The sequence below is a fragment of the Impatiens glandulifera genome, chromosome 7 (genome assembly GCF_907164915.1).
Source record: "Impatiens glandulifera chromosome 7, dImpGla2.1, whole genome shotgun sequence".
NCBI classification, from domain to species: domain Eukaryota; kingdom Viridiplantae; phylum Streptophyta; class Magnoliopsida; order Ericales; family Balsaminaceae; genus Impatiens; species Impatiens glandulifera.
This window is the reverse complement of record NC_061868.1, coordinates 10014479-10158657: the sequence shown is the minus strand read 5'-3', so window position 1 is coordinate 10158657 and position 144179 is coordinate 10014479. Positions and strand designations below refer to the sequence as shown.

General features: G+C 31.3%; 6 protein-coding genes across 7 annotated transcripts; 2 read left to right on the top strand and 4 right to left on the bottom strand.

Moving 5' to 3' along the window:
• Positions 1–42361: 42361 nt before the first annotated feature.
• LOC124910429 (anaphase-promoting complex subunit 6) lies at positions 42362–49934 on the top strand. Of its 2 annotated transcripts, XM_047451069.1 has the most exons (16): positions 42362–42718; positions 43085–43219; positions 43388–43461; positions 43619–43658; positions 44159–44204; positions 44459–44538; positions 44615–44796; positions 44884–45009; positions 45955–46029; positions 46712–46837; positions 47416–47485; positions 48243–48325; positions 48509–48622; positions 48901–49000; positions 49520–49555; positions 49677–49934. In XM_047451069.1, exons 1-16 carry the CDS (start codon positions 42473–42475, stop codon positions 49782–49784), a joined length of 1641 nt encoding a protein of 546 aa, XP_047307025.1. In that variant the 5' UTR covers positions 42362–42472; the 3' UTR covers positions 49785–49934. The 2 variants fall into 2 exon arrangements, with proteins under 2 accessions (XP_047307025.1, XP_047307026.1); XM_047451070.1 differs by lacking the exon at positions 42362–42718 and having other exon boundaries at positions 44455–44538.
• Positions 49935–57795: 7861 nt separating this feature from the next.
• Positions 57796–59904, bottom strand: LOC124945927 (pathogen-related protein). The gene is made up of 4 exons (XM_047486455.1): positions 59732–59904; positions 59494–59626; positions 58074–58372; positions 57796–57970 (listed from the first exon to the last, which is right to left on the bottom strand). The coding sequence occupies exons 1-4, from the start codon at positions 59873–59875 to the stop codon at positions 57824–57826; spliced, it is 723 nt and encodes a 240-aa protein (XP_047342411.1). The 5' UTR covers positions 59876–59904; the 3' UTR covers positions 57796–57823.
• Positions 59905–83812: 23908 nt separating this feature from the next.
• Positions 83813–97607, bottom strand: LOC124946299 (MATH and LRR domain-containing protein PFE0570w-like). The gene is made up of 14 exons (XM_047486863.1): positions 97476–97607; positions 97134–97331; positions 96884–97058; positions 95890–96356; positions 95737–95787; positions 95555–95644; positions 95397–95456; positions 95257–95331; positions 95124–95180; positions 94894–95052; positions 94716–94799; positions 94541–94621; positions 92335–92409; positions 83813–84013 (listed from the first exon to the last, which is right to left on the bottom strand). The coding sequence occupies exons 1-14, from the start codon at positions 97605–97607 to the stop codon at positions 83813–83815; spliced, it is 1905 nt and encodes a 634-aa protein (XP_047342819.1).
• Positions 97608–99051: 1444 nt separating this feature from the next.
• LOC124946110 (tubby-like F-box protein 7) lies at positions 99052–101840 on the top strand. Its single transcript, XM_047486677.1, has 4 exons — positions 99052–99507; positions 99918–100005; positions 100375–100504; positions 101077–101840. The coding sequence occupies exons 1-4, from the start codon at positions 99145–99147 to the stop codon at positions 101633–101635; spliced, it is 1140 nt and encodes a 379-aa protein (XP_047342633.1). The 5' UTR covers positions 99052–99144; the 3' UTR covers positions 101636–101840.
• A 1061-nt stretch (positions 101841–102901) lies between these two features.
• LOC124910728 (multiprotein-bridging factor 1b-like) lies at positions 102902–103809 on the bottom strand. The gene is made up of 4 exons (XM_047451408.1): positions 103674–103809; positions 103506–103589; positions 103093–103175; positions 102902–103021 (listed from the first exon to the last, which is right to left on the bottom strand). The coding sequence occupies exons 1-4, from the start codon at positions 103807–103809 to the stop codon at positions 102902–102904; spliced, it is 423 nt and encodes a 140-aa protein (XP_047307364.1).
• A 25556-nt stretch (positions 103810–129365) lies between these two features.
• LOC124910240 (protein LIGHT-DEPENDENT SHORT HYPOCOTYLS 10-like) lies at positions 129366–130104 on the bottom strand. Its single transcript, XM_047450856.1, has one exon. It carries the CDS (start codon positions 129978–129980, stop codon positions 129417–129419), a length of 564 nt encoding a protein of 187 aa, XP_047306812.1. The 5' UTR covers positions 129981–130104; the 3' UTR covers positions 129366–129416.
• Positions 130105–144179: the final 14075 nt, after the last annotated feature.

The window sequence follows — 144179 nt, the reverse complement described above, 5'->3', positions numbered from 1 at the left end:
ATCTGAAATGTATAATATAACAAACATGTAAATTAAATGAGTTGTCAATTGTCACCTACTCATTTCAAACTAGTTGATTGTTGCTTGTTTGATGTTGGGTTATTGAGAATTATTATGAAAAAAATTTGTATGACTAAAATATAATTTATTTAGAATTTTTATTTATTGAATATTATAATATTTTTTATTTAAAATTTATAAAATAATATAAACATATTTTAATTGAGTGGATTAAAATAAAAAGACCTGAAAAATGAGATTTATGAAAATAAATTCAGAAAACTCCAAAATCAAACAGCTCGGGTGTTTGGTGGGGAATAGATATGGGTAATGTGATTAATATATTTATTTATTTCTATAATATATATATATATATATATATATATATATATATATATATATATATATATATTAGTTATAATTGTTCCATTATTTTTTAATATTTATGTGATCCTAAAATCACAAATTTTACAAATTAGTTAAATATAAATCAAACTAAATTTAATATATATATATATATATTATTTTAGTTAATGAATTATTGTTATTTTGATTATTTTGATAAATATAAAATAATATTTGATTAAGTTGAAATTATTTAAAATAATAATTTAAAATATAACTTTCTTATTTAAATTCTCCATGCATACACTTTTCATTTCTTTTCATATTTGAATTTTAATACAACAAAGATTGAAAAATTAAATTTAGCAAATACACAATCATAATTAACTTTATTTATTATAGAAAAAAAAAATATTCAAAATGAAGCCAGTCATTTTGTTAAGGAGTGAAATTTATGTAATCTCTTAGCTAAATCTTTATGAGTTTAAATTTATAATTTTAAGATTTGATGAGTTTATAAAAATAAAATAATAAGATTTAAAAATTAAAAAACTAGGTATGACTTATTCAAACTAGTTTGGCTCATTATTGTTAAGATTAATTAATTTTATAATTATTTATAAATTGTTGGTTCATTTATTTTTTAAATTAATTATATATAAAAATAATAATAATATGTTTTTTAAATATTTTTTTATTATATATTTAAAGTGAAAAATGATTTTAAATAATATTAGATTTTAGGAACTTTTTTTCCCAAGATTCTAGGGACTTGATTAAGACTGTACAATTTTGGCCCAATATTCTACTGGGCTCGGCCCAGATACTATAAAACTTCTTCACCTTTGCATTTCTTAATTCTATAGTTTATTTAACCAAAAATAAAAAGAATTCTATGCATTTCAAAAGGCCCACTTAAAAGTGGGTTAATTAAGTTAAACCTTTTTCTATTCTAGAAAAAAATAAAACTATACATCAATCAAACGAACAAGTCCTCAATTATTTCAGAAAAAAAAAACTAGACATTAAAATATCTTTGTAAAGAAGTCAATAAGTTTGTCTTTTAAATAAAATTTTACAATAGTTATTACAATAATAATTTAAAATAAAAATTCAATAACTTTGTTTGCTTTAATTTTTTTAAAAATATAATTGAATTTTTAGTAAAAATTGAGTGCATTTGTTTTTCTTCTTCAAAAAAATATATATTTTATTTTGTTAGTATAACAAAGTTGATTCGTGAATAATGTAGATTCATTTGGAGGGATTCGTTTTTGATTAATTTTTTGGACGACATTTATTGTAGTGTTAAAAGTCTAGTTACGATGTATCTTTGTTTTTATTATTATATATAGAAATACCACAATTAAGGACATGTTTAATTATTGGTCTAGTGGTTTCACTAGCTAAAATAAATAAAAAAAAAACATTAGAGAGAATTTGTTCAATAATAGAGTTTTACTTTTGATAGTACGCAAGCAAGTGTCTCCGTCTAAACAAGACGTGTATTGACAAGACATGACTAGTTTTCATATGGGGAATTTCTACAAATTATTCACTAAGATTATTTCATAAAAAAAAAAATTGGAGAAATTTTGGGAGTAAAAAATTTCATCCAATATCTCGTCTTTGGATGGAGCGTTATTTATGGTAGAATTTTTACTTATGATATATAAATGAAAAAATGTTGTATTATAGTTAATCTTTGCCCTATGTGTCATGATGAGGTTAAATCGACAACCCACTTACTTGTGCATTGTCGAGAGGTTACTAGTATCTAGAGTATTTTGTGAGTATTACTAAGATTCATTCGGTGATGTCACAATATTTGGATAGTTAATGAGAAGTTTGGATTGATGTGGCTGATATGACTAGTCTATATATTTGGGTTACCATCCCAATTATTTTTTGGTGAACTATCTAGTTGTAGAGAAATTGTCGAATCAATGATCGTAATTGTTCGATACGTATCAATCATAATATTATTATTATGACGCTTTCTGAGATTTGTTTTGAAAAGTTAGTAGAGTCCACTGGAGAGGTAATCATTCTTTCGAGGACTTGCGAGCTCAATAACTTTTGAGTAACATGTTTTTTTCATGTCATGTTTTGTCGTTATACTTAAATAATTTTTTTTTATCATTTTTAATACATATTGACATTTAAAAAAAACTTGATAATCATAAAAAAAAAAATTATATATATATATATATATTTAATTCTCTATATTATAATAAATCAATTTATATATAACTCATTGTATTAGTTCAAATGATATATTATATAATAACATTTAACTATATATCACTAGTTCTCACACTATAACACACGATTTTTTTTTAAAATAATAAAGTCATTTAAAAAACTCAAAAAGGAAAAAAAACATGAAATTTTAAAAATAAGGCAATTTTTTTTAGAAATGACTTGCGCCATTAATTAAAAAGACCCGAAAAAGATAAAAGTAGTACAAAAGCTGAAATTTAGCTTATAACAATTTTCAAAATTAACACACGATGGCCATGAAAAATCCACAGTTGGCCTAAGAAACGCACACAGACATGAAATCAAATTATAAAAGTGAATAAAGAATGAAACTAACAATCAATCAAATAAAACAAGACGATAGGAGTTGATTTCCTCGGACTCATCTCTTTTGTCTTTTCCCTTGTTCTTTATTTCTTTCTTTCTTGTCACCCTTAGGTTTTTTTTGGATATATTTCCGGATAGAGTTCCGGCTTCTTCGTCTTCGCTAGCTTCTCTTGTCACTTTTTTCCTTTTGGACTTGAGTTTGGAGTTGAGCGTATGAGTTATTTCCCTTAAGGTAGCTTCTTTGACAATGTTGCAACTTTATTTGGTTTCGGAGTTCATGATTTTCGAGATGCTTTGGATTTTGATATCATCTATGTCGACGTCGGGCTTTTCAAACCTAATCACTGGGAAAAGGGCCTCGGTTTTAGGCTCCGTGGGATCAGGATCGGTTTAGTTCTCGTTCACGTGTTCATTGTGGCTTTCATTTTCTTTGAGGAATTCGATATAGGATTTCTTGACCACCTTGACATTCTCTTGTTTGGGGTGGCCACGGGCTTCTTTTGTTTTTCCCCATTCTCTTTTTCTGATTGCTCGTACATGACCTCAATGGTGACCATGTTTCCATTCAGACATCTTAGCTCGAATGTTTCCAGTTTTGTACTCATTGAGTCAATCTCAATACAAATGTGGGAAAACACGACTCGTTCAAAGGAGTCAAAGTCGGGAGATGGGCGTAACTTGTTGATAGACCAACCATGTGACTGGTTGATGCAACAGTTGGATTGAAAGTAGCGTCATCTACATCAACAACGTTGTGATCGGTCGAACAACTAAAAGAAGTGGCATCTCTTTCAGCCAATTTCTCTAGACTCCCTTTATTTTTCCTTGTGTCTTTAGGTCGGTTGAGGAAGCTGGTCGAGCGAAGGCTCATCGTAGATCAGCCTGCGCAGTAGACAGCCAAATGCCTTAGCAACTAACAACAATTCAGACCTATAACAGAAATTAACAACAATAATCTGCAGTAGCAGATGACAGTAGAGAAGCCAACAAAAGCCACCCAACCCAGACCAGCCTAATTGAGGAGAAAACTACACAACATACGACAACCAACAGATCCCCAAAAAACAACCAAAAACCCAAAAACAATAGGCAAAGTCAACTGTACAACAGAATGGCGCCAGACAATATCGTGCCGTCTGTGCAGATCGGGCCGTGCCGCCTATGCCTATTATGCTGCCCGTACCGATTGTGTCGTGCCATTTGTGACGAACGCGCTTCCTTTGATCAATGCTAATTTCGGCACCGATTTTATGACTTCCGACTCAAGACAATATTGTGTCGTCTATGCCGATCGTGTCGTGAATGTGCCTATTATGCCTCTGTGCCGATCTTTCCATGTTGTGCCTCAAGAGCTTTTCTCTCTTTCTAGGATTTGAGACTTGAATTAGAGGGATTAAGGCAAACAAACGTTTTCCCTAATAAAAGTGGAAACATATAACCACATGAAGAAAAAACACCAAATTTGAATCAAACGGACATCAAACAATTCAAACAAACGAAAAAGAGTTTATCGCGCTTTGAATGAGAAAGCTTGTGTGACTTTCCAATATGCAATGCCCCACCTTTAACATAACGACAAATTCTACTCATTCATGGAAATTTCCCTTCATGTGCACGTTAGTGCGTTACCATCGAAGATGATCTTTCTCAAAACATGCTCCACATCACTTCAGACTCTTGTAAAAGCTCGTGAACTTCACTTCATCCAAATGTGATACATAATTGTAGCAAAGAAACACTTGAAAACACTTGAATAAAAAGGATTACCATATGCTTTAATAAGCGTCAATTCCTTGATATCCTTCCATTCTACCGTAAAATTAAGAAACCTCATGGATTCGTTCCAAAATCATGGATGTAAAGAGATATTTTCTAAAAAGACGATCCATAGTTTTTTTACATCAACACACAAAATGCATATCGAAATCGGAATATCCATGTAACCCTTGATTATATTTATTGTTGTTAGTATTTCACGGAAGACTAACCACATGATGAATTGATGTCTTAGGATGACCTTAGGGGACCAAACCAAATGAATCCACATTGTTGTTCCCCTCTTATTCGAGCAATATCCCAAGCAAGCTTTAGGACAAACTCGCCATCTCTTACGATCTTTCATTCCCAAGAATTCTTTTGATCCTGAAATTGCATATTTTGAATAAAATCAAGATCCTTCTTCCTTATGGTATTCGCCTCAGATGATAATTTCATTCTCCATCTCTAATATCACGTAACGTAGCCATATAACTGCTTTTCCTTTTTCGAGTTAGCTCAAAATCCTTTCTATGGACAATTGGTTGATTTTCGAACTAAGGACCATGTCAAAACATAGTTCCTCTTCCATCACTAATCTGTATTTCAATGAGCATTGAAGCATTTTCCTTGAGTTTCAGAATCCGTTATGTGAGTATATAACAGTGGGTTGATCCGTCCTCGCAATTTAGAACGGTACATTAAAAAAAAAGATTAATAATGATATATATATATAAATAAGAGTTTGACTTGTAACTTATATTTTATATGTACATTAACTATATCTAACTAAGTTAGAGAACTTTTATATTTTTAATTTAATCATATATTTTTATAAATATAGGCAGATTAATTGCAACATTTTTTTTATTAATTCTTATAAGTTTTTATTTAATATTAGAGAATACACTTTTTTTAATTTGAGTTGAGTGATTTTATTTTCAATAGTTAGTCATATAAATAATATATTCATACACAAAATTATGAATATAAATTAACACTATGTGACGATTATAAGTGATGTATGAAAAATTGATGAGAAGGGGATGAGAAGATAAAACAAGTTGCAAGAAGAAGAAATGAAGAAGATAAAGGTGAGAAAATGAAAGTGTAACTTCTTCATAAAATTAATCAATGTCTAAAATGATGGATCAATGTCATTTATATAGTAATGTAATCCCTTATTAATTAACAATAGGACAAGTTTTATTTTAATTAAAAGAATAATAACTATTTGTAATTTTATAATATCTTTAGAGAATTCTTTATATTTTTATAAATTATTAGCATTTTAGGTTTATGTCATTATCTCTTCTATGACAACTTCTTTTAATTTTCTCCCTTCCGTTTCTTCTATTGCAGCTATATCGGAGCTTTGAGCAAATATATTCGTTACAATATTCCCTCCATTTGAAGGCAGACGACCACAACGCCTTCTTCGTCTCCCTTTGGTTTTTTAGTTGAGATCTGGATAATCTGTCATAATCTAGTCAGCATCTTCCCAACAATTTTTATCAGATTCGTTGTCGTTTCTTTGAACTAATATTTGGTGAACTTCCTCTCCGTTTCTCAAAGTGAGTCTTTTTGTCTAATATGGTTGTAAGTATATGTGTAGGATCATTTATGTCTAATAGATCTGAAGTCGTGAAATTATTCCTGATTTACGTATTTAATTGTGAGATATGAAAGATGTTGTAAATTTTGGCATTGGGTGGAAATTCGATTCGGCACGCTACATGACCAACCTTGTCAATGATCTTGATTGACCCATAGAATTTAGGTCGAAGTTTTTGATGATGTTCATGAGTCATTGTAAGTTGTCGATATGGGTGAGCTCTTAGGTATACTTTTCTCCTACTTCCAATGTTGAATATTTGTGTGTTTTTTTATCATAGTTTGGTTTCATCTTATTTTGTGCTCTCAAAAGGTGGAACTTAGCCAAATTAATTAATTTTTCTTTTGTTTGAAGACTTCTGTCTACATTTTCGTTAATGGAGTCCCATACTACTAATTATGGTACATGAACGGGAGGAGGGTGACCATATACGAGTTTAAATAGAGATACACTAATTACTGAGTGGAAATTTGTGTTATACCACCATTCCGACAAAGATGGCCACTTGACCCACGAACTTGATTGTTGTCCCACTATTCATCTAAGATATGTCTATAGGCATTTGTTAGTGATATCTGTTTGTCCGTTTGTTTGTGGATGATAGGCTATAGATAAAGCTTGAGTAATTACTTATAGTTTTAAGAATACTTTCCAAAATGAACTTAGAAACACTTTATCTCTATCGCTTACAATGACTTAGGGAATTCCGTGTAACCTGAAAATTGAATCAAGAAAAATAGTAGCAATTGTTTGGGAAAAATAAGGATGTCTAATTGACATAAAATGTGCCATTTTTGAAAGTCTATCAACTACTACAAATATGACAGTTTTGCCTTGAGATTTAGGTAACCCTTCTATAAAATCCATAGATATTTATGTCCAAATAAGATTAGGAATAAAAAGATGCTATGAAAGACCATTAGGGAGTGCATTCTGGTTTTATTTATTTGACAAATATTGCAATTCCAAATAAATACCCTTTTGTCTTTTAACATTTTTTTCCAAAAATAGGCCAATTACATTCTTTTGGAAGTTACAAGAACTCCAGAATGTCCTCTCAGCGAGGAAGAATGCATAGACTCAATTAATTCATGTCTTAATTTTTTTATTGTAACCCACCACTAATTTTCCATTTCTTCTAAGTTGTTTGTTTAGGTAGGTAAAATCTAGATGAGAATTTGGGTCGTTTTTTAAGTCTAAAATTAGGCATTGCATGTTGACGTCGGTTGTCCATATTTCTTTAATTTTGTCAATAATAGAAGATTGATATATAAAGAAAGCTCACAATTGCCATTCTCTCCTTGAGAGGGCATCTATCACTATGTTTTCCTTTCTTGTAAATTACTGTAAAGTCAAAACCTAATAATTTGTATAGCCACTTTTCTTGACGAATTCTTTATTCTAAAAGGTATTTAAGGGGCTCATGGTTCGTTTTTTTATAATAAAAGGCTTGAATTGTAGATAAAATTTCCATTTTTTAACTGCAAATATTAAAGCTAGTAGCTCTTTTTTGTATGTAGTTAATAGTTTGTTAGAAGGAGTTAAAGTTTGTTTGTATGAGAACTACACCCATGCTTATATTACTTGTGTTAGTTTCTACTATGAATGTCTCTTTAAAATTTGGAAGTCCTAGAACTGGAGGTGAACACATGACATTTTTAAGATTTGTAAAAGCTATTTCTGATTCGTTGGTCCATTTTAAACTATCTTTCTTTAATAATTTTACTAATGGTTTAGCTATAATACCATAATTACAATTAAATCTTCTATAGTAACATGGCAAGCCTAAAAAGCCTCTTAAAAGTTTGAGCGTTGATGATATAGGCCAACATTGCATAACATTTATCTTATCACGATTAGCCTCAACTCCTTGAGAAAAATAATATGTCCCAAATAGTCTATGATTTTACATGAAAATGTACATTTTGATTTTTTTTAAAATTAAATTATGATGTTTTAAGGTGTCAAAAACTATTCTTAAGTGTCTTAAATGATCATGCCATGTTATACTGTAAATTATTATATCATCAAAGAAAACTAATATAAATTTTCGAAGATAAGGCTTAAATATAGTGTTCATTAAACTCTTAAATATAGAGGGAGTGTTAGTAAGACCAAATGACATAACAAGAAATTCATATAGTCCTTTATGTGTCTTAAAAGCCATTTTGTGAGTGTCATTAGAATTCATTCTAATTTGGTGAAATTCTGTTGTAAGATCAAGCTTAGAATATATTCGACTATCATGTAATTCATCTAAAATCTCCTCTATAATTGGAATAGGAAATTTATTCTTAATTTTCATATATTTAATTTACAATAGTCAACGCACACTAGTAAAAAAAGGACCTTTACCGACGATTTTTCTCGAAGGTTTTATAAAACTCTCCTAAATACTCCCGAGAGGAACAAATCCTTCGGTATTAAAAATAGATTCCGAGGGGGGTGTATAACCTTCGGGTTTAATAATTATTACCGAAAGTTCTTTGTAGAACTTTCGGTTTTAACCTTCCCAAAAAAACAAAAAAAAATCTAAGTGTTAGATGTGGGTTAATTGCGAAGGTTTTTACAAAAACCTTCGGTTTTGAAATCCCGGGGATTTTTAATTGCGAAGGTTTTTCATAGAACCTTCGGTTTTACCTTTTTTGAAATTCTCTTTTCCGAAAGTTTTACAAAGAACCTTCGGTTTTGCTCAATTAAAAAAAATTCTAAAGATGGTAATGGTTATTTCCGAAGGTTTTTTAATAAACCTTCGGTTTTGACTAATATCAAAACCGAAAGTTATATTAAAACCTTCGGCATCTACCTCTATAAATACAAACCCTAACCCTTCTCTTTTTCATTCCGTCATCTCTCTTTTCTCTCTCTCCCGCGCCGCAGCCGCCTAGCCTCCTCCACGACGGTTCCTCTCTTCTCTCGTTCAGATTTGTTTCATTTGGTTTTTTTTTATTATGAGATTTAGATTTCTTAAGTTTATATATATATATTATCTAGATTTATGCCAGTTTACGTTATTTTGTTTGATTAATATATATATATATATATACATATATCTGAAATGCATTTAGGATATGGGTGATTCATCATGGAAGAGACTTCGGCGTACACCGGAGAAACTGCATCCGTGTTACCAGAATCTGATAGCACAATCAGAAATTGCGGCACGTGAGGAGGAGGTAAGACAGATGACGCTGGAAATGGAACAAATCCGATTAAGGGATGCGGAAAGAGGCCGTTTGCTTAGTGAAATTAAAGCGGACAGGGCCGAAATGGCCTAGAGATTAGAGAATCTCGAACAGGAACTTGTAGTGTTGAGGAGTCGACTTAATCAACCACCCCCTCCTCCCACCCCATCTAATAATTTCTAGATTTATTATGTGTTTATTAGTTTTTGCGTACGAACTATGACAATATATTTATGTGTTTTGTTTAATATTCATGAATTATTATTATGTTTGGTTTGGTTTTAATAGGTTGTTAATGAATTATTTTACTATTGTTTACTTTTCATCGTATTTTTTAAAAAAAACAGCATGGCCAAAACCGAAGGTTCATTTGAAAACCTTCGGTTTTGACTCTCGTTTAAAAAAATCTAAAAATTTCTAAGGGTAAAAACCGAAGGTTTTCAAATGAACTTTCGGTTTTGGCCCTACTTTAATAAAATCTGAAAATTTTCTAAATATGCGGAAGTGTAAAAACCGAAGGTTTATTTGAAAACCTTCAGTTTTGACCCCTGTTTAAAAAAATCTAAAAACTTTTAAGTATGGGGAAGGGTAAAAACCGAAGGTTTATTTGAAAACCTTCAGTTTTGACCCCTGTTTAAAAAAATCTAAAAGATTTCTCAGTATGGTGTAGGGTAAAAACCGAAGGTTTTCAAATAAACCTTCAGTTTTTACCCTTCCACATACTTAGAAAATTTTCAGATTTTTTTAAACAGGGGTCAAAACCGAAGGTTTTCAAATAAACCTTCGGTTTTTACCCCTGTTTAAAAAAATCTAAAAAATTTCTAAGTATGGGGAAGGGTAAAACCGAAGGTTTATTTGAAAACCTTCGGTTTTGACCCCTGTTTAAAAAAATCTTAAAATTTTCAAAGTATGGTGAAGGGTAAAAACCGAAGGTTTTCAAAATAACCTTCGGTTTTGACCCCTATTTAAAAAAATCTAAAAAATTTCTAAGTATGAGAAAGGGTAAAAACCAAAGGTTTTCAAATAAATCTTCAGTTTTAACCCCTGCTAAAAAAAATCTAAAAAATTTCTAAGTACGGGGAAGGGTAAAACCGAAGGTTTTCAAATAAACTTTCGATTTTTACCCTTCCTAAAAACATCCTATTTAAGGTCAGGACCGAGAGGTTTATTCAAAACCTTCGCAAATACCAATAAAAACCGAAAGTTATAGTATTAACTTTCGGTTTTACCACTTCCTAATTTGTTAATTTATTTTGTTTTAAACCTACTAATCTAGACTCCTAACTAATATAATCAAGTGTGTGTTATATTTTAAAAATGAAGATTGTGTTTGATGTTAAAATCTTTATGATTGTGTTTGATTATATAAAGATGTGTATATGTATGTTTGTGTTTGATGATCATACGAATGTGTACAAAGTTTAATCATATGGATTGTGTAATGTTTTAAGGTTATCAAATGCGTTAAAATAATGATGTTCAAAGTCATTAGAAGGTTAAAAACCAATTAATTTAACAATTTGTGAAATTGTAATTCCGAAAGTTAATTGTATAACTTTCGGAAATAACCATCAAAACAGAAAGTTATACAATTAACTTTCGTTTTTATCTAATTAAATTAAATTGTACACATTTCAAAACCGAGAGATTTAGACATATCTCTCAGAATTTAATTGATCAAAACTGAGAGGTTTATTCAAAACCTTCGCAAATACCAATAAAAACCGAAAGTTATACTATTAACTTTCGGTTTTACCACTTCCTAATTTGTTAATTTATTTTGTTTTAAATCTACTAATCTAGACTCCTAACTAATATAATCAAGTGTGTGTTATATTTTAAAAATGAAGATTGTGTTTGATGTTAAAATCTTTATGATTGTGTTTGATTATATAAAGAAGTGTATATGTATGTTTGTGTTTGATGATCATATGAATGTGTACAAAGTTTGATCATATGGATTGTGTAATGTTTTAAGGTTATCAAATGCGTTAAAATAATGATGTTCAAAGTCATTAGAAGGTTAAAAACCAATTAATTTAACAATTTGTGAAATTGTAATTCCGAAAGTTAATTGTATAACTTTCGGAAATAACCATCAAAACCGAAAGTTATACAATTAACTTTCGTTTTTATCTAATTAAATTAAATTGTACACATTTCAAAACCGAGAGATTTAGACACATCTCTCGGAATTTAATTGATCAAAACCGAGAGGTTTATGATTAACTCTCGGAAATTAATCAAATGATCAAAACCGAGAGGTAATCATATAACTCTCGGAAATTAATCAAATGGTCAAAACCGAGAGTTATATGATTAACTCTCGGAAATGGCCTTTAAAAAAAACAAAACCTGCTTTTTTTCTTTCTTCTTTCTCCGTTTTATTTCTCCCCGATTTCTCTCTCCGATTCGATCTTCTTCCGCTTCTTCTTCCGCGCCGCCTCCTGCCCAGCCGCGTCCTCCAACTATCAATCGAAGACGAAGCTGCGCTGCCCTCCTCCGATTGACGCCGCCGCTGATTGAAGAAGACTTTCCGCCGCCAAGTCGCTGCCTCCGCTTGGATCGACGACGCCGCTCGTTGCCTACGCTTGGATCGACGACGCCGGTGATTGAAGACTGCCGCCGTCGATTGAAGACAGTCGCCGCCTCCTACTGCCGCCATCCGATTCAACCTACAGCCGCAAAGGTTAGTTTGATTTTAGGTTAGATTTTTGGATTTCAGGTTATATAGGTTTGATTTGGGATTTTAGGTTAGTTAGATTTTGGATTTTAGGTTAGTTTGATTTATTGTTAAATTAGTTTGATTTTAGGTTTTATACTGGTTTGTTAAATTGTTAAATTAGTTTGAATTTAGGTTTGATATTGATTTGATTGATTGTTAAATTAGTTTGATTTTAGGTTTGATATTGGTTTGATGAATTGTTAAATTAGTTTGATTTTAGGTTATATGAGTTAGATTGTTCAATTAGTTTGATTTTAGGTTACATTTTTGATTTCAGGGTTTGATTATATTGGTTTCATTATATTAGTTTGATTGTTAGTTATTCAGTTTGATTTTAGTTTATATGAGTTAGATTGTTCAATTAGTTTGATTTTAGGTTGTCTTTTTGATTTTAGGGTTTGATTATATTGGTTTCATTATATTAGTTTGATTGTTGGTTATTCAGTTAGATTTAGGTTATATGTTCAAAATTTTGGTTAGATTTGGTTTTTATATTGATTTGTTAGATTAGGTTTGTTAGATTATATTTTGTTTGGTATATGATATATATAGTTTGAACTTTGTTGGATTTATGTTAAATTTAAGTTAGATAATATGGTTTGATTTTGTCTAATTTTGGATTAGGACCGTCCGTCTCTTGAAGATCGCCGAGGTTATTCCACCTTCAGCTTCCTCCTCCACCGTCGTCGACACAACTTTTAAAAAAGGTCAGTTTTTAAGGATTTTTATGTTGTTAGGATTATATTGGATTTTAGGTATGAATTGAATTGTTTGAATTAGAGTTGATTATGTTAGATTTGGTTTATGTATGAATAAATTAGATTTTAGGTTAGAATTGCATTGTTTGTATTATATTGGATTTTAGGTATGAATTAAATTATTTGAATCATGTATGATTGAAATAGTGTTTGACTAGGTTTGATTAGTTTAAAAAATTGGTTAGATTAATGATGATTGGTTATTTGAATTAGGCCAGATTGAAGACTGTCGTGCTATATTGGTTAGATATTGTTGAAATGTATATGAATGAAATAATGTTAGATTATGTTTGAAATGTATATGAATGAAATAATGTTTGTTTAGGTGGAATTTTGGTTGGATAATGTTAGATTAAATTGAACTTTGGTTGGATAATGATAGAATAGGTAGAAATTATGTTAGCATTATGTAAGCCTAATTAATTTAGACAAATTTAAGTTAATAATAATGCGGGTTGTTTTCCATTTTATTAGAAATATGGAAGTACCCGATAAAAGATGGATGACCTTACGTCGAGATCATCCAGATTACGAGGAAGGTGTTGATAAATTCCTCGAGTATGCTGTTAGGAGTACATCCCAACAAACCGTGAAATGTCCCTGCGTGAAATGCTTGAACACGCCGTTTATGGAAATAGACGAAGTGAAGACTCACCTCATCGTTTATGGAATAAATGTGCATTATGAGTATTGGTATTTTCATGGAGAAAAAAGACGTACTACTCAAGTGGTGAATGACGATGTCGATGAAGATGCCGATGACTTCGATGATGATGATGATGACGATGATCAGTCGGAGGATGCCGTGCCGGAATTCAACGATGCGAGACTGGATATGAATAATACAGTTAATGAAGAGGTCAACGAAGAACGTTATATGCATGAATTTATAAACGATATGTTCCCCAACGTTAATGACGTCCCGAGCAACGATGAACCAGTCGAAGATGCGCATAGATTTTATAAATTGCTTGATGATTGCAAACGGCCATTGTATGAAGGTGCTCGAATAACGAAATCATCGGCACTACTGAAACTACTTCACATAAAAAATGTATGTCAATGGACAAATTCTTCGTTCGATATGTTGCTGCGTCTGCTTAAAGACTACATATTACCGATTGACGCTCAATTGCCAAACTCATACTACGAAAGTAAAAAATTCATTACTGATATCGGGCTAAAATATGACAAGATAGACGCATGTAAGAACAACTGTATGCTATTTTGGAAGGACGACATAAATGAAGATTCTTGCAGAGTTTGCGGTCTTTCAAGATGGAAAGTCGACCAAACAAGTGGGACAGTTCGGGAGAAGCAAAACGGGAAATTCATTCCAAAAAAGGTGTTGAGATATTTCCCTTTAATACCAAGACTGCAAAGACTATACATGTCCTCAAAAACGGCTCCAATGATGAGATGGCATAAAGAAGGAAGAGTTGATAGTGATACGTTGAGACATCCCGCTGATTCTTAACTTGGAAGACGTTTGATGAAAATTATACAGATTTTGCTTCAGAATCTCGAAACGTAAGACTGGGTTTATCAAGCGATGGGTTTTAGCCATTTGCAAATGGGAAAAAATCATACAATGTTTGGCCGGTTATTCTCGTTTCTTATAATGTGTCACCCACGACTTGCATGGATTCTAGCAATTTCATTTTATCTATGTTAATTCCGGGTCCAAAGAGTCCGGGAGATGCAATTGACATATTTCTCCAGTCATTGATCGAAGAGTTGCATAAACTGTGGCAAACAGGTGTGAAAACGTTTGATGCACACACCTCGCAATACTTTAACATGCGAGCGGCGTTGTTGTGGACCATTAACGACTTTCCCGCATACGCGAATTTATCAGGCTGGAGTACGAAATGTAAATTCGCTTGTCCTTGTTGTGACAACGACACGGTATCCCTTCGATTGGTTCATGGTTCCAAACAATGTTACTTGGGTCATAGACGTTTCCTTCCACCGAAGCACAAATACAGAAGGGATAAAGAGTCGTTTGATGGTCGAACTGATTATAGAGATCCCCCTAGATTGTTAACGGGGCAAGAAAGTTACGAGCAAGCACAAGACCTAGAAGACATAATTCTTAGTGCGGATCTGAGCAAGAGAACCAAGATATATCATGAAACGCGGGGAGACAATTGGAACAAACTTAGCATTTTCTTCCGTCTGCCTTATTGGAAATCATTATTATTGAGATGTGATGCATATTGAGAAAAATATCTGTGATAGCGTGTTGGGAACAATAATGAATGTGAAAGAGAAGACTAAGGATGGTCCTAAAGCCCGTAAAGACTTAGAACTCTTAGGCATAAAATCATGGTTACATCCTATAAATGATGAAGGAGTTGTTCATTATCCAGAAGCGCCTTTCACTTTGACATCCGAAAATAAAAACGGCTTTGTAACTTCTTGAAAGATCTCAAGTTGCCCGATGGCTTTTGCTCAAATATCGGCGGTTGTGTAAATTTGGAAGAGAAAAAGATTTCGGGATTAAAGAGTCATGATTGTCACATTTTATTGGAATATCTTATTCCTTTAGCAACTCGTGGATTACTTCCAAATAATGTGTATGATGCGTTAGTAAATTTGTCTCGTTTCTTTCGGTTGTTGTGCTTCAAAGAGTTGATTCAAGAGGACCTCGAACAATTGTACATGGATATTACATTGACACTTTGCAAATTTGAAATGATTTTTCCGCCGTCAATCTTCGACATCATGATGCATCTCCCGGTTCACTTGTCATTTGAGGCTTTGCTTGGAGGACCTGTTCAGTATCGATGGATGTATCCGTTTGAACATTACATAGGTACAATGAAAAGATATTTGAGGAATAATAACCACCCCAAAGCCTCTATAAGCGAGAGCTATCTTGTTAATGAGAGTATTAGTTAATGTGCCAGGTATATGGAGGAACAAGAGCAAGAAAATAGACAACCTGAAATCTCGGACATTTCAATATTTGCATCGTTGGAAGACCTATCTAACGGAAAAGTATACAATTTGGATTATATCGATCGAGTGACATCTCATTCTTACATTTTGAAAAATTGTCCCGAAGTAGAACCTTTTTATATGTAAGATTCGATGTTGTTGTTACTAATTAGCATTAAAGAGTATGCTATTTAATATTCGATCTATTTGCAGAGATTATAACAACGAGTCCAGTGGAGAAACGTTTGCCGCATATTTCAAGCATCGAGTGAGTAAATTATAAACCATATATCCTAACTCTTTTTATTCATTTTAACAACTTCATTTCGGATACATATATAGGTCGCCCATTTAGCAGAAATGAACGACATATCAAGAGACCTCAAGATCTTAGGAGAAGGTCCAAGTATGTACTCGTCTATGTATGTTTGGTGTAAAGTAAACGGATTCAAATTCTGTACAGAAAAACACGACGAAGGTTTGACCACTCAAAATAGTGGGGTGGTTGTTGAGGGGTACAACGGATCTAAAACTATGTCATACTACGGAGTTTTGACGGATATAATCAAAGTACAATACTATTCTCACAAACGAGTTGTTTTATTCAAGTGTAAGTGGTTTGATACACACTCGGGGGAACTAGGAGTGAAAGTGGATAAATATGACTTCGTAAGTGTAAATGTAAACCGAATTTTGAAAACCCAAAGTCAAGACCCGTATATATTGGCAAGTCAAGAAAAACAAGTATTCTACGCCCCTGATATGTCAGCCCGACCCGGTTGGAAGATTGTGATAAAAATAAAACCGCGGTTTACAAACATATAGTTCAGATTACTTAATTAGGTAGATTTATGTTTTTAACTTTATATTCATTCTTATTACTACTTTATTTCAATTATTCACTCAATTTTATTAATTGTGTGAATTAAGAATGTCTGAAGGTCCTAAAACAACTTGGAAGAGTATGAGGAAGACACCCAAGAAATTGGATAAAAGCTACCAAAACCTACTTGCCCAATCCGAGTCCTTAAAGCTCCGAGGATCGTCTTTTAGAGACCAACCACCTATTACTGTGGTCCCGATAGCTACTGCGCCTCCCCGAACAGACGAGGCTGAAGACAATGATGAGCTCCAAGAGTTTATAGAGAGCACATTTGCTGATATGGTGGATAGCGATGAGGCAGTAGACGAGGGTCTCGAGGAGCATATCGAGGAGCAGGATGGCGATGAGGAGCACGGGATCACTCCCGACCCATCATCGACAGGTAACTCGTTTACAAATTAGTTAGTGTTTAAATTGATTGACATATCTAATTATGATTTTGATAATTTTGAAGAATCTTCTGCCCGCAAGAGACGGGGGAAGAACAAGAATATTGCGCTGTCTAAGAGGTTAGCGGGGACAAGGATTCCTCTTACGTTTAGGGAGAAGGATGGGAGGCCAGGAGGTACAGACGTGGGAAGAACACGGTGGTCTAGACATGTGGGGTCGATTATCCAGGATCCCGCAGCCGTCTCACACCGTCTTCTAAAGTGGAAGGCTTTAAGTGCAGACCAATTGGATTCACTGTGGACTGCTATCAAGGTAATACTTATTACTTGATTATACGTTACGTCATTAAATAATTATTTTTAACATTCGGATGTTATTTTTTTCAGGATCCGTTCGAAGACACTAATGGTGATATTGAGTCTTTTCGAAAGACCGGATTGGGACACGCCAATCACATATGGGATAGATGGCGGTCGGATTTGAACAAGACATATATCCGCGTCCACAAAGGAGACGAGGCGGCGGTACTGGCTAATCCTCCACCGGACTACGATCGAGATGATTGGGAGTTTGTGTGTCGCAACCATTTCTTCATAGAAACATTTAAGGTATGGTTTCATAATTCAAATAAAAGTTGATATTAATTAATATAACTTCATTTTTTATTTCAAATACAGAGAAACAGTTCTACAAATATGAAGAACAGGAAGAAGTTGAAATTCCCGCATCGAACGGGAAGTAGACCGTTTGCACAAATTGAAGACGAGTTGGTAAGTACATTATTTGTAATAACTTAATCTAAAGATTGTTATTAATTATATAAATCATTTATTTCAACAGGTGATTGAAATGGGACGGGCACCGTCTGTAATTGAAGTAATCAAGAGGACCCGTACCCCAAAACCGACAAAAGAAAACCCAACACCCGTCCCGGACGAACACGTGCAAGAGAAAATTGTAAGTGAATTGAATATGCCTAGTTTTTTATTATAGAAATGATATTTTATTTGAATTGTGCAGGTTGAGATGGAGGAGGTTGTTAGTAACGAACCGGGAATATCAGATTTTGAATTGACAGAGAGGGTGTTCGGACAACAAAAACACGGGGTAGTGTTCGGAATGGGAACAGGCGTCCGGCCCATACACTTTCGTGAGGATCGTCGAAGTGGAAACAGTTCACAGCGAAACAATGAGCGATTGTTAGAAGAGAATCAAATAATGAAGCTCAAGCTGGAGGAACTGGAGAAGAGGGATGAAGAAAGAAGGCGCAAAATGGAAGAAATGGAAGCGGAAAAGGAAGAAATGGTGACAAGAATGGAGAGGGAGAAGTTAGAGATGAACGCGAGAATGGAGAGGGAGAAGTTAGAGATGAACGCAAGAATGGAGAGAATCGAATTGTATATGAGGCAACAACCACCTCCTCCCCCCACAAGCTAAGGTTGTTTCGATTATGAACATGTTTTCATTAGTAGTTGAATTTATAACAGATTGTTCGGAATATTAGTTTGGTTTCGAATTTTGTAATGTTAATGATCAATTAATGTGATCGTTTAATGTATGTTGCATTTCTTTTATCATTGATATATTGATTTGGCTGAACAGGTTTTGGTTGCGAGCAAAATAATCCGCACGTTTTTAAAAATTTACGGGAAAAAACCGAAAGTAATATTGAAATCTCTCGGTTTTTCTTCAAATGGAAAAACCGAGAGATATTAGAAAACTCTCGGTTTTTACCCAAAGAGAAAACCGAGAGTTATCTGTAAAACTCTCGGTTTTTCCACAAAGAGAAAAACCGAAAGTTATTTGTAAAACCCTCGGTTTTTCCACAAAGAGAAAAACCGAAAGTTATTTGTAAAACCCTCGGTTTTTCCACAAAGAGAAAAACCGAAAGTTATTTGTAAAACCCTCGGTTTTTCCACAAAGAGAAAAACCGAAAGTTATTTGTAAAACCCTCGGTTTTTCCACAAAGAGAAAAACCGAAAGTTATTGTAAAACCCTCGGTTTTTCCACAAAGAGAAAAACCGAAAATTATTTGTAAAACCCTCGGTTTTTCCACAAAGAGAAAAACCGAAAATTATTTGTAAAACCCTCGGTTTTTCCACAAAGAGAAAAACCGAAAGTTATTGTAAAACCCTCGGTTTTTCCACAAAGAGAAAAACCGAAAGTTTTCATATAACTCTCGGTTTTACTCTAGGGTATCTAAACCGAAAACTATACGATATCTCTCGGTAAATGCCCAATTGTTTTTAACGAGAGAGTCAATACCGAGGGATGGCGAGAGTTACTAAAACCTTCGGTAAAGTGTCTATACCGAAAGTTATAGGGTCAAAACCGAGAGTTTTTACTCTCGGTTTTGACCCCTTTTTTACCAGTGGCATAAACGCCAAATGTGATCTTTTTTCTTAATAAAAATAATTGGTGTTGCAAAAGCACTATGACTATGTTTAATAATTCATTGTTCATACATTTCATATACTAGTTTTTCTATTTTGTTATTTTGTATTGCAGGATATATGTATGGACTAAGACTAATTAGTATTGATCCCTCTTTTAGGTGAATACAATGATCATGTGATCCCCTCTTCTAGCCTAGCGGTAATAAGAGGTGGATACTAACCCTAAGTTCCTGGGTTTGAGCCCGTCAAGAGACAAGTTTTGCGTCTGGTTAAATGGTTAAGTGTGTTTGTAAGCTACATACTTAATCCGTTGTCACATTTTTATTCCCCAAAAAATGATCACGTGGTCTCTATGTGGAGTTAATCCTTTTAGTTCTTAAATAATATTTAGATTTCGTCTAGCATGGAATCAAGTTTTTACTTAGGTAAGTCATATTCATTGTTTGTGTCTAATGAATAAAAATGAGGTTTGAAATGATCATTAATAAGTATAGTAGTGGGTCTCTTATATTTGTCAAAAATATGAGCTCTTAAAATACTACAGATTTCAGCATTAAAATTTCCTATAAGAGTGACTCTACTATTTTTATGTAAGAATGAGAGTTTTTGGTGTAAAAAATTACAATGTATGTCTGAAAGTGAAACCAACCATTCAATGCTTAATATAACATCATATTTAGGCATAGTTAGTATTCTAAGATCTGTCATGAATTCATAATCCTGTATGGTGCAGGATATTTGTTGATACATAAGACAACTAGGTAATTGATTTGTATAAACAAGAGATACTAAAAAAGTAGATGTCTTAATCAATTTGTATTTAATATAAGGAAACCATTTAGAATTTATGAAATTATGTGTACTTCCTGAATCAATTAGTATTTCAACATTTAGGTATTCCTATTTTTCCAAGAAGACAAAGAGTTCTATACGATGATGGACCATTGATAGAATTCAAAGATATTCTCGATAATTCATCAGCTAATGGATCATCTAATTCAGGTTGTGATTCATCTATAAGTATAGAGCTTTCCAACATATAAAATCCCCCTTACATTTATGGGTAAAATTAATTTTTTCAATACAATAATAACACTCGTTTTTTTTCTCTTTTTTCTTCCATAAACTTCGGATCCAATCTTTTGTAATCCTTTCTACGATTATTATTATTCCATTGAAATTTTGTTGTCCTAGGAGTAGGTAATAAAGGAGGTTCATTATTATGTAGATAGGATTTTAAAGAATCATATGTTTCTTCTTGAACTCTATCTATTTTCATAACATCGTTCAATGAATTTGGATGTAAAAGTCTAACAGAATTAGCAATTTCCTTTCTTATTCCACCTAAGTAACAGTTTAGCATGTAATCATTCGACATTCAGGGAAGCTTATATGAAATCTCAATAAATGTATCGTTATGCTCATTAATTAAACTAAATTTTTTTACATTCATTAGTTCACCCATAGGATCATCAAAAATTGATTTTCCAAATTTTTTTCTTGATTTCCGTCTTTAAGGAAATCCCATGTAATAAAAAATTTGCATCTAAATGATTTCGAAAATTTGTTTATCATAATCTTGCCTTATCTTTGAAATGTAGACAAGAAATTCTTGGCTGAATATCAAGAGGAGTATTGTCGACTTCAAAAAACTCTTCAGCTGCATAAATCCAACCATCAACATCATTGTCGTTGAATTTAGGAAAGCCGATTATGGTAAAACTTTCGTGTATATGGTAAGGTCTATTATTTATGTCCCTTGGGTTACCCTCATAATTGTTGACATCATAGAATTCTGGTTGTCTTTAAGGATTGTGATGACGTCTTGCATCTCGATTTGGATTGCCTTTAGAAAGTTTATCGAGTCTTGATAATATTTATTTCATCGTTTCATCGGTTCTTGTTTGTTGTTCTGTCCATTTTCTAGTTCTGAAGATCAGGTTGACGATGATAAATTATTCTACAAATTGTTGGATGATTCAAAGAAGCCTTTGTATGAAGGTTCTCGAATTTCAAAATCTTCCACATTATTGAAGTTGCTTCATAAGAATGTTGGTCAATGGAAAAATACATCATTCAACCTATTGCTAAATTTTGCTCAAAGATGAGATTTTACTAGTAAATTCTCATTTACCTAATTCTTATTATGAGTGTAAAAAATTTATTACAGATATCGGTCTTACATATGAAAATATCAATGTCTATAATAATAGTTGTATGACTTACCGTAAGTAGGATAATGATCTACAACATTACAAGGTGTGTGGCACCTCGAGATGGAAGATTGATAAATCAAGTGGTGCAGTTCGGAAAAAACATAATGGAAAACACATTACAGCTAAGGTGTTACGTTATTTTCCATTGACACCAAAGTTGCAAAGGTTATACATGTCTTCAAAAACGGTTCCACTAATGATATGACACAAAGATAGTTGAGTAAACGACGAATTTTTGAGGCATCCCGTAGATTTTATGACTTGGAAGTCGTTTGATGATCACTACACTATTTCTCTTCAGAGCCATGAAACGTATGACTTTGTTTGGCTAGTGATGAGTTTCATCCATTTATTAATGGAAAACAATCATACAATATTTGACCGGTTGTTATAATACCTTATAATGTACCACCGACGATATGCATGAACTCAGGTAACTTCATGTTATCCATGTTGATTCCCGGTCCTAAGAGTCCCGGTGATGCGATTGATATTTTTCTACAACTGTTAATTGAGGAATTACATGCCTTATGGCATACATGTGCTTGAACTTTTGATGCATCCATTTTATAGTATTTTAACATGCATGCTGCATTGTTATGGACTATTAACGACTTCCCTGCATATGCAAATCTATCTAGTAGGATTACTAAGGGAAATTTTGCTTGTCCGTGTTGTAATAATGGTACCGCTTCAATGAGATTGATAAATTGACAGAAAGAGTGTTATATGTGTCATAGGTGTTTCCTCCCCCTAACCACAGATTCCAGAAAGAACGTGAAACCTTTGACGGTAATACAAAATATTGAATGGTCCCTCCACTATTCTCAGGTTACGGAAGTCTATATGCAAGCTTGAAATTTAAAAGACGTTTTAAGTACAAAAAAAATGAAAATCCGTCATGATATGTGAGGAGATAATAAGAGAAAAGTATCTCTATTCTTACTCTGTCATACTAGAAAACTCTATTGTTGAGACATAATCTAGATGTCATGTATATTGAAAAATATTTGCGATAGTATTGTCGGAACAATGATGGATGTGAAAGAGAATATGCAAGATGAACTAAAGGCTGAGAATGATTTACAATTGATGGTAATAAAACACTCATTACATCCCATTGAGGTCGATGGAGTTCTCCAATGTCCCGCTGCCCCATACGCACTTTCTTCTAGACAAAAGAAAAATTATGTGAATTTTTGAAAAATTAAAGATTCTAGAAGGATTCTATTCTAACATTGCGGGTTGTGTTGACTTGGATGAAAAGAAGATTCGGGATTTAAAAAGTCGCGATTGTCATATCATATTAGAATGTCTTCTTCTTCTTCTAGCGACACGTGGCTTAATTCCGGAAGATGTCTACGATGCAGTTGTGAATCTATTGATATTTTTCTGGTTATTATGTTACAAGTCATTGAATAAACATGACTTGGACCTACTTCAACTTGATATTGTTATAACGATATGCAAGCTCGAAACAATATTCCCGCCATCTTTTTTCGACATAATGCTTCATTTGCCCGTGCATCTGACGTTCGAGACTTTTCTTGGAGGACACATACACTATCGATGGATGTATTCTATTGAATAGTACATGGGTACATTGAAGAATTATCTTAGAAATAGAAATTTTCTCAAGCGTTCAATTAGTGAGAGTTATCTGTTGAATGAAAGTATTAGCTTATGTGTGAGTTATTTGGAAGATCAAGATCCTCCGCGTACTTGAGTGTGAGATTCAACCCTATCTGTATTTATATGTTTGGAAGAGTTATCAAAGGGAATTAGTTACACGTACAAACCGGGTGATCGAGAGAGGGCTCATTCATACATATTAAAGAACTATTCGGAGAAAAAATCTATTTACAAGTAAATTCTCAATTATTACTTGTACATTTATTTTTCAATTTGAATCCATGAAATCAAACTTTTCATTCAAATTGATATGCAGTGAGTTCAAACGAGAATATGATAATTATTTCATACCAATCGATGAACGTGATAGACGTTACGTAGCCTATTTCAAGACAAGAGTGAGTTACAATTGTTATATAATTTTATTGTATTATATTATAATTATGCTAATATTACTCATGATATCTTATTAGGTTTCTCAACTTGGGGAAAATATTTCTAAGAATCTAGGAATATTAGGAAGTGGTCCTACTTGTGTCGAATTAATGGATACAAATTCAATATTGAGAGACACGATGAATGTTTAACAACTCAAAACAATGGTGTTGCTATCTTGGTAACAATGATACCGAAACATTGTCCTACTACGGAGTCTTGACGGACATTACAGAAGTCAAATACTTTAGTGGAAGACGAGTGATTATTTTTAAATGCAAATGGTTCAATGTCCATTCGGGAGATCGGTGAATAAAAATAGACAAACATGATTTATAAGTGTTAATATGAATCGCACTTTAAAAAATCAGAATCATGAACCGTTTATCTTAGCAAGTCAAACAAAACAAGTGTTTTACATTCCAGATATGGCATCAAAGCCTGGTTGGAAAATTGTGACGACAATAAACTCACGTTATTCGAACATCTAATTAATGTTTCATTGTATTTTATATTAATTTAATTAGTTAAAATTATGTAACATATTTTTTTTGAATATGGAAGATGGAATCTAAGCAAAAGAAATCAACTTATAAAGGAGGCATGTCTGGGAAGCTCGAGTACCTCTAGAGGAGAACTGATCTCCTCGAGGTGGGTGGTTCTAATGAGTCAAATGACACACCCGATTATGTATGATCCGACGTTACCGGAGGTTAATATGATGATGACATCATCCTCTCAGCCTGTAGGTATAAGTTATAATTCTTTGAATACATAAAAATTCAATTACTAATGTTGTATAATACTTTTTAGCCGCTTGCAACTCCTTCTAAAACAACTAGTCTAGTTATTGGGATCGATCCCTTCAACCCTACTTGGCATGGAAGGTCGTAGGATATACATCAAAAAGAAAGGGTTAGAGCAAAAATAAGAACACTGCCCTCTCGAAGTTGACCCCGAGTGAGAAAATAACAATAGAATTCTTGCCAAATGAGAGAGTGTGTTGCGACAACAACACGACATGGTCCAAACATATTGGGATCGTGGTTCGGGACCTGACTATGATATCACATCATCTGCTGCATTGGTCAGACTTGAGCTCCATCAACATAGAGCATCTTTGGAAGTTGGTAATGGTAAGTGTTAATATCTTATTTTATTAACTTTCATTCTCTAATACATAATAGTAATAATTAATCTCGTGTCTTTCCAAAATTGTTTTGAGGTAGTGCCAGAACCTATTGAGTATTATCGGAAACAGATAATGTAACATATTAATGTGGCTTAGGATAGGTACCAATGTGATATCAACCGGAATAATGTTAAAGCTCATGATGAAGATATATCAACTATCAGAGCACACAAACTAAATAAATATACGGAAGATGATTGAAATTACATTTTGGATCGTTACTTTCTCCGAGACGATTTTCGGATGAATCTTTAAATTCTAAACTTTATACATTCTTATTTATAATGTAACTAAGTATTAATTGATGTTTTCAAAAATAGGTAATAAGTGAGCATAATTTACAAAATATGAAGAATCTTCGTATGACACATCATGTAGGGAGTGTGTCATTCTCTCAGGTGGCAACAAAAATGATAAGTGTATTTACTGAAGAGTAAATTATAATATGTTAACTATATTTTGATAATTAATAATATTAACATTTAATCTTCATAGGAGAGGACTACGGGTATAACGTCATAACACATTGCCATTTTCTACGAGACACACAGTAAAAAAGGAACAGGTGATGACTCTACTTGTGTGGTGGATCCCCATATTCAGGAGAAAATTGTAAGTGTACTTCATATTTCACTTAGATGTTATAATTAACTAATTAACTTTTGTTTCTTTTTGTAGGATACGATGCGTCAAACGCTCGAAAGAAATCCCAATATGTCCGATTATAAGCTGACCGAGAATGTTTTTGGACGACAAGGGAACATGAGGGCATTGGAATGGGATCCGACGTGAGGCCCACCTAGTTTAGAGGAGATTTGTGTGGTGGAAGTCAATCTTAGCGGAGGGAAGAGTATGAGTAGTTGCGTATTGAATTACAAGAGTAGACTTTGCAAAGATAACAATTGGAGGCTCTAGTTCTTGAGTCACAAAGAAAAATACTTGAGATTAAAAGACAAGCTCTTGAGGTACAAAGGCAAATCGAATTACAAATGGAAAGACAAAGAAAAGAATTTCAGAACCAGTTGGCTGCGTTTATGGCGAGATATCCTCCACCTCCACTTTCTGATCAATTTGGTATATGATATATAAATTAGATATATTTTAATACTTTAACCGGTATATTGAATAATTGAGATTTTGGTTTATTAGATGTTTGTATTTTTGAATGAATTGAGATTTAAGTTTATTGAATAATTGTATTTTTGGATTATTAGGATTTTGGTATATGAAATTCGGTATTTTTTAATTTGTGCATGATTTATGTCAGAAATTGTTTGATTTAAATAGGTAATATTCGGTTTACAATCGTTTTATTTAAGAAAAAACTTAGTATAGCCGAGAGCAATAAGCTTATACTCTCGGTAAATATATAAACTTAGCTCCGAGAGCCTTTATAAAGCTCTCATTAATAAATTAAAATGTACTCTGAGAGCAGCGCTAACGCTCTCGGTAACAATTTAATGTCTTTGTCGATGGTCGTTCATTGCTCTCGGTTATAATTTATCTCCGAGAACTTACTATGCCCTCGCAAATGTTTTTTATTTTTTCACCGACAGCTGTATCACTGAGACGCTGCGAGAGCATTAATCGCTCTCGGTGAACATTTTCACTGAAGTCAGTTTACCTTTTTCCGAATGTTTTTGTCCTCCTAAAAATAACTTTTTACTAGTGGGTTAAATACAAAATTAATCCTATTTTATTTATTTTGTTATATTCATATATTTCATTTTGTTATTATAACAAACTTCACAGTCATACCATAAAACAAAATTATATTTATATTTTTGTAATTTTCTATATTATAACAAATCAAATTATATATAACTAACTCATATTACTTTAAGTGATAAACGTATATTAATATGGATTGAGAACCACTATAATAAAGATGAGACTTAAAATAAAAGATAAAATGTAATTTTATATAAAAATAATAAAAATTTATGAAAACTTTTAATAACATTTGAATAAAACTTATATTAAAAAACGAGATAATATAAAAAAATTCAAAATCCAAAAACTTAATTTTTAAAATATTAAATTTTAGGCCCCCAAATTCCGCAACTAATCCCACGTTCATCATTTTCTGGACCATAGCAAATTAAAAGCTTGTTTATATGCTCCCACTCTTTTTTTTTCCTTTTTTAAAAACAAAGTCATTTCATTAAAAAAAAACTCAAAAAGAAAAAAAAGGAAACCCAAATTCTTGAAATTAAGGCAAAACAACCCTAACTTATTCTCATTTAATTCACTCTTTATCTAACAATTCTAATTACCCAATTTTAAAAAAAAAATAACCTCACAACAAATAAAACACATTTCTTCTTTTAGAGATCACTTTTTTTTTAACTACTATAATGGATTAGTTAAGGAACTTGTATTAATGAAGGGACTTGTATTGCAACAATAAATCTCTTATAATCTATACATTGACCCATTGACAAAATAAGTCTTTTATTAAAAGAGATAAACACACAAAAGAAGAATACAATCCTAATAAGTAAATAGTAAATTTTATAAGTGCAAAATTGCAAACAAAACTATAAATAAATAAATAAAAGAAAATGTGTATGATAAATACATCAATGGCCCATCCCCGGACTAGGAACCGATTCCAAACTCCGATCAAATCGATTCGATTTTGCATCGAAAAACTTCATATTGTTGCTATTTGCTAGCCGGTACTCTCCAAATGAAAGACGAGTTTTTTCGCTTCTAACCAGATTAGCCGAGTTTTCGTCTCTTGTCAAGAGCGTTCTTGCTTCCAAACATGGCGAAAAACAGACAAGAACAAGAACCATGATCATAATATAATAGTGAGCCATCTTCTTCCAAGAATGGGAGAGAAATTTTGCTTGTTGCCCGTTTCTACTCATCCAACATGTATATATATACATATAGAGAGATAGGTTTGTCTAAGTCAAGATGTTTGAATGTTTGAAAATGGAAAAAATGGAAAATTTTGCAGCAAGGAATGAAGGGAGTCATGATTTGATCATTTTTTTTTTTGTAGAATAATGTTAATTATAAAGCTCAAATAGTAGTCAACTCAAACTTTGTTTCTTGCAATTGTTTAAATAGACTATTAAACTTTAAATTAGGTTACTAAACTTATATAATCAAAGTACATATATATATAGTATTCCACCAAAAATAATGTAAAACAAAAGGATACCCTAATTTGAGGGCAATCGAGATCAATCGATGAGGACAAAAAAGTAAACTATGATAGTTAGACCAAATAATCGGAATACCCTAATTTGAGGGGCATCGAGATCTTAGTAGACCTTGGTTCACTCGTATGTTGGACCAATGTTCATTTAAAGTATGGTGTATTTTTTTTTATTAATAATTTATCTCTTTTCATTGTATTTGGTTTTGTTATTTTTATCAAATTTTAATGAAATAGACTTGAATAGGATATTAGGTGCTTTAGTTATTTTTATCAAATTTTAATGAAATAGACTTGAATAGGATATTAGGTTAACATATTTGATGGGCTATATAGGTTAGCTTTGTAATATTAATAGTAAGTTACTTTCATTAATTAAAAGTTTTATGAACTTTTATGTTTATCATATTGAGCTTATTTTTGTAAATTTGATAGGTTATTTGAGTCAATTAAAAGATTAGTGAACCATTTGATTATTTTATGTAAGTTTAATGGCTTATTTGATATTTTTCCTTTTATTGAAATAAGCCGCCGGCCCATACCGACCTTCATAGTAGCTTCTTGTAGTCTTACAAGTCAAAACTAATATCCTTGTTGTTCATCTTTTTTTTTAAATATTGATTTAATTTCAATTTTTTACCATTTTATATAAATTTAATGTTGGTTTTTAAATAGTTAAACCTCAAATTCTTAAACTTCTAAATATTACAAAAGTATAAATATTTTGAATTTTATAGAAAATGCTGAATTTATGTTTATAAATTTAAAATAACTTATCATTTAAAAAAGAACTAATATATAATACAATTTGTAACAAAAAAAATTATTTAATTGATTTTGTATCCATCTAATCTATTTATATATATTATTTGGATTTATTTAAAAATAGTTTGGAATTTTAATTATTGTAAAATTCAATTAATACTGTATCATTTTTAAATTAATTATTTATTTTAATACTGTGTAATAAATTCATAGAATAATTTTAAAAAAAAAAAAATCAAATGAGAATTATTTTAAAATTATATATTATTGTTGTAAGTTTTTACGAAAAAGTTTATGTATAAATACTTATACTATTTAACAATAATTTTGGTTGAATGAATAAAATCGATTATGCAGATATTTTAATCAATCAAAACGACAAATAAACTAAAACAACAATTTAAAATTATCGAAATGACGTTAACAATCTAATTTTACAACCGAACTAAACCGCTATTTGGACATATATATTGATGTTCCTAATTAATATTTGTAAAGTTTAAGTAAACACATGTGCTAATTTTTAAAGCTTTCTTTATTTGTTATTTTTGTTTTCATTTTCTAAACTTTTCAAAGTTTCTTTTTCTAAATTAGAATATAAACTTTTAAAAATTATTAGACAATAGTGGACATCTTTAATTTAAAATGTTTTTAGTCAAATTTTATTTGTTTTTATATTAAAGTTCTCGTGTTCAAATTCTAGTATAGCTTTCATTCTTAATTATTGTTATGATTTTTTTTATAACGTTAATGTCAACTGCTAATTATAAATTTATTGAAAAAAAGAAAGATGCAAATACATCTATTTATGAGAGTGACAAACTAATGTGCCTAAAAAAGACTGGACAAATAATTAAAATATATACAAAGATTTTTTAATTTAGTCAACTTTACACATTAAAACAAGCCTTTGGATCTTAGTGATTGACATCTTCTGGTGGCTAATTAAATAATTAATAGCTTTGGATTAGGTTGTTGATTTGAATTTACTTAGATAATCTTAAATTTGCTTCTTCTTTTTTATTTTTCTTATATTTTAAATGGTACACTATATTAAAAATCATAATAATTATTTAATTACAACATCAAAACATACATTTGACACAAGAAAAAAAAAGTCACAAAATATGTAAATAAAAAAAAGAAAACATACATTATCTAAAAAGTTATCGAGATAATAAATTTGTACGAAGAACGAATTTTCAGAATGAATATCAGAAAACGTTATAATAATAATATTATGATACAAATTTGATGACTACGATAATTTAAAGTTCGGCGATTTCTCTCCAACTAAATAGTCCAATAGAAAATAATCGCTATAGTAACTTAAATATTTATTCCTGACATATTAGCCTTCTTAATCCAAATTTTACAACAACTACCCAAAAACTCATTCACCACCTAATGAATTTCATTCATACTTTATAAAAGACTTCAGATAGTAGCCACATATACGTGATAATTCAAAAGTAAGTGAGTCGTCGACTCCATCTGCTTATGACAAATACGACAACTTACCTTTTTTTTTAGTGATTCTCTCTTAAGATCTTTGATTATTATTTTTAGTTTAGGAAGTTAATATGATCCACACAATTATATCATTTCAATTTAAGGCGTTTATAATAAAAATTGAGCACGTCTTTGATCTCTTATATACAATTTTTGTCACTTAAATTATTTTAATAAGTTAATATTCTAAATAAAATGATAATATGCTAAACAACTAAGAAATCATTAATTTATTTTAGTATAAAATATGTGATTAATATTATAATATCAATTTAGTGAAGACTTATATTTGTTATTTAGAATAAATTGTGATTAATTTTGTGTGATAAGTTTGTATGATTTATAATTTTTATATATATATAATTAAATATTTTCAATCAATATTAGAATTTAAAATCAAACCTATTATTATTCTTGAAACAAGAAATCTATTGTATATAATATATAGGTGTATGATCTATGTATGTACCAACTACCAACAGCGTAATTGTCCGGCCTTTTAGCCGGCCCGTGCTTTGATGTTTGTTTTTTATTGCTTTTCTTATTATTCCACCAAACAAATCTCACTGAACATTTTAAAACACATATTTTTATTAGCTTTAGTTAGATTTTGACAAATTATTGTAGTTTTTATATTGTACTTGTTTTCAGTTATTAAATGATAGAGATAAGGCTCTATAATAAAAATATTTTATATGTATATCCTTTATTAGAACAGACCTCGAGAATTGAGTTATTCTAAATCAAATTAAAGAGTCCTCTTGGCGACTCTTATTGTAGGGTATTATCTGTAGAGAAGATGTATGATTGAAAAGGAATAATTGTATATATGAATGAGAAATGTACAGGTTATTTATATTACAATTTGTTATATGTAAAGTCTAAATATGAGTAAGAATTAACTGTGCAATCACTAAGATTATGGAGGAATATATTGTGACTTGATTGCATCTTTGACTTGCAGATTTTGTGGAGTCTAAATATGGGTAACAATTAGTTGTGCAATCACTAAGATTATGGAGGAATATATTGTGACTTGATTGCATCTTTGACTTGCAGATTTTGTGGAGTAAGATTGTCTGGTTCCTTAACATTCCCCCTCAAGATGGACCTTCCATTGAAGAGGTCAATCTTGGATAATAGAAACTCAAAACGCGGGCGAGGGAGAGGTTTTGTGAGGCCGTCGACGAGCTGATCATGTCCACTGATGTGTTGTACCCGAAGTGTTCCAGCTTGGACTTGTTCACGAACAAAATGAAAAGCGAGAGCAACATGCTTCATTCGAGAGTGAAAAATCGGATTGACGGAGTAATTTGTAGCACTTAAGTTATCACAATATATAACAGGTGTAGAAGGTAAGTGGATGTCGAGTTCTTGTAGAAGGGATTTTATCCAATTGAGTTCAGAAGTGGTGTCAGCAATGGCACGAAATTCAGCTTCGGTTGAGGATCGGGCTATCGTTTTTTGTTTGCGAGATGTCCAAGAGATAGCATTTTTGCCGAGATATATGATATAACCTGTAGTGGAGATGAAGTTATCAACATCGCTTGCCCAATCCGCGTCACTAAAGGCATGTAGTGATGACAGAGTATTGCGATGTAATTGCAAACCAAGGTGAGAAGTCCCGTGAAGGTAGCGGAGGAGCTTCTTGAGAGCTGTCCAGTGAGCTTCTTGCGGGTGTTGCATGAACTGGGCTAACTTGTTGACAGAGTAAGAAATGTCAGGACGTGTGAGGTATAAGTATTGGAGGCTTCCAACAGCAGAACGATAAGTAGTAGGATCACATGGAGGTGTGGAGGTATTTTGTAGCAGTTGAGGGTGAGCAAGCATAGGGGTAGTTGATGGTTTGCAGTCAAGCATGTCATGACGTTGAAGGAGGTCGTGTATGTACTTTCTTTTGGAGAGAAGGAGACCAGAAGTGTTGTGATGTACTTCCACCCCTAAGAAGAAGGAAAGTTGCCCCAAGTCCTTGAGAGAAAAGCGTTTGGCAAAGTTGGAAATAAAAACCGAGACAAAATCAGGTGAAGAACCAGTTACGATAATGTCATCGATATAAACAAGTGCATATAGGAGATCACCATTTTTTTTGTAAATGAAGAGAGAGGGGTCGGCGAGAGATTCTGTAAAACCGAATTGTAGTAGATAGGAGGTGAGGGCTGTAAACCATGCGCGTGGAGCCTGTTTTAACCCGTATATGGCTTTGTTTAAACGACACACATAAGAAGGGTTGTTAGCGTCGATGAAGCCGGATGGTTGCTGCATGAAGACTATTTCTTGGAGATCACCTTGGAGAAAGGCGTTGTTGATGTCGAGTTGGCGTAATATCCAGTTGTGTTGGAGAGCAATTGAGAGGGTGAGTCGAATCGTGACTAGTTTGATAACCGGACTGAAGGTGGCAGAGTAGTCAAGACCAGCTTGTTGATGAAAACCTTTTGCGACAAGCCGAGCTTTGTATTTGTGAATCGTGTTATCAGGATTATATTTGATTCTGAAGACCCATTTACAACCAATGACATTTCGAGCTTCACTAGGTTGTGCGAGAGTCCATGTATTGTGTTTCCGTAGAGCATTGTATTCAGCAAGCATAGCATCACGCCAATGAGGGATGGAGAGTGCTTGTTTGGGGGTGGTTGGTAGTGACGTGGGTAAGGAGATAGTGGTAAGTTAGGCATACTTTGGGTTAGGTTTGGTTATGTTGTTTGTGAGACGAGTTACAGGACGAGGGAGAATGGGCGGAGGGGGGGTGGTGGATGTGGTGGCGTAGGAGGTGTGTTTTGTGGGGGTGTGGCAGTGGTGGACGGTGTTGTAGGGTTATGTGATGAAATAAGTATGAGAGGAGTGAGAAACCATTCGTGAGGTGAGGGAAACGAAGTTGAATTTTGTTGGTTTGATAGACGGTGGAATGGAAAATCATGCTCAATGAAAGTGACATGACGAGAAGTGTAGATTTTGTTTGTGGTAAGATTTAGGCACAGAAAAGCGCTTTGAGTTAGGGAACGACCAAGATAAATGCATGGTTGAGATCGAGGATCTAGTTTATTGGAAGCATAAGGTCGTAGTAATGGATAGCATAGACAGCCAAAGGAGTGTAATTGGGAATAGATAGGTTTGACATTTAGGAGTCGATAGTAGGGAGAGTCATTTTGTAAGGTTGGTGTAGGTAATCGATTTATGAGATACACAGCGATGGAGAATGCATGTGTCCAGTAAGTGACAGGTAGATTGGCATGAGATAGGAGAGAGAGACCAGTTTCGACAATGTGACGATGACGGCGTTCTGCATAGCCGTTGTGTTCAGGGTATGGGGAGGTGTAGTAAGATGTGAGATGCCATTAGCGCGTAAGGTGGGAGCCAATTTGATGAACTCGCCTCCATTGTCAGAGAATAGGGTTATGATCGTTCTTTTGAAATAATTTTCAACTAATTTTTTGAAGTCAAGAAAGACTGAGAGAGTTGGATTTATTTTTGAGAGGGTAAAACCATACATATTTAGTGTAATGGTCCACAAAGATTAGATAATATTTGTAGTTGTCATGTGAGAGGTGGGGTGAGGTCCAAACATCTGAAAATAATAATTCAAGGGGAGCTATAGACGTAAGAGTGGATTGAGAGAAAGGAAGTTTGTGTGCTTTATTAATCTTGCAAGAATTGCAGTAATCAAGGGATGAAATTGAACCTAAATTACATAAATTTGAAATATAAGAAAAAATTTTAAATGACGGATGGCCAAGACGGTGATGCCATAGGAGAGCAGACATGGTGGATAGCTTTGAAGTAGATGATGTGAGAGATGTTTGAAGGGCACATTTGTAGGAAGAAGACCAGGTGTACATGCCATGATTAAAAGTTCCTTGGAGTAGGATGGTGTTCGTGGAGATAGCCTTGAAACGAAAGGAAGAAGAGGTAAACTCAATTTGTGCATTATTATCAAGGCAAAACTTGGAGACAAATAATATTTTGTGCAATTTTTGGAACATAAAGAACATTTTGAAAGAGTAAAGATTTGTTTTGAGAGGTGATAGTGAATGAACCTGTGTGAGAGATTGGAAGAGATGAGCCATCACCGATGATAACATCATCGTTGCCTGTATAAGGAGTGTGAAGGGATAGATTATCGAGATCATGTGTGACATGGTGAGTAGCACCGCTATCTATAATCCAGTCACATGGAGGGGCGTGAGATGAATAGGCAGTGTTGGCTTGAGGACGAGTGTAGCGAGATTGACGTACAAAGGGTTTGAGTGTAAAGTTAGGATGGGCGCGAGAGAAGTGGCGACAGACGGAGATGGTGTGACCAGTATAGCCGCAATATTGGCAGACATCAGGTGATTTGGTGTTGGATGAGGAGGAGGGGTTGGGGTAGTGTGGTGAGGACTGTCGGCTGTTGTCTTTAGAGTATTGGGGTCGGGAGTAATTGTTATTTTGGCGAGTATTGGATGATGGTTTGTAGGTTGCGACAAAAGAGGTGGTAGGTGTTGATGAGGTGGAGTTGGTGTTGTCATGGAGTTTGGTGAGCTCATGATGTATGAGTTTTTCATGGAGAGCATCGAACGGGATGATAATATCTCGAGCTTCAACGGTTTCGATGATGGAACAGTGTTGGGTTTGATCGAGCCCATTTAGAACCTTTGCAATGATGTCTTCGGGATCTAGAGTTTTGCCTAGATTGGCAAGTTCAGTGGTGCATTGTTTTATTTGATGCATATAGTCAGTGATGGTTTGATCGGGTGTCTTTTTGATTGAGTCAAGTCGTTTCTTTACTTGGAGGATATGGCTGCGAGTAGGATTTGCATAGAGAGATTTGAGAGTAGTCCATGCTTCATGAGATGTAGCAGCAGAGGCTACAAGAGGTGCGATCTTGGCGTCAAGAGTGCCGATGAGGGAGCCTAACAATAGTTGGTCTTGTCGAGACCATGAGGCGTAACTGGGATTAGAGGTGACAGTGTTGTCGTCTTTGGTGATTGTTGGTGGTGGGCATTTCTTTTCTCCAGTGAGGTAGTCAAATAGGCCGAAACCAAATAAGAATGACTTGATTTGGGAAGACCATTGTGTAAAGTTGGTGGTGTTGTTTGTAGTTTGTAAGGGTTTGCATTGCGATAGGTTGATAAAGAAGATGGGATAGCCGGGGTCGGTAGGGTTTGGGACGGAGAAGGCGTTTGATGACATTGTAGGATCTACACTTCTGATACAATGTAGAGAAGATGTATGATTGAAATGGAATAATTTTATATATGAATGAGAAATGTATAGGTTATTTATATTACAATTTGTTATATGTAAAGTCTAAATATGGGTAAGAATTAGCTTTGCAATCACTAAGATTATGGAGGAATATATTGTGACTTGATTGCATCTTTGACTTGCAGATTTTGTGGAGTCTAAATATGGGTAACAATTAGCTGTGCAATCACTAAGATTATGGAGGAATATATTATGACTTGATTGCATCTTTGACTTGCAGATTTTGTGGAGTAAGATTGTCTGGTTCCTTAACATTATTCACACTAGCTAATGTTGTATGGTATTATTCATTTGTTTTGTTGTTAATATTAGGAGAGGCAAGTTTGTAACAATATTATAAATTAATATATATGTAATATATTATAAGTTTAATGTAATGTCGGTTGAGTTTTGTACAAGTAAAGCTACGAATCTTCTTAGAAATAAACCTTACTATCAAATTAAGGAAGTGATTACTTTAGGAATGATTGAGATACTCCATAATCAAATACTCTCTCAACCTGTCTCTCTGGATCAGCCAAAGAACAAGAATGAACCAGAAAAAATTCTAGATATGTTTACTCTCTCAACTTTATTGTGTCTTAAGAAAAAATAAAAAAAAATGTATTTATACCCTTAACCCGTTTTCATAATAGAAAACTCTGACCTGTTTACTTACCGAAAGTTAAAACCCGCCCGCAATGGAAAGGAACACCTCAACAATTCTCCCCCTTCCAAGCCATGTGAGCACGTTGCTATAAATATTCATCATCGTGATGCCTCTACCAGAACCATTTCGGCTTTGGCACAACATATCTCATGTTTTCCCCTTGATAAACCATTTGTCATCATATCGGACCCGTTCTCATCCGTATGCACTTTCTCCAAATATAACCCTTTCTTTTCGAGCACTTCACGGATCCAATAATACCTTCTTTTGATGTGTTTTGAATGTGAATGGAAACTTGAATCCTTGCTCACATGTATAGCACTTTGTGAGTCACTAAACACCACAAACCTGTCTTGTGCTATACTTTTTTCCTTCAATAGTTCCTTCATCCATTTCATTTTCTTACAATATTTAGTAATGACAATATATTCAGTTTATGTAGTAGACAAAGAAACACATTTCTATAGACGAGGCTGTCATGATACAACTCCTCCTCCAAAGATAAACATATACCCTGAAGTTGATCTCATTGTGTCAATATCACCATTCATATTTGAATCAGAAAACCCTTTAACATGTGTCTTTCCATTACCATAACACAAAACGTATTTGGAGATCCCTCGAAGATACATTATTAGCCACTTACCCGCTTTCTAGTGTGTTTTGCCGGGATTTGAAAGGAAACGACTAACTACTCCAATTGCATGAGCTATATCTGGTCTTGTGCAGACCATTGTATACATCAAACTGCCTATTGCTAAAGTATATGAAACCTTTCACATTTCTTGTATTTCCTCTTCATCATTGGGAGACATTGTCTTGTTTATTTTCAAGTGTGTAGCTAGTGGACAAGCAACTGACTTTGCCTTGTCCATACAAAATCTTTTTAGAATCTTCTCAATATATCTTTCTTGAGACAACCATAACATTTTCTTCACCCGATCGCGAATGACATGCATTCCAAGAATTTTTCTTGCTTGACCCAAATCGTTCATCTCAAAAGACTTGGCTAAACCCTTTTTCAACTTGGCAATCTTGAGCTTATCTCTTCCTACAATCAAAATGTCATCAACATATAGAAGAAGTATAATAAAATCATTAGAAGCAAATTTTTATACAAAGACACAATAATTTATAGACGTCTTCATTTACCCATGGATGATCATGAACGACTCAAACTTAAGATACCACTGCATTGATGCTTGATTCAAACCGTACAGACTTTTGACAAATTTGCACACCTTTCTTTCCTTACCTTTCTTATTGTAACTTTCAGTGTGCTCCATATAAACATCTTCATCCAAATCATCGTGGAGAAATGCAGTATTGACATAAAGTTGTTCAACCTCAAGATCCATACAAGAAGTTATACCTAACACCACCCGGATGGAAGTCATCTTCACTACTGGTGAAAAAAATCTCATCATAATCGATTTCATTCCTCTATCCAAAACCTTTGGCAACCAACCTAGCCTTGTATCTTGACTTGCTATCATCACCCTCTTGCTTGATCTTGTACACCCATTTATTTTTTAATACTTTTATGTTATTTGGTCTCTCCACGAGTTCATATATCTTTCTTGAGACAACCATAGCCTTTTTCTTCACCCGATCAAGAATGAAATGCATTCCAAGAATTTGTCTTGCTTGACCCAAATCTTTCATCTCAAAAGACTTGGCAAAATCCTTTTTCAATTTGGCAATCTTGAGATTATTTCTTCCTACAATCAACATGTCATCAACACATAGAAGAAGTATAATAAAATCATTAGAATCAAATTTTTGCACAAAGTCATAATAATCTATAGACGTCTTCATGTACCCATGGATAGTCATGAACGACTCAAACTTAAGATACCACTGCATTGGTGTTTGCTTCAAACTGTACAGACTTTTGACAAATTTGTACACCTTTTTTTTCTTACCTTTCTTATTGTAACCTTCAGGGTGCTCCATATAAACATCTTCATCCAAATCATCTTGGAGAAATGTAGCATTGACATCAAGCTGTTCAACCTCAAGATTCATACAAGCAGCTAGACTTAACACCACCCGGATGTAAGTCATCTTCACTATCAGTGATAAAATCTCATCATAATTGATTCCATGCCTTTATCTAAAACCTTTGACAACCAACCTAGCATTGTATCTTGCCTTGTATCATCACCCTCTTGCTTGATCTTGTACACCTATTTATTTTATAATACTTTTATGTTGTTTGGTCTCTCCACCAGTTCATATGTGCTATTTTCAGCAATGACTTCATCTCTTCATCCATGTCAGCTATCCATTCTTTCTTGTGAGCATCTTCGAGAGCCTCCTTATAACATACAGGCTCCCCAAAATTAGTTAGAAGGACATACTCTATAGTGAGTACTTAGAACTCGATCTTTTCTCTCTAGTATACCTCTTAAGTACCTCTGTTTGTTGATTATGTTGATTTCCATATTCTTGTTGAACTTCAAAACAACCTCAATATTATCACCAAGATCAGCTTCTATATCATTTCCATGGTTTATAACTTGACGCTTAGGAACATCATCATCACTATTTGAGTCTGAAGATACATGTGGAATTGTCTCCTCAACATCATGAGACAACTCAAGACCAGGAAGATTACATATGCGCGCATCAAACTTATCACCATCTTCAAAAGTAATATCTTCAAGGAATACCACATCTTGGCTTTTCAAAACCTTCTTATCAATTGGGTCATAACACTTGTATCACCATAACCTAAAAATATGCATTGTATGGTTTTTACATCTAGCTTATATCTCTCATTTTTTGGAACATGCACAAAATCTCTACAACCAAAAACACATAAATAGTCATAACTAACATCTTTACCTGACTAGACGTTTTTTACACACTTATTATTCAATGGATTGGAGGGAGAATGGTTGATCACATACACTGCAGTGCTCATGGCTTTAGCCTAGAAATGCTTAGCCAACCTGGCATGAGAGAGAATACTCCTATCCATTCCAACATTATTTGTTCATCCTCTCTACCACTCCATTTTGTTGGGAGTCTTGGGCATAGTCTGTTCATCTCGAATACCATGCTCTTTGCAATAATAATTAAATGAGCCTATGTACTCTTCCCCATTATCTAACTGCACCCTCAATAATTTCTTGTTTATCTCTCTTTCAATCAACTTATGAAAGACCTCGAACCTTGTTGTAACCTCATCCTTGGACTTTATAACATATGCCTAAACCTTCTTAGATGCATCATATACGTAATTTGCAAAATAAGAAGTACCACCTATGGATTTAATCTTCATAAGACCAAATATTTGTATGGACTAGCTCAAGGACATTCTTTTTCAATTCCACATTCGAATTACTAAAGGAGAATCTATTCTTCTTACCCTTCAAGTAATGCTCAAAACTTTCAAGATGAGCATCCTTGAGATTCAGCAACTCATTCCTCTTGATCAAAACATTAAGCCATTTTTCACTAATGTGACCTAGTCTATTGTTCCACAACTCACATGATGACTCCATCAAGATAGAATACGCTGCATCATAGACAATTTTCAAATTTGTCTTGTATAAGGAACAACATTTCTTACCTCTTCATTCCACTAGAAAATTAAGAAACCTCATGGATTTGAAAAATCGCTCAAACTCACAGATGTAAAGATATATTTTCCAAAAAGATGATCCATGGTTTCTTCTTCATCAACACACAAAAGGCATCGAGTCCGGAATATCCTTGTAACCCTTGATTCTTTCCACTGTTGTTAGTCTTTCACAGATAAAAGTCATAGTTTTTCGTTGTCTCCATCAATGATTACTCTAGCCATTGATAAAAGGCTCTTATAAAATTATTATTATATTTTTTTAATTATATATATATTTTAAATATTTATATTGATGTTCTTCGCCTACCATATCCTTTGAGAATTTTTTACTAATTGTTATTTTACCCTAATAGTCAATGTTCATATTTTTATTGGTCTTAATTTAATTATATGTGATTCTTTGCCGGTTATTTAGTCAGCACAATGTCATTCTATTCTTGAATTGATTTTAATGTTCACGAGTAACACCTGAGTTCTTTTAGTTGTTGTTTCACCCCGACATTCAACGCTCATTAGATTCTACCTTTGGTTTATTAGTAAAGCCGTTATTGATACCTGTGAAGTTTCTGTAACGTATGTTTTTGTAACGATTGGTAACGATTTTATTTGCCGTTACAGATATATTTCAGTAAAGACATTTGATGCTTTCAGTAACGGTTTTCGCCCTTACTGATACCTCTTTTTCTACTAGTGTCTGTTGTTGGATGTATTTCAACACTCACGAGTAATCTCAGAGTTCTTCAGTCGTTATGTCACCCAAGTAGTCCATGCCCATGTGATTATACCTTATTAGTTGGTTTATCAGTGAACAAACTGTCATCTTGTAATTTGATGAATTTTAACACTCACGAGTTTATCAAATTTGAAAAACATAAAATCAACATTTCACAATCTTATCTTCAACTTCAAGTTGTCCATTTTGAGTTTGAGGAGAGATATTATAATATATTATTAGATAATATAATATCATTATTATATTATATTAATATACCAATTGAACTATGTTACTTTTATTGAAATAATACACACAATCCTCCTAACCAAACCAATGACTAGTAATTGATGGAGGCAACAAAAAAAACTAAACTTGATATGCTAAGACAATTTTTTTTATACCATGCTAGAGTATATATATATATATATATATTTGAGAGAGGATACATTTTTTTTATTAAAGATAATTTTTATAAACGCGAAAATATTCAATTAGGTCAAAAAAAATTATCGATATTATTAGTATATCGAAACTACCATTTCGTAAAATATCAAAATGTAAGATATAGTACTAAAATTATTGATACGACAAATGTATGAGATTTTCAAATTTTTGATATATTGGTATATACCGAAATATCAAAATAATAGCTATAAATAAAATATATATAATTCTTATAAATAAATAAATAATGACTAATTAAATACAAATAATTATGCTTTAATTTTATTTCAGAAATTAGATTCTTGCAAACATTATGATTGAAGACGGTTCTAGATTTCCCTCCTCCGACTTTACTTTATTCTCACTTAAAGACTATATTTATGTTTATTCACGTTAACTATAATTTTTTTTTTTTAACTAAATTTAATTTTTAACATTGGTAATTTCTAAAAATGTTGGATTCTTACAAAATTTTTTTTATGATAGGTGTCTTTAATTTTTAGTTTTGTCTAACATTTTTGTAATAACCACACTGAATTGTTTTTTTTGTGTAACTAAATATATATTTTTTCGTTATGAAACAGTATATATCGATACTGTACTAAAATTAAGGTACGATAAACATATTGATTTTTTTATATCAAAACTTTCAGTACAGTATAAAGTACAGATAAAAAAATTACGGCATACTATACCACCGAGTACCGACCACCTTATGTTCAATTAACATAAAATTACGTAATCAAATAGAAGAAAAGTAAAAAAAATCATAAAAGTAGAATTATATTAAATTTTAATAATAAAAAAAATTACATATATATTTTTTTTATAATGGTAATGTTAGGAAAATGTTACCCTTAGACAAATGGTTTCACAAACTCTCCATTGCTGTCTCGAGTGTTACCGGAGGCTACGGGGAAGTCGAAATAGGAGAGAATTCCACTTAAAATGTCTTGATTTTTATTTTGTTTTTTAAAAAAGACTTTTTTATTTTTATTTTTATTTTTTAATTGAGCATACCTTTAAAATCCCTTTTTTTTTAAATCTAAAATAGTAAAAATGGGGAATAAAAAAAATAGGTTAAATAGGGCTCAAGTCAAGGTTCAAACATAGAAGTTAATTAGGTCCAATATGTGGCCCAATTAAAATCCCTTATGTTTGGACTTTGAATTCAGGCCTTACATAGGTATAGAAAAGAGTCAGCGAAGAGAAAATCAACTCCTCAGTCCTCACTTCTTCTTCTTCTCGCATTTCTCCCGCTCTTTTCAATCCCATTTCTCCCCCAAAGCAAAATTGCTTGCAGGAAGAGGAAGAGAGGTCAACATGAGGGAAGAACAAATAGAGAAGTTGAGAGGCGTAGTTAGGGATTGCGTCAGCAAGCATCTCTACTCTTCGGCAATCTTCTTCGCAGACAAGGTCGCTGCCTTCACTTCCGATCCCGCAGATATCTACATGCAGGCACAAGCTCTCTTCCTCGGCCGCCATTACCGTCGTGCTTTCCACCTTCTCAACGCATCTCAGATCGTCCTTCGCGACCTCCGCTTCCGTTATCTTGCCGCTAAATGCCTTGTTAGTTTCTTCTCTCATTGAACTCCTCATATAAGTTAATCCAGTCTTATTTGCCGCAATGTTCTTTCAACTCATGATTCTCAGTCGTAATTCAAAGTTAATAATCGAGTGTCTTGAGATTATGAAATCCATAGTAAATAAAATTAATCGGTGGTTGAATTGTGACTATCTATTCTTAATTAGCTAGATTGATATTAAGAGAACACTGTGATATACTTACTTCGGCAATCATGGAGATTCTTTTCTGAAAGTAATACAAGTTATTATTAACAACTTACTGGTTGTCTAATTAATGGATTCTTATAATTGTTTACAGTTTTATATTATGCAACTCCCCCGTTTCTAAACCAATATATATTTGTCCAGGAAGAATTGAAGGAATGGGACCAGTGTTTGCTAATGCTTGGAGAGGCTAAAGTTGATGACAATGGGAATGTTAGTGACACCAAAGACTTTAACATATTGTATCTTGATAAAGAAGGCGAAGACCGTGAAATTAATGTAAAGTCTAATTGTATTTGTGTTATTCTCATTTGTGCAAAGTTATTTCATTACACTGCTTAGCTTAACTCTTCTGATATATAGTTTAAGTGTTTATGTTTGATAATCATTATGCACATTCTTGACTAAAAAAAATCAATACTCAAATGCTTATATTTATTGTCACAGATTTCTTCAGCTATATGTTTCCTGAGAGGCAAGGCATGTGAAGCACTGGAAAATCGTGCTCATGCCAGGCAATGGTAAGTTACATAAATTTGTTGCCGCCTTCATATACTTGAACCGTTATGTATATGTTTATCCATATTTTCCATTGAGTTGATAAGTTCTTTTCCAATTTTGAATTGTATATATTATTTGAAAAAAACTCATTTACTTCAATCATCATCTCATTTCAAGGTACAAAGCTGCTATCAAAGCTGATCCTTTATGTTATGAGGTACGAATTGGGTTTGTCATTTTGTTTCCATAGTGTTTTGTATTCGCTAATTTTGTTTAGATGTTTAATGTTTTATATATTTATCATAGCTCCAGAAATATAGATGTATAAATATAGTGAATAATTTGAGATAGAGGAGAGATTGCTGAATAAATTTTCTCATATATTTGATAGGATAAATTCCGATACAAATACATGTAAAAGTAAAGAACTACACTAGCAAGAGTGAAACAAGTTAACTTGTAGACTGTAGTACATTGCTATTAGTTATGCCGTGGGACATTTCTATTTGATAAACGCACATATAGTAATGTATCAAGCCGATAAAAAAAATTGATGATTTTTTTTTTTGTTTTGAGGATTTTTTTTCCGTCCTTGATTATTTTTTACCATTTAGGCTAAGGATTTTTCTTATTTTTTCATTTGCTTCTTTCAGCTTTCTGTATTGGAGTGATTTAGTGTTTCCCCTTATGCAGCATTTTTGTTTGCTTATCTTTCAGGCACTGGATCGTCTTATTGAGAATCACATGCTTACATGTGAGGAAGGTGATGACTTTGGATGATTGCATGTTTATTTGTTGTGACCAAGATATCAATGTTGGGTCATAACATTGTTCTTACTATGTGAAGAGTGAGGGATGAATTGTGAAAACAATCATTACGGAAAAATAAAAAAAGTTATTTACAATGGACCTTTATCTGCAAGTTACTTTGGCAATCCTTTTACTATATCTACACAACTAGACTAAACAACTGTATATTTACCTGATAGACAATTTTTCTCTTGTATGGAAAGACAGAAGAAGACTTGCTTTCATCACTTTCTTTTTCTCCTGAAGATGGGTGGATTGCCTCATTCTATTCTTGTTTGTTAAAGAAAGTAAGCATACATAATTTAGTTTCCATTTGTAATAATTCTGTTACTGGCTAGTAATTTTGTTTTGTTTATGCTGTAGTATGATAAAGAAACTTCTGTAGAAGCCAAGTTCAGAGACCTAGAAGAAGAAGATTCTAATGTTAAACCATCAAAACAATCTTTCTTATGTACATTGAAGAACAATACTGATCTCTTGGCATGCAAAGCGGATTATTACCATCAGTGTGGCGAGTACCATAAATGCTTTGAACTGACGTCATTGTGAGTTGGCAAAATTTCGGAACTAGATTATTCAAGATACTTTTTACAGTGCTTCGTATACCAACAGTTGTAAGTTGTATATTCCAGGTTGCTTGAAAAGGACCCCTTCCATCTGAAAGCTACTCTTGTGCATCTGGCAGCTGCTATGGAGCTTGGACATTCAAATGAACTCTATCTTATGTCATGCAATTTGGTGAAGGATTACCCTCAAAAGTAAGCTTGTTTTATGGCCTTTTACTTTTATCTACTCACTAACTTTTGATTCAAAGTAGTTAGCATTTAGCAATTGACTTCATGAGGAGAGATACAAAATTTCTTTCCTCAAAAATCAAAATCCATATATGGAAATCTGATGTGCGTCTTATAGAACTACTAAATGTAAGGCAAAGACAGAGTTATGGAAAGCTGATGAAGATCTATAGTAGATTAATTATGGAAATGATACATACATAGTGATTCTGAGTTGTTAGGGTGGATTTAGCTGTAGATCCTCACAAGACCTTAATACTGATTGACAACATACATCATGAAAAACCTCAATTGACCCCTGAAATCTTCATAATTCTTTCCTGTTTTGAGTTTATTATTTTCATTTGATGAGGTAGTTTGTGATGACAAATACATGAAAGTACTGTTATCCGGAACTCCATAAATATTTATCTTCTTATTCTTCGCTTCCTATTTCTTAAGAAGTATATTTGTTAGACTTGGTAAAGTTCATAAATTAGAGGGTGTGGAGCTGGATTAGTACAAGATATTTGGATTAATAAGATCAACATGCCTAGGATGTGCTCCTGCTGTCTTCCTGGAAAAAACAAAAAGAAGAAAAACATCTTATGTTAAGTAAAAGGTTTCACGATTAAAGAATATTCTATGTCAGGTCTCTTGATCTATTGAATTAACCAGACAAAGGACATGTAATAACTTTATTGCTCAATTGCAGCACGAACTGTGCTATTAGTTTCTTTTTTCCTTCTCTGTTATTCATCTTTTAGGAATTCATCTGCTACGATTTCTCTAGGCTCTGTTCTGGTGATGAGATCAGTAGAACATACTCAATAAGTTGCAGCAGCCTAGCTGTATTATTTATCTGGTAATATATTGTAGATTAGAATGACATCAATTTAATTTGTTTTAGCTGCCTTTTGGAAATTTCAGGGCCTTATCATGGTTTGCAGTTGGCTGCTATTATTATTGTATCAAGAAGTATGATCAATCACGCCGCCATTTCAGGTAATAATAATTGATTCAAGTAATTCAGTTAATACAATAATGATACCTTTTATAAGAATGATTTGGTTACAGGAGACACTAAACCTCTTAGTAATTGTATTCATTTTTCATGGTTTCTCTATTCACAAGAGGCCAGATGTTATTGTTATCTGAATCGCACAAGTAAGCATATTGAAAGTAATGCCTGTATTGGGCTACAATTGGACTATTATTTCTGTTTTTGTAGTGAAGAGAACTTCAGAGCAGTTGTATCATCATAAAATATATCTGGACCATACTCTTACTTGAGATGCTCCTCCATCAGTTTTTTTGACATATGTTTTCTCCAAGATTATACCATGTAGAATTCCATTTTCTCTACTTCAAGCACCAAGTTGGATGGAATTATGGGAGTTTCTGGTTGTATTTCAGCTCCATGTTCTATTTTGTGGTTTTCAATCTTCTTCTTAAGTATTTTTCTGTGTTCTTGTTTGCTTCTTTATATGAATGGAATATGATGTCTTTGTTCATGTAGGCCCTATAAACTGTCATACAAGGCTGCAGTTCAGCTTCATTTCTGTCTCTAGTGATAATGATTGTTGCACTTCTTCTTGATGTCGCTTGTAGCATTCATCGCTTCTTGTATATTTCTCTATTATTTCCCCCTTAATTTACTGGAATAAGTGAACTGTTAAATTGACAGCAAGGCTACAACTTTTGATGTAACATTTCCACCAGCCTGGATAGGCTGTGGGAATGCATATGCTGCTCAAGAAGAAGGTGATCAAGCCATGTCAGCCTATCGAACTGCTGCTCGTTTATTTCCGGGGTAATTCCTTATGTTATGCAAATGTTCACCCTCTCTCGATATTGACACTAACCATTTTTTGGGATTCTACTATAGAAATTTTCTTTTACCTAAGTTGTTTCATATTACTAATTCAGTTCGGGAGGTTGGAATCTTTGCTACTTCTTTAGATCTCTGTCAGGATTTCTAGGGAAGGAAAAATAACTATGTTCTTGGATCATTTGGAACTTTCTGTTTCCGAATCTCGTCCAGATAAGAAACCGTTAAAACTATCTTTGGAACCACTTTTTTGTGTGAGATATCTCATTTGGATTTGGATGATTATCCAAATGAGATCATGTTTAGAAACAAAACTTAGTGACACACAAATCGAGAAATTTATTAACGGTTTGTTATCTGGATCCGGCTTCATATCCTGATCCAAATGTTTCCAAATAGGCATGACCAAGTTGGAGTCCATCAAATAGGCTAGTTTACATCAAGAAGCTAGTTAGGAACCTTTGTTGCTATATGAATATCTTTGGTTTATTCATAATCTAGGTCTTTGATTTAATTCAGCGTCAAGGTCTTTGTATTTGAACATTCTTTAAATCTACTAGGTGCCATTTGCCAACTTTATACATCGGGATGGAATATATGAGGACACATAGCTTCAAACTTGCAGAGCAGGTAATTTCTTCATCCGTTGACTTTTTCAATCTGTTTCTTTTGTTTGACTGATGTGTAAATTAAGAACATGTTAAAGTGGTAGTCATACACTTATCTACAAAACAGCATCTACAAGTGAAATTGTGAGCATTATACTTTTGTTGCTTCTTTCAGCTTACATGTGACTTGTGTGTTGTTCTTTAGTATATTAAGGAGTATGTAGAATATAATATATGCTATAAAGTCACTAACGTCGATCTGGTGAGAAACTGTATAAATTTCTGAATTTGTGTTTGGTTGAGATAGTATTGCAGATGTAAGTTATCTGATTGAAATTTGAACACCTTGATTAGGTAATTCTTCTTGGGTTATTTTGTGGCTTGTTCTAATATTTCTTAGAGAAGCTACATTGTACTATGGAAATGACTCAATATTGGTACACGAAAAAGAAGAGTAGATTCAAAGAAAGAGATAAGAAAGGACAAGCCCTTACATGAGATAACCAAAAGTCTTCTGATTTCATCCAACCTCGATTTATAGTGTATATACTAACCACCGAACAACTTCTAACCACTAATCTTTCTAGAAGGTGAATCTTGACCGTCCATGCTAATTTATATTGTGTTACATATTGGTTCTTGCGTATAACTTTTCTTTACCACATTTATCTGGTTTTTTATTTTTTATTTTTTATTTGATCTGTGATTGAATGTTTTTGCTGAGAATAGTTTATTCTGATAAGTTTTTATATCATGGTTTTAACAAGACAGTGTATCAGTTTTTCATGCAGGCAAAGAGGATATGCAATTCAGATCCCCTTGTATATAATGAACTTGGTGTTGTCTCCTATCATATGAAAGAGTAAGGATACTTCATGTTGATATAACAATGTCAATATGTACTCTCTTCCTCTTGTTAGTTAGTTAGTTACAAGGTTCGAATGTTGTGATTGATGGGAAGGTGCCAACAACAGATTATTATTATGTCGAGCCTCTGCTTGTTACTTTTTTATTTATTTATAATGTCTAGTGTTCTATATTACAGGTATAGAAAGTCTGTGAGGTGGTTTGAAAGAACACTGGAGCATGCTCCATCCCCATTAACTGAAATGTGGGAACCAACGCTGGTTAATTTGGCCCATGCATTAAGAAAATTGAAGTATGTCTTGTTTTCGTTTTATTCCTTTATTTATTTTCTAGATATATAGAATAGGTTTAAGTGAGGTTATGGGATTATGATTTATCATAATTAAGGAAAATTATGAGAATGACAAGCCTACCAAATAATGTTTCTCAAAAAAATTGGTGATTTTTCAACCACATAGAGAAATTTACTAAAAACATTGTTTTCCATATGGCTAGATTTTGTAATATCTATTCAGAATTTGTACATCTTACTCTAAAGATGTCATCATGAGCTGCTATCTTTGTTACCAGGAGGTATGAAGAAGCAATTACATACTATGACAAAGCACTTGCTCTTTCAACCAAAAGTTTGAGTTCATATGCAGGTCTAGCATATACATACCATTTGCAGGTACCACTTTCTATTTTATCCTTTTTGGGGCTCGTTTGATGATGTGTTTTTTGGGTTCCTAACGCATCTAATCACTCAAATTTTGGGCCTGCCACTGAATAGAACTGTTAAGAAATGGGAAGAATACTCAATTTATCCATGTTCTAAAAATCTGTTGATATACATAATGTTAGTAAAAGTTCTCAAATTTGATAAATTGACGTTAATAAGAAAACGGTGATAAAATTTTGGTATTGTGTCAAACACATATGGTATACTGGTATACGTGGTTGACACATTACAGTTTTAACAATGTATTTTTATTAAGAATTTGTAAACTTTTACCAACGTTTATTATATATAAACAACAAATTATTAGGTAATGGATAAATTTAAGAAATAACCACAAGATCAATGATAAATTTAGTATTGTTCCTGTTAAGAAATCCTATTTATTTCTTAAGTTCTAATTTTGGGCTAATATTGTATTTAAAAGTTATTAATACATTGTTGCTCATGATTTTGACCCTTTTTATGTAGGATAATTATTCTGCAGCAATTACTTGTTATCATAAAGTAAGTACATTCAACTTTGTTAGGTGTTTCTTGGAAATAGTGACAATTCAATTTGATTTATTTAACTTTCTTAGGTGTTTCTTCTATTAATTAATAAAATTATCTTGTTTAATAATGTCAGGCATTGTGGCTAAAACCTGATGATCAATTCTGTAGTGAGATGCTAAACTTGGCTCTTATAGATGAGGGCAGAAGTGGCATAGACCCGCCCCAAGATAGAATGTCGTAGACATGAGGTATTAATTTTAATCAAGAATGTAAAATCTCAGTTGAATATTTTGTATCCTTATTTGCTTGTTGTAATGTTTATAATCCTAGGATTATGTTATAATGAACAAACTATATATAGTTCATTAATAATCTATTCAACTTTTCAAATGATTTTGAGGCCATACAAACAATAATTCATCTTATTTATTTTTTACATAAATCTAGTCATAGATACGGTTTCGTTTGTTATTGGAAAAAGTATAAGTTATAGATTATTGTTGTTTAGTTTAATGTACAAGGATACATTTATAATTCGTCCTGTGATCCGAACTGTTTGGGGCGGATTTTTCTTATTTGACCAGTAGTCTATCAGAGACGAGTCAGGGATGCCTCGTGTTGATTCTTTGAAACTAAACAGGTATAAAAAATTCCTTAAAACTGGGTGTGATTGTAGTGAAAAGTTCTCTTAAAACGGTGTTGGGTGGTGTGGTATGGTATGGTAGTAAAAAGATCTCTTAAAATGGGAAGTGAGAGTCCTTAAGAGAGGGTTTTGGTCATTTTTTTTAATCGTTAGGATTTGGTCATGGGACCCTGTAATCTGGGTGATATTAGCTAGAATACTTAACTTTATTTTATGCTTTAATTAATAAAAATAAAATGTGTTCAATTTTTTTATATTATTATTTTTTAAATGTATTTAGTATTATAAATTGTTGTATCATTAAAATTTAATATTTTAATTATTATATTTAACAACTATTGTAATTTTAATTAATATATAAAATTAATTATAATATAACCTTTTATTTGTTATATTTATTTAGTTTAAATATTATTAATTAGTTGTAATAAAACAAATAAAAATATTATTTATGATTTAATTTAGTTATAGAATTTTTTTAATTATAATAAATTATAATATTAAAAGAAATACAAATATATCATATATAATATATTTAATTATATGATATATTATATTAATTTTAATATTAAAAATAAATATTTAATATAAAAGTCATGCTAAAATTATTACTTTTTTATTGTTATATAATGTGGAGTACAACCCATGGAATAATAATGTTTTAATGTGATTTTGATATATTTTTATTATTGGTATTATTTAAGTTTATTTACGTAGCATACCATTATTTTAATGAAAAAATATTAATTTTATTTACAATGTTGGAGGGATATGTCAATTTTAAAAAAAAAATTCAATATATGTTATATTTTTTTACAAAATATATATATATATATATATATATATATATATATATATATATATATATATATATATATATATATATATATATATATATATATATAATATATATTTATATATATAATGGACCATATTTTTTCATAAAAATAAAATAAAATAAAAACATTCTCTATTTAAAAGTCCTATCTCTACTTAACCCTAAATCTTTTCCTATCTTCACCCACGTTGTCCGACCTCAATTTTCATCGCAATTAGTTAAACTTTTACCGCGATCTTCACCCTTTATCGCAATTTTGAAGAGTTCGCTATTGCAAATCGTTCAATCTTCGCAGTTATAGTTCTTATCTTCGCCGCTACCGTTCCATCTTCACCGTGATCCTAATATGGACAGACATGAACAAAGATTAGTTTATTTACAATTGTTCTAACCGTTTTTATAGTTTATTTACAATTTTTTTAACTGTTTAGGTTATCGTTTTAATGATACATGTTGATTTTAACTACTTAAAAAATTAGTTTTTAGAGTTTTAACTAATACTAATTTTTATAATTTATCCTTAAAGTTTATCTGATACATATTTTAACTACACGGTCTACTTGAAGGGATTATGTAGGAGTGATTTACTAATTAATTTTTTTTACAAATAAAAAAAACATAAGAATATTATTTACCTACTCCTAGTTCTTCCAGTAGGAGCAAAGTCAGAAAAATAGTCACACACCTGCCCTGCTTAAAAAACATATATATATGCATTTTATTCGGCATCTTTGCGTTTTTCTTGCGTTTGATCATGTATTATTAGTCGTAGTAGTAGTTTGACGACTACCTGATTCTTCGATTGTTGTTTTTAGGGTGTTAACTTATACTAGTTTTTATAATTTATCATTGAAGTTTAACTCATACATTTTAACTACACTGTCTACTTGAAATGATTATGTACAAGTGATTTACTCATTATTTTTTTAAAACTACAAAAAAAAAATATGAAAATATATTTACCTACTACTTCAAGTTTCAGTATTAGCAAAACTTAGAAAACTAGTTACATACACCTACCCTAGAAAACTAATTACAGACATGTGGCTGGTTTAGTAAAAAAATATGAGAATATTATTCAATATGTTTATGTCTTTTGAAAATTGTTATTTGTAGTTAATTGAATTTGTTTGTCATTTTTATATGTATACTAACTATTGTCTTGTTTTCTTTTTAGTTTGCGAGAATATATTTTGTGTATAAATCACATAGGAACATTTTACACGTGTCCTGATGAAGAGACACAATATGTCAATGGATCGGAACATTCGGTAATTATAGGTGATTTAGACATATTTTTTCATACTGAGATAATATTGAGATGGTTAGGAATTAGGGGTATACAAATGCCGATAATAATAAATTGTATTATAGTATTACCTGATCTTGGTTTAATTATTTGTTTTATCTCTATTAGTGGAGACAAAGAAATTTTGGAAATATCTTTCTATCTAGTCAAGCATAAAATTGTTTTAGTTTACTTGGTGAATGAAATCGAGCAGCTATTACTTATCGATAAAGATCTGATCTTATATTTAGAAGGAGAACAAGTTGAAACTGAAGAGAAAGAAGAACGAGTTGAAAAAGAAGAACCAATTGAAGTTGAAGAAGAAGATAGTGATAGTGAAGAAGATTCGACATATATTCAACTAGTTAATGAAGAAGAAAAGGATGATTTTAGTGAAAAAAACATATTATGATTCAGATGTGAGGAGCTTCATAAATAAAAATGGAATAAATGTGAACCTCAATAGTTTTAATATCGAGAACTTGAAGAATGAACTAGTGAGAAAACCAAGTAGAAGATATACATTTAATCCAATGGTCATGATACTATAAAGTTTGTAACATGTATGACATTCTGTACAAAAGAAGACGTTAAATTAGCAATAACTGAATATAGTTGTGATAATAAGTTTTCTTTGAGGTTAAGTGTTGCTAATAAAACGAACATCAAATAAAACCTAACCCCTTAACCTATGTTTTATTTGGTGTTTGTTTTATTAGCAATACTTAACCTTAAAGAAAACTTATTAGCACAAAAATATTCAACTATAGCTAATTTAACGTCTTTTTTTTATTGAATGTCATACATGTTACAAACTCTATAGTACCATAACAATTTTGATTAAATGCATAACTTCTACTTGGTTTTCTCCATGGTTCATTCTCCAAATTCTCGATATTAAAACTATCGAGGTTCACATCTATTTCATCTCCATTTGTGAAGCTCCGCACATCTGAATCATCATATGTTTTTTTCACTAAAATCATTACTTTCTTTTTCATCGATTCTTCATTAACTGGTTGAATATATGTCAAATTTGCTTCACTATCATTTTCTTCTTCAATTTTAATCGGTTCTTTTTTTTCAATTCGTTTTTTTCCTCTTTAGTTTCACTCATTCATTTTCTCCAGCTTCAACTTGTTCTCCTTCTAAATATAAGATCGAATCCTTATCAACAGACAATGACTGCTAGAGTTCATTCACCAAATAAACTGTAACAAGTTTATGCTTGACTAGAAATGAAGATATCCAAGATTTTCTTGTCTCCACTAATGGAGATAAGACCCATAGTTAAACCAATACCATGTATACAATAATATAATTTATTATTATCGGCATTTGTATAACTAAAAATCCTAATCATCAAAATAATATCCTAGTATGAAAATATGTCCAAATCACCTATAATTACCGAGTGTTCTGATCCATTGACATATTGTGTCGCTTCATCCTGACACATGTAAAATGTTCCTACATGATTTATACAGACTGTATATTCTTGTGAACTGAAAAAGAAAAACAAGACAAGAGTTAGTATACATATAAAAATGACAAACAAATTCAATTGATACAAATAATAATTTTCAAAAAACATAAATATATTGAATAATATTCTCATACTTTTTTTTCTAAGCATGGCAGGTGTCTATAACTAGTTTTCTAAACTTTGCTCGTACTGGAATTAGGAGCAGGTAAATAATATTTTCATGTTTTTTTTGTTGATGTAAAAATAATTATGAGTAAACCACTCATACATAATCTCTTCGAGTAAACTGTGTAGTTAAAAATGTATGAGTTAAACTTTAATGATAACAAATAAATACTTTAACAAGTTTGAACATAAGGGCATTTGTAACAGCTTCCCTATTTTGTATCCTTAAAAATAATATAAAATAATAATATCTCTATTTTAGAGAATCAAAATATAAATTATTTTACATCAGCTTCTTTATCCTTATCCATATATCATTTAAATATTCATTAAAACAACCAACTTTTCAACCACCCCAACCACTTAATTATTTACTCATATATATTTAAATATTCATGAAAGAGAAAATATATTATTTTATTATTTAGGGATGCTACAGTAATCCCTAAATATAAAGATTTACTGTTCATTATCCCTTAAAAATTATAAGGATAGAGAATTTGATAAAGCATTTTTTTACAACTTTTATATTATTTATCTTCATAATAGAGATAAAACACATTTTAAGGATTCTGCTACAAATGCCCTAAGACCTCTTAGACTATTATATTATTTAACAAATTAGCTAAACTACTTATAAAAAATTTCAATGATAAATTATAAAAACTAGTATTAGTTAAAAACCCTTAAACTTCAATTGAAGAATCATGTAGTCGTCAACTACTAATGCTACGACTATAATAGATGATCAAACGCAAGAAAAACGTGAAAATGTCAATTAAAAGATATATATATATATATATCAAATTATAGAAGAAAACCCTAAACCTGAGAAATCAACATGATCCGCACAATCGGCACACATCATAATCGACACGGTTTCCACGGTCGGTGTGCAAAATTTGGTCGGTTGATTTGGTAGTCAGTTTACCAGAAATGTGGTCGGAATCACGATCGTCAGCACGTTCGGCACATCGGAGAAAATCGTCTAAGGTTATAAGTTGCGAAATCAATAAACATCGGTTAGGGTTTGAACAAGGTTGAGAAAAGAGTCATGAATTCTGGTCAAAAATTCTTTGTCTACGATCGATTGAGGCTGGTCGCGGTTCGGTTCCTGGTCTGCTACACAGGGTATTCAGATATTCTATATTACTCTATTTTATATCTACTCTGTTTGGTGCATAATTTTGTTTTTCTACAATAATGGGAAGAAAAAAAAACAACAAGACTAATGACGTACAAGAATTTATTTTTAAGGTATAAAGGAGGCTAGTGAAAATGAAATCAACAAGATAGTCAAAGAAATTGTACAGGAAAAGTACAGAAAACAACAAAGGTAAATAACTAGTTGTTGTTCAAAAAATTGGTGAAACTAAAATAGAAAAATAGGGGAAAAATGAAAGAATATGGAAGATTGGGTATAATAAAAGAGCAAATCTCTTTGGCCTTAAAAATCAAATCATAAAACTATTGATGCATGCAAAGAAATGAAAGATTGTGCTTAACAAAGAAAAATTACAGTAAACAATCGTCCAGTTGAATATACAATATTTTCAAGATTGGAACCTACTAAAGAAGGAAAATACGAAAAGATAGTAAACTAATTAGTGGAAATAATGAGGGTGCTGATAAAGTCTCCAAAATTAAAGACCTATACTATCAAGAGAAATTCCAGATTGAAGGTAAATGAAGTCTGAAAAAAGATTACAGAAAAGAAAGTAGATGATCATGCATACAAATGTCAAATCTAATTGGGTGAGTTTAAAACAAAAGTTGAAATTCCCAACTCTCCTTTTGAATTTAAATTGTCCACTAAAGTGGAGGAGAAATGCGTCAAAGAATGGAAAAATGTAGTTGTTGGGAACTAAATAGGAAAGAACTATGTATCTTTCTCAATCATCAATAAAGCACTAATGAAACAATAAGAGTAGAAGGGACTAAAGAAAGTTTCTGCAAACATCTATGATCTCTATTTTCTGGAATTAAAGAAGGGAACAAACTTAAATGATAGTATGAAAATTAGACATACTTATATTGGATTCAACTGTCTAAAACTAGAGAGATGGTCTAAAGAATTGAGATTTCTAAACAAGGCAAAGGAAACAACCCAAATATGGTCAAGCATAGAAACATCTCAACACACATGTATAATGTAGAAGCTCTAAGTCACTTTGATAGTCTAATGAAAAAACTATTATATATGGACTCAATTGTAGAGAGAGGAGAACAACTTACTTTTGTTAAAATAAACATTGAAGTGCATCCTCAAAGTACACTACCAAAAAACATGATAGTTGTTGATAGGAAGAGAAATCCCACAGTCATGGAAATCTCATATGAATGGAGGTAAAACATGTATATTTTCTGCAATACTTTCTAACATTCTAGTAATAAATGTGCAAAAGAAATTGAGGAATATTAGAATATCCTGAAGACCAGTAAGTGAAAAAGCAGGAAAATAAAATGGAAAAATCAAGAATGGAAGAACATATTGTGGAAGTCAAAGATAGTGATAAATAAGATAAAAATGAGGAAAATACAGAGTAAGAAAGTAAAGAAATAACAGTGGAGAAGAGTGATGAGGAAAAACTAGGATTGTTAATCCTCAAACACGCAAAATTGAAGCACATAAAAACATTGATAAAACCCTGAAAAAAAATTCTTTTATCAGATCAGTAAATATTCATACAGAGGTAGGCTAAACAATTAGAGCAGACAAACATCATGTACTACAATTCAATATTTTTTCGTGAAGTACGAGCGAGAAATAGGACGTGGAAGAAAGCATCATAGCCTACAAGACAAATATGGAAATAACAACAAAGATTGTGAACGTTAATGGTAATATTTGTTTATACTCTTATTTTGTTACTACCATTCAAAAACTCTAGAGTCATTTGTTTGTCATTTTATAATCAAAACTAGCATTCGTCTAGTTTTGATTCTCCACCTTCCCACTTTTTGAGTTTTTAATGAAATAGTGCTAAAATGTTTTCTAAAAAAAAGTATATATATGCATATGATTTGCCTATAAAACGTAGTGCGTCTATAACTAGTTTTCTAAGTAGGGCAGGTAAATAATATTCTCATGTTTTTTTTTTTTGCTAAGTAGGGCAGGTGCTGTAACTAGTTTCTAAGTTTTACATTTACTGGAGTAAATAATATTCTCATGCTTTTTTTTGTTGTTGTAAAAATAATTAAACTCATAGATAATTCCTTCAAGTATACTGTGTATTTAAAACATGTATTAGTTAAACTTCAATGATAAATGATAAAAACTAGTATAATTAAAACTCTAAAAACTTAGATGCATCAGTTTAAACTTCAATGTATCACTTAAAACCAACATGTATAATTAAGAAGTTAACCTAAACAATTTTTTTTTTTTTGGTGAAAATGGAACGGTAGCCGCGAAGATGGTACAATTTGCAACAGCGAAAATAAGAACTGTAACTGCGAAGATTGGACGATTTTCGACAGCGAACCCCAATTAAAGATTGCGGTGAAGGGTGAAGATAGCGGTAAAGATTTAACTGTTCATGGTAAAGATTGAGGTCAGGCGGCGTTGTTGAAGATCAGTAAAATTTACTTCAAAAATTTTTACAAATTTTGTGATAAAATTTTACGACTTTATAAATAAAATTAACATATATTTTCCAAATTTGTAAATAAAATTGTCATTATTCACTTATTTTAATCATACATTTTGAACAATGAAGTAAATCATAATACTTATCCATTTACTACAGCTCACACTTGCCAGCTCACACTTGCGTTATGGTGCAAGAACCAATTACTATTAAACATTATTTCTTATATATATATATATATATATATATATATATATATATAAATTATTTTTACTTGTGAAATGGGCAGCTGCTGGTAATAGATGGACAATTAACCTCATCTTGATCAGAAATCAGAGAGCCCTTAAGTAGGCCAGCAAGCAGTTCTGCTGGATCATAATAAATTTCAACATCTTCAACCTTTAGATATTCATCAACCTAGTAATAGATTTCTTGAAATTAGATTCCCTTATTGACAGTTTCTCATTAAAATTGTGCCATTAATATAGAATAGGTCAAAAGAGACAGTTTTATTACTTACCTTAAGTGTGCCCATGCCATAGAACTGGACCATATCCCCACTAGGAGCATGTCCCTTAAAAGGACCTTCAAAGTAACCCCAGTGCCTAAACTTGTAAGAAATTATAGGAGGTCCCGAATATACATCGATAACTTCCCATGCAAATCCTCGTGGAAAAGCCGACCTAAAGAGATCGTGTGATGATTCGAAGGTCTCTTCTTCGGCTTTATATAATTTGTACTTATCGGGTAGAGTATTCTTCAACAATGCATTGTAACTTCCCAAGGCTAGTGTTTCTTCTCCTGATAATCCCTCTTTACCTATATCATCAAACAAACAAACAATTGTGACATTTTCAAATTATCAAAATTTAAGGGTATTTTTGTCATTTTACCCCTATAATATATTTTCTCTTATGTTTGTATGTATATATGGTATATAAATTGGTTAAAAGTTGATTTATTTTCTCATAAACTAATTTGTATCACTTCTTTATAATTTTTTTTTTTTTGAGAACACTGAGTTTCGCTTCTACTAAGGAGTGTGACTAATCTCCACGGGTAAACACATAACCCATAAACACACTTAATCATTTAATCAAGCGCATAATTTGTCGTCCGACTGACCTGAACTCAAGACCTCAGAGAGGCTGAGGTCTGCCTGGGGAATCTTGTTGCCTCTAGGCTAGATCAGGGCATCACTTTTTAGAATTTTCTATACAACTAAATTGATTTTCTGAATTAACCGAATAATCAATCAAAACCGCACTTGAAACTAACTCTTAATCTGTTTAAACTAAAGCTTAAATCAAAACTAAATTGGTTATTTGAATTAATTGAACAATTTGTGACAAATTGCATCCGAAACTAACTATTAATTGTCAAACTGATCCTTGGAGGTCATCCGACCAACTCTAAACAATATTGATTATGTTTAAAAAATAATGTTCACTCTTTAATGAAATAATAAAGTATGTGGGCCTTACATCAACCAACTTCGGTTAAATACATTAACTAATCAATTTTATTTTATTTTTACATCTTTTTTACCTGATCGATTTGAGCATACATAAATAGTTCAATTCTCTTATACTTAGTTAAAATTTATAACTAATTTTTGTTTAAAAGTACATAAATATCTGAATTAAGAAAGAACTAATCCATTCGAACTAACGTAGGACCGATTATAAATATTAATCGAATTATATATTTTTATGTTAGAAAAAATCGAATCAAACCAACCCGAAAAACGCCTAGTAGGTAATTGTAATAAAATTAATCTTATTTTTAGTGATATTAAGATTGGACTTTTCTTCTTATATTCAATTCTAATCATATTCAAGTAATTTCCTAAAAAGTTTATGTTCCATTTTATTTCAAAGATTAATCGAGACATGAACAAAAACTAATCAACTTAAATTTAGTGTTGAAATATAGTTTACCGTTAACTATGAACTTGAACTTATCGGGGTTGATGGTCTTGAAATCTTGCAAGTTAGTCTTGTGCGAAAGTTCCATTTCCCAAGTCTTGATTGCATTTTGAACCGTCTCTCCTAACGATCCTTCTTCCCATTCCTAACCCACCAATAATAATATTATGAATTATACGTACATATGTTATATAATTCAGTTATACTAAATTCAATATTCATAATCGAATAAAGAAGAAAAACGAGACACCTTGGTTCTTCCTTCTTCAAAGAGCTTATTGACGACATCATAAATCGGAGGGCCGCCATGTCTCCACTGTGTATTATGTGTTTCTTCATTCAAGAGAGATCTGTATTTCTCAGCTGCAACCCTAAATGGAACTTCACCAGCCATTTTATGTTAATACAATAACAAAAGGAGGAAACTCCCTTTTATAAAATGTTTTTTTCCCTTCCTTATCCAAATATCATTCAATAATAATAAATTTTATAAAGATGAAGACATGTGTCACGTCTGTTTGGGATTGATTAATTACAAAATAATAAAAAAAAATATTGGTGTTGACAATTTTATCACATGCTTAAAAAACAATGCCTTAATTACAATATGGGCATTTAAATTATTTAATTTGAAACTCAAACTTTAATATTTTTAGTCATTTATTTTTTTTCCGCTAAACTCATAAAAGATTAAAATAATATCACAGTTGAAAGTTTGAGTTCTTTACAACAAAAAATACCCAAATTGTCAAAAAACAAGGAAAGTAATTTAAAGTTGTATATTGTGGAGGGTAAGTTGCAATAATTTTGAGTGAATAGTCAATAATGTGATTTATTATAATAAAACTAAATTATATGACTTTAGAATTAATAGAGATATAGTTGAAAAATTAATTTACAATTGAGAAGATAGAGATCTATTTAATTAACAAATGAGATGATAGCAAATGTCACATTGTTAGATGGCAAGTCCCAACTCCCAATAAGTCTTAGTCTTTGATTTAATTTATGAGTTTTATATAACCAATATTATTGAAAAAACTTATCATTTTACCTAATCTTATGATTACAAGTCATTTAATTTAATTAATTTATACATTTATTTTCTATTATATATTTACTTTTAAAATTTTCTATTTATATAATAACAATATTATTTGAGAATAACACAAAATTGAACATAAAGTTAGAGATATTTTCATTTTTGATTTCATTAAACAAGGATTTTGGCATTAAGTTAACGTTTTAAGATTAATCTATTATGTTCCCGTCTCTTTAAGTTATTAAGGCGGTGAAGAGTCTTTCAATGATCGAATCGAAAGGAACGTATTCAGAATTTATAGTTATTGTAAGTTTTAAAATATTTGATTTGAGGTTAATTTTTTTTTGTAGACTTAAAAAGTAAAGGAGAAAAACGAACAATATTTAATTGAACATTGAATTATATTTAATAAACGAAGAAGTTATAGAGTAATTTAACATTGTTATTTTTATTATGAAGCCTAATACTAACATGATAGTCTCTTCTCTCAATTAAGAACATTTGTACAAGTATTTTTTCTTTTACATGAATAAATAAGTCTTGAATTGTCTTTATTAACTAAGTTCTTCCAGTTTAGCGACAATAAGAGGTGAATACTAACCCTAAATTCCTGGGTTCGAACCCGTTAAACGGCAAGTTCTGCGCCTAATTAAGTGTGTTTTGCGGGTTACATATTTAATCCGTTATTCTATTTTTTTAATTCCATACAAAATAAAATAAGGGAAGGAGATACTATTATTTTGAATTTGTTAATTTAATATTCATTTGATTTTGTTTTTAATTTTATAAAATTACATTATTCTTATTAATCTCAATTTAATAAGACATTTTATGTTAATAATTTTTTTTATTAATTTCTATCTGAACTTAAGAAGTCTTAAGTTTTAAGTGAAAATTGAACTATTTTTTTTTATTTTAATAAAAAAAACTAATGTTAATTAAGAATAATTAAGAATGATTGGACTTATAATAAATAGTTGATTGCTTTTTTGTTTGTTTGATGTTCTTACTCAGGTGTTGTTAATCTTGATAGTTAAATAATAATGATAAATAAAATGTATTATAAAATAAATCAATATAATCATAAGAATGGATTAAAAAGAGAGATTTAACTCTATAATATAATAATGAAATTCCTACTATATTTATTTTATCTCAATAAAATTTGTTTTTCCATTAATTAATATAGCTATTAACCTATAATAATTATAGTATAAATTGTATTATATATGTGTGTTTTAATATCTAATTTTACAAAAATTTCTGGGAGTGAAGATCATGCTAACTTTTATCATTAAAAAAAATATTGAAACGATTTATTTGTCTCCTATGAACACTTTTATTTTTATCATTTAATTTTTGCTAGATCAATATTTAAATATTGAGTGTTTAGAAACTAAACATAATTAACATAATTTTTTTTATTGATTTTCTTTATGATTTTATCTTTGATATAGTTAGTAAAATAAAATTATGTACTAGTGTGTCTTTAATTGGTCAATATTATCTTTAATATAAATAAAATAGTAGAAAAACAAATGAATAAAGTTATCCCAAATCATAAATGTTGTAATCAACCATCTTCACCCAAAACATATATATAAATGTTTATCAAATTGCACTGGTAAAAAAATGACCTATCGACAAATATTACCGAAGATTTTTTAAAACTCTCCTAATTGATCTCGAGAGAAACAAATTTTTCGTTATTAAAAATAGATTCCAAGAGGGGTGAAAAACTTTCGGGTTTACTAATTAGTACCGAAAGTTCTATAATGAACTTTCGGTTTTGACATTCCTAAAAAATCAAAAAAAATTCTAAGTGTTGGGAGTTGGTTAATTGCGAAAGTTATTCCAAAAACTTTCGGTTTTACCTTTCCTGAAATTTTTAAATACGAAGGTTTTCCAATAAACCGTCGGTTTTGTCTCATCCCAAGAAAATGAAAAAATATTTTAAGTTGGAGAATGATTAATTGCGAAGGTTATTTAAAGAACTTTCGGTTTTACCTTTTCCTGAAATTGTTAATTGCGAAGGTTTATCCTATAAACCTTCGGTTTTGACTCATCCCAAAAAAGACAAAAAAAATTAAATCCCGTGATTCTTATTTCCAAAGGTTTATTACAAAACTTTCGGTTTTAAGGAGGGTCAAAACCGAAAGTAATATGATAACCTTCGGTAAATACCTTTATAAATACAAATCCTAACCCTTCTCTTTTTCATTCGTCTTTCTCCTTTCTCTCTCTTCCGCGCCGCAGCCGCCTCCGCCGCTTCTCTTCTACGTCTTCTCGCTTTCCAGGTTAGATTTATTATTAGTTTTTTTTTTTAATTATTAGATTTAGATCATGCAGTTTATATTATCTAGATTTAGGCTAGTTTAGATTATTTGTTTGATAGTTTGATTTAGATTTGTTATTGTTTAGATTAGATTTAGTACCGTTATTTTGTTTGATTAATATATATATATATATATATGAAATGCATTTAGGATGGGTGAGTCATGGCAAAATATTCGACGTACACCAGAGAAACTGTCCCGGCAATACCAGAATTTGCTAGCAGCATAAAAAATTGCGGCACATGAGGAAGAGGTGAGAAAAATTACACTGGAATTGGAGCAAATCTGATTAAGAGATGCGGAAAAAGGCCAATTGCTTACTGAAATTAAAGCGGACAAGGCTGAAATGGCGCAAAAATTGGAGAATCTCGAATAGCAAATTGAATTGTTGAAGAGGCAGAATCAACCACCCCTTCCTCCCCCACATCTACTAATTTTTAGATTATATTGTTTGATTAATTATGTGTTATCTTTTCCGTATAAATGATGACATTTTGGTGTGTTTTGCTTTCATAATTATGAATTATTATTATCATTTGGTTTTGGTTTATTAATGTTGTTTATGAATTCTTTTCCTTTATGTATTAGATAGCCTATATTTGAGAAAATTATAGAACATGGTATATTTTTACATTTGTAAAAAAAATAGGGTAATTGGAAAGGTTTATTGAAAAACCTTCGCTTTTGACCTCTCCCTGAAAAAATTGGAAAATATTCTAAGTGTTGGGAAGTGGTATTTGCGAAAGTTTATTTGAAAACCTTCGCTTTTGACCCCTCCCTGTAAAAATTGAAAAATATTCTAAGTGTTGGGAAAGGTTAAAACCGAAAGTTTTCAAATAAACTTTTGGTTTTGACCCTTGTTTAAAAAAAGCTGGAAAAATCCTAAGTGTTGGGAAGGGTCAAAACTGAAAGTTTTTAAATAAACTTTCGGTTTTGACCCTTGTTTAAAAAAAGCTGAAAAAATTCTAAGTGTTGGGAAGGGTCAAAACCGAAAGTTTTCAAATAAACTTTCGGTTTTGACCCTTGTTTAAAAAAAGCTGGAAATATTCTAAGTGTTGGGAAGGGTCAAAATTAAAAGTTTTCAAATAAACTTTCGGTTTTGACCCTTGTTTAAAAAAAACTGAAAAAATTCTAAGTGTTAGGAATGGTCAAAACCGAAAGTTTTTAAATAAACTTTCGGTTTTGACCCTTGTTTAAAAAAACTGAAAAAATTCTAAGTGTTGGGAAGGGTCAAAACCGAAAGTTTTCAAATAAACCTTCGATTTTGACCATTGTTTAAAAAAAGCTGAAAAAATTCTAAGTGTTGGGAAGGGTCAAAACCGAAAGTTTTCAAATAAACCTTCGATTTGACCCTTGTTTAAAAAAAGCTGAAAAAATTCTAAGTGTTGGGAAGGGTCAAAACCGAAAGTTTTCAAATAAACCTTCGATTTGACCCTTGTTTAAAAAAAACTAAAAAAATTCTAAGTATCGGGAAGGGTCAAAACTGAAAGTTTTCAAATAAACCTTCGGGTTTGACCATTGTTCAAAAAAAGCTGAAAAATTCTAAGTGTTGGGAAGTGTCAAAAACCGAAAGTTTTCAAATAAACCTTCGGTTTTGACCCTTGTTTAAAAAAAGCTAAAAAAATTCTAAGTGTTGGGAAGGATCAAAACCAAAAGTTTTCAAATAAACCTTCGGTCTTGACCCTTGTTTAAAAAAAGCTGAAAAAATTATAAGTGTTGGGAAGGGTCAAAACCGAAAGTTTATTTGAAAACTTTCGGTTTTGACCCTTGTTTAAAAAAAACTGAAAAAATCTAAGTGTTGGAAAGTGTCAAAACTGAAAGTTTTCAAATAAACCTTCGGTTTTGACCCTTGTTTAAAAAAAACTGAAAAAATTCTAAGTGTTGGGAAGGGTCAAAACCGAAAGTTTTCAAATAAACCTTCGGTTTTGACCCTTGTTTAAAAAAAGCTGAAAAAATTATAAGTGTTGGAAGGGTCAAAATCGAAAGTTTTCAAATAAACGTTCGGTTTTGACCCCTCTTTAAAAAAAAGTTGAAAAAATCCTAATTGTTGGGAATGAGTATTTGCGAAAGTTTTCAATAAAACATTCTGTTTAAGGTCAGGACCGAGAGTTTTATTGAAAACTTTTGCAAATACCCATTAAAACCGAAAGTTATACCATTAACTTTTGGTATTACCCCTTCATAAAATGTTAAATTAATTGGCTTTTCACTTTCTAATTTAGACACCTAACTAAGTTAATCAAGTGTGAGTTATTTTTTAATAATTCAAATTGTGTTTAATGTTAAAATGTATATGATTGTGTTTGATTATATAAAGAAGTGTATATGTATGTTTGTGTTTGATGATCATATGAATGTGTATAAAGTTTGATCATATGGATTGTGTAATATTTTATGGTTATCAAATGTGTTAAATTAATGTTGTTCAAAGTCATTAGAAGATTAAAAATCAATTAATTTAACAATTTGTGAAATGGTAATTCTGAAAGTTAATGGTATAACTTTCGTAAATAACCATTAAAACCGAAAGTTAATGGTATAACTTTCGGTTTTACCAATTCATAATTTGTTAAAATAATTGGTTTTTCACCTTCCAGATAATGTGTATGATGCGTTAGTAAATTTGTCTCGGTTCTTTCGGTTGTTGTGTTTCAAAGAGTTGATTCAAGTGGACCTCGAACAATTGTTCATGAATATTATATTGACACTTTGCAAATTTGAAATGATTTTTCCGCCGTCAATCTTCGACATCATGATGCATCTCCCGGTTCACTTGTCATTTGAGGCTTTGCTTGGGGGACCTATTCAGTATCGATGAATGTATCCGTTTGAACATTACATGGGTACAATGAAAAGATATTTACGGAATAATAACCACCCCGAAGCCTCTATAAGCGAGAGCTATCTTGTAAATGAGAGTATTAGTTTATGTGCTAGGTATATGGAGGAAGAAGAGCAAGAAAATGCACAAACTGAAATTTCGGGCATTTCAATATTTTTATCGTTGGAAGACCTATCTAACGGAAAAATATACAACTTGGATTATATCGATCGAGTGACAGCTCATTCATACATTTTGAAAAATTTCCCCGAAGCAGAACCTTTTTATATGTAAGATTCTATGTTGCTGTTATTAATTAGCATTAAAGAGTATGCTATTTAATATTCGATATATTTGCAGTATTGCAAGAACAACGAGTCCCGTGGAGAAATGTTTGCAGCCTATTTCAAACATAGAGTGAGTAAATTATAAACTATATCTCCTAACTCTTTATATTTATTTTAACGACTACATTTCGGGTATATATATAGGTCGCTCAATTAGCAGAATTTAACGACATATCAAGAGACCTCAAGATCTTAGGAGAAGGTCCAAGTATGTACTCGTCTATGTATGTTTGGTGTAAAGTAAACGGATACAAATTATGTACAGAAAAACACGACGAAGGTTTCACCATTCAAAATAGTGGTGTGGTTGTTGAAGGGTACAACGGGTCTGAAACTATGTCATACTACGGAGTTTTAACAGATATAATCGAAGTACAATACTTTTCTCACAAACGAGTTGTTTTATTCAAGTGTAAGTGGTTTGATACACACTCGGGGGAACTAGGAGTGAAAGTGGATAAATATGGCTTCGTAAGTATAAATGTAAACCGAATTTTGAAAACCCAAAGTCAAGACCCGTATATATTGGCGAGTCAAGCAAAACAAGTATTCTACGCCCCTGATATGTCAGTCCAACCCGGTTGGAAGATTGTGACAAAAATAAAACCGCGGTTTACAAACATATAGTTCAGATTAATTAATTATGTAGATTTATGTTTTTTACTTTATATTCATTCTTATTACTAGTTTATTTCAATTATTCCCTCATTTATTAATGGTATGCATTAAGAATGTCTGAAGGTCGTAAAGAAACTTGGAAGAGTATGAGGAAAACACCCAGCAAACTGTCTAAGCCATACCAGAACCTACTCGTACAATCAGAAAACTTAAGGCTCCGAGATTCGTCTTCTAGAGATCAACCACTTATTGCTGTGATCTCGATAACTACTGCTCCCCCAGCAGACGAGGATATTGATGCTGCTGAGGCTGAAGAGTTTGTTGAGAGTACGTTTGCTGATATGGGAGATGACGATGAGGCTGATGACGAGGGTCACGAGGAGCCTCAAGAGGAGGATGACGATAGGTAACTTGTTTACAATTAGTTCTTGTTTGAATTGATTCACATATCTAATTATGAATTTGATAATTTTGAAGAATCTTCTGCCCGCAAGAGGCCAACGGGGACAAGGATTCCTCTAACTTTTAGAGCGGTAGATGGGAGGCCCGGCGGTGCTGACGTGGGAAGTACAAGGTGGTCTAGACATGTAGGGTCGGTTGTGCGGGACCCCTCAGCCGTCTCACACCGTCTTCTGAAGTGGAAGGCATTAAGTGCTGACCAATTGGATTACATTTGGACTACTATGACATTAATAATTATTACTTAATTATACATTAATCATTCAATAAAATTTTAATAAAATTTGAATGTTTTTATTTCTAGGACCCGTTCAAATCTACTAATGGTCCTATTGATTCTTATCGAAAGACCGGATTGGGACACGCCAAGCAGATATGGGATAGATGGCGCTCAGATTTGAACAAGGAATATATTTGCGTCCATCAAGGAGATGAGGCGGCGGTACTAGCCAATCCTCCACCAGACTACGATCGAGATGATTGAGAGTTTGTGTGTCGCAACCATTTCTTCACGGAAAAATTTAAGGTACAGTTTCATAATTTAAATAAAATATGATATTAATTATTCTAACTTCATTTTTTATTTGAAATTCTGAAAAACAGTAGTACAAATATTGTTAACAGAAAGAAGCTAAAATTCCCACATCATACGGGAAGTAGACCGTTTGCTCAAGTTGAAGAAGAGTTGGTAAGTACATTATTTGTAATAACTTAATATAAAGATTGTTATTAATTATATAAATCATTTATTTCAACATGCGCTTGAAATGGGACGGGCACCATCTGTCGTTGAAGTATTCAAGAGGACCCGTACCCCAAAACCGACAAAAGAAAACCCAACCCCCGTCCCGGACGAACGCGTGGAAGAGAAAATTGTAAGTGAATTGAATTTAAATAAATTACTTATAGCCAGTTTATTTATTATTATATAAATGACAAATTATTTCAAATGTGCAGGTTGAGATGAAAGAAGTAAGAAGTAACGAACCAGAAGTATCCGATTTTGAGTTGACGGAGAGAGTGTTCGGACGCCAAAAGCATGGGGGAGTATTCGGTATGGGATCAGGCGTCCGACCCACACACTTTCGTGAGGATCTTCGAAGTGCCAACAATTCTTAATGAGCCACTAGTCGATTGTTTGAGGAGAATCAAAGAATGGCGATGGGACTGGAGGAATTGAAGAAAAGGGATGAAGAAAAAATTCAAACGATTAATCAAATACAAGCGGAAAATGTAGAACTGACTTCAAGAATGGATAGGGAAAGTGCAAAACAGGAGAAGGAAATGTTAGAATTGAATGCAAGATTAGAGAGTTTTGAAATGTTTATGTGACAGTATCAACCACCTCCTCCCCACCAGCTAATTCTAAGACGTTTCGACTGTATGAATTGATTGAATAGGTTTAATGTTAATGTAAAACATGATGTTTGGATGATTGGTTTGAGAATTTTGGAATGATCATTTGTTTTATGAATGTCATTTGTTTTATGAATTGATTGGTTTGGCTGAACATGTTTCGGTTGAGCACAAAAGATTCGGGCTATTTTGTATATTTTGTAGGGAAAAAACGAAAATTAAATGAAATCTTTTGGTTTTTCTTCGAAGGTCAAAACCGAGAGTTCTTCATATATATCTCGGTTATATGTGAAAAGGAAAAATCGAAAGTTAATTGGACAACTTTCGGTTTTCCCTTTGAAGAAAAACCGAAAGTATTGCTATTAACTTTCGGTTTTTCCCATTGAAGAAAAACCGAAAGTTTTGTTATTAACTCTCGGTTTTTCTTCAAAGGGAAAAACCGAAAGTTAATTGGAAAACTTTCAGATTTTCTCTCGGGTATCTAAACCGAAGACTCTACGATATCTCTCGGTAAATGCCCAATTATTTTTAACGAAAGAGTTAATACCGAGGAATTGCGAGAGTTACCTTAACTCTCGGAATTGGGTCTATACCGAAAGTTATAGGGTCAAAACCGAGAGTTTTTATTCTCGATTTTGACCCCTTTTTCACCAGTGTTATAGGTAACTATCTAATTGTTATTTTTTTTTTAATATTATACTTTTTTACGTGCAAAACACTGAGCTTATTCGGACTTGGGCTATTGTTATAAACTTGATAAAAAAAAAAAAATAATAATTGATATAATTTTGAGGAGGTGGATATTTTTTTTTTTAAAAATAAATTAAAATATATTAATAAATTATGATAAAATAAAAATTAATAATTTAAAAATAAAAATAATTTAATTATTTTAATTAATGAATTAAATAATTTAATTGATGGAATGATAATGACTTTCTACCCAATTTTACACTTAAATTAGCATGGCCGGTAAAGATCTTTATTGATACATAAAATTATGCTTGATATATAAAATTTTGCCGGTAATAGATAATTATGTGTAGATAAATCTATTAAAGACATTCTTTTTTAATTTCAAATTTTATTTATATTATTTTAATATATTATAAATATATACTTTAATATACTTGTTCTAAAAAGTCAATAAATACATATTTATTAATAAAAAAAATTATATCCAAGTACAATGATGATATTGAGATAAGTTCTAAAGAAGAGTTGAATATATTTATTAATTAGTCTTGTTGGTGTACCTTACCTCTTTGGAGACACTCAACATAATTATTTAGAGATATTAAGAAGATTTGATTTGTCACCACAATACATAAATAATTGCATATTCTATTAATTTAAAGATATTAATTAGTATATCAGGAATTCATGAATCAAACAAAGAACCTATTCACAATGTAACTTGATTTAGTTGTAAATTATAAATCTTTCTTAAAGTAAACACAATTATCACAAGAGAGTGATTTGTAATTTCCAATGATTCATATGTACTTAGGTTGTACTCAAGGATGAACCCATAAAAATATAATTGGGATGAGCTTAAAAAAAAATTAGATAAACTTAAAAAAATAACGATAAAATTCTGAATAAAACTAGTAAATAAAGATAAATTTTATCATTTTTTTTAATAATTAGATAAACTATAATTAAATTATATTGAATTTTTAAAAATATTAGCGGGTATAGTCAATTTTGAACCGTAATATATATATTTTCGGGGTGGATTTCAGCCCACCAAACCCCTACATAGATCTGTCAGTGCTTGTACTTATAACCTTACGAAAGAGAGTTGATAAGATATTTTATTATTTTATTTTAAAAAATATTATATTTTTAAATTTCAATTATATACTTTTTCACGAGAAAGAGATTTCTCGGGACGACAAGATATTGATATAACTTTTTTTTCTTTAGATAGATATAATACAATGTTTAAGGGATAATTGTTTTTTTTTTTTTAATTTTGAAAGTTAAAATGTCAAATTAATATATTTTTTAAATAATTTAGTAAATTAACCTTTTGAACTAATATTTTTTTTTAAAAAATTTTAAAAGTTAACAAGTAAAATTGATATTTTTTTTAATTTAGTAAATTAACATGTTGAACTTATTTTTTTTTTTATGAGAATCGGCCTTTAAATAAAAACTCTTGATATTTGAGTTATCCTAATAGATTGTGTGAAACAAATATATATAATATTCCTCAAATAGTTTTTTTTTTTCAAATATAAAAATTATAATTAAATTACAATTTTATAATTTTTTTAAGCATAAAAATTGAATTGTAAGTTAATGTCATTTATTGTGAAACTAGAATTAGAATTGGAATTGAAATTAAAATTTTAATATCAATTCAAATTCAATTTTAATTCCAATTCCATTTATCCAAATAGAGTCTAATAAGATTCATCAACACTTGATAACAAATTTTTTGAACTCATATGATGTTCCTTTATGGAGACACAGATGGCCAATTTGTATATATTTGCTTGTATCTGATTTTAAATACATATAGACGAGAAATCCTAACTTATAATTTTTTTATTTTAAAAAATAAAAATAAAATAGAATAAGAAACTTACATTTATATAATTGCAAACGAGTTAATGTGAATATTTAAAGCAATTAAATTTAAGAAAAATAAAAGACAGTTAAAGGTCAAAAACAAAATATAAAAAGTCATTTTTTCAAGATATAATTCAATCACTCCTAAAGAAATATTTTTACTTCATTCTAAATATTAAAAAAATAATTTCTAAAAGTGATTAAATTATCATAAAAAAAATCAACTCAAACAAACTATAGTTATTTTAGAATAACCCCTAATTAACCCATTAACGAACAAGGCCCAACTTAAAGACATGTTTATTTAATTATTTTTATTGATTGCATTAAACAATCATAAGAATTATAAACCCATTAAGAATATTTTTTTTTTTATTAAACAAGTATATATATATATATATAAAAGAAATAACTTCAATGATGAAACATAAACATTTGCATTAGGTACCGAACATATATATATATATATAAAAGAAATAACTTCAATGATGAAACATAAACATTTGCATTAGGTACCGAACATGTTTGACTTTGTGGTACTCGACTATAACCATGGTGAATCAACTAAATGAGAAAAGGTTAAAGTTTGAAGAGAAGAAATGAGAAGTAGCTCCCCTTGCCTTTTTAATAAATAAAATGTAATAATTACCGATCAATCATTAAAGAATTATTTTGCTTACATTTAAGTATATATTTAAGTATATGAACAACCTAACAACAATCTAATCCTTTCTAAAAATTCAATATTTGGACTAGAATTGACGACAAACCAATACCACTATTATTCTTTATTAGTGTTAAATCAAAAATTAAATGGGGCGTGGCCAAGTGGTATATAACCTAACTTAATAAATAGAGCAAGCTTAACATATTGTTCTATATTTCCTTCTCAAGATGGACATCTTGAAGACTAAATTTGTTCCTTAATTCTAAAAATGAATGGTAGTTTAATACTTTTGTAAAAATAAGTTGAGACTTGGAAGGAATATGCTGCAACAAAATAATTTCAGCTTTAAATTTGTCTCGTACAACATGATAATCGATTTCGATGTCCTTTCTTTCATGAAAACTGAATTTTTGGAGATGTGGATCGTCGCTTGATTGTCACACCAAAGTCTGATTGGAAATATTGTTTTTACTCTCAAGTCATTTAAAAGATAACATATCCATTGGATCTCACATACCGCAGTCGCAAGACTACGATATTCAGTCTCTGCAGATGATCGTGAGATTGTTGTTTGTTTCTTGGTTTTCCAAGAAACTATTGCTTTACCCAATCTAATATAATATTATGTGACTGGTCGTCTTGAATCTGGACAAAAAGCCCAGTCTGAATCTGAAAAACTCTCAAGAATCAAATCATTATCAGTAGAGTAATATGTCCCAAGCAAAGTCGGCTCCGAGCTTTGGGCTATCCCAGCCCGGTAAAAAAAAGGGTTGATATATTTTTGTTGCGCTAGGTAATGTTTAAAAAAATTGATAAAAATTAGTTTTTTTTGTCAGATTTGAACCCATAACCATATAAAATTATTAAGTTTTTGTCTTGAACCACTAACTAAACTACATTATTTTATGTTTAAAATTACAATAAATTTAACTAAGTAACTTACTATTTTTAACAAATTATCTGCACTAGGGAGTGGGTTGCCCTAGTCCGAGGGTTTGCCGAGTTTACTCTAAGACCGACCCTAGTCCCAAGAGAAGGACAACCCTTTGATTACCTTACAATTTACAAGGCTGCCTTCCAATGTGTCATGTAAGACCTTTTGCATAAATTTACTTAGCTGTTGAACCGCAAAAGTAATATCAGGACGAGTCAAAGTTAGATAGATTAATCTATCAATAAGTCATCTGTACTTTTCCGGTTCAACCAATGAGTGATCACCATCATGCATTTCAAGTTTAATGCATTTGGACATTTTTTTTTTTTCAGATTTTCTCCCATTAGTCCGACATCATCAATAATGTCCAAAACATATTTTCGTTAATTGACATACAATCCATTTTTGTTCTTGTAAATCTAAAGTCCCAAAATAAATTTAGCATCACCTAAATATTTAACTGAGAACTTAGAATTAAGTTGTATTTTAACATTTGAAATTTCATTAAGATTGCTACATGCAATAAAAATTGTTGAGTTATGGAGCCTACACTTATAATAAACTCTACATTGTTAATTAGAGTTTATTGGGTTTATCTTTTTTGGTTTTGGGCTTGGGTCTGACCAAAGTTATTTAGGTTTATTACCTGAATGTTTACCCTATAAATATGTGATTATTAAGGGTTTACACTTGAGAGACAGAATTCTAGAGAGATAAAGTGTGAGGCAAAAACTCTGTATTCTTTCTTCTTCTTCATAGTAAATCTGGTGGTGGCTGAAGTGGATGTAGCTCAATTTGAGTGAACCACTATAAATCTGTGTGTTCTTGTGTTTTTACAGATTGTTTTCAAGCTGGTAGGATTTGGGAGATACAAATCCTAACAACTGGTATCAGAGCAGCTAGGCTAGATCTGAGCATTGGAAATAATGGAAAGTGAGAATAGTATAGGACATGGGATTGGAAGATTTGATGGGACAGATTATGCCTTCTGGAGAATGCAGATTGAAGATTATCTCTATGGAAAGAAGCTTCATGTTCCTTTAAGTGAGAAACCAGAGAAGATGGATGAAGCTAAATGGAAACTCCTTGATAGACAGGTTTTGAGAGTTGTCCGATTGACGCTAGCCAAGACAGTTGCTCACAATGTAGCAAAGGAGAAGACCACCATGGGTCTGATGAAAGGTCTTTCTGATATGTATGAGAAACCATCTGCTAACAACAAGGTACACTTAATGAAAAGACTCTTTTACTTAAGAATGGTTGATGGTACTTCTGTCACTACTCATTTGAATGAATTCAATACAATTGTGAATCAATTGCTATCTGTTGATATTAATTTTGGGATGAAGTTAGTGCCCTGATTTTGTTAGCATCTCTACCAAATAGCTGGGAACCTATGAGGGCAGCAATTAGTAATTCAGTTGGAAATGCTAAACTGAAATTTGTTGAAGTTAGAGATCGTATTCTTGCTGAAGAGGTTCGTAAAATTGATTCTGGTGAAACATTCAAAGGTTCTGCTCTGAGTGTGGAAAACAAAGGAAGAGGTAATGATAGAAATTTCAACCGAGGTAAGAGCAGATCTATGTCAAGGAGCAGGAGGAGTCAGTCCAAGTCTGGGCGGACATTTGAGTGTTGGAATTGCGGTAAACAGGGTCATTTAAAGAGGAACTGCAAAGCACCGAAGAAAAATGGTGATGATAAAAATGATGCAGTCAACGTTGTTACAGAATCTGTCACTGATGCGTTACTTCTGTCTGTTGATAGCCCGATAGATTCATGGGTTTTGGACTCAGGAGCGTCTTTCCACACCACTGCTCACAAAGAATTAATGGAGAATTATGTGGCTGGAAACTGTGGGAAAGTTTATCTCGCAGATGGTGAGCCACTGGATATTGTTGGCATTGGTGACATCAAATTGAAGATGGCAAATGGTTCTGTTTGGAAGATTAATAAGGTGAGACACATTCCAGGTTTAATGCGCAATTTGATCTCTGTTACACAACTTGATGAAGAATGTCACAATTTCAGTTGTGGAAATGGTGCATGGAAGGTGACTAAAGGAGCAATTGTTGTTGCTCGAGGTCACAAAACTAGAACGTTATACACGACTTCAACTTGCAGAGAAACAGTTGCTGCTGTAATTGATGACTCGAAGAACAGTGAGCTATGGCATTGCAGGTTGGGCCATATGAGCGAAAAAGGGATGAAAATTCTTTTGAAGAATGGACAGATTCCAGAACTGAAGTCTGTTAAACATTAGTTATGTGAAAACTGCATTCTTGGAAAACAAAAACGGGTGAGTTTCTTAAAAACTGGGAAGGAGCTCAAGAAAGAAAGACTAGAGTTGGTACACACTGATGTGTGGGGACCTGCACCTGTTTCTTCTATTGGCGGATCATACTACTATGTGACTTTTATAGATGATTCAACAAGAAAAGTATGGGTTTACTTTATGAAGCACAAGTCTGAAGTATTTGATATTTTCAAGAAGTGGAAGGCTTTGGTTGAAAATGAAATAAATCAGAAAGTTAAGTGCTTGAGATCCGACAACGGAGGTGAATATATCAATTCAGATTTCAAAGAGTATCGTGCTGAGAATGGGATCAGTATGGTGAAGACTGTTCCCCGAACGCCTCAAGAGAATGGAGTAGCTGAAAGAATGAATCGAACATTGAACGAGCGTGCTAGAAGCATGAGATTGCATGCAGGGCTACTTAAAACCTTCTGGGCAGAAGCTATTAATACTGCTGCCTATTTGATAAACAGGGGACCCTCTGTTCCTCTTGAATTCAGAGTTCCTGAAGAAGCTTGGAGCAATAAAAAGGTAAACCTTTCTTATTTGAAAGTGTTTGGATGTTTATCATATGTTCATATTAATGAATGTGATAGGAGCAAGCTTGATCCAAAGTCTAATAAATATTTTTTCATTAGTTATGGTGATATCGAGTTTGGTTATCGTTTCTGGGATAATCAAAATCGGAAGATCATTCGTAGCAGAAATGTTATCTTCAATGAACAGGTTCTCTACAAAGATTGTGTTGGGAAGACATCAGGTGGTGATTCCAAGTTGGAAGAGACTGGTACAGTCGATTTGAGAGATTTTTCAGCTGAATATATACCAGTTGTCGAAGAAGAACAATGTATTGTTGAAGATGAAATCGTTGAGAACGTGGCCCTAGAGGTAAATCAGCAAACACCGGTTATACAGTTGAGAAGATCATCAAGAAATCGAAAACCAGTTGAGAGGTGGTCTCCATCTCTAAACTATATCTTGTTGACAGATAGAGGTGAACCTGAATGCTATGAGGAAGCAATACAATCTGATGAATCGATTAAGTGGGAGTCTGCTATGAAAGATGAGATAGACTCTTTGATGTTGAATCAGACTTGGGAGCTCACTAAGCTACCAAATGGAAAGAAAGCACTTCACAACAAATGGATCTTTAGGATTAAAGAAGAACATGATAAAACCATGAGGTACAAGGCAAGATTGGTTGTGAAAGGATTTCAACAGAAAGAAAGTATTGACTACAATGAGATCTTCTCTCCAGTAGTTAAATTGATGACAATCAGAACTATTTTGAGTTTGGTTGTGAAAGAAGACCTTCATCTTCAACAAATGGATGTCAAAACTTCTTTTCTTCATGGTGATTTAGATGAAGAGATTTACATGCGACAACCAGAAGGATTTGAAATCAAAGGAAAAGATGAGCTTGTGTGCAAGCTTCAGAAGAGTCTGTATGTTTTGAAACAGGCTCCAAGGCAATGGTACAAGAAGTTTGATAGCTTCATGAAAAGTAACAATTTTTTGAGGTGTGAAGCTGATCATTGCTGCTATATCAAAAGGTTTGATAAATCGTACATTATTATTCTTCTCTACGTTGATGACATGTTGATTGCTGGAGCAAGCTTGTATGAGATTAACAAGTTTAAGAAAGAGTTGTCTGAAAAGTTTGCAATGAAGGATTTGGGTACTGCTAAACAAATCCTTGGGATGAGAATTTTCAGGGATGAAGAAGTTCTCAAGCTTTCACAAGAAGAATATGTGAAGAAAGTTCTTAGCAGGTTCAACTTATATGATGCAAAACCAGTTACTACCCCCTTAGCTAGTCACTTCAGACTATCTAAAGATCAGTCGCCTTCAACAGAGGAGGAGAAAAATTACATGACCACTGTTCCGTATGCCTCTGCCATTGGTTGTATTATGTATGCGATGGTTTGCACAAGACCAGACATAGCACATGCAGTGAGAGTTGTTAGCAGATTCATGAGCAATCCGGGTAGACAACATTGGGAAGTAGTAAAGTGGATACTACGATACTTAAAAGGAAGTACGGGTCTCGCTTTGTGTTTTCGAAAGTCTAATATAGGTTTAGAAGGATATGTTGATGCTGACAATGGTGGTGATGTTGATAGTAGGAAGAGCACAACATGGTACATTTATACTCTAGGAGGTACTGCAATCAGTTGGGTATCAAAATTGCAGAAAATTGTTGCTCTTTCTAGTTGTGAAGCAGAGTATGCTGCTGTGACAGAAGCTGCTAAGGAGATGATGTGGTTACAACCCTTTTTGCGAGAATTGGGTCAAGACTACGAGGAAAGTGTGTTGCGATGCGACAGTCAGAGTGCCATTCATTTGGCAAAGAATCCTGTTTATCATGGCAGGACGAAGCATATACAAGTTCGTTATCATTTCATCCGGTCAGCTTTAGAAGATGGAGTATTAGCTCTTGAGAAGATTCCTGGGAGTGAGAATCCAGCTGATATGTTGACGAAAGCTGTGACAAATGAGAAACTGAAGTTGTGTGCAACTTCAGTTGGTCTTTTTCGTTAAGAAACCGAATGGAAAGCCACTACCGGTCGAGAGATGATGAAGTTAGTCTCCAAGTGGGAGATTGTTGAGTTATGGAGCCTACACTTATAATAAACTCTACATTGTTAATTAGAGTTTATTGGGTTTATCTTTTTTGGTTTTGGGCTTGGGCCTGACCAAAGTTATTTAGGTTTATTACCTGAATGTTTACCCTATAAATATGTGATTATTAAGGGTTTACACTTGAGAGACAGAATTCTAGAGAGATAAAGTGTGAGGAAAAAACTCTGTATTCTTTCTTCTTCTTCATAGTAAATCTGGTGGTGGCTGAAGTGGATGTAGCTCATTTTGAGTGAACCACTATAAATCTGTGTGTTCTTGTGTTTTTACAGATTGTTTTCAAGCTGGTAGGATTTGGGAGATACAAATCCTAACAAAAATATCATCAACATATAAAAGTGCAACAATAACATCACATTCCGCCCTCCGCCCTTTTAATATAGAGGCAATGATCATGCGATGATTTCAAGAAACCCATCTCTAAAAATATTTGATTAATTTCAATATTTCATTGCCTCAAAGCCTATTTAAGACCATAAAGATTTTTGTTCAACTTGAAAACTTGATTTGATATAAGTGTCACTGTTTGACAACAGTTTTAGCAAATAAAACTCTGATAATTACACATTTTGCAACCGGTGCAAAGCTTACATGGTAATAAACACCATTTATTTAACTATAGTCTTTTGCAACTAATTGAACTTTATATTTGTCAATGGTACCATCAAGCTTATATTTAACCTTGTATATTCACCTACAACCAACTGCATTTTTTTTTGAGAAATTAGTAATATCTCATAAGTGATTAAGTTTTAAAGCATTAAGTTCATAATTCATAGCTTTTATCCAATTAGAATTCTGGTTAACTTCTTCAAAACTACATGACTTTGAAGAGTTAGAAATATTGGATATAATACATTTATATTCGTAATCATGATAAGTAGATGTAAAATGAATGTAGGTGAAGTAAAATTTGTTTGTTGTTTTTCTTTTCCGTTTGTTGATTCGTCAACAATATAGTCATGAAACCAATTATGTATTTGTCTTGTTCTAACACCCCTTCGATTATCTGATACATGAATACTATTTTGATTTGATGTATCAGATTCTGTATTATTAGAAGGAATTATAATTTCATTTGATGAATCATCATTATTTTCAAAAAAAAATATTGTGAAAGAGATTCTGAAACATTTTTTGTGTGGAGATTCATTAGTTGATTGTGTTTGTTGGAAATGAAAAATATCTTAAAAAAATCTAACATCCCTTGATGTTGATATTTTTTTGCTTCAATTTCATAAACAATGTAAGCACTCTTATCAGATGAGTAACCTAAAACTCACACTTTTTGCCTTTTAATCAAATTTAGTTTTGGATGGTAAGACATTTGCAATGTAACATAAACAACCAAAATTCTCATGTATTCATATTCAAGTTTCTCATTAGTGAGCATAAAATATGGTGTTTTCCAATCAAGAACACTAGTATAAATTTATTGGTAAGATGTGCTGCCATTAGCAAAGAAAAAAACCAAAATTTAATTGGTAAGTGAGATTCAAACATTAAGGCTCTTGCAATTTAGGTAAGTTGCTTATGTTTGCGTTCCACCACTCCGTTTTGTTGGGATGTATAAGCGCAAGAAGTTTGGTTTATTGTCCAAACATATCAACTGTGAGTCAATATTCCAAGTATATAGGAATTGTGATTGAATTTACAAATAGGTTTGTGTTTGATTATATGAATATGTTTAAAGGTTTGTGTTTGATTATATAATTAGAATGAGTGATTATGTTTTATATTTGTATGTATAGAGGTTTTGTTTAATTATAAATATATGATTGTGTTTAGTTTTAAGGATAAAATATAATCATGTTTAAATCTGGTTAAATTAATAAATTTGAAAAGGTTGAATATCGAGAGATTTACACTAAATCTTTCGGTTTTGGTCACTTCCAGCACTTTAAAATTTTTGGGTTATTTAAGGCCAAAGCCGAAAGATTTAGGTAAAACTATCGCCCAATTAATTATGAGTAATACCGACAGTTTTACCTAAAACTGTCGGTATTGAAACCTTATATCGCGAATTGGGCTGAAACCCTCCCCTACGCTGTCTCTCTCCGCCGAAACCCTCTGTCTCCACTCTCCTCTCTTGCTCCATTGTGACAATATTTTGGAGACTCTTTGTCAAGATATTGATGTTGACCTAGTTAAGGCTTATTTAAAAGTGTAGTTGTACATTTTAGAAAGCTAAAGTTTTTGTCTTTAGAACATCATTTACAGTCCCAATTCTGTATCTGTTCGGATTTCGGGGAACCAAGTGTTATATAAACTTTTTTCATAACCCTAGTCTATCAGGACGTAACTAGATTTTATCTTGGTGAACCACATTAAAATTCGTGCCATTTTGATTAATTAAGTCATCTCTCGTATTTTCATTCTAAAAATTATGTATCTTCAATCTTTACTTGTTAATTTTCCTTTAAAATTCATTTTATTTTTTTCTTCGACTCTAATAACAACTCTTATTCAATATCTAGAATACATGAGTAATGTTTTCATTTGTTTTTTTTTTACATTTCAATATTACTAATTTAAAGTTATTTATTATTTAATAAAATCATTTTTTTTCTTCTTCGAATCTCTAAAATATTATAGGTATTTAATCAAACAATGGGGTACACGTCGGGTATCGGAAATGGGGATAAAAATAGATAACACGTCGAGCTCGAAATCGAGTAGTAAAATGAAAATCGAGTTCGGGGAAATGCACTATATTGCCCGATGGATATCTATCTATGCCCATTATACGGTCACATAAAACAAATGATTTTTTCTTAAAAGTTTGATTTTTTCTTAAAAGTTTGATTTTTTTACCAACTAAGTTATGCTATTTTTTCTATTAATATTAACGTAAAAATATTATTAAATTTGGCCTTAAGATAAGGTTAACAAACCCATGGGCTAGGTAGACCCAACATAGAGCATCCCATTAAAAAATAATTAGTTAATCTAAGCCAACCTAGCCCAAAACATTTTTTTTCTTAATTTATTCTATAAGAATTCAATCAAACAAAAAAAGCAATTTATATTTACTAAGTAAAAATAATTTATTAATGTGGGATATTATTCCAATAGTTAGGGCCGGATGTTATATATCTCTGTATTGTTTTAAAAATTTGCTAGAATTTTTTTTTTATATAAGACTCCAATTATATCCAATCCTTGTGGTCGGACCTAGACAGGGTTGGCCCTGGGGTAAGCCCGGCAAACCCTCGGGTTAGGGCAGCCCATTTAATAAAATATATAAGATTTTTAAATAACCTTATGATTTTTTTAAATGCACCCTAATGAAGCTTAGTGGTTCATGTTAGAAACTTAGAATTTTCATTTGATTAGGAGATCAAACTTCACCCAAAACAGATTTTTTTTATTGATTTTTAATACAAACATAGGGCAATAAAAAAGCAAACTTTTATTTCTATTGGGAACTAGGGCAGCCCAAAACTCGGGGCCGGCTCTGAACTTAGATAACATGATTCATATATATTTAGTGATTCTTATGAGAACAAAAACTTACAAGTCCGGTTCTTCATGCCTCTTGAATGAAAGTGGAACAAAAGACTTTGATAATCATACTATAGCTTGAGCTTCCTACTTTCCAAAAAAAAATACATTTACCTATTTTCTTCTTATAAGTTTGTAGTGTTATCTTTCTAACTTAAATAACGTTTTGTCTATCAGATCCCACAAATTCTGGATTCGGGTAACTTGTATATTCTCAATTAAAAATATTTTTAGTTTGACTTACTCATCTTACCTTTTATATTGCAGTTTTTGTTCTATTTACAAAATTATATGGTTATGATAAAGTGCTTACAAACTAAACTTAGCTATTAATAAGTTCAAAACTTTATTAATGTATTTATATTTATCTTGATATAGATAGAAATAAAATTATGTATTGTTTCTAGAATGAATCAATATTATCTTTAATATTTGTATATATAGTAGAATGGGGTTATCCCAAATTTGGTAAAAAGACATAAATGCTTGTCATATTGTAGGTAACCGTTCTATCAAAGTAATAAACGAGTTAATGTTATATGTGTAAATATATTGTTTCTTTATTATTATATTTTTGTGGGTGTAATTAAAAGACCAATTCAAATTTGATTTTGTTTTCATGACCTTTTCTGGAAAAAAAAATGAAATAACAGAGTAAGTATATAACTCGCAAACACATGGTTACTTAACCAGACGCAAAATTTGTCGTTTAACGGAAGAGGGTGAGAATATACTCATCTTGTTACTTGTTACTGTTAGGTTAGAAAAGAGAATTGTTTTAATAAACCTTTGACACTAATATACAGGTAATTTCTTGATTTATTTACTAAATAATTTTGAAAGATTTTAGCGAATTTATGATTGATTTCCATAGATTTTTCAACCTCTTTAATAATTCGCGACCACAAAAATTCCGCAACAAAAGTCATTGAAATAGTTGTCGCTACGGATTTTCCTTTGATTACATTTTTACTGTCTTTTTGACTACCTTAAAAGTATGCAACTCGTAAAAAAAATGCAATTCTAAGAATTTCTATGAATTTTGTCGTACTCTTTAATTAATTATTTATAATTTTGTCGCTATATATGCTCGACTGTTTACAAATTCTTTAAATTGATCAATATTTTGTTTTAAATGGTTCAAACGTGAAAATTCAGACATAAGTTGTTACAAATTTGACAATATTTATATCCATAAAATAAGTTTTTTTTTCTGTAATGTAGTCCTATATGCAAAAATAAAATGAAAAATGAGTGGTGGGTTTTCTAAATTTGTTGAATGCATAAATGCTTGTCAATTTGTAGATAACAGTTGGGTCAAAGTAATAAATGACAACGTTTTGAAACGTTTTGAATAAAATAAAATAAAATAAAATAAAATAATATAATGAACATCAATGTTCTAATTTCTAAAGTCAAATTAAATATTTATTAATTTGATGTCATCTATATATAATCATAAATATTGACATCGAAGTGTAATTTACTTACGAAAGATATTAAATGAATGAAATATAATGAAATAGTCAATTCTATTTTAATGCAACCAAATAAAATAAGAAATAAAAAATCTAGAAAAAAAAGAGAATAAAAACTTATCAGGTAGCTCTTTGGTTACTTTTTAGTTATACTTAAGAAAAAGGGTATCCGCACAAATGTCTGAAAAAAAGAAAAAGAAAGTCCAAGCCATAATAAATGAGAAGTTATACGACTCAACCCCAACATTATTACTTTAATATAACTGGCTTTTTTGCGTATTTGAATATTTCCCAATTGTTTTGGTCATCCGCACCCAATACACCAACAACTCCCATCATGGTACTACGATGATTGAAAGAACAATACCCAATCCTGAGAACTACAATCTTTTCGGTTGCTTGTCAGAGAACTACGATCTTTGACTCTGGATAATAAATCAATATGATTGGTTGATATGATAATATTAGTATTCGTTAATAATTTTTTGCCCTCTCATTCCGGCTAGGATTGAAAATCTTATATTTTAAATACCCATACGATCGAGTCATTGGTTTTCCAAAATAGTGTAAAAAATAGTCCTTCGAATCATTTTTATTTGACTCAGACCTGTTCTAAAAAAATCGAGATAATAACTTTTTTTCTCATTCAGTCAAGAAATTATATGAATAGTTGCTAGTTGAGTTATTTCCAGTTTTACTTTATTGTTTTTTACTATCATTTATGCTCTATTCAATTTTAAGAAATTTTCACGAAATAACATTTTTTTTAGAAAATAGCTTAACGCTATTTCATCGAGAACCCAAAAATGGGGGAAATTGTCAATTATCAAAGCTAGACAAACTCTAGCTTTGATTAAAAGACAAACCTTAGCTTTGATTAAAAAAATTAACGACTTTAGAGTATCTAATTAAAAATAAACAAAAAATAAAAATTACAGACAACTAAAACATACCAATCCTACAACTTAACATTCTTGTTCAATTTAGCCAATATCATTTCGTTACTTTTGGATCCCAATCTACTGCTCTCGCATCCCACCTACTTTGCCTAATCACTTGTTTGGCTATAGGCTTCATTATTTGTGATTGAACTGTTGCATTTGATAATGATTGTTTGTGAGTAATGAACTCCCTCCCTTAAATTAGTTTCGCTTTAAAGGATCCAACACTAATCTGGTAAAAAGAATTTTGTTTTAGTATTTTAGAAATTTCACATTAAATGCCCATTCTTTTGCTTCATTTTTGTCTGATTTACTTTAGTCTACTTTCAAAGCTTCCTTTTCATTTTCTTCCACTACAATCTTATCACTTCCTTCCTCTGATTCTTCTTCTTTTTTATTTGATTCTTCATATTTCATTTCCTTCGATTCTTCATCATTCACATCTTCTGTATCTCCATCTTTATCTTCCTCATTATGATTTTCTAATTCTTCAGTTTCAACTTTCTCATTTTCCTCCTAAACTTTTAGCTTTTTTTTATTATTCTTCAATTGCTTTTGCACATTTAGTACTGTGATGTTCAAAAATATTGCAGAACGCACATCTGTTTGGCCTACATTCATACGTAATATCCATTTCTATGAGTTTGCTTCTTCTGTCAACTATTGTCATATTTCTTGGTAAAGTGCTTCTAGGATGCACTTCAATGTTTATCTTAACATATGTGATGTGTTCGCTTTCCTCCGTTATTTGGTCCATATACAATGGTTTCCCCAAGAGACTAGCGAAATGGCTAAGTGCTTATGCATTATACATATTAGCTGGAATGTTCCTTAGTTTGAACCATATTTAGGCTATTTCCTTCGGTTATCGTAAGTTAATCATTTTTAATACATTTTTGTTTGAAATTAATCATTTTTTCTTATAAAACATTTTATTTCAGGATAAATTTGATTTAGATGATATTAAGAGTTATCGAGACGACATTTTGAAACACATTAAGGCGAGGTGGGAGGATTGGAGGTACAACATAAATCTCACTAGGATAAGGAAACACAATGGAGATGTGGAAGAAATTAGGGCGGATAAGCCTAATGAAATGACCCAACAAGATTGAGAGTGGCTTATTGAAAACCATTACTTTACCGACAAATTCTAGGTTCTTCTTTTATATTTTGTACTGAATATAACATTATATATTAATTGCAGAAACGAAGTGCTACCAGCATAGAAAACAAAAAAAATCGAAATATGCACATCGTTTTAGTAGTAAATCTTTTACACAGGTGCAACGAGAAGGATCAGTTCCAACCTATGAAGATTTTTTTGGCGACTAGGACCAAAAATGATAAAAATGTTGATCTGCACTACTAGAGAAAGTGGTAAGTATATATAAATATGTTTTACTTTACATTTTATTTATTATTGATATTAACATATTTTGTTGTAGGATGAATTAAGACAGTTGCGAGCTGAACGTCGCGACATTTCTGATGTCAATTTGGCTGAAGGAGTTTTTGGTCCTCAAGACAAAGGAAAGATTATAGGAATGTGATCAGTTTTAGCTTCCAGAGTTAGAGGGCCTGCAATATCCAAAAAAGAACTACGTCGAGATAATGTGACAATGCAAAGAAAAATTGATGATATTGAAAACAGAATGGAAAGCAAAATTGAAGAGAAAATCGAAGAGAGGATGAGGACGGAGAATGCTTAAATGAAAGCTGATATGGAAGAGAGGTTAATGATAGAGATAGTCGAGATGATGCGTTTTATGTCACAAATTATACCAGGTGGTGCATCGATAGATCCTACATTATTTGTCCAGTTTGATTTATGTTAGGGCTTTTGTTCTTCATGATCAAATGAACCTACAACAACTTACGGATTGTGATTTGGACATCCCAATCAAAAGTTATGGCCTTCTGAAGTTTCGGACCAAAACAAGAGCACCCGGTCCTGGAATCGTGCCTTATGACCAAGAAAAACAAGCCACGACCGAGCCTCCCGACCGAGGAAATCGCCCAGGACCGTGCCTCCCGACCGAGAGAGTTGGCTTAGGGCCGACAAAACTAGCCTAGACCAAATTAACCTAGGAAAAACCTTGCCACTTGACCTAGGATTGACCTTGACACCTAACATAAGACTAACAATTAAGCCTAGCCTCATCTTAGCCTAGTCCAAACCCTAGCCCTAGCCTAGGATCAAATCCCCACTTAGTCTAAGACCGTTATAGCCCTAAGACCTAAATCCGAACCCTCACTCAAAATTAAACCTCTCCAACCCTACTAAGCTCAAATTGACAAGATCGGACTCGAACCTAGGATTTAATCCTTAGGCTCGTTTGGTTCCAATTTTCAAAAATCCAAAACTATTTTGGAACCAAACCCCCATTTTCTAAAAAATGGTATTCTCAAGATCAGAAAGTAACTCTCAAGATTCTCTGGGATATTTCTCAAAGCAAATGTTTTGCTAAGGTCTTGTTTGAGTATACTCTCTAATATCTTTTTCTGATATTTTCAGGTTTTGTCAAATTTGAACATCAACACAACAGGTACACACCTTCTTTAACTAATTTTGTACAATTATTTAAAGTCTATCCTCATTTAGGACCTCTAGACTACTAATTAAAGATAAGAAATGTTATAATTAGATTTAAAAAAGCCAGACTTTGTATATTTTAGAAGGATTTTGAAAACCGTTCTTAAGCGGGCGCAGAGGACATAGCGCGAAAGCCCTTTCCCGAGCGTAAACAGACAACACACCACTTTTTTCAGAAACTCTGGTATAAATACGTTTGTACACGTATCATTTTATTGATTTTCATAAAATCTCTTGGCGACTTTGATTTTCAAATGAATAATCTTTAAATTAATTATGCTTAATTGATTTAAATCGGGCCAGGTTAAATTGTTATTTAGCCTCCTAGATTATTAATGTTTGAACAAAAGATTAATTATTTTTCATAATTAATTTTCTACCGCTCCAAGTATTTTCAAAATCTTTTAAAAACTAAATGTTTTATTTTAAAAGGTGTCTGGCACGCAAACCAATGTTGAAATCATTGAACCTCGAACTGTCTCGCGGTAGTCCTTCCATATTGCCACGTGCCTCACAAGCACGTGATAAGCTATGGAAACGGGACATAGACCGGGGAGGATAAACGGTGTTACACACAATCTTAAATTTCTTTATTTGAAACAACAATTTCGTAATTTGATTCTTGAGTTCATAGAGATTTGCTCTTTCATTATATGCGAAACAAACATTTATATATTATTAAAACAAAAAATCTATATGATAAAATTATTTTTCTATACATTATAATATATTAAAAATAATATTATTACGAAGAAATAAATATGTATTATATATATATATATATTATTAGTGTTCGAATTTGGACAAAAGACACCGATATATTTCATTAACTATAGTTTTAATTGAAAAGTGTCTCAAAACAAAACAATTCGAATTAAAAATCGTGTAATGAATTATAGTGCTAATATTTAGTTAAGAAAATATTGATATGGAGTTAGTAAGAAATACTCCATATAAAAACAAATTCAAATACTCAGTAACAGCATAAAACATTCTGTACTAATTTTGTTGTTGTTGGGTAATTGATCTGATTCTCATTTAGTAATAAAAAAATGAAGAATTTCTATTAATAACCTCTTAAATAGAAGTAAAGTTATATGGAAGTGAGGTTAGTGTTTTGGTGTGTTAAATATTTTTATAAAAATCAATCAATTTAATGGGATTTGAGTAATTAATTGTGTAATCTTTTATGTCTAGTATAGTATAAACATTATTTATATGATTGGAAGTTGATTTAAAAATAATCAAAATATAATTATATAAGCAAACACAAAAAGAAACATGAAAATAATTAATGTTTTAAAAATTTAAATTTATTTTTTAAAATCTAAAATTTACTTTGAAATTTAAGATTGTAAAAAACAGGATGATTCAAATAATAAGATTTATTTTATTATGCATGTTTATTATTATTATCTTATTATTTTAAATCTTTATTGGACTAACTTTTCGCAGTTAGACTTAGACCTTTTTGATTCGGCGTTAATAAACTGTGTAGGGGTGTATGCGTAATAAGCTGTTACAATAACTTTGCATAATAAACTCACGCAAAAAATTACAATCAAACACATTTTTGCGTTTAAACTCAAATTTCTCTCTACCTCCTTCAAGCGTTTAAGATTATAATCTTATTTTTTTCTCTCTCATTATTTTTAAATATTTTTTTATTCATTTTCTTTCATCTATTTCATTTATTTCTAATCATTTTATTCATTCTCTCTCATTTATTTAATCTTTTTCTAATCATTTTATTCATTTTCTCTTATCTATTTCATATATTTATAATATTTTTATATAAAATTATTATAATAAAAAATATATATATAAATATATTATTATTTATAATATATGTATCTTAATATATAAAATAATTAAGTAAAATATAAAATATAAATACACTTTGATATTTTTTATTTATAATTATAATTTTAGAAATCAAACTAGCCTTAATTAAGGCTCTAAAATACATTATGATGAATCCCGAAATGAATGGTAATACTAAGAGTGTGAGAGAGCACAAAAATAAATTAACAATTGAAAGATTGGATAATAGAGGGAAGTGTAGAAATGTGAAAAAATATTATTAAATACTTTTATATATATCTATATATATTTTATATCATATTTATATTAAATATATTTAAAATTATATATTTATAAAATTAATATATTCATATCATTTATTTATATATATATATTATTTTTTTAATTTATGTTATTTATTAATAATTAAAATTATATATTAACAATAAAATTATAAAAAATAATATATTAATATAATTTATTTTTAAATATGTATTATATTTTAATTTAAATTATTTATTAATATTTAAAATTAAATTAATATATATATATATATATATATATATATATATATATATATATATATATATATATATATATATATATAACATTATGAGCTTGTTTGATTTAGCGTTTATAAGATGAGTATGGATTGCGTAATAAACTGCTATAATAACTTTGATTAATAAGCTCACGCAAAAAATTATAATCAAACACACTTTTGCGTTTAAACTCAATTTTCTCTTACCTCTCTCATCAATGATTAAGATAAAATCTCAGCGTTTAAGATTATAGTCTTAATATTTTTCTCTCTTATCAATTTTAAATATTTTTTATTTATTCTCTCTCATTTATTTTATTAATCTTTAATCATTTTATTCCTTCCCTCTCATCAATTTAATCTTTCTCTAATCATTTTATTCACTCTATCATCTATTCCATATATTTATAATATTTTTATATATTTATATAAAATTATTATATTAAAAAACATACATTTAAATATATTTTTATTTATTATTTATAATATATGTATCTTAATATATAAAATAATTAAACAAAATATAAAATATAAATACATTATAATTTTTTTATTTATAATTATAGTTTTATAAATTAAACTAGTCTTAATTATTTAAAAGTATCTAATTACAATTGAAATTAATCATAATACGAATAGGGTTAGAGAGCTCAAAAATAAATGGACAATTGAAAGATTAGATTAGAGGGAGAGTGTGGAAATGTAATAAAATATATATAATTATAATATATTTTTTTATTCATATCATTTATTTTAAAATATATTATTTTTTTAATTTAAGTCATTTATTAATATTTAAAATTATATATTATCAAAAACACTTTATGAAAATTAATATATTAATATAATTTATTTTAAAATATATATTATTTTTCAATTTAAATCATCTATTAATATATATATATATAATATTAATTATTAAATAATATTATAAATATAAAAAAATAAATAAGTTGGGTTTATAAGTTAAATCAAATATAAACTAGCCATTAAATAGTACTAATAAGGTGACTAGGGTGGGAACTATTTAGTGTGGTTTGGTATTATTGAAAAAATATCAATTTATTTTAATTTAAGATATTTAATTTAGTATAATATATGAATTGTTTTATAGTTGAAACCATTCTTGATTTTAAGAAAATTATACAATTTTATTTAATATGAATGTGACTAGTTGTGGTCGGGAAGTAATGTAACTAGGATGTCATAAACTAACAAATTAAAAATAGTTGAAAAGTATTCAACTTATTATTAATAACTTATTTAAAATGGTATCCAAATGGTTTAGACTTAATTTGTTTGTATATTTCTATCACAAATTATTCAGAAGAATAATAATGAAGTTAATTTTAAATAATTTATTATTCTATTATCCATCACATATTCACATTAGAACTGAAAATTTCGTTCGATTTTAATGGTAAAAGACGGTTATACTCATCGAAAAATATGTGACTCGTCGGATATATGACTAAATATAAAATTTTGATATAATAAAAATCGATATTAATATATCGAATAAATGTTATATTCAAATTACTGAATCAATTCGTACTTGAAATATATTAGTCAATGTTACGTAAAATGAAATTTTACAAAAATAACTACTTGAATTTTACATATTAGTTTAATAATAAAAATTTTTATTTGAAAGTATTATTATTTGTATTTTTGACTTGATTTGGTTTAATTAATTATTTTATAATCTATCGAATATGAATGATTGAATGTATACAGTCAGATATTTAAACAATTATAAAACGACTAAATATTTTGATACATTTAACTCATCGGTTATAAGGTCGGTATTGTAGTATTTTGATAGAGTAAGTATAACCGATTTAGTAAGACCTAAGTTTACATTTATCCAAAATCAACCCAAACCAATTTGAGATCACTCTCACATTATTTCAATGATTATTTAAATTATAAAAAATATTTTTTATTTTAATTTTTTAACTATTTTTTCATTTTATTATATATTTAATATCTTTTTCCCAAAATAAAATCATCTCGAAATATGTTCTTGACTGCATTGATGTCCATCCAATTTTGAATGATTAATAAGTTTGACAAAAATAAGTATTAGAAAATTCAAACAACCATTTTCTATGGAAAGAAAAAGTCTAAGTTGATTAAATGTAACATAGTTGTTCTCTTTGTCAACATTTGATATACTTTGTCGATCTATAATTTTATTTGAAAGTATTCTTCTTTATTAAATTTTCAGTTGAGATTGAATCTAACTGATAGATATTTATTTTTTGAAAAGAAATCTCACTGGTAAATTGTTAAATTATTTAAAAAATAAATTTTATTTTATTTGATATAAAAGTGTAATTATTATTAATTTTTATATATTAGTGGTTTGATTTAAAGAAAATAGGGAGGATGAGAACAAAAATAAAGCTTAGATTGACCACCATATATACTTATGTTTACACAAACTCATGTTTGACCAATCCCGAGTTGGTGTTTTAAGCTAAAAAAAAATTGTATTTATTTTTTATTTTAACTGTTATATTTTATAATATTAAAAATATATAATAATTTTGTATTATAATTAACAAAAATTAATAGAGTTTAGTGGAATAAATTAGGGGACAAAGTTTATTATAGTCTACTATTCAAATTTTGGTATACTATGACTTGGGTAATTTCACAAAAATATATATATTATTAAAAAAAAATATTGAGTTTGAATCTACAAATAGCCCTAAAACCAGCCAACTCAATAAGTGAAAGACAATTTTTATTTCTAATTATGCTATTGATAAGAGTTCAATCATTTACTACTAAATAAAAACTTGTTAAGGATTTGTTTCATATTTGATTATTGGGAATCTGTTTAACAATATAATTAATCATTTTATCAATTAAAATATTCTTTATTTAAATATTTTAATTTATATTAAAAATATGTAGAGTAGGAGGAATAACAAGGATAATTAATTAGTCTTTAAAATTTTAAAAACAAATTTTTAATTTTATCAAACAAGAGTTTTTAAGAAAAAATCCAGCTAAAACCAATTAAACATTCCTCAACTAAACCTAAAAAAAATTAAATTAGATACTAGAAGCAGCCCATATTTATTTTTATTAAATTAGATGATGTTTGATGGGGAAATTTGACTGATAATGGGTCTAATTCGAAAAATGACCCACGCTTCATAAACTTTGTAAAAATGGGACTTTCGCCCTGCGAAATATCCGTCTTGCCCCCACTTACCGCTCATTAACGCGTATTACAATATCCATGTTTCATATAAAATACGTGAATTATTATACGCGTATTACATAAAATGCGATATTTTTATTATACGCATTTTATAATATCCGCGTTTTATGTAATACACGTATAATAACTCACACATTTTACATGAAACACAAATATTGTAAAATGCGTATTTCATAGTATATAAAACATAATTTGCACTCATTTTTAAAAAATATCTTTCCATTCACAACTCTCTCTCTCTCCAACCCAAAAAACTTACCCCTCCCTCCCGTTCTCTTTGCCACGACCACGACCAACAACCGAAGACCACGGCCACAATCACGACCTCTTCGTTTGAAGACCCACGACTCTTCGTTCTCAAATGGTTATGTTTTCTTTTATGTTATTTGATTTGATGATTTCTTAGTTAGTGATTATGAACACTAGGTTATATTCTTAGTTAGTGATTCGATAACTCCTTTATGTGAATGAATATTATGTTATGAACAAAGACAGATGTCACTCACGCGTATTGTTTCTCACTCACGCGGATTTCTCACTGAGGACGAATTTCCTACTAGGTTTCATGGAAATACAATGTGCCAAAAATTGCCCACAAGTTTACTTTAATGGACCTATTGTCTAGGGGGCTCTTATCTATTAGATCCATTGCAACAAACTTCTGGGAAAGTTGCTGCATTGGATTTCCATGATACCCTAGCAGGAAACTCCTCATTGGTTATGGTTGACGCTATCTTTAAAAAGCAACAACATAAATAAGTAAAAATCGTGAGTGAAGCAACAACAGAACATTACAATACGCGTATATTTATCGTTGAACTGTTTTCAATTGCAACTCAAGTAATTCTTTACTTTAACGGAGAATAGAAAATTACATATGGTCTTACTCATTTTGTTCTAAAGTCAACCAGAGGTTTGAATGTTCCCTAAATTCTACATATGTTGAATTAGTTGATATGATCTATTTTGCTACTAATGTTGATAAATCTACATATGATTTATTGCTTCAAACCAAGTATAATACTCTAGGTATGTATGTCACATTTTCTTATATAACTGATATCAAACAAGATATGGATGTGAACTTCCTTTTACTTGAAATGTCTATATCACTCCACCATCGCATTGCACTATGTGTATCTTTAGTAGAGAATTCACTACCTAGAAACCCAACAAACTCAACTCAAGAAAGTGTAGTGGTTCCAGAAATTTTGATGATTCTAACGTATTTCCGGAGTTTCAGCAGTATGAGGTTATCTTTGAAACTCAAAATGACATTGAAAAAGAATAATGTTTGCGTCTGAATGAGAGGGGTTGATGATTGGGTTCCTATTACCAAACCAAGAAGTGCTTGGGTTGCTAGTACCAATCCAAGCAGTGCTTGGGTTGCTAGGACCCAACCAAGCTATAATGATTGGGTTTCTAATAACATAACAATCAATAAAAATTCGATACCTGAGGCATTAACTTGCGAAATTGGATTGGAAGTCAGTATGTTGTTTGAGAATAAAAAAGAACTTCAACTGAGGTTCCTATTCAATTTTTACAACAATAACTCACGTATATGACAATATGCGTGAGCTAATGTAATACGTGTATTACAACAATAACTCACGTATATGACAATATGCGTGAGTTATTGTAATATGTGTATTACAATAATAACTCACGTATATGGCAATATGCGCGAGTTATTGTAATATGTGTATTACAACAATAACTCACGTATATGACAATATGCGTGAATTATTGTAATAGGTGTATCACAACAATAACTCACGTATATGAAAATATGTGTGTTATTGTAATATGCGTATTACAACAATAATTCACGTATGTGACAATATGCATGAGTTATTGTTGTAATATGCGTATCATCAACTCACGCATATTACATTAACTCACGCGTATTGTCATATACGTGAGTTATTGTTATAATATGCGTATCAACAACTCACACATATTATCATCAACTCACCGATAAAACATGATATCAGGTCTTATAGATCATAAAAATAACATAAAAAGAAGATCTCACACGTATTGTAATAAGTAACGCGTATTGCAATAACTCACGCGTATTGCCTCTTTATAATATTTTCACACATTTGAACCAACTCTAACAAATCATGATATCAAACCTTGATTTCGTATCGGATGGTTCGTTGGGAGATGATCCAAATGTGTAAAAGTCTTATAGATCGTAAACTTTGCCTCTTTATAACACTTCTACACATTTGAATTAGCTCCAACAAACCTTGATATCAAGATCTCGTCTCGAATGGTTTGTTGGTAGTTGGTCCAGATGTGTAGAATTCTTATAGAGATTTCATTGTGAACCTCCATGCTCAAACTTTGACTTCATATATAAAAGTGTAAAGCACATAAAAAGAAGTGTTTCAATAATGTGAATATATTGTTTCAATAATGTAAATATATTGTTTCAATAATTCCAACAACTCAAAAAGACTATCACATAAAAGAATAACAATTCACGACTCTATAATTTGGTTGAACAACCTGACTGCCCACTTTTGTCTAAAAAAGTCATGTTATCTAATACCACATGTTCTAGACAAAGTTTAGCAGTCATGTACTCTATATGTATTAATATAAATATGCCACAGTCCCCACTTGTTTTTGCTTTTGAGACTTTTGAATGTGGGATTCTATGAAATGTTAAACTATCTGTGGTCATCTTAAGATACTTGTCAATTTTCATTTCAACATTTCTTTATGAAGAAAGTATGGAATCATTTCACACATGGGTATCATGAATTGTGCAAATTTTTCGTCCTTGAAAATTGACTGATCACAATCGTACACGTCAATTCTTCATTCTCTAAGTCGCACCACACACAGTACCCAATGCAGAAATTCGAGGTTGAGTGGCACGTAAATATCATTAACCGTGCTCCACATCAGCATATGTCTTTCCTCTAAACCCTAGTAGTACTTCATAAAGTTTACATCAAAATAAGTGTTTTGGATCAGCAACAAAGTTTTTATAGTTTGCTAACAACATAGTAGTTAGATGAACATCCGCGATTGCAAAATCCTTAGTGTAAGTCTTAGGGTAATTTGTTTCTCTTTTTCTAAGTAGAAAACATGCGGAATTGATCTCCTGCACAATACGCGTGAATTATACAATAAGCATGATGCCACAATACACATGAATTATACAAAATACGTGAATTGTACTCTATAATGAAGAATACCTCATTAGTGAGCCACTTAGCTTTCATCAGCATTGTATTGAAGAATCTATAGCCTACAGAGCCGGTATTGAGCTCCAGCATTTTAAACTCATTTTTTCCCCTCAACTCTTTCATCAACTCTTCTAGTAGTTCCGGATCAAAATTTACCAAAGGATAAACCTTGATTGAATTTTGACCCTCATTTTTTTCCAGAAGGGTCGGTGTAGGGAGTAAGTAATCTTATCATTCACCTTATCCATCACATCATTCAACTTCTGCACATCCTCCACATTCTTTACATCCTCAATCTACTCATTAAACTTATACACATCATTAATATTAAACAAAATGTGTGAATAGACAAAATGCGTGAATTGTACATACCTCAATCTTCTCACCATTCATCATATCTTTCTCCACCATTTCATTCACCACATTCTCAATCTTATCCTTCAATTTCTGCACATCATCAATCTTATGTGAATTGTATAAAAAATCAGACCAAATGCGTGAATTGTACATACCTCAATCTTTTCACAATTCATTTCATCTTCCTCCACCATCTCATTCACCACATCCTCAATCTTCTCATTCAATTTTTGCACATCATCAATCTTATGTGAATTGTACAAAAAATTAGACAAAATGTGTGAATTACACAGCATGCGTAAATTGTACATACCTCAATCTTCTCACCATTCATCACATCTTCTCCCACCATCTCATTCACCACATCCTCAATCTTCTCATTCAATTTATGCACATCATCAATCTTATGTGAATTGTACAAAAAATTAGACAAAATGCGTGAATTATACAACATGCGTGAATCGTATATAACTCAATATTCTCACCACTCATTACATCTTCCTCCACCATCTCATTCACCACATCTTCAATCTTCTCATTCAATTTCTGCACATCATCATTCTTATGTGAATTGTACAAAAAAATAGACAAAATGTTTGAATTATACAACACGCGTGAATTGTATAAACATGCGTGAATTGTACATACCTCAATCTTCTCATTCATCACATATTTCTCCACCATCTCATTCACTAGATCCTCAATCAACACATTCACCTTCTCCAAATCTTCCTTATTCACCAGATTCTCATCCTTCTCCTCCAACAGATCCTCGTCATTGCCTTCCTCATTCACCTTCTCCACATCCTCATCCTTGTCTTCCTCATTCACCTTCTTCACATCCTCATCCTTGTATTCCTCATTCACCTTATTCCCATACTCATCCTTGTCTTCCTCAATCTTCTCTTTGTCTTCCTCAACCTTCTCCACCACCACCTTCTTCTTGTCGTTCTTCTTATTCTTCTCCACCACCACATCCAAGATCTCCACCACCTTCCTCTTGTCGATCTTCTTATTCTCCACCACATTCTTCTTCTTCTTCTCCACAAGCACATCCACATCTTCCTCCTCAATCTTATGTGAATTGTACAAAAAATTAGACAAAAAGCTTGAACCTATACAAAAAGCATGAATGTGAATTGTACATACCTCATACTTGTCTTTTTCATTCACCTCAACATTCTCCTCCTTCTCTTTTCCTCCTCTAGTGTGGATGATAATATGTCAAACTGTTCTTATAGTTGGTTCAACATCTCTTTTATGAGATTTATTTCAGTTTTTAGTTCATCTACTTCCTTCGTCAATTGATCCAATCTACATCCATCTCGAGGAGTTGTTGAAGTTGAAGTCATTTGAGGGTCATCATCATCCTAGGGATCTGTTGATTCTTGAGTCATTTGAGAGTCATCATCATCTACTTGAGTCCCGGTGGTGCTCTTGACAGAATAAGAGTTGTTAAGGATGGGGGTAGGGATTCAGGTTCTTCTCCTCGTGGAAGGTTTGATAAGAACAGAATGAGAGGTATTGAGGTGAGTAATTTGTCTTTTATTCCTCATGTCAGGTTTAGGAGGAACTGCATCTTTAATCTCATCATGTTTCCTCCTTCTAGAATCAAGTTCAAATAAGCAATCATACAAATTACCTTCCATATCTTCAAACTCCTCCCCACCATATAATATATTCTCCTCTTCAAACACTTCCATCCTTTTGACAATCTTGCCTTGTAGGGTAGTGTGAAGATTAGAGGCGGTGCTCTTCCTACTGGATTTGTACATAGTGATCATTGTGCAGACAGGCTCATGCGCTTGTAACATCCTCTAAGAAAGTTTGGGGACAAACGTTTTGATAACCTCATAGGTCCACACTTGGAAGGCTAGTGCGAACCCAAATACAGTATAAGAAACGTCGACCGTCTTCTCTTTCTTCTTCTTCCCTGTGGCTTTCTTCTTGTCCAGATATATCGACCTAAAGTGTTTCAGGTCCTTGTTCAAACCCTTCAGGGTTGCTCTGAAGAACAACTTTCCCCATGGAAATTGGAGGAAAGTGTTGATGTTCTTGACCATGCGGAGGAGTTTGATATTTATTATCCTCTATGGGTCAAGGGCAAAGATATAACGGCAAACCAGGAATACCAGGCCCAACTTCCATGCATCTTCCTTATTAGAGCAGGACACAAATCTTGAGTGAAGGTCTCTTGTTCAAACAATCATATTATTTTTAAAAAAATTTACCACCAAAGGTGGACATTCTTCAACTTGATTGAAAATGGTTTCCACCGTAGGGAATCTCCAAAATTTGAGGTATGTGACCAATGCATACTCCTTCATCCCGAAGCATAGCTCCTCTCCATTCACGAGGAACTTCATCTACATAGAATTTGAGTTGCTATTCCTGAGAAGATTTTGATGGATTATCGTTCTTGAGAACTGTAGTGACGTGACTCATTTGAATAAAAATCGGAATTGGGTTTGCTCTACCATTTCCATTAGATTCATTGCAGCAAACTTGGTGGCAACATTTTAAAGATTGGCTTTCCATGAGACCCTAAAAACAAACTCATGAATTATGGTTGACATCATCTAAAAAAAAGGAACAACAAGTAAGTAAAAAATAAACAACATTAGAGTAAGCATAACAACTCAAGTAAGCAACATCAGATAATATGCGGAAATTGGATAAACCATAACAAACAATTCAAATCAAGTTGCAATACGCGGACATTTCAATATACACATACATACAATGCTCATAAATAGTAATACACGGATATTCTAAACCCTAAACCATGCATGCATGCAAAATAAGAACATTACAATATGCTGATGTAGATGTAATACGCGGATATTGATGGAATATCGGATAAGCAACATCATATACACACATAAACTCTAAAAGCTACATAAACCGTAAAAACAAAGTCTTATCTATCAATATACACATAAACCTTAAACCCTAAACTCACCTGAATATAAGAACGAAGAGATAGACGGACGATGATGAGAGTTGATCGATGATGATGTTGAACTGATGTTGAACGAACTTGAGAACTGAGTTGGAGAGTCGTGAAAGTTGGAGAGTATAGTCGCAGGTTGGAGAGAGATAGTCGTGAATGGAAATAATTTTTTTTTAAATGAGGGCAAATTAAGTTTTATATTCCACATTCGTGTTTCATGTAAAACACGTGAGTTATTATACGCGTATTACATAAAACGCGGATATTGTAAAATGCGTATAATGATACGCATTTTACAATATCCGTGTTTTATGTAATACGCGTATAATAAGTCATACATTTTACATAAATGTGAATGTTGTAATACACGTTAATAAGCGGTAAGTGGGCGTGAGAGAGACAGGACAGACATTTTGCAAGGCAGTAATCTCATTTTTACCAGATTTATGAAGAGTCATTTTTTGAATTATACTCATTTTTAAGATATTTAGTCAAATATCCCGTTTGATGTGTATTAAAAAAATAAAATAAAAAAGCTTATTAATTTCCAAAGAAAGAAAGAAGAGAAATGATATCATTTGATGTGATGGGCAACCCAAAAGATGCTTTTACCAAACAAACAGGGAATAGCCCAAACAAAAGATGATAAATTTGAGGCCATATATATTTTGATTTAAAATAAAATAAAGTTTGGTTATTAAAATTAAGAAAAATTGCAATTTTAAAATGAAGAAGCACCGCAATTGCAGGACAACGGTAAAGCAGTCAACGACATAAATCTCAGTTTCAACGTTTTTCTGCAAAATTAAAAATCCCTCTTTTTTTACCTTCCTTCCTTCCCTTCTTCATTACATTTTCTCTCTCTATCTCTATCTTCTCGCTGCCATTTTCTCTCACTTGTTTCTCTCTCTATCTCCTTTTGCTTAGAGGTAGGCGTTGATGAAATTGTAATGTCACTGCGCAAGTCCTTTCTCTCTCGAAGGATCTCCAATCGGTCTTTCGTTTTTTCTAAATCCTTCAAACAAAACGAACACGCTTCCATTCTTGTTAATGACCTAGAAGAAGACGCTGTTGATTTGTCGATCGACCCTGCTCTCGATTCAGGTTCTAACAATGCCTCCTGGGCGACGCTACTTCCCGAGTTACTCACAGAGATCATCAGGCGACTAGAGTCCACCGAAGACCGCTGGCCGATCCGGAAGAATGTCGTCGCTTGCGCTTGTGTATGCAAGAGGTGGAGGGAGGTCACCAAGGAAATTGTCAAGTCGCCACTTGAGACTGGCAAGATCACTTTCCCCTCTTGCCTTAAGCAGGTTTTGGTCTTCTTCTTAGATTCCTTACGGGTTTCGCGAAAATTAGGGTTTTTCGTTTAAATCTATTTGATAGTGCAATATATGAATTATGTTAACGAATTCCTTTGCTGTCTGTGTGTGTTTGTGTTTTCAATACTGAAATCTTTAGGAATTATGTTCAATATTGTGTCCCCTATAATCTAGGTTTTGGATAGATAGATAGATAGATAGATATGATAATGCTCTTGCTGAATTGATGAAATCATTCTTATCCTTTCCAAGTATTGAAGTTCCTGCTTCATGACATTTCAGATTGCAGTAATTGGTCTTTGTTGTGATTACTTAAACATTTCATGTTTGTCAATTTACTGATGATATAGAAAGTTTTCAGTGCACTAACTCCCATGCCATTTTGTTCCACCTCATGACAGCCCGGTCCTCGCGACTTGCCCCTTCATTGTCTTATAAATCGGAACAAGAAGAACTCTACCTTCTACCTTTATCTTGGTGTAACACCCTGTAAGTGAACTTCTTGTTATTTTGTTTCATATATTTATAGCGATGATAAGAAAATACTGTAATTTAGAAGTTATTCTGATGATAATGATTTGAAATCTGAGTGAATCCTACAAATCAATGTGAAGATCTGATGCATGTTTTGGAATAATTGAATTTGTTTCTCTGTTTGGTGCTAGTTCTGAATCTGTGTTATGAAATGTGAAAATAACAATGTTGAGATGAGAGCAAAGTGTTTATGATAAAGATGCATGTAAAGATTTGCTGAATTTCTCAGAATAAATTTCCAGGCTGTGTAAAAAAGTCTGTAGCTCTTTTTTAATGAGGTTTTACATAATAGCTGATGGCTTATGGTGGCTTGGACTTTGTCAGCATTAACAGACAGGGGAAAGTTTCTTTTGGCTGCTAAAAGATATAGGAATGGTGCCCATACGGAGTACATCATATCGCTTAGTGCTGATGACATATCTCAACGGAGTAATGCCTATGTTGGAAAGCTATGGTAAGGGGTTTATTAAATGTAGAATATGCTTAACTTATTATGTGATCGCCAATTATGTGCTGATTTGATTTGATTGTATTTGGTTAGAGTGATTGGTAACACATCAATCCATTCCATTAGGGTAGTTTAAATGGAAATAGTCTTGGTCTCAGGTTTGATTCCCACTAAAAACGGCCTGATTGAAATAGGGGCCATGTCTGTGGAAGGCCGTGTTATAAATCTTGATTTAAAAGAACAATGTAAATACACTAAGAAATATGAAGTGTAAGGCTTCATAGGAACCGAAAAAGACTATGCCCGAGTTTGATAGTAAGATATACCATTGACATTGTAAATCACCTCAATCACACATACACCTATAATACATCGAGTTTGATAAATCAATACATGAACTCTCAAATATTCTTTTTTTTTCAAAACCCACAACCATGATCCCCTGACACTTCAATTAGAGCGTTCTTACTCTTTCTGATAGGTCTCTTAGGGTTAGGTTATGTATAACATAGAGATAGAATATGCCAAAGTAGTCACCCCAATTTTTGTATCTAACTGTCATTTATATGGTTTGTCAGTTCGGATTTCTTGGGAACCAACTTCACAATATACGACAGCCAGCCCCCTCACAGTGGTGCGAAACCATCTAGTAGCAAAGCTAGCAGACGGTTTGCAAGCAAACAAATAAGTCCCCAAGTTCCAGCAGCCAATTTCGAAATTGGTGACGTTTCTTACAAATTCAATCTCCTCAAATCAAGAGGACCGAGAAGGATGATATCTTCGTTGAAATGCCCATCTCATAGTAATAATAATAAATTGAAAAAGGCAGATTCTTTGGACATGTCTGGATACAAAACTGTGTTGAAAAACAAAGCTCCAAGATGGCACGAACAGTTACAATGCTGGTGTTTGAATTTCCATGGAAGAGTGACAGTTGCGTCTGTGAAAAACTTCCAACTGGTAGCAACAATGGACGAAAGCCAGCCGGGTGGAGAAGGAGATGAAGAGACTGTTCTTCTGCAGTTTGGTAAGGTTGGAGAAGACGTGTTTACAATGGATTATAGACAACCTTTGTCTCCTTTTCAGGCTTTCGCAATTTGTCTTACCAGCTTTGGCACCAAATTGGCTTGTGAGTAAATTATTATGTATTGTACTAATTGTAGTATATTATTATTATTAGTGTATTTTGACTTGTATGATTTTTAACATTTGTATCAGTTTCATTTGTTATTGTATCAGTAGTAGACATACAGACAGCCTCAGCTTTTCTTTCTTTTCAATTGTTATTTGGTGTCAAATGTACATGTTACTGTTGTATTATATATTATTAGTGCATTGTTTATTCCTTTATCTCATTTTTTTTTATATAATGATATAGACTATTAGTTTGATTTATAACCCTAAGTAGGAAGGGTTAAGATATCAAAAATCTCAGGGGATTGATCTTATAAAGTAGATCTTAAATGATAGGTAGTTATAGGGATGTAAGCGATTCGGTTTTGTTTTATATCGGTTTCTTTCGTTGCTAAAACGTATTCTAAATAATAAAATAGTTTATATTAATATTTGTATTAACTGAAAAACAAATAAGAACTATGTATATTGTGATTTAATTATTGAAGACTTAATTATTAAAAAAAGATTTAGATATCAAACCTAAGTTATAATATGTTTACTGACAAAATCGTTGAGTTTGGTTTAACCATTTTATAAATAGTGGGAACCAATTTGATTGTTTTTCGGTGTAGTTTAAACTGGTTCAATTTAGAAAGTGCGGTCGGTTTTTGTTTACACACTTAAATAGTTATATATTTACCTTTTTATAATTTTAAACTAATTATCTTGATATATATTTGTAACATTCATATTATGTTACACTTAAAAAAAAGATGTTACTAATGTATCAAATATCATTTTAAGGGTGAAAAAATTCAAATATAATTCACAAGTCAAATAGTTATAATAATTATTCTTTGTACATATATAGAGTTGAATATCTAAATAAGATTATATATTATGACAAACTTATTTTTTATTTTTTATTTTTGTCAAACAACTAAATTAATTATTTGAAACAAAAAATCTCGATTTCCATTAAGATGACAGATGTCCCTATTTAAAATATTTTCTTATTTAAAGAAAGTTAACACATCTCCAATAATAATTGTACCAATTTAATGTAAAATCAAAATTCCCACTCAAAGAATAAACATTTTAATTGAACTTTATTATTATTATTATGCAGTGGTAACAGAATAAAAGAAGTAACATAACTATTTCAGTTTGATACGATGATATAAACGTGCACATACACATACACAATCTCTTAACAAGTTCAAGAACAATAACATCAATCAAACAAAGATCATTATTTTTTCGTAACTGTTAAAACCGAACATAGTTCTACTTTTTTCCTTGCAGTTTAATGCCGAGAGCTCTCTCCAGCTTTATGATAATCTGCTGATTAGGAATGGCTTTTCCAGATTCATATTCTTTAACCACTTGAGGTTTTTCGTTTATCAACTGCCCACGATATTAATAATAATAATAACATTTAAACGAATAGATGTGTGTAATGTGCGAAAGATAGAGACCTGCGCGAGTTGAGACTGAGTGAGCTTCTTATCCATCCGACCTTGCATGATGACTCTCTTTAGTTCTGAAGGAACTTTATCATCTGTAAAGAAATCATTTTCAAATAATCTATTGTCCAATCACATTAACAACCAAAATACCTTCAATTATTAACCAACCAAATAATCCTAGGTTAATTTTGAAATTGATATTGATATTGATAATGTTGTTCTCATATATTGGTGTAACATTTGTATGAAGCAAAAATAATGATCATTTTGATATGCAAAGCTAGTATAACAAAACAAAGATAATACGATCATAAATTGATGATACACACTTCAACTTAAATCGTTTGCAAGAACAAATTAAACTACCCGTTATCCAGAAGATACTATAAAAACATTTCAAGAAACAATTGATCAAATCTTACGAGTAAAAATCTCTGTTTCATCGTAAAGTTTTTGTGTATTCAACAAAAAATTTCCAGAAGCAGCATTATTTGTGCCTGCATTAGCTGATAAAAGAAAAGAAAGACAATTATGAACACAAAGAAGCAAAAACACCCTTTATTATTAACAATCTTGAAAGCGATTTATACATTTCTTGACAATTTCTATTTGGGCGCCTGATCGACGAGCAGCGTTAACCGCTTTCTCATCCTTCCTAGCGGCGGCATTTGGGGCTTTCTTGCGTAGCACAACCGGTTCCCAGTCCTGTAAATTTTGTCTCGCCATTGATGAATCTTATTCGCAAGGAAATGATTTCTCTCTGAAAATATATTTTTGTGTTTATTTTTTAAAATCTGTTTTGATATAAAAATCATTTAAGTCAAGATTTCTACCTATAAGCATCTCAATCCCAACGGTAGAACCAATATTCTAACAAAATTTGAACATAAAGAAAACCAATTAACAGAATTTCAAAATTTTATATAATTAAAAATGATACATTCTTGTCTAAAATATTAGATATTCACTAAGAATGTATAGATAATTTATTCAAATAATGAACGAATCCGATTTATACTTAAAAATATATTAGTTTTTTTTTGTGAATGAGTTTGTTTCTATCTTTACCCTCTTTAAATCAATTTAAATTATATTTGAGGACTTTGGTAACTAGTGCCGGTCCCGAGTTTTGGGATGCCCTATTCGTTAAAAAAAAGTTTTTTTTTGTTGCCCTAAGTTTAGTAATAAAAATTGATAAAAAAAAAATTATTGTTTTTTGGTGGGATTTGAATTCATAATCTAATAAAAATTCTAAATTTGTATTTTGAAACCACTCTACTACAATATTATATGCTTAAAAGATCATATATTTATCTATATATCTTGTCGACCCTGTTGATAACTACATTTAATTAACTTTGTTTGATTAGTTACTTTTTTTTTTTCTAAAATGTTATTAAACCGACACAATATTTAATACATTTAATTCGTCGGATATAAGATTGAAGATTGAAGGTAGACTATTGATATAGTATAACCAATATATATAATAGTTTCATATTTATTCAAAACACCGACTCAATCATATCCACGATCGAACATAATTTTCGTAACAAAGAATTTATAACTTATTAAAAAATAAAGAAAAAGAAACCTCAACTAATTTTGAGATGAATAAAAAATATATATATTATCCAGATTCATTGCATTGTGTAAGAAAAAATCAGCATCAATGTCTCTATTTTATTTAGATCTATATTATAATAATCAAAATAGAAGAAAAAGAAATCATTATTATTTTATGGATTATTGCCTGCCAAGTCACTCTTATCCGGTCTAAGAATGATGTATTAAGATTAGGTCAACTTGAACCGTAATTAGATGTTAGCATAGTTCTGATTGATTTTAGAAATATTCAAACATGTACCAAATTTAATTGTATTCAATATAATACAGATTTATGATTATTTATTTGAACATATTGATTATCATAAACCTCATCAATTTATTTTTATTTGTGTCAAATATGTCATTTTACAGAAATTCCTATCATATTTATTTACTTCAATAAATGTTGTTTTTATCGACGCTTATATAGCGGCGCATAATTCACATGAGTTGTTAGTATTGTATTACCATTTTTGCAACTTTTTGTTTACTATTTTGCAGCTGATTATTGTATTAATTACTTTTATTTAAAATATAAGTAGTTGGTTTTAGTATTTTACATCTTGTTAATTTTAGTACTGGCTGATGTTTTTTTTATTTAGGAGCTAAGTTTAATATTAGTGATGTTTACAAATTCTAGATAATATTTTGTTTTAGACAGCAATTAAATTTAAATATTGATAATATTTAGTATCTGCCCTCCCCTATGCCTATGGGATGGCCTAATAAAAAAAATATTCCAACTCGCTATATAGACTTAAATATTTGTTTTTTTAGTTTATAAATATATAAATCAATAAAATACTTAATATATATTATTAAGGTTTCGGTACTTGATTTTAAAATGTTTTGGAATGGTAGTGTCTAAATCCATGAGTTTATTGGGCTTATTTAAGATTATTAAATATTTAAATAAAGACTAAATATTTAATAATTTCGATCATCAACCAAAATTTTTTTGTTTATGTGATACATTATTGAGATCCAATAAGTTTAAGTTTTTCAATTGTCTTTTAGAACTCGCGCATTAAGCTATTATGGTTATTGACCCTTTCTCTTTTTGACGGAAATCTAACTTCGTTCATGTTACCTACAAAAATAATTGGTAAACCCCAGAGACTAATCACGTTCTTCATCACATTAAAGAACTCTGTTTTAAATTGTGAAAGAATCGGTCCATAGACCGCAGAAATTATTCATCGAAAATTATCTTCCTAATATTTTAATTGAACGTCAATCGAGTATCTACCAAAATTAACAACAATTTTCTCATATGCAATAAGAATTCCACCTGACGCCTCTATAGAATCAAGAGTCTCTCAACCACATAACTATCAATTACATAAATCCCTAACGATCTACTAATCCATCTTCTGAATTATAGTCTCACTAAAACAGTATATGCCACAACTAAGGGTTCCTATCAGTGACTTAATGATACCTCTTTTCACACTATCATTTAACCCATAAACGTTCCAAGCAATAATTTTTTCAATCATTGATAAAATCTAGTCGGAATAACTATTTTTCGGCTTCGAGACACCCTTTCCTACTTGCATATAACTCTACGGTAGATCATTTAGCTTCTTTAGCTGACAGTGTTGGTACTTTTTCAATGAAGAATAACTTGTTGGGTGGAAAGTATACAGGAGGGTGAAATCTCATGCACATTAGGTCACAATTCAGTCTCTAATCCAAGGACCTCCTTCATGGGAGATTTGTTTTCATCCATCGTCATATTATGTGTTGAGAATTTTACTTGTATATTCTCGTTGACATTATAATCTGGCTCAGAAACCAATAATTCCTCATCAGACACGTCATGAATGAAAACTGGTGATTCAAGAATATTAATCTCAGGATAAAATATTTTAATAGGATTGACTTGGATTATATCTTATACATGAGACCATAATCTATTTTCTACATCATCAACCATTTCTTCTTAAACAATAAATCCAAAATAGGACGAAGAGTTGATGAACTCACCTCTTGATATACCCGGGGGCTGAGCCACTAATAACTAAACTCGGGCTACATGTGTCCTTAACACTAATATATTATATAATATATATATTTATATAACTTCCTAACTAATTAATTTCTATATAATAAGAAAAAAAGTTCAACTAGTCCATATTAACATATTATATAATATATTTATACATAACTAAAGATCATTCTAATTTATTAATTCATAAATAAATAACTCACTCAATAACATAATATATTACTTCCTAATTAAAGAGCCTCTAACTTGTTCATTCATAAGTAAATTTAATTACCTACCATCAAGCTATATATAATTTATTCAACTTAATTTAAAAAAAAAATACGCCCCTAACAATAATAGACACAGTTATAATTTTAAAATTTGAATTCTTTTCTCACTAGTCATTAAGTCTCTATAAATTGTAAGACTAAATTTTGACTATTGCCGAGAAGTATGTGGAATTGGGCCTAAGGTTTTGAGGTCCAATTTAGTGTGCTTCAATGTTAAGTACAAAAGAAGGAAAGAATCCATATATATTATATTATATGAAGAGAGAATGATATATTCTAAAAAGGAAATAATATATTTATATTATATAATATAATATATGGAGAGAATGATTTTTTCCTAATTATGAATTCTAAAAGTCTATATATATTTACATTGTAAACGAGTTATAGAGCGTGGTGAGACTAAACCTAGAACATACAAAGAGTTATAATTTGTAATTATAACTCTATTGAATCGATTCTCCAAAAGTAGAACGTAGGACATTGTTGGTTCGAACCTAGGTAAAACTCTTGTGTTGTTATTATGTTTATTCTTTGCTTACGATTGCTATATTTCCGCTTTTCATTCTTCGGGTGATAGTTTTCACAACAAACTGGTATTAGAGCGAGGTTAGTCTAAATCGTTCGCGGTTCGATTTCTTTAACTAGAGATGGAGTCGACTTCTAGGATGGATATCGAGAAATTCGATGGGACGAAGGATTTTGGGTTATGAAAGATGAAGATTATGGCACACTTAGGCAACATGGGAGTCGCTAAAGCACTCGAGGGGGAATCAAAATTACCAGCCTCGATGGACGCAGAGAAATAGACGGAGGTGTTGGAAAGGGCCTAAAACACCTTGATTCTTAGTCTTAGTGACAAGGTACTGTGAAAGGTTGCTAGTGCCACGACAGAAATAGAAGTGTGGCTTTAGTTGGAATATTTGTACATGACTAAGACACTATTGTCTCGGATCTATATCAAGCATAGATTCTTCAAGTTTATACCGATTGAGGGGAAGGATTTGCAGACGCATCTCGGTGATTATGTTAAGATTCTCCTTGATTTAGAAAACATAGAGGAGAAGTACAAGGATGAGGATAAGGCATTGATGCTCTTGAACTCTTTACCGAAGTCGTATGAGATCTTCGTAAACATACTCGAGCATGGGAGGGAGGAGCTTACCCTCGATGATGTAATGAGTGCGTTGAGATCAAATGACCAAAAGAAGAAGAATAAAGAGGGAAATGTGAGTGGAGATGGACTCTTGGCTCGAGGGATAATCGAGAAAAGAGACAATAAAAGTAAGAAGAAGAGGCGTTAAAAGTCTCTTTGAAAGAAATCTACTAAGTGCTAAAATTGTGACAAGGAGGGGCACTTTAAACGAGATTTTCTAGATTTGAGTAACGATGGGAAGAAGATCAGAGAAGCGACGATTGTTCAAGAGGTTGAGAATGTGTACGAAAGTGCGGATGTTCTCGTTGTCGCCACTAATCAGTCCAACAAGCGTTAGATTATAGATTCTGGGTGTATATTCCATATGACACCTAATGAGAGTTGGTTCGAAACCTATGAGAAGACTTCTATGGGCGAAGTTTTGTTAGGTAACAACAAGTCTTGTAGGGTGATGAGGATTGGAACAGTGCATTTGAAGACGCGTGATGGAATCGAGAGGGTATTGACAAAAGTACGACATGTCCTGGATCTTCGGAAGAATTTAATCTCTCTTGGCTCACTAGACCAACTTGGTTTTGCATGGAAGGGAGAAAAAATATATTGAGGGTCACAAAGGGGTGTGCGAGATAAGAGTGTTTACGTTCTTCAAGGCAATACCTTGATTAGTGATATGGCAAAAGTGACCGAACCTCGAGATGTATCATCCACAAGTCTATGACATAAAAGATTGGGGCATGTGGGTGAGAGGGGTTTGAAGGAATTGAGTAAAAGAGGCTATTTTGGCAAGGAGAAACTTGATGTGATTTGGAGTTTTACGAGAACTGCATATACGGTAAAGCTATGAGGGTGAAGTTTGGGTGATCAGTTGAGGTGACTTAGAAGACGCTCAGTTATGTTCACTCAGACTTGTGGGGGGCAGCAATGATTGCAACTCTAGTGGATGTCGGTATTTTATCACCTTCGTTGATGATTGTTCATGCAAGGTTTGGGTATACATCTTGAAGCACAAGGATGATACATTTGCTAAATTTAAGGAGTGGAAAAAGATGGTAGATACTTAGACCGGAAAGAAGGTTAAAAAGCTCCGAACAAATAATGTGTTGGAGTACCTAAGCGAAGAGTTCAGTCAGTTCATCAAGGAAGAAGGGATGGTTCGTCACAAAACCGTTCGACAAACACCTCAATAGAATGGCTTGGCAGAACGAATGAATGGAACTCTACTTGAGCGTGTCCGTTGTATGTTGTTTGAGGCTGGTCTACCGAAGCGGTTTTGGGGTAAGGCGGTTAACACTACAATTTATCTTATCAATCGTTTTCCATCGACGACATTACAATGCAAGACACTAGAAGAAGTTTGGAATTGCGCTCATCCAAAACTCGACAACCTAAAGGTATTTGGGTGTGTGGCTTACATGCACCAACGGGGTGGAAAGCTTGATCCGAGAGCAAAGAAGTGTATGTTCGTTGGATACCTAAGGGAGTAAATAGTTGGAAACTCTTAAGGACGAAAAAACGTCCAAGTGTATCATTAGCCGTGATGTGGTTTTTAGGGAAACTAAGGTCTATTATGGAGCAACACAGTCAGTCGAAGCTGGCGAAGTTGCTAGAGAGAGGAATGAATTTGAGGTGGAGTTCCTAAGAGGGATTACTAAAGAATCGGTAGACATGGGGAAGGTTAGTGAAGAGGATGAAACAGACGGTCAGGTAGAGGATGAAGGTACAGATCTAGAAGAGAACATTAGTTCATACCAATTAACACGAGATAGAGACCGTAGGACAACCTGAGTTCTAGAGAGATTTGGCTACTCTAATTTGGTAGACTTTGCATTACTTGTGGCAAATGAGGTACAAGATTCAGAGCCTAAATCATTTAGAGAAGCAATGAAGAGAAAGGAGATAACTTAATGGAAGCGTGCTATGACAGAGGAGATGGCATCGCTTGATAAAAACGAGACGTGGGAATTGGTGAACAAACTCAAGAATTAGAGGGTGGTTGGTTCAAAATAGGTGTTCAAGTGTAAAGAAGGTGTAGAGGGTAGTAACAAGCCAATGTTTAAGGTGAGATTGGTAGCTAAGGGCTTCACACAACACGAAGGGGTTGACTTTAACGAGATTTACTCCCTGGTAGTGAAGCACACGTCCATTCGTGTGCTGCTCGCTCTAGTGAATTAGTTTGACTTGGAGTTCGAGCAAATAACGTGAAGACGACCTTTCTTCATGGGAACTTGGAGGAGAAGATTTTCATGACGCAACTTGAGGGGTTCGTTAAACTCGATGATGAAGGCAAGGTATGTCTCCTTAAACGTTCGCTTTATGGTTTGAAACAATCCCCAAGACAATGGTATTTTCGATTTGATGAATTCATGGTTCGTAACGATTTCGTGAGGAGTAATTTTGATAATTGTGTCTATGTCAAGTGGGTTGATTGTTGCGGGGTCTTCCTATTGTTATATGTGGATGATATGTTGGTCGCATTAAGAAACAAGGAAGAGGTTCGCAAGGTCAAGAGTTTGTTAGAGAGTGAGTTCGAGATGAAGGATATGGCAAAGAAAATTTTTGGGATGGTGATTGAGTGGGATCGGGAGAAAGGCTCCTTGTTCTTGTCTTAAAGTGACTACCTTCAAAAAGTGGTCGCCAAGTTCGGGATGTCTAACGCCAAGGCAGTTCAAACATCGTTAGCTACTCATTTCAAGCTCTCCTCAAAGATATCATCGAGTACCGAGGAGGAAAATGTGAATGACAAACACCCCATATGTGAGTGTCGTCGGGAGCCTAATGTATGACATGGTGACTTGGATCAGAGAAGGTCCCTAACGGGATATGTGTTTACCCTATTTAGATGCTCGGTAAGTTGGAAGGCACAATTAGAATCTGTAGTTGCTCTTTCAACAACAGAAGCCGAGTATATTGCTGTGACGGAGGGAGTCAAGGAGGCACTTTGGTTGAAGGGTCTCGTGGGTGAATTTGTGGTGAAGCATGATAAGGTGGAGTTGTTTTATGATAACTAAAGCGCCATACACTTGTCCAAGAACTCTATGTTTCTAGAGCGCACAAAACACATCGACATTCGACTTCACTACATTCGAGATGTCATAGCGAGTGGAGCGGTAATTGTAGAGAAGATTCACATAGATGAAAATCCCACAGATATGGCCACGAAGGTGGTGACGGGAATCAAGTTTTAAAAACATTGCGACTTGATTCACGTCACAAAGTTTGGAACAAAATTGGAGAAGAAGGAGATTCTAAGATGTTCTTAGTGATGAGGCTCATTCTTTGACAATGGACATATAGGCAATAGTTGGTTATTGGGCGCAACAGATGGTCATTCCGAAGAAGGTATTGAAGGAGTTCAACACGCTGATGAGGAACTTTATTTGGCGCAGTAGCGGAAGAGGAGGAAAAAATGTCAAATGGACCGCTCTCTGGAAACCGAAGGACGAGGGAGGCATCGGCTTGAAAAACTGTATCGAGTGGAACAAGGCTTTCACCTTCAAGAATCTATGGGCTTTGGAGCGCAATTAGGAGTCATTATGGATCAAATGGGTGCATACAAGGTTTATGAAATACGAAACCAGCATCTGGACCTACAAAATTCATGAATGTATGAGTTGGTCTCTGAAAAAGATTCTTAAACTAAGAACCGATATTGTAGATCTTTATGACATTCGGCTAGGGGACGGGAAATGCACTCTATTCTGGCACGACCCCTGGTTCGAAAACCAGTCTATCATCCACAAGGAGGAGTTTCAAAATACTCGCATTAGAAGGGACTGCACACAAGCGAAAATCAGAGACATTAAAGACGGGAATTGGGACTCACTCCTCGGAAGAAATACAAAAGGACAGAGGATACTTGATCATATAAGTAACATACAACTACACGACAGGCCGGATATTCATGAATGGAAAGCTGAGAACAATGGGAAGCTGGTATCGAAGAAAATATGGGAGGTAACCCGAGAAAAAACGTAGAAAGTAGAATGGGCTCCTCTTGTATGGTCAACGAAGATTATCCATAGACACCAATTCATCCTATGGCTCACCTTCTAGGAAAGACTCAGCACTCGTGATTGTATCAGCAAGTATATGAGCACTCCGGACGCGAGTTGTCTTCTATGTAGAGGAAATAAAGAAACCATAGATCACCTATTCGGGTGCTGCTGTATTGCTTCGGATCTTTGGAAAAGATTCTATAAAAGTCTGGAGCTGATTAGTTTCCCGAGCGAATGGAATGAAATCAAAGATGCAGCACTACTCAAAGCCAAGGGAAATAGATTTGCAACAAGCGTGTTCAAGTGCGGCTTCGCAGTAGTAGTGTATAATATTTGGCAAGAACGGAATGCAAGGGTATATGGAAGAACCCGCAGGAACGTTGAAGAGTTATGGAAAGATATTGTATCGGATTGCAGCGCCCTCGCGGGAACGTGAAGAACAATTCCAAGCACGGAGCAGAACTGGAATATCTGTATGAATTGGAATTTACCAATTTTTAAACTCACTACAATTGAAAAATTATAATCAGATAATTCATTTATGTTTTTAGCTTTTTAGCTTTTATTCAGAATGTTACGACTTCAAAATCATTCTATGCCTGTCTAGAATAATATCTTAAACTCGTGGTTTTTTTTCCCATTTTGGGGAATTTTTAATGAAATGGCGTTAAGTCGTTTTTCCAAAAAAAAAGGTGGAGATTTGTAGAATTGGGCCTAAGATTTTGAGGCCCAATTTAGTGTTCCTCAATGTTGGGTACAAAAGAAAGAAAGAATCCATATATATTATATTATATTATGTGGAGAGATAATGATATATATTCTAAAAGGGAATATATATATATATATATATTATATATAATATAATATATAGAGTGATTTTTTCTTAATATTATGAATTCTAAAAGCATATATATTACATTGTAAACGAGTTGTAGAGTATGGTGAGACTAAAACCTAGAACATACAGAGAGTTAGAATTTTTAATTATAACTCTATTGAATCGATTCTCCAAAAGCAGGACGTTTGACATTGTTGGTCCGAACTTGGGTAAAACTCTTGTGTATGTATTCTGTTTATTCTTGCTTTTAGATTATTGTTCTACATCTATTACGATTGCTAGGGGTGAGCAAACGGGTAAACTCAACCCGTATTACACAACCCATATTCAACCCAAATTAAATTTACCCAACCCATATTATTTACTAATATGGGTTGGATATGGGTTGAGTTGGGTATAGATTGGGTAACCCAATTTTTTTTATATTTTCATTTAACATGTATTTTACTCATTTAACAAATTTTTATCCGTTTAACACGTTTTGACACGTTTAACATGTTTTACACGTTTAACACGTTTTTGACACGTTTTTCACACGTTTTTGACATGTTTAACACGTTTTTGGCACGTTTAACACGTTTTTGGCACGTTTAGCACATTTTTGACATGTTGAACATGTTTTTCATGTTTTGACATGTTTAACACGTTTTTAACACGTATAACATGTTTTTGACACGTTTGACACGTTTTTCATGATTACGACACATTTAACACATTTTAACACGTTTAAATGTTTTTGGCACGTTTAACACGTTTTGACACGTTAAACATGTTTTTCACATTCTTAACATGTTTAACTCGTTTTTAACATGTCTAACACGTTTTCCATATATTTTCACACATTTTAAACGTTTTTGGCATGTTTAACATGTTTAGCACGTTTTCCACGTTTTTGGCACGTTTGGACACATTTCACACGTTTTTGACATGTTTAACATGTTTCTTATATTTTTGACACGTTTAACGTGCCAAAATGTGAAAAATGAGTTAAACGTGCCAAAAACGTGAAAAAAAACGTGTTAAAACTTGTCGAAACGTGTTAACGTGCAAAAAACATGTTAAACATGTCAAAAATATGTTCAATGTGCAAAAAAAAACTTGTTAAATGTGTTAAAATGTCAAAAACGTGTTAAACATGCCGAAAACGTGAAAAACGTGCCAAAATGTGAAAAACATGTTTAACGTACCAAAACGTGTTAAATGTACTAAAAATGTATTAAATGAGCTAAAAACGTGTTAAATGTGTTCAACATATTAAAAACGTGTTAAACGTGCCAAAAATGTGAAAAACATGTTAATGTGTGAAAAACTTGTGAAAACGTGTCAAATATATCAAAAACGTGTTAAACATGCCAAAAACGTGAAAAACATGTTAAACGTGTGAAAACGTGTAAACATGTGAAAGTATTAAACATATCAAAAACGTGTTAAACGTGTTAAAATGTCAAAAGCGTGTTAAACGTGCTAAAAATGTAAAAATCGTGTTAAACTTGTCAAAAACGTGTTAACGTGTTATATTGTCAAAAACGTGTTAAACGTGCCAAAAACATGAAAATGTGTTAAGCTTATCAAAACGTGTTAAATGTATTAAACATGTTAAAATGTGTTAAACGTGAAAAAAACGTGAAAAACGTTTTATTCGTGTGAAAATGTGTTAAACATGTCAAAAACGTGTTAAATGTTCTAAAACGTGTGAAAACGTGTTTAAAATGTTAAAAACGTACATGTAAAAATGTGTTAAACATGTTAAACATGTAAAAAAAAAGTGTTAAACATGTGAAAAATGTGTTAAAATGTCAAAAACGTGTTCGACTTAAAGTTGAAAGATGATTAGTTTATATTGGATTAGTAATAGAGAATTAAATTAAATTTATAGAATTTGGGTAACCCTAACCCAACTCATACTCAACCCAACCATAACTTAACCCAACCCAAATTAATATTTTGGGTTTGGGTTAGGGTTGGGTTTGGGTAAACCCAAATTATGCTCACCCCTAACGATTCGTATATTTCCGTTTTTTATTCTTCGGGTGATAGTTTTCACAACAAAGTATTATCCCGAGGATTTCACCGAACAAGAAATGCATCATTTGAGGAGCCAACTACAACATTTTGAGATTGATATAGTTTGTCATGAAAATTTCCAGAATATATCCACTATCTCAGAATTATGTCGAGGTTTATTTGAAACAATATCATTTGATTGATAAGTTAATCTATTTAGTTTTAACTCTACCTGTTCCAACAACGACTACTGAACGCGCATTTTCTACTATGAAACATATTAAAAAAGCTTTTCGTAGTAAAATGGGAGAATATTTTGTCACATATTCCATGATCATCTATATTGAGAGAGAATTTGTTTTAAGTATAGACACAGATTCAATTATCGATGAATATTATATTTCAAAAAATTGTAAATCACAACTTCAATAGTACATGTTATTCTTTTTTTTGTATCTTTGGTTTAAGATATTTATTTTTCTCTCTTCAGTATTTTTTATTTTTCTAATGTCATGATTGGTTTCGTTGTGCTTAAAATATTCATATTTTTTAATATATCATGGACTATTTAAAAAACATCGTGTTATATTAATTTTTGTGAAAATATTTTTAGCTTGAGTAGACTTGAAATCCTAGCTCCGCCTTTGGATATACCACCGCTTACCTATTCTCCATTTTTTAACATTCAGGGAATCATCACAAACTGAGATGTGTGAAGACGGATGCTCCATCTCATCCTCAAAGAAACTATTGAATCATTTAATTCATCCCCGTCCTGCTCAATCACCCTTACAAACATATCAAATCTCCCCAAATTTTTATCTAAACATCTAGTCTTTCAACATCAACAAGGCTAGCCATACAGATCCGTCAATGTAAGATGTTGTAATAATTGACCCTCTCGTTAGTTCAAACGAAGTCGACGCCTCTGACATAGGCATATTTAATGATGAAGGGGATCCCGGTGAATGAGACACGACAATAAAACGTTTAGGTCACACAATCACTTTATAACATGTGCACCGTTATCAACTTAAATATATTCATGATAATGATTATGTGGATTAGAATGATGCACTTTAATTCTAACACAACCGTTTTCATGTACTAATTGAGCTTCCTCATCGAGTTCAATAAATTTCCCAATATCATTACCGACCCGACTAAGAAGATTATGATTCCACATATTTGTTGTCATCCCAAACAATCGAATCCATGTACCCTCCCTATTTACGGGCATTCTTATGTTGTGTTTGGTCACTATAACATTTGTGTTTTCAATATTAACTGATCGACCATCAATGATTCATCGAATTCCTTCCCTAACTAAAGGTCTAATACGCATATCAATTGTCATAATAAATGTTGTTTTAAATTCTTTTCATAGAACAATATATCTTCCGCGATAATTGAATCCATATCAAAATATGCTCTCATTAAGTCCGATTCCAAGAAGCCCTTGATTCCATGTTGATGTCTGAAGGGCCCGACGTAATAATTTTAATTGAACCAAATCAACCTTAATCGCTCTTTTTTCCCGTTATTAATTTAATGTCTCCTCCCTTTGTTTCAATTTTCTCTTTTGAGCTCTAGACAAATGTTTAGGAGGCATTTTACACAATATCAATTCCAATAACTACAACAAATTTCTTGTCGTTGACAGATTCTGAAATTGTCACAATTTACAATTTCATCAAATAAAGATTGAATTCATCTAGCTCTTTTCAAAAAAAACTAATTTAATCAACACAACTTAACTCAACAACACATTCATTCATACCATGGAGCAATAGAAGTATAGAACTAGGATTTTATCGTTTCAATATATTAGAACATCTGCTATAATTAATTGCTATGATTTTAATTTTGAGTTATCGCCTACAAATTCTAAAAATTCATTAATAATATAACAAAGAAAAAATCTATTAATGCAAATAAAGAACTAAAGCTCCACCTATTACAAACATTTAATTAAAATCACATAAGTCTATAAAAGAAAATATTTCTTTATTCAGTCTGTAAGATCAAAAAATTGAAGAATCAAACAAGATTTATAGTAGATGATCAGATTGAGAATGATTGAAATTGTTTGATACCTTTGGGGCCATGTGATGGCCAGATGGGGATTGGGGGTGACAACCGACAGGTTACGCATGTAGAAATCGTGGAGAGTCCTGTGTATCATATTAAATATAATATATATATATATTAATATTATAAAATTTGGGCCCCTTGGTAGGCGGGGTCATGAGGCAATGGCCTCTATCGCCTCCAAATAGGTTTATCCTTGTATATAGGTCTGAACTTCAGCCTTACGAGGATTTAGTTGCACCGTTCTGAGCCTAGTTTGTTGCATAGATTTTGTGTTAACTAGAGACATCTCCTTCATTTGATTGTTAAAATAGAGTCTAGTCGATGGCTGACCCCTTTCCAGAATCCTCCATCCACCACCAGTGACATTAATGGTACAACTTATAACCTCCCCGAACCCAAATGCGAGAGACGTCTTTAAGGGTTGCTGAGAAAATAAATTAAAGACCGATATCCAATTTGATCATTTGACTTCTCCTTACCCTCTAACGATATTATGTTACTCTTTACCTTGAACACTCACCTGAGGTTCTCTGTCTATCAAGCAGACCGCACGATCACCTATACTAACTAAGAATCATTCTTCCTAATGGACATAAGTGCATCGGAAATAGGCTTTCAATAACTATGGTTTTCATAAAACACTTTTTTTAGAGAGAGAAAACTAGAAAAACTCCAACAAAACCTAACTTTTTTACTACATTTTCTTATAAAAGAACAAATATAAAAATTAATTGTAGATCGGCTGAGAAAAAAGAAAGACCTTCAATAATAATTCTTGATAAAGAGATTTTTTTCTTGAGAGAAAAAGCTATAAAGAACTTTAAAAATCTTAGAACTTTTACAATATTTTCTCTAATAGGGATTATAAAAGATTTTTTAGTGAGGGAATATTTTTTTTCAAAAGAGAGAGATTTTATTAAGTAGATTTTTGATACTCTTAGTAATGTTTTTTAATAAACGAATAAACTGACCGAAGCGGTTAATAAACTGAAATAGATCATATGTGATTTTCTCAAATGCATCAACCGTTTAATTTTGCATTTCGGTGTATAAACCGATTGAACCGAACCAATTATACCTTAAAATTATTTAATTAAAATCTGATTGTGATCAATTTGAGATAACATTGAGATATATGGTAAATGATTATCCTATTGTTCAATTAAATTTCTTTTTTTTAAATGATTCATTTAATAAAAAATCGTTTAAGCAAAACAATAAAAACATGACATGAAAAAAAGTTAGGTACAAATTGATTACATTAGAATAATTAATTGACTCGAAGATCTTCAAGAAGGGCAATAAGATCTCCACATGAATCCACATGTTTTCCGGATCTAATCTCCGACATCGTCATGATAATGGCATTGTGAATAATCCTTAACGGTCTACTTTCGTTGTTAAAAGTTCTCTGATTTCTTTCCAACCAGATAATCCACTAGAAAATTATAGGGATAGAGACTCATCTTCTAAGTCTCGCATTTTTAGTCGCCCAATCCATGCATCCCGGTAGCCACTAATAGTTTCTGGCATAACCCATTGTATGCCAGTCAAATTCTACAAAAGACTCCATATACTTGCAACAACGTGACAATGTAAAAGTAGATGAGAAGTTGTCTCAACCTCTTTATAACACATACGACAACGACTCACAATAATTATGTCTTTTTTCATACATCGATCGTCAGTGAGAATTACGTCGTGAATAACACTCTAACCAAAAAAAAGAGATCTTAGTAGGCATCTTAGACTATCATAAATTTTCCCAACAAAGATCAATCGGGCTAACCTTATTAAACAAAGTGTAACAATGTCTCACATGAAAGTTATTCAAATCAAGTCACTACATAGAATCTCAAGAAGACGGGTTTAACCCTTTATTTCTAACCATTAACAAAAGTCTATCATTAGGCATGCTTTCCTCACTGTTCAAACTTCTTCTATATCTAATACGATTAGCAAAACCATTAGACCGAATGTCAAACATATCTTTGACCGATGAATCTCTACAAATAGAGATAGAAGCAAGATCGGGGAAAACCTTCCCCAAATATATACCACCACACCAAGTGTCATCCCAAAAACTAATCGAACTTCCATCACCCACAATAAAAATCGAATGCTCCCGATAAACCTTCCACATGGCATGAATACCACCCTAAATGTTACAACCCATGGGTCTATAAGAATTTTTGGTGAACCAACCAAACTTATTCTGACAATATTTACATTTAATCAATTTATCCCAAATACTATCTTTCTCAGTTTCAAATTTACTACACCATTTGGATAATAAGGCTTTATTAAAGGAAACAAGATTGCGGATTCCTAGCCCCCTGCTCTTTTATTAATTTAACCTTATCCCAACTCACTAAATGAGAAAATGATGAATCAGATGATCTCCATAAAAATTTACACATAATTCTCTCCATCTTCACGGCCACAGACTTAGGGATGGAAAATAGAGACATCATATAAGTTGGCATTGAAGAAAGAGCGCTCTTGATAAGAACTAATCGACCTCCCTTAGAAATCATCTTACTTTTCCATATGGGAAGCTTCCTCTCCATCTTACTTATGATTGGGTCCCAAGAAGTTTTAGAGCTAGCTTTAGCCCCTAGAGGGAGCCCGAGATACATAGACGGAAAAGTTCCAATTTTAAATCCTAGAATACAAACCAATCTAATCTTTCTCCTAGAAGAAATTGTATTAGAGAAGAAGATATCAGACTTACCCAAATTAACACACAGTCCTAAACAGGCTCCAAATAACCAAAGAATATCACGAAGGTGCTTGAAATTTCACTCAATAGCCTGAATCATGCAAAAAAGTGTCATCTGTAAAATAATAAATGAGACACGGAGAACGGAGATCGTCTCACACTATACTCCACCCCACGAAACAAACACGCATCCTCAGCAAACGACATCATTTTAGAAAGGATTTCCATGACAATAACAAATAAGAAAAGGAACAGAGGGTCCCCTTGTCTTAAACTCCTTGAACTCTCAAAGAAACATGAGAACTCCCATTCATGATAATAGAGAATTTCGTCGTCGATACGCAAAATCTAATCCATCCGATTCATTTCTCCCCCATACCCATTCTACCCATAATATCAAAAAGTAACTCTCAATTGACATGATCATATGCTTTCTCGATATCAAGTTTGACAAAAGCACATTTATCGCCTCTAGAGTTAGCCGAATCAATACACTCATTGGCGATTAGTGTCGCATCGAAAATTTGACGGCCTTTGATGAAAGTCATCTATCTGATTTCCAAAGATAATCGTACCTAAAATTCCATGCATTCTCTTTTCCAAATATTTCGAGAAAATCTTATAAAATGATGTAACCAAATTGATGTATCGGAAATTCTTCACGTCGATAGTACTGACTGCTTTATGAATTAATACAATCAACGTACGTAGAATTCCAACTTTTCTCAAAAGATGAAAATCGATAGAAGTGATTCACATTCGCCATAATATCAGCCTTAAGGAACTCCCAAACCTTTTTAAAAAAACCCAGAGTAAAACCATCACTCCTGGGGGACTTATCACTACCACAATCTATTATTGCTGCCTCTACCTCCTCGATAGAGAAATGAACTTCTAACATGCATTTCTCATTTGCATTTAAAGATGTAAAACTGATGTTATTCATCTTTGGTCTAACCTGAAAGGGCTCCTAAAACAAATCTTTGTAAAATTGAATAATACTATTAGATATACATGGTTCGTTCTCATGCACGACACCAGCAATGGATATCGAGTTAATAACGTTATTTCTCGCTTGTACTTTAGAGATGCCATGGAAATACTTAGTGTTTTTATCACCTTCCCGCAAGTAAATTGCTCTACTGCGTTGTCTCGTCCCAATTTCCTCCTCTTTACATAGTTCAAGCAACTCGCTCACTAGATGAATTTATGTAGAAATTTTCGTACTAGAGAGATCACGAACTTCCTTTGCACCATCAATTGATAAAATTTCACAACTTAGAACCTCAACCTTGAAGCAAAACAATGCACGATCCCCCACAAACCAATTCTCTAACATCTTCTATAGATTTTAAAGCTTAATAAATAATCTAGAGGATGGGGAACCAAAGACGACCTCCCATTCGGGATATGGATTAGAGATGTTTAAAATTAATACATTTCTATTAATATTTTATATTTAATTTGTTTATACTTAATTTTCTTTAAGTTACTACCATTTTATTAACTTGTTTTAGTTGTGTTTGTTAACAAGATATCATGAACTTTTTTATTATATGGTTTATTCACATAAATTAAAAAAAAATTAACAATATAAATTTAACTATTTTTTTAATTAAGGATAACTAGTATGACATCAACCTCCTGCTTCAACTTAAAATGCTTCCACATTTTGGTTTTTTAAACTGACTCTTACCACTAAACTAGCTTGGTGAGTTAAAAAAAATCTAACATTTAAAAGACAAGAATGTCAATAATAAGAAGGAATGTTTTTAAACACGGTGAACTCAAAATTGAATATTTTCATAAGAAAAAAAACTTAGTTTTTCATAGAAATGGTTTATTTTACAAATGGAAGTTGAAAGTCACATATTGTGCAAGTTGAGACCCTAACCTAAAATTATTGGAAGTAGAAATTGAATATATTACTTTAATTAAAGGACATTATTAATAATCACATTTTCTCTTGTCCAAAATTTTAAATAATACCAATACTTAGCCATTTAGCATACAATTATATATTGTGTTTAAAGTGAATATGTTATGGAATTATAATGACATTTTAAATAGTCACAAGTTAAACTACACTTGTATAATAACATGAGTTTTTTAATATTTATTTTAATAAAAAAAAACACATTTCATTTATTTATTTCATTGCAAAAATCGCACCCAAATATTAAAACTCAAACAAAATAGTTATTTAAAAAGAAAAAAAAATGAAAAATATACCAATCATATGAATATTTTATAGTAAAGAAGGTAATTTTTTTTTTAAATGCAGTCATTTCACACAAACAAAAAAAAAAGAAAAACCAGTATTTAATTATTATACATAGAACTTACAAAAACTTAGATGAGAAATTCTTTAATTTTGAGTATTTTTATTATTATATTTATATCAAGATGTTTACTTACATTATAATAATGAAAAGTTTTACCTTTTTAAAAATAATTGTTATGTATAAAAAAAAATGATATGTTAATCTAACTATATTTGGGATGAACATGAACATATGAGATTTCTCATTCAAAATTGTATGAGAAAAGAAAGAAAAACATAGTTTTCAAACTGGACTCTATATATAGGTTTAATTAGATTGTATGACTAAAGTAAGAGGGTCTTTTCATAGAGTTATAGCCTCTAGTATTTTGGGGGACCTATTTGATATTTTATCATTTCTACTTTTTTTTTTCTTTTTTTTCCTTTTTTTTTTAATGAATGACCCGACATGTTGCCTTCCATCGTGCTACTTGACGGGTATCTGGGAGACATTTTATCTAGTTAGCCCCTCATCTTTTAAAACAGATTAAATTAGTAACCCAAATTTAATATAAAATAAAATGTTTGCTTAGAAAAAAATAGTAACCCGTTTTTTTACAGGGAAAATCAAAATTAGTAACCCAATTTGTTAAAAGATAAATGTAACTCTGACGTGTTTTTGTAAATGTCACGTTATTGAAGAAATATGGTTATATTGTAACATGCTATTTGATATATAATTTGGAAATTGTTTGAACTTTGGAACCATAATCATTTATGTTTTCTTAATTTAAGCTCGAAATATAACTTAATTATAAGGAACGAGTTTTTATTGGTGATAGAGTTAATCGTATTCTCATCGAGATCTACGAGCTCGTTGATATATTGGGCAACATATTTATTTTTATTTTTCTTATTTTATGTTTTTCTCATTGTGTTTAAATTTCTACTATTTTTAATATACATGAATCATGCACGCCATATTTTAGACTACTAAGACATGCTGTGTACTCTTTCACAATGAAAGAACGAGTTTTTATAACTATCTTTATAAAGTTTGCAAATATAATTTTCAAATACAGATTAAGGAAACAAAAAAAAAATACAATGGATAACAACTATCTTGAATTAGTTGATCAATAAAAAAAGAGTACTTATTTTTGAGGAATAGCTCAAATTACAAAAATCAAATAAAAGTATCATATAGTTTTGTTATTAGAATAGATTTGATTATATTTCAAAACAATTGTAAATTTTTATAATTGAAAAGAAAAGGGTAATAACTACGCAAATTCTCTCGCAGGAATAAAAGAAGAATCCGATCAAGTACGAAATGAAGATCGGACATAGAATCAAATCAATTCTTTGAAGAAATTTGTGTTATTCATCAACTCACCAAAATTGAGGAAAATAAGTAATGAACTCACAAGTTAATAAAAGAAAGTTAGTAATGATTATCAAACAAGATCTAATAATCAAAGTTAAGACTTTTCTCATTGTTTCATATTAACATTTTGAGAGATTCCTACAAATATTGATCTTGTTTTTTAAAATATTTGAGCTTTTTACTGCATTTTATTTTCAAATCTCTCTTCCAATAATTAAATGTTTCCTCTACTTCTTGATGACAATTAGATGGGTAAATTTTTTTTTTGTTAATTGATGCTCCATAATGACTGCACATGCACATGATTGAAGTTTGACGAATATTTTTTCAATATTATGACATTTCGACTAAAATAAGTGTCACTTATCGTGCTCGTCTCGATCTGTCAATCATTGTCCACATTGTTCTCTATTTCCGAATCAAAAGAATAACCTCATAGTAAACCTAGCATAACTAAGTTGTATCATTAATCATTTAGCAACTCATAAATTATATATCCAAATCAATTCAATAATATCTTAAATGAGGTCAATGTAATAATTCTTTTCAAGAATATAAACTTATATTATTATAGAAATTATGCTATAAATTGAAATAAAAAATGGGCCAAAAAAACTAGTGGGTGTAAAATAAGAAGAAGAAGAAAACATTGTTTAATTAGATAGAGGGACAAATTATAGATAAAATTAATGGAGAGGAATCCAATGAACAAATAATCAATGAAATAAAAGTGGGCCATACTTAAGATCATATTTAAGATCATATGAGTGGGTCATCTAATCATAATAATTCACATGAAAAAATTTAATGCCATCACTTCTTGTAACACCTTTATAACACTGTCATCAACAAGACATTTAATTATTTAAATAATATATATTTGTTTTGAAAATTGCCATTATATTTAATTTCAGGGAATTAATTTCAACAATTTAGCAATATCTATTTTATTTTATTAAAGAAATGATATTATCCAAATTGCTCCTTTACTTTTATCTGAATTACAAATTAACCCTATAAAGATAATAATTTGAACTAATATGATTTTATAATAAGAGGTTATTCGAATTGGGTTATTTTAATAACTTAGAGCGGAAAAATAATTATTGTTAATAATTTTGAGGAGATGATAATTATTTTTGATAAAAAAACTTAAATGATTTAATATATATAAATAAAATAAAATTAATAATTTAAAATAGAATGTATTTTAGTATTTTAGTTAATGAATTAAGTAATGTGTAGTGAAATGATGTTTGATTTTGTGACCTTATTTAAACTAAATGATGTGTAATATGAGTCATCATTTATAACACTGTCATCAACAAGACTTTAATTATTTAAATAATATATATTTATTTTGAAAATTGCCATTATATTTAATTTCAGGGAATTAATTTCAACAATTTAGCGATATCTATTTTATTTTATTAAAGAAATGATATTATCCAAATTGCTCCTTTACTTATATCTGAATAACAAATTAACCCTATAAAGATAATAATTTGAACTAGTAAGATTTTCATAATAAGATTGTTCGGATTTGGTTATTTTAATAACCTAGAAGAGGAAAATAATAATTGTTAATAATTTTGAGGAGGTAATAATTATTTTTGATAAAAAAGAGTTAAATGGTTTAATATATATAAATAAAATAAAAATAATAATTTAAAATAAAAGATATTTTAGTATTTTAGTTAATGAATTAAGTGATGTGAAATGAAATGATGTTTGATTTTATTTGGGTTTATTATAATAATTCAAACAGAACAAAACCTTATTTAAATTAAATGATATGTGATGTCACTCATCTTATAAAATAAAAAGATTGAAAAGGATAGAAGTAAAGAATAGACATCTTCTTATATTTTTATTTAATTATTTTTTGTTTATAACATAACATAAATTTTTGTAGAACGTAATGAATTAATAATATTATGTTAATGAATTTGAGGAGGTAATTTTTAATATTATCTGGCTTGAGAAGAATGTACAATATTTTTATACAAGACTTGTAGTTTTAGATTATTTTGAGTTCATTTTTATTAATTTTGTATTTGCCCTTTTATTTTTGTTCATTTTATTCAATAAATTTTAAGAAAATGACTATGGAGGAATTTGAGGATTAAATTTGGACATGTGTGCAAGTAGATTTGGTTAACTTTTTTTAAGTTAAAATTTCCTTAAAATGAATATAAATTATCTTTAAAGTTACATATACAAAATAATAATAATAATAATAAATAAAACACAAATTGAAAAAACACAACAACCAATCTATAATACTTTGCATTTTCATATTAATTTACTAAAAAAAACATTATTTTTCTGATTTTACAGGTAGAACCATAATTAATTAACCATGTTTTTTTGTGACCTATTGTATCACAAATTAATTATACATATAAAATTCTCTCCATCTAGTGCACAATTAAAACTCATTTGCATAAATTTTCTTAATTTGATTGAATTATTTTAGTAAATTAAAGTTCATGCAATTAATTCTACATGATATTAGTTTTTTTCAACTATAAAATAATATACTCAAGAACTAATGTTTCTTTAAAATATTCATAATAATAGTAGATATCTAAATATCGAAATCAGTATTCTCAATTTAAGAAAAGAAAAAGGAAACCGCATCCATATCCATAGAAAAAATTTGCATTCTTAAGTTACAAATGTTGAATTAAATTAATTATTGTGGGTGATAATTGCACAATCATTTCTAAATTGTATCTTGAAAATATGTAAAGAGAATTTATTTTTTGTAAAAACATTAATAAACAAACATTTAATCTCCACAATACTTTGTCTTTTAATAAAGCTATTTTTTTTCACCTCAAATAATTCAAGAAATACTTTTATTTATATTTTTTGAAAAGTTTTCTTCTAGTGAATATATATACTTTCACAACTTCCTCACTCTTAATGATATTTTTTTTTTTTGAAAACACTTTTATTGATCATTAAATTTGGTCTTCTAAGTGTGTTTTTCTCAAAAACAATCGAATTAGTTTTACAAGTTATCTTATGATTTAGTGAAAAAGATTATCTTCCAATTATTTAAGTGTGATATCCCCACCTCGGATATCACAAACAAAATTGCATAGAAGATACAATTTATTGATGATATTGTCCTCTTGAATCTTTTGGTGTAGAAAGTCATTTGTCTAATGTATATATTTTTAAGAATCATAAGAGATCTTGTAATGATTTTTAAATTTAAATTTTATATTAATTAATTATGTCACAAACGGTGAAAGAAACATCTTAAATTGTTTGTACGAACTTAGACAATGAGAGAGAGTGGAGAAGGAATATCAAGTACGAGCTAACCCTAGCCATCACTATTTCCAAATTGCAATAAAAGAAAAAGAAATGAGCAATAAAAAAGAGGGTCGGACATGGTGATCGATTTAAATCATTTATTTGTGGTATAAGAGAGGTTCGATAGAGGGAGATTTCAATAAAATACTGTGACCTTAATTGGAGTGATCAAGTGACTTGTGGACTCCTATTGTTCTTATTGGAGGTATGTATGTTGGTTGAGAATTTCATGATTCATGCCATTTTTTATTTATTTGTGACCTCTCACTACCTTGTTTATGGATTGTAACTTCACTAGTACAAATTAAAGTCACAACAATTACAGGAACATTGAGAAAAGTTTCAAGTACGGAACAGAATTAGAATATCAGCAGAAATTGGAATTTACTGTTTACTAAAATCAAATTAGAATATCAGCAGAAATTGGAATTTACTGTTTACTAAAATCATTAAAACGAAAACAGTGTAATCAGATAGTTCAGTTACGTTTTAACTTTTATTCAGAATGATACAACTTCAAAATCATTATAGATCTGTTTAGAATGATCTCTTCAACTCGTGGGGTTTTTTTTTTTTTTGAGATTTTTTAATAAAATGACGCTAAGTCGTTTCCCCACCCAAAAAAAACAATAACAATGAGTTATTTCTTTAAGAAACTCATGGACTTGGATTTTGTTGACCTAATTAGTCCACAAATATACGGGTTTGTCATATTACTATTTGTATCGTATCTAACCTTGATAACAAAATAAAGTGTCACAACTAATGCTACATCTTGAATTATGTGGGGGGGCCATGTGTAATGTTGGTCAATTATGGTCAATAATCAAGGACCATAATACTTGGATTAGTAGCACCTAATAGAATGCAACAATAAATTCACCATGCATCAAAGTTGGAGAGTTTAGGATGTTTTACATCGAAAAATCACAAGTTGTACTATAAGCAGAAGTCAAATTAGGTACTATAGTTACTTATGTTTAAAACTAAGCTGTGATCATCGAGATGTTTTGTCTCTTATATAAAAATCATTAACAAAACATAGACTACACATACTAACACACAAGAAGATATATTGATGCACAAGTTATAGAAGCATATTAATAATTATCACTAATATTTTAGAAAGAAGAAATATCAAATTTTATGTGATATATCACATAAATAATCATCATCATATGGAAGAAAAGAAGGGATAAATGCATAATTTGTTGATTGTCTTCATCACCATCTTATATCACTTCTAACCATTAATTTATACAATACTTAATCATTCAAAATACCATTTTAAACATAGTTCAAGGTTTTTCAATTCTTCCCTGGAAGAGTCAAAATGCCGCAAAATTCGAATACCCACCAAGAGCTCCAAGAATTGGTGAAAATCTGGGAAGATGGAAATTTTAATCATATGATGACCTGAATCATGAGCTCAATCAATTCATTAATTAGATGGATTAAACATAGAGAACATAAAATTCAACAAAAAAAATTAACAAAAAAAAAAACACACAAATTTTTGAGAAGCTAGCACCATGTCATTTTATTGATAAAAAAAAAACTAATTCAATCATTTTTATTGAAAACAAATATATCACAAAAATTTATAGTAAACAAAATAGCATAAGTTCATCACTTCATATTTCTGACCATCATTATGATATGTATAGACTTTGGTTGTTATGTATAAATGATGATGGGTTATTAACATTATGTGTAAAAAGATTATTTTCAAACGAATAACTATGTAACAATATGTTATTTTTAAGATATGCAATTGTGGGGATCAATGGAGAGACCATTAATATTGATCAGGTCTAGTTTAAATTTTGTGACAAATTAAATATGAAAAAATGAATCCAAGACAAAATCAGTTTTCACGGGCATGTACTAAACCATCATATCTTTCCTAAAACAAATATATAATTAATTATATTTCTATTTGATGATTGATACAAGACAAATGAAACGATGATGTACAATCAAAATATAAAGGACACACATTAATAGCATTAGCTACCATTATATTAAACTATATAAATTAATGATTAATAATTTATAGATAGATCATAATGCACCTACAAAAATAAAATTCGCATTCCTTATTATTATTTTGGTATTAGCTAGTTGATTTTAGTTTGGTTGTGCTTAAACAATGTCTTAGATCATTTTGTTTATTTATTTTTTAAATATGCTGGGTTTACTGTTAATTAATTAAAATCAAATTCAAAATTAATTATGATTATGTGGGTAATATTATTGATGATGATCATGTTGATCAAGGGCCATCCATGGCGGGCACAAAATCGTGCAGAATCCTAAAAGTGCCTCCCAAAAAAAGAATTTGGATAAATTAAAGTATTATATATGCAAATTTGGAACACTAACTTTGCAAATGAACCATAAAAAAAAAATCTCTGATTCTGCATGAAACCAAAGGAGAGAAAAGGTTATTCCTTGTCTAATCTTTAATTATATCCTACCATTTGAAAATTTAGGGTTTTGAATCTCTTGAAAAGTTTGGTAATAATCAGATTAGGGTTTGTTTAGATTGGTCAGTTTTGAGTTAAAAAGAGATGAAGATGGAGAGAAAAGTAATATTACCATATCTTGTTCAATTTTTTCCCTCTTCAGGAGCTCCATTAAGCAATAATATTCAAGAAGGCTGCAAAGGCAGTTTGGAGGCATCATCTTGATCATTCACACCCATAGGCTTTCTCTTCTTCTTTTTCTTCTTGTAAGGAATTCCTCTTGCCTTAGATTGAGAATCTCTCACTTCCCTCAAATAAACCCTTATGGCCCCACTAGCAAAAGGGTTTGTCTCGGGCAGCCCTCCGTTCTCCTCGAATGCTGCCCGGAGTCGACCTATGAGTGCGTCGAGGCTCCCCCATGCCTGTCTCAGAGGACACGTGCATGGTCCGGGTGGCTCAGGCTGCCCGAAGAAGACACAACCTAGCCCATGAACTTTGGTCTTTCCGAATTGATCCAAGTACCTTAAGAATTCGAGTACATGATTGTAATTACACTGAGAAATAGCAATCGGTGGCCTTTGGTTTTTTAGGTATTGGCCGAAAGTGTTCCAATCACGACGTTTTTGCGACTCGTAGCGACTCAACTGGTGAGCCTGACCAGTTGGTGTTGTTTGTTGTTGTTGATGTTGATGAATGATGGATCGTGAAGAGGATCCTTCTCCGGATTCTTTCCCTCTCTCGCTTGACATGTTTGGAGAGATCGAGAGAGATTGGAAGGAGAGAAGGGTTGGATCTTGAATGGAAGGAATGAAGAGAGTATTATTATTGTTCGAATGGGAGAGATAAAAGAGAAGGGTTCACATCATGGAGCTAGAGAGGAGACATGGGATGGGGGCCATGGGACCATTGAAAGTGCTTTACCTCTCTTTTTCTTCATCCCATGACACTATTTTTCTTTCTTTAGTGGTACTATTAGCCATTAATAATAGGTGTTTTGGAAAAATTATGTACTATATAAATTTAATAATGTTACCATCATAAAAGCAATCATTATCAAGGATAATTAGCAAAATTTTAGCACTATGATTTGGCTATCTAGTGGGACTAGCTAGGTTAACCCGTGGAAGTAACACATGATAAGGTTGTGTTTGGTTCGAATGTTTATATGTCTCGAGTAATTAATAGAGACACAAGTCATAGCATATGTGTTTGAATGGTTTATATTTTTCGATTGAGGTATTTCTTTTTGTATGAATTATTATGCATAATTTTGTCATTAATCGACATATAAACAAACCACGTGTTTAGTTTTTCAAAAAAAAAAGAATGATTTGTGCCAAAGGGTACAATTCATCAATCATGAATCATTTAAAGATAATGAATGTCACCAACCATGTTGGAAATCCTTTGAGGAAGAGAAACATATATGGTGCAAAAAGAGTTAACTATTATTTCCTCAAATTGAGTTTAATAAGATGTCCTAGAAAACTTTTGCATTTTGCAGTTAAAATGTATGATTTCTCTCATCACAATTCGTCCATTATCAAATGTGGGAAATGGTTTCAAATATGTTATTTTGCCTTAGAAATTTGCACCAATCGATTTATTGTGCTCAAAACGATGGTTGTTATAACCTAATCGATATTCAACGTCTTTTCCGATAAGTATGAAATTGAATCAAAATTTAGTTAGCAAATGAAAATATTTGTGTCGAGACTCCGATTGACTCCGATTTCTTTAAGTTTCATTTTCTTGACTTTCAAACATATATTTTGAAGACAATGTTTCCTATGTAAGAACAATGTGTGAGAAAACAAAGGGAATATATGTCTTGCAAGCAAAGGAGTTCAACATGGACATGTCAAGCTTCATAATTAATTAGTCTTGTTGCTTTTATATTTTTCCTTTCATCTTTTTTATTTTATTTTATTTTGTTTTGTTGTACTTGTATTGCAATGCATGAAATAAGCTACACCTTTCATTTCTTTTCTTTTTTCAAAAAAATAATTGAGACATTCACAATTACAAGTCTTTTCATAAAAAAATTATTCTCAAACATTACTGGTTTCTTTTGAAAAAACATAATTATTTCAAAGTTATTATTAATATTCTTTGTAAATAATGTCTAACGACAAATATTAAAGATCTAACACTTACATTCAATTATTCCCAAAATAAACCCCAAAAATAATCCAATACAATTGTTCATTCTCTAATTGTCAAGTTAGATGAATAAGAAAAAAAAGTATACACATTACTACTTTATGTTGAAATGTTTTCGTAAACGAATCTCAATTATATCATTTTGCATGGACTATTTTCACAAAAAATATATATTACATTATCTTGGCTAGAAACTTTTACATCTTAACTTTTTACAATATTTGAACCGAGTTAGACGTTTCATACTAAGATCTCCGCCATTTCGAACAATGAAAATGAAAAAAAAAAAACATTAACAAATACAAAAACATGCACAAACAAGTCCATAAGATGGATGGCTGGTTTCTTTCATAAACATTATATAATAACTAATTATTAATTACCTCTCTAGCTAATACAAAAATCTGATGTTTTAAAAAATAAAAATAAAAAACAAGACTAACTAATTAATTAAAGTGGGGATAATCAATATGGTGGACGTAACAAGCTGATCTGATCAGATTTTGATTGATTTAAATTTATAGGCTTGCTTACATGATATAGTATGTGGGCGATACCTTGTTTGCTAAAAAGAGATTTACTGTTTAACAAGTTGATTTCATATAAATATATTAAAAATAAATAAATAAATGGAACTGTTTATTAGGGGTCACTTATCATAAAATAAAGTGTATTTATATTTATGGCTATTATTTAAGGGTCACTTATCATGACTATTTGATGATATGACAATTTTTTCAAACTTTTCATTTTTTTCTTCCCCAATCTAAATTGTTATAATCTTCATTAATTACATATGATGCATAATAATAAGAAAAAAATAATAATAATAATCATTTCAATATCAAAATACAAAAAGATAATCAAACACATTCAAAAGGTAAGATCATAATTCAAAGAAGCTCCACATAAAAAACCCTAGATGAATAAGGAGAGTGTTTTGTGAATAGAAACTTATGTTTTTTTCTTTAAGTCCGACCCCACAACGTGACGATCATCATCTCCACAAATTACCCCTACCGAAAATCAAACCTCCAAATGGAATGTAGACCACTTCTGAATTAAACATCTCACGACGATGATAATTAAAGCTTACCCTCCGACAAAATATAAAATAGTATAAAGAAATATCACTAACAGCTAAGTCAGATATCACATTAACTGCACGGTACAAAATAAAATAGGCCAGGATATATCAATTTTGTTATCAATAATCTCGAATCAATCGGGTACCACCTTATCCCTAATATTCAAACTAAAACTCATGCACCACTAAAATCACATAGGTCCCATTCACAAACTCAATTCCCATCTTACAAACAAACCATCAATAAACCCAACACCACCCAAACAATAAAAAAAAATCATGGGGTCATCAAAATTGAAATTCATTAAATCACCCCCAAAAGTTTCTTCATAAGGGAGACATAATATCATTAACAAGTTCATATTATTATATATCCAACGCAACAATCACTCACCATATCAAAGGTTTAGGTTCAATATCAATAAAAACACTTTTTTTTTTATTAAAGGGAAGTACAATAAGGGATCATATAAATTCAAATCACATCGAAAAAAACAATCACCAACCAAAATGATAATGAGAAATTTAAACATTCAATTGAAAACTCCACACTAAGATTATCATATTTATTCAAACCAACAACTAATACTTGAATATATGTATATACCTTGTTTAACTTCAATTTCTGTTATAGAATTCTCCTTGTACATTAATATTAAATAATGAGCCACACCTTTAAAATCTTTTTTTTTTCTTATTATTACTTTTGTATTTTTGTAAAAATCAGTACTTTAATATTACTTTTAATTGTGTCTATATATACTTTTTTTTAATTGTAATGTTTATTGTAGATTTGGATGATATCAATAAGTGCATACCAATGGATTTATTATATTTCAGTTGTATAACTTTTTTATAAGACTTAGCATTTTAAAATTTTATTGTATTCTATATTGTAAAAAAAGTTATTATATATTTTACTTTTTCTAATTTCTACAAGTACATAATTGAATTCTTTTTTCTTTTTTGAAAAGTACATAACTGAATTTTAATATTATAAATTGTATAAATTCTAGTAAAAAAAATTGAATATATATATATATATATACAAAAAAAATAGTTCAAAATGTAATTTAACCAAAAAAAAAAACAATTTACTAATTACCATGGTGCAAAATGAGTTTGAAATTTTCACTTGTAGGGACAGTTATCATCACCTTTTAGCGACAGATCTGAATACCATCATTAATGCCTTTTAACTAGGGTAAATAGTTTACATGGTTAAAAATTGGAAGAAAAAGAATTGATCAATTTTCATATATATATATAATTTCTAAATTAAACCTTTTCTTTTAAGTTGTTATAACATGAAGTCCTAATTAACTAACTAACTATATCCTAGTTTTTTTTTTCAATAAACAGATTGACTTTGTTTGAAAATATAATCTGAACAGAAAACATTATTAAATTTGTATATATACAGTTAATGTATCCAAACATATCTTATCTAAATCAATTAATATTTGAAAATAAGTTTATAAAATAAATTTGTTTAAACCAAGATATTCCTCCTAATCTAGGTTTTCCCAAACAAAGATTATTCTTCTATCTTTTTAATTATTGAATGATTGGAATCCAAGCATCCATGATTTAATTATTATATATCCACCCTTTTTTACTTTGAAGTTGATTTAAATATGATAATTGAAAATAATTTATTTTTTTTGTAATTTAATTAAAATATTAATGTGTATATAAATTCAATATTATTTCAAACAAATTAGAACAGTTTTCTATTTATAAATTCAAATTTTAATTTATAGAAAGAATATACATAGAATCTCAGTTTTTTACCTAAAAGTCTGTAAATCTCCACAAACATGATGAATTTGGGGGATTTTTAAAACAAAACCAAATAACATTGAGCAAGTCATAGAAAATGATTTCATTCAATGACTCAAAGTAACAAAGGTAAAAACCATCCTCTAGTAACTGTTTGCTAGCTAGCTAGCTAGACAGTTAATTATGTCTATATATAATAATGGAACCCCAAGCAAATTAAATCAAAAGAAATTATTTATAAGAGATTTTTCATTGAAAATAGGTGTTTTTAATATCCATATACATTAGAAACCACATCTTCCGGAGAGGAAATTACATGAACATGAAAAAAACATGTATATAATATAATCGGAATAAAGCGATGACATCTTAGTTAGGAAGTTAAAAGAATACTCTAATTTTCAAAACAATCCAAAAATTTTGATAGGTCACACAAGAACAAGGCACTCTACGACCCAAAATAGTCTAATGCCATGGAGATCAGACTCGTCTACGAATTTTTTATTCTTGTTCTACTTTCTCTCTTGTTCTCCCTCTTTCACACTTTGAACTTGACTCTAAATTGTTATAAGTAATTTTAAATATACATATATATTTATAGTAAATTTAGATAAATTGTTATAGTAAATTGTTATAGAAAATTTAGATAAATTGTTATAGTAAGTGTTGTGCATAGATTAATTATCATTTAGATTATATAGATTCAGATTTATATGCACATATCATAGCTGTATATGTGCAAGTGGGAAAATAGACAAACCATGATTGATGCAATAATTTCCCTCAAAGATGTGCCATACAGCCCTAAGCTTGTACCATAAATGGCAAGAAATATAGCCTCTTTTTGCCCCTAATTCTCATATATATTGACTGTTTAATCCAGAAATTAGTAAAATTATTAGTGAAATTAGAATTGAAATTAGAATTAAAAGTTAAGGAGATTTAAAAAAAGGTTTAATAATTATAAGAGTTTCTTTGAGTTTGGGTTATTGGGTTTATTAATTTTGGGTTTGTTTAGTTTCAAACAATATATATATTAATTTGTAGATTATCAAATAATACTAAATTTCATGTTTAAATGTCTATTTTACCCTTAAATTAAATTACATCCACTTTGCAAATTGGTTAAGAAAGGATGTATTGTTGTCTTTAGATGAATAATATTATGTCACATAGCAATCATTATGTCCATGAGTTTTAGAGATTAATCTCATATTATTTTTAAAAATAATAATAATAATCCTGAAACAATATATAAATTATGGATATGTAGTTTGTGGTTTAAAAAAAAGCAAAAGATTTCTCGTGTGTAAATTTGTACCTCAAACTCCATCTTATAGAGAATAATAAAAATAATTCAATTTTAATACACGAAAAAATACATTATAAAAAGAAGAGTTTTAATACAAATTGGATGACAAATATCTAAAAAAACTACTACTTCATTTTCTTATTGTCGTTGTGAAAACATGCAAGATTCTTTCAATGAGACCATGCTTACTATTCTATCATCAAAAGAAAATTGTTTAGTTTGGCCTAATAATTCATCAAATTTGACTTCATTAGTGTAATTTATTGAACCAAAAATATTATCATCCTTGTTCAAATCATTCATAAAGTCTTTATGAGATCCCCATACATGGTGCTATAATCAATTCTAACAAAAAGAAATGTAGTTTTTACAAATATCCAATATATATGAAACCAACTATTTCATGGATAAAATGACCAAAACGTCCCTATGCACGGGACACTTTAAGGGACAAATGAGTAAAACATAATCAAGATTGAATTGATTCTCTCTTGCCTTAACCAAAATAAATTCCAAATGACCTATACTTAGAAGAGAATTATTAAACCTAATTATAGAGGATAGTTTTGTATTGAAGTCTTAATTGATCGATCATGTTGTAATGGGTTGGTGGGGACCTAATGAGATGAGATGGGATCTTATCAGATTACTGCCAATAAACATCTCATTTTAGAGTTAAGATTATTTAGAGTTGTCCCCATTGTTCAACAATTGCATTGAATTTTGTCTCTCAAGTGCTTTTCATTTTGCTAAAGATGGCAAGACATTTCATTAGCTGGACATTTTCTTCAACAATGTCATGATGTGATCAAATCATAATTAATCTTGATTTTCTTACCAACTTTCATCCAACTTAATTAGTACATTATTAGCTATTTTGATAATCTACCCTACATACCACTACACATTTTTTTTATAGAGGTGTCAAGACATGATCAACAAAGAAATTCTTTTACAAAGGAACCAAAAAGAAAAAGAGAAGAAAATGTTTCTTTTCAAATAAAAAAATAAACAAGGAAAGTTGTTGAAATGTAAGCCAAGAAATTAATTTACTCTTAAGTTTTGATAATAATGCACACAAGATTATAGTGGAGCCCAAGACAACCTCGGCCAAAGTGGTGAGTATAGAGCTTTAAAAAATCAATATGATAACTAGGTTTGAACTTGGCACTAAAATATTTCATGTTTTTTTCAAATCCAAAAATAAGAGTGTGGTTTTTTAATATTTGGATTCCAAAACTCAACCAATATTCTAGACCTCTCAATATTAGTTGGCATCATCGAATTTAGATTAAGAACATTTCACAACATGACACAAATTAACCTTTTGAACTGCAAATGGAAAGTGGATCAAAAAATGATTTGTGGACTACTGATTCTTGGCACAATTGATAATGACTCATCATCTATCATAATGTATAACACTTCATTTATAAATAAATAAATTTATAATAAATACGATTGTTCCATACAACAACCCTAACAAAAATAAAAACTATATGCATCTTTTAGTATAATTAAGTGACTTATAATATTTAAATATATTCAAATTGAGAGGTGGATGCCAACATTGTAATATAAGGGAGATATGAATGTCATATTTGTAAAATTAATGTAGGTCCTCTAGTCTTATATATTGTAAGTAGAATTGACAATGACTTAATAGACATAATTAATTTAATTTGTACTAGCAATGCTAGTAGCTACCCATACTATGGGATTTATGACTACTTTATTCTTTCTTTTGTTAATATTTGTTATTCCCTGCTTTTTATTTTATTTAAAAAAAAAAAAAGCATAAAATTAAAGAGAACATAAAATAGAGATCCAACAATATTCCCCGACCGAAACCAGAAAAAACAACACAAATCAACAACAAAATATATATTCGATCTAAGCTCGTACAACCCACTAAGACACATATCGAGAAGATCAATGTTATCAATAAGGATGAATCGCAACCTTCATAAGAATAATTATAAATAAATTATTAATAACTTTGTAGGAATCTTAAAATAAAATTATATATATTATAAAAAAAGAATATATAATAGTGTAACATTATTTCTTATATAAAAGTTAGTAACTTGTTTGGCTAAATTAAACAGTCACTTGATTAACCATATTTATTATATCAATGGTTAAACATATATTGACCTCTATGGTCTTTTGAGGGGCCAAGCATGGGTCTTGTAATGTTTTGTAAGATTCCCTTTAATTGATTAAACTTTAAATTAAAAAATGGTTCATTAAATTAAGTTCTTAGTTTTCTTTTATAAATGTTTTAGATGTTTATGTTAGTGCATAAACCAATTATTAAGAAAAATAAGTACTTTGTGTTTATTGGTTTTATATGGATTAGAACATACTTTGAGATAAATCTAGTTTAATTATTTTTGAAAAAATAATCAATATTTATAAGTTATGAATTCACCAAGAAACAAAAGAAGGGTCTAACTATATATTTTGTATGCAAATATATAATGAATAAATAGACCAGATTAAATAAAATTATTTGAATAATTTGAATTATAAGGAAAAAAAATTTAACTAAGTTTATTTTATTTTTTGAATTGAGGAGAACAAGCATGACACGCACACTCATACCCCACTTCAACACAAAGTTTATTATTTAAAGTTAACACATTAATGTTGGAAATTTTGAAACGAATAATACTATTATCAATTAATGTAAGATGGATAAATGCACAGGTTATTAAAATCTAAAATAGAAGATCAAGTACACAATAAAACAACATCAGATTTAATTAAGTGGAAAACCCTCTCAACCTAGAGGGTAAAAAAACCACAGGATCAACCCGTAAATTTCACTATAAATAAGAAACGGATACAAATGTTTTTCTCAACTTTAATCCTAAAGTTGAGGTATAAAAATAGAAGAAAAAAATAGTTTCATTCAGACTCAAACAAGTCTAAATATAAGACAACAAGAAATTGGAACCTGAATGTGATAAAGATAAGGAGATCGTTACTGCCTCCTTCTCTTTTTCTTCCTCTGTCTTTTTCTCTGTTTCTTCTCTTAGAAGAATGTTCTCTTAGTAGAATATTCTTTGTCTAACGTGATAGAATGAATCATTCTTAGGGTTTGCTTGTTTAATTAAGTGCTTAATTCGGCTGGACCCACAAGGTCCAACAATCTCCCCCTCCAGCCCACGGAGAGAGGTACACTGATCTTCAAGTCATCACTTGGTATTCATGCCAACAGGCCGACAATAAAGCTCGAGCTTGTCTTTTGAAACTATCTTCGTAAACATGTCTGACGGGTTCTTATCCGTGTGGATTTTCTTCAGCTTCATTTGCTGGTTTTCTATTATATCTCTTAACCAATAAATCTCACATCAATATGCTTAGTTCTGGAATGATACGTAGCATTCTTGCTCAAATCTATGGCACTCTAGCTATCACAGAAAATAATTGCATCTTCTTGTTGCATACCAAGCTCTAGGAGAAATCTAATCACCCACAATAACTCCTTATCAGTTTTAGTTGCTGCAATGTATTTTGCTTTTGTTGTTGACAAAGCCACACATTTCTGCAACTTAGATTTCCATGACACGACTCCCCCCGTAAAAGTAAACACATAACCCGAAGTGGATTTTCTGTGATTTAGATCTCTAGTCATATCAGCATCTATGTAACCTTTTAACACAGTCTTACCATTTTCAAAACTTAAACACAAATTGGAAGTGCCTCTTAGATATATAAGAATCCACTTTACTGCTTCCCAATATTTTTTCCTGGATTAGAGAAAAATCTACTTACCACACTAACTACATGCGATATATCTGGCCTAGTGCAAACCATTGCATACATCAAACTCCCTACAGATGAGAAATATGGCACACTTGACATTTCTTCTTTTTCTTTCTCTATCGATGGACACATCTTCTTGCTCAATTTCAAGTGGCTGGGAAGTAGAAAACTTACTTCATTTTCTCCTTGCATGTTGAATCTCCCAAGCACCCTTTCAATGTACTTCTCTTGTGACAACCAAAGTCTCTTGACCTTTCGATCACGAGTAATCGGCATGCCCAATATCTGACGTGTTTGTCCCATGTCATTCATATCAAATGTCTTGGACATCTCATTCTTCAACATAGCTATTAATTGAGCACCATGTCTTACAATCAATATATCATCAACATAAAGTAAAAGGATTAGAAATTTTCCATTAGAAAATCTTTTGAAGTAAACACAATAATCTATCTTGGTTCTCTGGTACCCATGACTCATCATAAAAGAGTCAAATTTCTTGTACCACTGTCTCGGAGCTTGTTTCAAACCATACAGACTCTTTTTCAATTTGCAAGCCATGTTTTCTTTTTCTTTCACTTCAAATCCCTCTAGTTTCACCATGTAGATCTCTTTTTCCGAGTTACCATGAATGAATGCAGTTTTTACATCAAGTTTCTCAAACTAAAGATCTAAGTTAGCTATTAAACCTAACATTGTACGAATGGAAGTCATCTTTACCATTGGTGAGAAAATTTCCTCAAAGTTGATGTCATGTTTCTGTCCAAAACCCTTTACAACTAGTCGGGCTTTGTACTTCACAATTTCTCTATTTTCATCTCTCTTTAGCTTGAACACTCATTTGTTTCTCAATGTCTTTCGGCCCTTAAGAATCTCCACCAGTTCATATGTGCGTATTTCATGCAATGACTTCATCTCGTTTTTCATTGCATTTTGCCACTTAACTTTGTCTTTATGAATTTGTGCCTCCTGGAAATATTTTAGCTATCCTTCTTCTGTCAATAGAATATACTTTGAAGAAGGGTATTTTTAGAAGGCTGGTGCTCTCTTTCAGACCTTCTTACTGTGAGCTCTTTTGGCTCCTCTTAATGATGTTGCTCCCCCAGTTCAGGAGCATCATAAACAATCTCATCATCATTACTACCATTCATGTTAGATGTTCATTATGTTCATCTTTATTTGTTACTATTGACTATACATGTGAAGGAATTGGTATGAGTTCTATGAACTCATCAACTTTCTCTGATTTCTCGTTGATTTCTGGATTTATCCTATTCTCACCTTCGAAGAACACAACATCTCTACACCTGACAATTCTCTTCTTTTCTGGGTCCCATAATCTGTACCCAAATTCCTTATTTCTATATCCAAGGAAAATACATGGAATTTCTTTATATCCAACTTGGATCTTTGTTGCTTTGGAATATGCGTATATGCTTTGCATCCAAACACCCTTAGATGCGAGTATGAAATATTTTTCTTAGACCATACTCTTTCTAGTATTTCAAAATTCAAAGGAACAGAGGGTGACATGTTTATGAGATAGCAAGTTGTGCGAACTACTTCTCCCCAAAACTGTTTTGGCAACTTAGTCATCTTCAGCATGCATCTCACCTTTTCTACAATTCTCTCAGCCACACCATTGTGTTGTAGATTTCCAAGCATTGTCTTCTTATGTCGAATTCCATATTTTACACAATATGCTTTAAACTTTTTGAAGGTATACTTTCCCCCATTATCAGAGCGAAGACATTTTAGCTTATTGTTAGTCTCTCTTTCTACCATGACATGAAACTCTTGAAAGTAATTAAATATCTGGTCTTTCGTTCTCATAAAATAAATCCACACCTTTCTAGATGCATCATCAATAAATGTTAGAAAATGTTGATTACCACCCAATGACTCCTCCTCAAAAGGACCACACACATTAGAATAAACCAAGTCCAACAAATTATGTTTCATTTCTAATTTTTGACTAAAAGAGATTCTGTGTTGCTTACCAAATGGACAGTAGTCGCATATATCCATAACCTCATATTTGGTTAAGGGGATGTGAAGCTTCCTCACCTCGCAACTTTTTCTCACTCATGTGGCTGAGATGTTGATGCCACAGATTTAGAAAGCTTTCAGTTTGTACTGCATTAAGTCCATTCTTGAGTGTTTTCACATGGGTTCGTTATAAGGAGTGACACGACTTCCCTTTTGCTACAATCATTGATCCTTTGTTGAGCTTTCATTCTACACCACCAAGGTAGTGCTTGAATCCATGTCCAATGCATCACATAATATCAAGTTTAGACGCAAATCGGGAATATGTTGTACATCTTTCAGTATTAACTGATGCCCTAGCTCTATCTGCAAATAAATATCACCAATATCCATAATGCTCGAGTGACTAGTATTACCCATCTTCATTGTACCAAGATATCCAACCTTATAAGTCGTGAAGAACTCTCTATTTGGTGTAGCATGCTAGCAAGCACTTGTATCAAATATCCACTCAATTCCTTGGTGACCTTCTACATGTAGATATTGTTCCTTTTTACAAGAAAAAATCACTACATCATCTGAAGTTATTATGGATGTGATATTTTTGTTTTCATCATCTTTCTTCTGATTTTTACCTTCATTATGTAGTCTTTTCCAGACTCTACAATTTTTCTTCATGTGACCTTCTTTACCACAATGATAACATTGTCTTGCCTTAGACTTTGATTTGCCTCTAGAGTTGTTATGGCCTCTTAATTGTTGTCGGTATTTAGCTCTTCTCCTATTCTCCGTGACTAGGGTCGGTGCATTATTTGTATTGGTTGACTTCCTTCTTGTCTCCTCATTGAACAAGCTGCTAGTAATTATACTCATAGTAAGCACATCATTCGGAGCTACATTATTGGTTGTCACAACCAAGGTCTCCCAACTGTTAAACAATGATCCCAAGAACAATAAGGCTTGTAACTCATCTTTTAAGGTCATCTCCATCATTGACAATTGATTAATCAAGCTCTGGAACTCATTTAAATGCTCAGTAACACCTGTACCTTCTCTGAATTTCAGATTTACTAACTTTCGAATCAAAAACGTTTTGTTACCTGTTATTTTTTACTCATACAATGACTTCAGTTTCTTCCATAATTCATGGGCACTCATCTCACTTTATACATGGTGGTATACAATATCATCAAGTCAATGTCTGATCGTGTCGATTGCTTTTCGGTTCAATTTTGTCCAATCAGCGTCAGACATGTCTTTTAGCTTCGCACTATCTCCTTCAACTGGTTCATACAAATCTTTACAGTAAAGGATATCCTCCATTTTGGATTTCCAAATCTGCCCATTATTATTTGTCAACCTGATCATTCTATTACTCTCTTCCATCTCAACCTAAAAAAACATTCTTTAAAAAATAAACCTAACAGATCTGATACCACTTGTTGGGTATTTTGAAACGAAGAATATTTTATATTGTAATCAATCGATGTGATATGGGTAAATACATAAGTTATCCAAATCTAAAATAGGAGATCAAGCACACAATAAAACAACACCAGATTTACGTGGAAAATCCTCACAACTTGGAGGATAAAAAATTACGGGGCCAACCGACAAATTTTACTATAAACAAGAAACGAATACAAATGTTCTTCTCCACTTTAAACCTAAAGTTGAGGTATACAAAGAGATAAAACCAATTTCATTCAAATTCAAACAAATCTAGATATAACAACAAGAAATTGGAACCTGAAAGTGATAAAGTTAATAAGATCATTACTGCCTCATTCTCTTCTTCTTTCTCTCTTTCTTCTCTTAGTAGAATGTTCTCTTAATAGAATGTTCTCTGTCTAAAGTGATAAAATGAATAACATTCTCAAAATTTGCTTGTTTAATTAAGTGTCTAATTGGGCTGGAAGGCCCAACAGATAAATAGTCTTATATTTTTTTTAGTTGGTATTGTTTCTCTATAAAAACCTTTTTTTTTACTTGCAAAGTTATTTTTTTTTTTTTTTTTGATGATTTTGATATGTCTATATTTAGTTTATATTGAGTTTTAATTTATTTGAACATTCTTTGTTTTTCTAATGACTTCTTTTTCCTTTTTCTTTTTTTTAATAAAATGACTAATTTAAAGAATTGGGCATATGATTTAGTTCTTCCATGATTTGGGCTATTGGACTCTTTTCGGTCCACAAATGAACATATATCCAAGCCTAAATAGTTGAATTAATAGGAATAATATTTAATGTATATTTCTCATAAGGAATTATCAAAATCTATCAACTTTTACTATTTATTTTTCTTTCATTCACGATCCCCTTTTTCTAGTTTTATGATTGGGTCTTTTGCAAGAATTATTTTTTGTGTTGAACAAGTTTGTTTTTCAAAAGATGGTTAAATGCTTTTGTCTGATCAACCTATTAACGAATACAATGTTTTTTCTTAAAATGGTTTGTTTACGTCTTGTGGTCTCAGGCGGCATCCTCTTTTTTTGTCAGTTGCGGCCAAAGTGGAGCGAGGTCATGTTGTTGGTTGTGAGGTCGCAATATTATGAATGTTGCTTCAGAACTATCAAGATTCTGGTAGTTTGATATAATTGGCTAATAATCTGATGTTTCTGTCCGTTCTTTATATATGTTTAGTTTATATTGTGATTTTTACTTGTTTGACGGTCACAACAATATTGCCTTCGAAGACATTAACATAACCATTTGATTATATTGTCAATGTGTCGTTTATGACATGACAATCGTGTACGAACGTTCAATCTTAAGTTCGTTTATCTTGAATTTTTTTAAATAATTTGATGATTTCTATGAATATGTTGACTATTGTAAA

What these genes read in the sequence shown, in the direction of transcription:
- LOC124910429 (XM_047451069.1), top strand. Translation starts at nt 42,473, where the DNA reads ATGAGGGAAGAACAAATAGAGAAGTTGAGAGGCGTAGTTAGGGATTGC. An exon ending in CGTGCTCATGCCAGGCAATG is followed by an intron (nt 43,462 to 43,618) that starts GTAAGTTACATA and finishes TCTCATTTCAAG; the next exon opens with GTACAAAGCTGCTATCAAAG. An exon ending in GCTTCAAACTTGCAGAGCAG is followed by an intron (nt 47,486 to 48,242) that starts GTAATTTCTTCA and finishes ACAGTGTATCAG; the next exon opens with TTTTTCATGCAGGCAAAGAG.
- LOC124946110 (XM_047486677.1), top strand. Translation starts at nt 99,145, where the DNA reads ATGTCACTGCGCAAGTCCTTTCTCTCTCGAAGGATCTCCAATCGGTCT. An exon ending in TCCCCTCTTGCCTTAAGCAG is followed by an intron (nt 99,508 to 99,917) that starts GTTTTGGTCTTC and finishes ACCTCATGACAG; the next exon opens with CCCGGTCCTCGCGACTTGCC. An exon ending in TTATCTTGGTGTAACACCCT is followed by an intron (nt 100,006 to 100,374) that starts GTAAGTGAACTT and finishes GGACTTTGTCAG; the next exon opens with CATTAACAGACAGGGGAAAG.
- LOC124910728 (XM_047451408.1), bottom strand. Translation starts at nt 103,809, where the DNA reads ATGGCGAGACAAAATTTACAGGACTGGGAACCGGTTGTGCTACGCAAG. An exon ending in AATAGAAATTGTCAAGAAAT is followed by an intron (nt 103,590 to 103,673) that starts GTATAAATCGCT and finishes TTCTTTTATCAG; the next exon opens with CTAATGCAGGCACAAATAAT. An exon ending in TGAAACAGAGATTTTTACTC is followed by an intron (nt 103,176 to 103,505) that starts GTAAGATTTGAT and finishes ATTTCTTTACAG; the next exon opens with ATGATAAAGTTCCTTCAGAA.
- LOC124945927 (XM_047486455.1), bottom strand. Translation starts at nt 59,875, where the DNA reads ATGGCTGGTGAAGTTCCATTTAGGGTTGCAGCTGAGAAATACAGATCT. An exon ending in GTTCAAGTTCATAGTTAACG is followed by an intron (nt 58,373 to 59,493) that starts GTAAACTATATT and finishes TTGATGATATAG; the next exon opens with GTAAAGAGGGATTATCAGGA. An exon ending in ATGGCATGGGCACACTTAAG is followed by an intron (nt 57,971 to 58,073) that starts GTAAGTAATAAA and finishes ATCTATTACTAG; the next exon opens with GTTGATGAATATCTAAAGGT.
- LOC124910240 (XM_047450856.1), bottom strand. Translation starts at nt 129,980, where the DNA reads ATGTCAAGCGAGAGAGGGAAAGAATCCGGAGAAGGATCCTCTTCACGA.
- LOC124946299 (XM_047486863.1), bottom strand. Translation starts at nt 97,607, where the DNA reads ATGAAGTTCCTCGTGAATGGAGAGGAGCTATGCTTCGGGATGAAGGAG. An exon ending in TGAATTGTGAAAAGATTGAG is followed by an intron (nt 95,332 to 95,396) that starts GTATGTACAATT and finishes GATGATGTGCAG; the next exon opens with AAATTGAAGGATAAGATTGA. An exon ending in CTAAGTGGCTCACTAATGAG is followed by an intron (nt 94,800 to 94,893) that starts GTATTCTTCATT and finishes CGTATTGTGCAG; the next exon opens with GAGATCAATTCCGCATGTTT.